At 43.4% G+C, this 144179-nt stretch overlaps 1 protein-coding gene across 1 annotated transcript; it reads left to right on the top strand.

Moving 5' to 3' along the window:
• Positions 1 to 34971: 34971 nt before the first annotated feature.
• Ppp1r14c (protein phosphatase 1 regulatory inhibitor subunit 14C) lies at positions 34972 to 117804 on the top strand. Its single transcript, XM_046427431.2, has 4 exons — positions 34972 to 35793; positions 95723 to 95806; positions 97436 to 97468; positions 116240 to 117804. The coding sequence occupies exons 1-4, from the start codon at positions 35491 to 35493 to the stop codon at positions 116312 to 116314; spliced, it is 495 nt and encodes a 164-aa protein (XP_046283387.1). The 5' UTR covers positions 34972 to 35490; the 3' UTR covers positions 116315 to 117804.
• The last annotated feature ends 26375 nt before the right edge of the window (positions 117805 to 144179 follow it).

Below are 144179 nucleotides of genomic sequence, written 5' to 3' on the forward strand. Positions count from 1 at the left end.
CCTCAGTCTTTTGTATGGACCTCACAGGGCCAGGAAACTGGGTGGATCCTAACCTCTTCTGCCTTCAGTCTTGCTTCTGCGAAGCCTCTGGGAAGGCTTTCCTGACTGTCCAGAGAGGAGGGCACAATTGAGAAGTCACTTGGTCTGGTGATTCTCAATTAACGAGCTGAAGACATCATCTAGGTGGGACTGGAGGTTTTTATAAGAGTTGTCAAAAGTAAATGTGATATCATTCTGTTCCTTTTTTTTTAATATTTATTTTTTTTTCATTTTAGGTGGACACAATATCTTTATTTTTTATTCTTATGTGGTACTGAGGATCAAACCCAGCACCTCATGCATGCTAGGTGAGTGCTCTACCACTGAGCCATAACCCAGCCTGTTCCTTCTTCCTATGGTGATTTACCCACTTTCACCTTCCAGAAAGTGGGTTCTTGGACCCTCCATACTGTTCTCGATTCTCCATAGGCAACTATTTATGACATGCAGCAGCCATGACTGTATTTATGTGTTTGGAGGCGGTTGGGGAGCAGGGCGTGGTTTTGGGTCTATGACACAGAAACCTCCACAAATACCACAACAAGGTGCCCTCCAAGAAGACAGGCATGTACAGCAGGGACTTCCTGGCTCTTAGCCTGGCCCTAATTTTATGTCTTACTTGCTTGTTAAGAGAAAACAAGACAGCCAGACATTGTGGCACATGCCTGTAATCCCAGGGACTTGGGAGGCTGAGGCAGGAGGATCACAAGTTCAAAGCCAGCCTCAGCAACTTAGTAAGGCCCCAAGCAACTCAGAGAGACTCTGTCTCTAAAGAAAATATTTTAAAAGGCTGAGTATGTGGCCCAGTGGTTAAGTACCCCTCAGTTCAATCCCCTGTACTAAGAAAAAAAAAAGTGTGTGGGGTGGGGAACGAGATGATTGTGGTCAAACTCTTTGGGGAAAGCAATAGGAGGAACAATTGAATTGAGTGATTGGTGGAAAGTGTAGTAGACCCCCTTATCTGCCATGAATGTGTTTCAAGACTTTCGGAAACAGTGGATAGTATTGAACCCTATATGTAGGATGTTTTTTCCTATATGCCCTATAGTGCTGCAACAGCAAATTTGTCCTTCCTAGTTTTATGCCCTTGTGCCTTTTTGTATCACTATGCTTGTACTTTGAGGCCACTATTATGTAATATAAGGAGTTACTTGAACATTTGCACTGAGATACTGCAATAATCAACTTGATAATTGAGATAGCTATTATATGAATACAGGAGGGTAATATACATAGAGTGGATACAGTGGACAAAGGTATGATTCTCATCTCAAGGGCTGGATGGAGAGGGACAACACTTTTCTCCTGCAGCTCAGAAAAGCACCCAATTTAAAACTTATGTATCATTTATTTCTAAAATTTCTTAATATTTTTGGATCACAGTAGACTATGGGTAAATGAAACCATAGAAAACAAAGCCATGGGTAAGGGAGACTGCTATAGTGTTTGAAGTCTTGAAAGCTACTGACCCAGAATATCCCTGATTTTTGTAACAAGCACACTATTCCCTAATGTAGCAATAGGAGTTCTAATGGGCTAGCTACATCCCACCTTGTGACAATCTCTGAGAGAGATGTGAAGCATGTCAACTACATTCCTTCCAACATGGGGAGGCCACTTGTACCCATGGACCACAAATGTGAGGCTAAAGGACCTGCCCTGGGTCCTCTAGAGGAGAGGATATTGGAAGTTTAACCATAGTCTTGAGAATCCATTGTGGGGGAAAAAACTAAGACAGGACCTGACTTCATTTTATATTTTAGAACTGTAACTCATAATGTGTCTTACATATTTGTTTGTCTGCTTTTCTTAAAGCATTACTGTGAGAAAATATTTTACCTAAATGGAGGGAGTTTTGCTGAAAGTTCATGAGGCATCCTTTCTTGTAATTTTAGTTACTAGCTATTTTTTTGGGTGGGGGAATGCTAAAGCACACGAACAAAGAGGGAATTTGATTATATCTATCTATTTTCTTTTTTTCTTTTGCATATTTTGCATGATTGAATTTTAAATTGTTCTTCCAAATGTTGACAGCATATAGACTGAGCTGTGATAGTGATTCTAATTGTGGGTTAATGAAAACTGCATGAAAATAGTCATGAGCATGCTGCCGCCTGTCAGTGTTTACTGTATGACATTGAGATTAATTTTATTTTAATTAGGACCAGCACTGTAGCCTCAATTTCCTTAATGAATGTCAGGTTTAATCCATTTCTTATATCACAGCTCAGAATGAGTTGGATTCTTGTTAACATTTGCATCTTACACACATCAGACATGTTTCTGTAAGAGAAATTTTTCCTTATATATCATGTTTTGAAAATTTAATTTGTTGGTTCTGCAAAAACTGAACAGAAATAACATTTATGATCACTATTGCTCAGGTTGGCTGGACTAATTAGACTTTTGGTAAAACATTGCAGCATTTAAGAGACATGATGACTTATAAATGTTAGATGACTCCTTTAGCTAGGTCAAATGCAACACATCCTTATAGGCTGAATTGAGTCCCTGCTTCCAAATTCATATGTTGAAGGCCTAACACCCAGTACCTCAGAAGACTGTATATGTCAGGGTATAGGTGGATTAAGCTAGAATGAGATCAATCTGACTGGTGTCCTCATAAGAAGAGAAATTTGGACACAAAGGGAGATATCAGGGATGCATGCCTGCACAGGGGAGACCATGTAAGGGCTTAGCAAGAAACCAAAGAGAGGCCTCAGGAGAAATCAAACCTGCAAATATATTGATCTAGGACTTCCTGCTTCCAGAACTAGGAGAAAATAAGTTGTTTAAGTTGTCCCGTCTGTGGTGTTTGTTACAGCATCCCTAGTATACTAATACAACATCTGTAATCAAATGTGACTGACTTCCCTGTCTCACTGGTTTATTCCGTAGCAGAGGTATTTACTGTCTACTGGATTGCACTGTGACTCCCTCTGAAAGCCCTGCCCACCTGCAGTTAGGAGGGGAGATGCCCCAGTGGTCTGTACATAGAAGTGACAAGAAATGCTTATGGGCTAATACATTTGAAATCTTATCTGAGGCCCTCCAGTGATGGTATTCCCCACCAGAGGCTATTGTTCCAGAGGTGTAGTCCTAACATCTGGGCCAGAGAGGTCCCATCAGCCTTGTCCCTGAGAGACTGAGTGACCCAAAGACTGCCACCATTCAGTGTTGGCTGTGCCTCATAGTGAGAAATGGTCCAACATTGTATGAAGCCTGGGATTGGGGTGCAATTTCTTCCTTTAACTAACTTTGTTTATATGATACAATTTTCATCATATAATTTCTATCCTCTTAGTTTTCCTGGGAATAAACTTAGCCATGTATCTGGACTCCTCCCACTGACTGACCACTGGTCCTTTCTGTTGTAATTTTGCAGCATTCTACAGATCAATCTTTACTTTCCATTTGCAGACCTGCCATCATTATTTCCCTGAACAAATGGTGATGATAATGATGATGATGGCGTTATAATGGAGCAGTGTTCCAGGTACTGATCTAGTGTTACAATTTTTCAACATTACAGTGGTGTGAAGCTTGTGCAGCTTCTAGGTAGAAACCCACTTCACATTCTGAATTTTGATCTTCTCCTAGGCTATAAATATGTGGTATGATGCTCCTTTGTGATACTGGGCTGCTGAGCATGGGTTTATTGGGATATAACCCTGTTGTGAGACCAGGAGCATTAACATATGAAATCATTTAATATTAGAGTCTGATGAGGTACTTTTGTCATCTCCTTTTTCAGATGAAGACATTGAGGCTCAGAAAGTTAAATAACATTCTCAAGTTCACACAGCTGGACCATGGCAGCTGGGATTTCAACATTGGCAATATGGTTTCTAATTCCAAGGCACCCTCTCAGCCTCTTCTTCCATCTAGAACAACCTTCTACCGCTGCTCACTTCTAACCCTCAATCTAGTTAGAGTCTAGATGGTGTCCATTCTCCAAAAAAAAAAAAAAAAAAAAAAAAAAAGCCCTGCATTTGCCAACCAGTCTCACTGCTGAAGTTCGTCCTTTACGGTTGTTATATTTCTGTGCTTCCCCCCACCTTGACCCTTTCTATTAATATTCTGTATGTCCTGCAATGCCCCACTCAATTTCCACCTCTTAGAGGAAGGCTTCCCTGGGGTCATCCTCATCCAGCATGCCCATAACCTCTTGCTGTCCTTCTGGGTGAGCACTCTTGTTTCACTTACCTGTGGAAGTGTATATTTCTTGCTCTTTAAGTACAAGCTCCCTGAGCACTGGGACCCTGCTACTTGGTCTGAAGGTTTCCTCTGCCGCTAACAAAACACAGTGCATTTCACACAATCTCTGTGCTATAAGTTTGCTGCAATTAATTAAAAGAAAAGTTTCCTTGAAAGCTCGCTTCTTGACAGATCAGAATGTTAGCCCTTCTCACTTCAGCCCCCATGGCTTACAGTTCCCAGTCACATGTGACTTGGTCATATTGTTTTTCTTCATCCCTCTATCTGCTTCCACTTTTCTGAGTTTGATGTCATCATTCTTCATCTGAGTCATGTTAGCAAATTGCCCCTTTGGTCTTCATATTAGAACTGGGTTTCACTGAATTCCAATTATCTCTTAGCTTTGATTTATTGATTAAGAGCAGTCTTTTATCTTGGTGATCCTTTCAAACGGGTGGTAATATAGGTCCAGTGAGTCAAAAGAAAAGAGCAAGATAGTGTCCCTGCTTCTCTTTTCTCTGAAAGTCTCATCTTTGAGCATATCATGAGCTTTAGTGGTAGGGAAGGGAGACAGTGAAAGGAAACTGGGATGCAGTTACTTGTCGCAGTCTGGCTGGGCACAAAATCACGAGCCACCACACACCTTGTAGAGTCAAACAGCAACTCTTTATTCCCGAACTCACACTGGCACTCTACAAACACGTTCTGGGCAAAATCCACACCTCCACTGGGCTCTGTATCCCAACATACTCTCTGAATCCTGCGAGAACTCAACAGGAACTCAAGGAGCAGGCGCGCCTGAGGCAGCAGGATACGCCCTATTCCCAGCAGGGTACACCTTAAACCTGGAACCGCCCTAAACCCAAGGAGCGCCCTAAACCCTGATCCACCTTAAACCCTGATCCGCCCTAAACCCAGATCCGCCCTGGTCCTTGAGCAAGGTCACCTTTCATGCAATGTCACTGCAAATGACCTGGGTCATGCCATGCGTCATTCTTACTTGGCAATGGCTCTCAGCAGTTACTTCTGCCACAAGTATTTCTGCTTCAAAGAAAGATTTGAAGATTCTAAGGATTTCATTTGGTCTTTTCTCCTAAGAATGTACATTGTGCTGATAGTGTCCTCATACAGGAGTGTGTTGTCCGTCCTTCAAGAGCCTTGCCTCCTGGTATCCTGCTTTTGGGCTGTCCTCTCCCACACTAAATAGCAGGACCAATCCCATGTAAATGGAAGGACATTGCAGAAGCATGTTAGCAGCTTTTTGTCACTGACCATAATACACCACAAGAGCAGCTTGGAGGAGGCAAAGTTTATTTGGCTCCCAGTTTCAGAGATCCAGTCCATTATTGGCCAACTCCAGCTGGGCCTGGGGTGATGGAAAGATGTGGCCGAGGAGTGTTGCTCCATTCATGGCAGCCAGTAAGCAGAGAGAGAGGGGGAAGGGGCCACAGGGAAGACAAACCCTTCCAGGACACAGCCCCAGTGACCCACCTCCTCCAGCCACACCCCACCTGCCTAGTTGCCACCCAATTAGTCCATTCAAACCAGGATAGGCTGATTAAGTTACAGCTCTGACAGTCCTGTGTTTCGCCTTTGAATATTCCTGCCCTGATGCAGGAACTCTGGAGGGACATCACATGTCAAAGAGATGATGGAATGTGACTTATTCTAGGGTTAGATTATAGGATCATTGTGGCTTCCAGCTGGCTCTGTTGGATCATGTTCTGGGGAAAGTCAGCCTTGGGTTGTAAGGACCTGGAGAGGTCCACGTGGCAGTCAACAGCCAGCACCAACTTGGCAGTCCTGTGAGTGAACCATCCTGGAGGTCGATCCTCCAGCCCTAATCAAGCCCTCAGATGATCATGGCCCCAACTGACTTGTCCTGGTTCCATGGTCCTGACTATAATTCATAGAAACCTAGAGATGAATTAACCCAACCAAGCTGCTCCTAAATTCCTGACCTACAGAATCTGTGTGAGATGATAATTGTTTATATTTGTTTTAAATCAATAAGTTTTGGAGCTATTTTCTGTGCAGCAAGAAGAATATATATGGCACATACAGTTTGTTTTTATTAGTTCTTATTCATAGTTTTGTGGTTTGGTCCCACCAATGTTTGGCAATATGGAGAGTAGGACTCTATGGTTGAAGTAAAAATCTCCATGATTCTGTCACATGCTGAGCATAGGTAGTTGCTCTGATTTCTTGCTTTAGTTGTACCTGGGTCCCTAGAATGGACCTGGTCCTCTCACTTGCTTCATCTCAAGATTCCTTTTGCTCCCTCTTCTCAGTTACTCTCCAGGACAACAGCATAGGTATACCAGAACTCCACCAGGACTCAGAGGTACCCACCAACCTCCTGCTTCTTACATCTGCCATCATACCTGGCCGCTCTGATGGGATGATGTGACCTTGAAGAACTCCATGATGCATTTTCTTCATCAATCTCTGGAGGAGAGATGATGTGCTGAGAAAATCACAGAGGAGACCAAATCTTTTAGGAACCCTGAAGTATCAGAACCTGGTGACTGAAACAAAGAGTTGAATCAGTGACATCTACATTGCATGGTGGGAGAGTATGTGCCAGTCACTTCTGCAATAATACAGACTGGCCCCAGACACTGACAACCCCATGACACGGGCCTCTGTGGCAGAGCTAACTGGTGGGAAGAGGGGGAGGCTCAGATGTGACATGGCTGAGCGTCTCTTCAACACATCCACCTGGTGTTAGTTAGCTTTCCATCACTGTGGCCAAAACACCTGATAAGAACAACTTAGAGGAGGAAGAATTCATTTCAGAGGTTCAGTCCATGGTTGTCTGGTGTCATTGCTCTGGGCCTGAGGTGATGGTGGAACCTCATGGCAGAGGAAAGCTGCTCAGCTCATGGAAGGGAGGGGAGAGTGGGAAAGAGGTAGGGAGGGAGGGAGGGAGAAGAGACAGACAGACAGACAGATGCGCAAAGAGTCAAGGACAAAACATAAACCCCAAGGCAAGGCAAGTCCTCAGTGACATACTTTCTCCAACCATGCCCACCTGTCTATAGTTACCATTCAAATTATTAATCCATCAGATGGATTGACCCACTGATGAGATTACAGCTCCCATCTTGCCTAAAAGCTCTACCTCTGAGCCTTGCTGTATTGGGAACCATGATTCTAAAACATGAGCTTCCTGGGAGACATTTCTAGATTCAAGCCATAACATTAAATTTCTCCTCCCCTCTCCCTCCCCTCTTTACAATGTTATATACTGGCATAATTGTACAAATTTAGTAAAATTGCTCTTTTTCAATTCCAAATAGTGCATTCAGAGCTACCTTAGTTAATTTGTTTTATAGGCATTGTTTTGTAGGCAAGGAGTCTAGAAACCATGCATAAAAAACATGTAAGTATCAATTCTTTTACTGTAGATTAAAATATATACACTTCTTTCTTAGAAAACATTTAAGAACATAAGTCATCTCTAAGGAAAATATTTGCCATAAATCTATACAATTTAGAGAAAATGAGTTAAAATCTACATGGTTAATGCATTCAGTCCTCAAAACCAAACTGTATTATTTGGGCAAGAAAATCTATCTAATCTACTTTGATTAAATCCACAGATACCATAGTTGCCGAGTTTTCACTTGACTCCATATTGCACAGATAGATTTTTGAAAAAGATTTTTTTTTGTAATTCCAGTAATAAAGATACATACAATATCTATCACTGTAAATACAAATCATTGAGAGTTTCACTGGTGCTCACTTTGTTTGAACAGGTAAATGTGGCAAAGTGACCCTTGAAAATGGCCTTAGGTGATCTGGAGAAATCCTGATAGCATATCTGAGCCCAGGATCTAAGGGACAGCAGGAGGGCTCTGGCCCTTTTGTGTCTTCTTGGATGCTCACATCCTCTGAAGATTATAGTCAACACTGCCTGGTGTTGGCTTCTCTGACTGAGTGTCCTAGTCTTAAGGTCTAGGGAAGAAAGAATGCCACCTTGGGTCTGGGGGCAAGGTCACCTGTTCTCTTCTCTGGCTCTGCCCTGCCCCCCACCCCCAGAACTGACCCACCCAGACTGGCTCCAGGTAACAGTGTGGTCTGGGAAGGAATGTCTGACTGCCTGTTCCTATTCATGGTGTCAATCAAGTGCTTTACAAAGCTGCCCCCCCAACCCCAATTCAACAAGAGCTATTGTAGTGTTGAAACTACAGAGGGCACTTCCTGGGAACGTGGAATTCATTAAATAGAAACCCACAATGAGAGGTATGAACAAACTCTGCAAGTGTTTGCTCCTCTCAGGGGTTCACAGGAGGCCAGTCCTGCAGGCTGAAAGCTGATGGGGCTTCCAGAGTGGGGAACTTGGTGGTTCAAGGTCTAGAGAAACAGCAGGGCTTCTCAGCCCAATGACTATAAATCATAACCATGAGGGACCCTCTGCTCCACTGGGGATGTCTTGAAGGGAACAGTGTTCTGCAGGAGGGGCCCGAAGGCCAGGATTCTGACCATTTCTCTGAGGAGGCCTGGACACCAAGGGTCAGCCTTGGGGAAAACTGTGAGGTGTGGACTTGTCCTTATTGGTCTCTGCTGTGGGTCTGGATATAGTTTTCCCCCCAAAGGTTCATGTGCTGAAAACCTGTCCCCCATATGGTGCTGTTGAGAGGTGCTGGGACCTAAAAGAGGTGGGGCCTAGAGTAAGGTAATTAGGTCACTGGAAGGGTTAATGTTGGTCTAATGGAGTGAGTTAGTTCCTGGAGAGCAAATTGTTTTAAAAAGAGCAATCCTGGCCCTCGAGGGCCTCTGGCTTCCTGTCTCACCACGTGGCTGCTCTCTTACTCCTGGGCATGCTCCCACTATAAAACCAGGTACCATGCTGTGGTATAGCTAGAGGGCACTGGAGGCTGAACCAAGGTGGGCAGCCCCATGTTGGACTTCCAACCTCTTTAAGGGTAAACTAAATAAATATCTTTTCTTTATGGTATCCCCCTCAAGTATTTTGTTAGAGCAACAGAAAATGGACTAAGAGTCTCTCTCCTTTGAGGGCTTGCTTCTGGCACGTTCTTTCCTGGGTCTCTCATCCCCTCTTCTCAATGTCATGGCCCCACTGGCCATCCTTTCTCACCACTGACGCCTGCTCCCTTGTCTTTATTCAAGGCCTGCATGCCGCCCACCTTGTGAAGACACTCCATGCTTCCCCTGTCACCTCTGACCCTGGCCTGGTAAACAAAGAGACCATGTCCCCCAGGCCTCCTCTGCTTTTGAGGGGCACACACACACCCTAACATGACTCATGGAGGCTGGTAGTGCTCACACCTTTCTGGAGCCTAGAGGGGAGGAAGTACAGCCCTGAGGGAGGGTGGGGGAGTTCACAATGGGCCACTCAAATGTCATTGGCCCCTATTTGAAGACACTGGAAAAAGAAGGGCTCTTTGAACTTCCTTCTTCTTTTCAAAAGCAGGCAACAAAGTTCCTGTTAAAAAGGGATCTTTTTCAGGAAGAAGAAATATTCTTCTTGCCAGAGAAATTGAGATAGAGAAATCCACACAAACAGACCTTGTTAAAATACCTCATATCTTCCTTTAGTCTCCCCCACATATTTAGCTACTTTCCTACAATTGCTGCTCTGTGTTCAAGCTAGTATTAAGAACTTAGGCTTCCTCATTTTGGGGCTTCATTTTTCTTGTGGGGACTCCCATGTACTTGTAAATAAAATTTGTATGTTTTCTCCTATAAATAATATATATATATATATATATATATATATATATATATATATATATATTTTAAACCAGCTAGAAACCCTGAGAAGGTAGAGGAAAAATTTCCCCACCCCTGTGGACATATTTTCATGGGCAAGCTGGTGGGAATGATACTTGGAGACATGTAGGTATTATAGAGGGAACAGTACTTTCTGTTACTGTAATAAAATGCCTGAGGCTAGGTACTTAAAAGAAAAGAGGTTTATTTGGGCTCACATTTCAAGTCAAAGGGAAAAGGCCCACATCTGGTGATGGCCTTCTTGCTGGCAGTCTCAAGGTAGCAAAGGGGATCACATGGCAAGGGACAGGGAGTCAATCATGGGGGCTCCACTCTGAGGACCTTATTTAATTATCACCTCCCAAAGGCCTCTCCTGTAAACATCATAGTCAGATTATGTATCTACCCCCTTCATATTTCACAATAGGGACTAAATTTCCACACTTGAAGGGCTTAGTGGATACAATCAAACCATATCCAGACCACAGAGGAATCCTCAGATGAGACAAAGTTTTCAAACTGCAGCTCACAACTAAACAGGACTCAAAGACATCTTCTGTTTTGCTTGCAGTTTTCATTAAAAAATTTTAAATTTAGTTGTCAACATTGTAAAATTAGGAGGTTTTACATAAAAATCTGGATTTACCCTGGAAACCTGAGAACCTGGGACTTGAAGAGGTCTTGGTGGGAGTGAAGATGCCCTGTACTTAACATGTGGGGGCTCTGAGGTCTCCAGATTGGAGAAGGCATTGTTGGTGGACGTGAGGAGCCACCGGGCTAATGGCTAACTGGTCCTTGGCACAAACTTGAAGGAAGCCAGAGCCAAGATTCTCTGCTCAGCGCCCTCGAGCCTGGAATCAAAAGAAAGTGACAAACGCACACCTGCGTAAACATGGTTTCACAATGAAGCCATGTCAACACTCCTGACCAGCTCAGAGCTGCATGGCTCAGGAAGTTCCTTGGAGGCCAAGCACAACTGAGAGCTGAGCAGGAGAGAGGAACTCAGGGCTTGTCTCCCCAGCAGCCGGCCCATGCAGTAATGGCAGGCTCAGGCTCCGAACGCCTCACACTTGGTCCCAGGCTCTGCTGATGCTCTCTTGAAATGACTGATGATTTTCCAACAAGTGCCCTCCCCATGTGATGTCACCAGTCCTGGCAGAGCTTAAGCAAAGCAGGACCCTACCGTCCCAAGGTCCCAAGGAGGTAGTTTTGAGATTTGGGTGCTTTAAAGACACTTAAAGTGTTGCTGGAACCCTGCACCTCTGAAGTCCTGTGCAGAGAGTGATCCCACGTGGTACCGTGTAATCAGTGAAAGTAGAGAATCCAGTCAATGCTGCTGGCGCTGCTAGGGAAGGAGTCTGCACACTCACTGTTGACTGCTGTCACACCCAGAGGGAAGTGAATGCTTCTTCTGCGCTCAGAAACTTTTTTGCAGATTGCGGGTGGAACAGCAGTGCTAGGAAGCTGCAGCTCCTCGTGGCTTCTTTGTCCCAGCAGATGCTGTGGATGCCTCAGGAGAGTCGGCTCGGGGTTACTAGTTTCCTTCCAGAGAAATACAGTAGAAATATCTGGCAACCACACTGGGCACTCAACCAAATGCTTTGGGGACTACAAAGATAATAATATTTTTGCAACTATACTATATTGGCCTCTTTGTAAAAAATTTCCAAATCATGTGGTTTTTGTAGTAATTAAAATGATTTTTAAAAATACTTTTTAATTGATAAAAATTCTCTATATTTATAGTTTACCCAACAATTATTTGAAATAGGTATACGTTGTGGAATGTCTAAATCAAACTAATTAACATGTATTATCTCACATACTTCTTTATTTTTTTTGTGGTGAGATCCCTTAAGATCTACTCTTGATGATTTTTAAGTATATAGTATACTGTTATTAACTATAGTCACATAGATATCTTGAACTTATTTCTTCTCTAGTACTGAAATTTTGCGTTTGACCAACATCTCTCCAAACTCCCCCACATTGAGGGCCTTGGTAACCACGTTTCGACTCTCTGGTTCTGAATTTGACTCTTTTCTATTCCACCTGAAAGGGAGATCAGGCAGTATTTGTCTTTCTGTGATTGGTTTATTTCACTGAACATAATATTCTCTAGCCCCGTCAATGTTGTCACAAATGCAGGACAGAATTTCCTTCATTTTAAGGCTGAATAGTATTGCATCATGTATACATTCCCTATCACCTTTTCTTATCAATTCATCTGTTGATGGACACTTAGATTGGTTCCTTATCTTGGCTATTGTCTACAGTGCTTCAATGGACCTGGACGCGTAGCTATCTCTTTGACTTACTGATTTTGTTTCCTTTGGATCTATACCCAGAGGAGGGATTGCTGGCTCAGATAGTAGTTCTAGTTTTAAGGTTTTTGAGGAACCTCACTACTGTTTTCCATAATGGCTGTACTAATTTACATTTCTACCAACAAGTGGTTCCCTTTTTTCCATATCCTTGCCAAACTAACCTTTTGTCTGTTTGCTGATGACCACCTGACAGGTGTAAGGTGATATCCTGTTGTGGTTTGAATTTACATTTCCCTGAAGTTCAGCATTTTTTTCACGTGCCTGTGGGCCATTTGTGTGCCCTCTTTTGAGAAATGTCTATTTAAGGTGTTTTGCCCCCTTTTAAATGATCTTACTATTGAGTTGAGTTCCTGATATATTTTAGTTATTAGTCCCTTTTTAGATGTAGAGTTTGCAAATATTTTCTCCCATTTTTGCAGCTGGTCTCTTACTCTGTGGATCCTTTCCTTCACTGCACAGAACCTCTTTCATCTGATGCAATCCCATTTGTCCACTTTTGCATTTGTAACCTGTGCTTTGGAGTCATATCTGAAACTTTATTGTCAAGACCAATGTCAAGATTTCCCCCTGTGTTTTTTGCTTGTAGTTTTAGAGTTTCAGGTCTTAGGTTTAAGCCTTTAATCCATTTTGTGGCTCCATAAGAATTCGGGGATTGTTTTCTTCCATTCCTGTGAAAAATGTCATTGAAATTTTGATAGGTATTATATTGAATCTGTAGACTATCTTGTGTAATATAGAGATTTTAATAATTTAAATTTTTCTAGTCCATGAATATGGGATATCTTTCCATTTATTTGAATTTTCTTCATTTTCTTTAGTTAATACTTTATAGTTTTCAGCATATTAGTCTTTTACCTTCTTTCTTAAGTTGACTCCCAGATGCTTTTTAAAATTCTGTTGTAAGTGGGATTGTTTTCTTGATTTTTTTTATTTTTCCATAGCTTTCTCTTAGTACATAGAAATGCTACCTATATTTTATATGTTGAGTTCATAACCTGCAACTTTACTGAACTAATGTATTATTTCTAATAGTTTTTTTGATGGAGTGTTTGGGGGATAACCATACATAAGATCATGTCATCTACGGAAAGGAACAATTTTAATTTATATTTTTCTCTTTTGTCTATTTACTCTGACTTATACATCAAACATTATCTTGAGTAGAAGTAATGAGAGAGGTCATCTTGTCTTGTTGAACTTAGAGGAAAACCTTTCAACTCTTTGCTATTTGCCATAATGATTTAGTCAGCTTTTTCACTGCTGTGACTAAAAGACCTGATCAGAACAACTATAAAGGAGAAAAGGTTTATTTAGGGGCTCATGATTTCAGAGGCCTTAATCCACAGATAGCAGACTCTACTCCTTGGGGTTTGAGGTGAAGCAGGGCATCATGGCAGACAAGTATGGCAGAGGGAAACAGCTCACATGACAATCAGGCAGCAGAGAGAGAAGTCTCTACTTGCCAGATACAAACATACACTCCCAAGCTATGCCTCAATTCCTACTTCCTCCAGCCACACTTACACTTCAGTTACCACTCAGTTAATCCTGTGAAGTGATTAATGCACTGATTGGGTTAAGACTCTTTTACAACCCAATCATTTTTGCTCTGAACCTTCTTTTATTATCACATATGTGAGCCATTGGGGGACACCTAACATCCAAACCATAACACATAATGTTAAGTGTGGGCTTGTAATATGTGGCCTTTATTGTAGTGAGGTACATTGCCTTTGTAACTGATTTGTTGAGAATTTTAATCAGGAAAGGATATTGAATTTTGTCAAATGTTTTTCATGCATCTGTTGAGATAATCATATGGGTTTTGTCCTTCATTCTGTTAATGTAAGGCTATAGTTTAGACTTTGAATGTCCCCCCAGAGGCCCATGTGTTAAAGGATCAGTCTCCAACTTGGTGCTAGGGGATTTGGTGGAAACTTTGAACTGGGCCCTACTGGGAGGTCTTTGGGTCACTGGGGACAGCCCTCAAGGATATTGTAGGCTCCCAGTCTCTATTTTTCAGCTACTAACCCTGATTTGAGTGGTTTTTTTCTGCCACATGTTTTCACCATGTTGTATTGCCATACAACAAACCCAGAGCCATGGTGTCAGCCATACATGGACTGAAACCTCTAATTTATGAAACAAAATAAAGTTGGTGATCTTTATAAGCTGGTGATCTCACACATTTTTTCCTTCTTTTTTAATATATATGACAATGGAGAGTATTTTGACATATTATACATACATGGATTATAACTTATTATTTATGATCTCATTCTTGTGGCCGTATATGATATGGAGTTTTGTTGGTTGTGTATTCATACATGAACACAGGAAAGTTATGTCAGAGTCATTCCACTGACTTTCCTATTCCCATGCCCTTTTCCATCCCTTCATTCTCCTTTGTCTAATACAATGAACTTCTATTCTCCCACCCAATCCCCTCTCTGTTGTGTGGTAATATCCACATATCAGAGAGAACATTCAGTCTGGTTTGGGGGGATTGGCTTATTTCACTTAGTATGAGAGTCTCCAGTTTCATCCGTTTCCTGGAAAATGCCATCATTTCATTCTTCTTTATGACTGAGTGATGTTTCATTATATATACCACATTTTCTTTATCCATTCCTCTGTTGAAGGGCATCTAGTTTGGTTATATATCTTAACTATTGTGAATTTACATGCTACAAACATTGCTGTGACTGGGTCACTGTCATATGTTGATTTTCAGTCCTTTGGGTATAAACTGAATAGTGGAATAACTGGACCAAATGATGGTTCCATTCCAAGTGTTCTGAGGAATCTCCATACTGCTTTCCATAGTGGTTGCACCAGCAATGTATGATCGAACATTTCCCCCCACATCCCTGTCAACATTTATTGTTACTTGTATTCTTGATAATTGCCATTTCAACTGAAGAGAGGTGAAATCTCACTGTAATTTTAATTTGCATTTCTCCAACTGCTAGAGTTGTTGAACATTTTTTTCATATATTTGTTAATCACTAATATCTCTTTTTCTTTGAAGTGCCTGTTCAGTTCCTTTGCCCATTTATTGATTGGTTATTTTTTTTTCTGTATTAAGGTTTTTTGAGCTCTTTGTATATCCTGGAGATTAATGCTCTATCTGAGGTGCAGGTGGCAAAGATTTTCTCCCATTCTCTTCACATTCTTGATTGTTTCCTTTGCTGTGAAGAAGCTTTTTAAGTTTGAATCCATTCCATTTATCGATTCTTGATTTTACTTCTTGCGCTTTAGGAGCCTTGTTGAGGAATTCAGTTCCTAAGCCAACCTGATGGAGACTTGAGTCTACTTTTGTTCCTAGGAGGCATAGGGTCTCTAGTCTAATGCCTAGGTTCTCAATCCACTTTGTGTTGAGTTTTGTGCAGAGTGAGAGATAAGGATTCAATCTTATTCTATGACGTATGGATTTCCAGTACTCCCAGCACCATTTGTTGGAGAGGCTATCTTTTCCCCCATGTATGTTTATGGTGCCTTTGTCTACTATGAGATATCTGTATATATGTGAGTTTGTCTCTGTGTCTTATATTCTGTACCATTGGTATTCATGTCTGTTTTTGTGCCAATACCATCCTGTTTTCATGACTATAGCTCTATGGTATAACTTAAGGTATGGTATTGTAAGGCCTCCTGCTTCACTTTTCTCAATAAGGATCACTTTGGCTATTCTGGACCTCTTATTTTTCCAAATGAATTTCATGACTGCTTTTTCTGTGAAAAACATCATTAGAATTTTAATAGGAATTGCATTAAATCTATATAGTGCTTTTTGTTAGTATGATCATTTTGACAATATTAATTCTCCCTATTGAAGAGCATGGGAGATCGTTTCATCTTCTAAGGTCTTCTTCAATTTTTTAATGTTCTATAGTTTTCATTGCACAGGACTTTTACCTCTTTTGTAGATTAATTCCCAAATATTTCTTTTTTTTTTCCCTGAGGCTATTGCAAATGGGATAGTTTATCTTACTTCTCTTTTAGTTGATTCATCACTGATGAATAGGAATGTAATTGATTTATGGGTGTTAATGTTATTTTCTGCTACTTTGCTGAATTCATTTATGAGTTTAGAAATTTTCTGGTGGAGTTTTTTGGATTGTCTAAATATAGAATCATGTCATCAGCCAATAGGGATAGTTTGAGTTCTTCTTTTTCTATTTGTATCCCTTTAATTTCTCTTTTTATGTCTAATTGCTTTGGCTAGAGTTTCAAGGACTATGTTGAATAGAAGTGGTAAAAAAGGGCATCCCTGTCTTGTTCCAGTTTTTAGGGGGGAATGATTTCAATTTTTCTGCATTTATAATGATGTCAGCTTTGGGCTTAGCATAGATAGCTTTTACAATGTTGAGGTATATTCTTACCATCCCTAGTTTTTCTAGTGTTTTGAACATGAAGGGGTACTTTATTTTGTCAAATGCCTTTTCTGCATCTATTGAGGTAATTATGTGATTCTTGTCTGAAAGTCTATTGATATGATGAATTATGTTTATTGATTTCTGTATGTGAAATCAACCTTGCATCCCTGGGATGAGATCATGGGGCACTATTTTTTTAAATATGTTTTTGTATGCAATTTGCCAGTATTTTATTAAGAATTTTTGCATCTATGTTCATCAGGGATATTGGTCCAAAGTTTTCTTTCCTTGATGTGTTTTTGTTTGGTTTTGGTATCAGCGTGATATAATATCATAGAATGAGTTTGGAAGGGTTCCCTCCTTTTCTATTTCATGGAATAATTTGAGGAATAGTGGCGCTAAGACCTTCTTCCTTTAAGGTCTGGTTACAACTTGGCTGAGAATCCATCTGGTCCTGGGCTTTTCTGATGGAATCTTCAATTTCATTGCTTGAAATTGATCTGTTCAAATTTTCTATGTCCTCCTAATTCAATTGGATAGGTCATATGTCTCTAGAAAGATGTCATTGTCTTCAAGATTTTCTATTTCATTTGAGTATAGATTTTCAAAATAGTTTCTAAATATTGTCTGTATTTCAATAGTGTCTTGATGACATACTTCTCTTTTTAAAATTTTTTTAGTTATAATTGGGCACATTACCTTTATTTATTTATTTATTTTGATGTGGTGCTGAGGCTCAAAGCCAGCGCCTCACACGTGCTAAGCGAGCACTCCACTGCTGAGCCACAACCCCAGCCCCTGATGAGAAAACTAAGATGTGTGGTATATCTCATTAATAGATATATAGTGGTATATCACAAAAATGTATAGAAATAATTTTGCATCCCTGGGATAATACCACTTGATCATGGTGAATGATCCTTTTAATATGGTGTTGCATCTGGTTCAGTAGTACTTTTTGAGGATTTTCTGCTATGTTCATCAAGGATATTGGCCTATATTTTTCTTTTCTTGTAAGTATCCTAGAAAAAAAGTACATTTCGCTGCATAATTGTCACAGATTTTATGCCAATTTTTTTTCTGCCAAAAAGTAGGGTGTGACCATTATATGAATATTTAAGCAAATCATGCCAATTGCTTTAAAATAATTTATTTCTAAACTGTCTTTGGTATGAGATCAGAATGCACAGAACTCTTATGAATATATGTTAATATAGTTGTGATGATTATATGGTAAACTACCATAAAAATTTTAGAAAGGTTAGTAGTTTGTTGTTGATTGTTATGGTTTATTACTAGGTTATTTTGGATTAAATTGGATCCCTCAAAAGATACTTGAGGTCCTAATCCCTAGAGCCTCAAAATATGATTTTAAATAGTCATTGCAGATGTAATTAGTTAAGATATGAGATCATATTAGAGTAAGGTAGATCCTTAATCCAGAATAATAGATGTCCTTATAAGAAGAGGAGAGGACACACTTACTGACATGGGGAGACTGATATATGACAAGAGAGTCAGAAATTGAAGTGCTATAGCTAGCAGTTAAGGGATGTCAAGAATTGACGACTACCACCAGAAATGAAGCAGAGCTAAGGAAGTGTAATGGTTTGGATTTGGAATGTTCCAAAGAACTATCTGCTGAAAGCATGGTCCCTGGCTCAGCAAAGTTCAGAGGTGGGCTTTCAGGAAAGGATGGCATAATGAGGGCTGCAATCTCATCAGTGGATTAATCCATTTGATGGGTTAATCATTTGAATGAACTACTGGGTGCTAAATTTGGGCAGTAGGATATGACTGGAGTAAGTAGGTCACTGAGGGCATATCCTTGGAGACTATATCATGTCCCTGGCTTGCTTCTCTCCCTCTCCCTCTCCTCTCTCTTTTTCTCTGCTTCCTGGCCGCCACGGCTCAGCAGCTTTACTCTGCCATGCTTTTCATGCTCTTCAGCCATGATGCTTCTGCCATGGAACCAGCTGGCCATGGACTTAATATCCTGAAACCGTGAGCCAAAGTAAATCTTTCCTCCACTGTGTTGTGGTTGTTGGGTATTTTGGTCACAGAAACAAAAAGGTGACTAACACTGAAATGGATCCTTCCCAAAAGTTTCAGAGGGTGTTGGCTTTGTAGATTCCTTGATTAGGACTTCCAGGCTTCAGCACTGTGAAAGGGTACATTTCTCTGTTTTAAGCCATGCAGTTGTGGTTGTTTGTTACAACAGTCCTAGGAAACCGATATGGAGGTATTCCTAAAAGCATTATTTTATTTTTGTGTAAATATAGTTATTTTTACATGTGTTCATTTAGATATTTTCAAATGATAGAGGAAGCCTATTTTTTAGATATCCAGCTTTCATTTTAAGCTTCCAAAATTTTTGCCTCATAGATATATTTTAAAAGGTATACTGCATTATATACTGCAAAGTACTAAAGGGTGATTCTATAGGGTTCTGAGTATTCCACTTATCTGTCATTAGTGAGTGTGTGTGCATTGCAACATGCACAAATCCTGGCCTGCTATATAATCATTAGCAGTGTGATTTTTGCCTTTTGTGGTTCCTTAAATTACTCTGTGGGCCTAGTCCTGTCCCCTACTCTAGGGACCAGCACTAGGAGGTTTTATGATCACTTTTAGAAGTTTTCTGATCAATTTTAGTTGAGCAGTCTCACCATTTAATATGCTCAAGTCAGTGTAATATGAAAACTTGAATATTTTCTAAAGCTCCTTCCCTCTGGCAACTCTGACTTGAACAGTCTAGGAGTTACCAGGGCTTTTCCAGGAAATTGGTATAGTAGAAATTGTGGGATGGATTTTACTTCTCCCTTCACCCAGGGCCTCCTGAGCCATGCTATGGTTTGAGTGTGGTCTGAGAGTACCCCATGGGTCCATTGTGATTGAACAGGGTGACACTGTTGGGAGGTGCTTTGCGAGGTAAGGTCTAGAAAGAGGTACTTAGAACTTTTGGGGTGTGTCTTAGAAAGAAATATGAGTCTCCAATTTCTCTCATTGGTTTCCTTTTTGGTGATTTAAGGTCTTCCAAACAAGCATGCTTCTGCCATGATTGCCACCATTTACCATTCTCCCCGTAGGCTAAACCAATGGTATCACCTAATATTGGATTGATTTTTGAACTTCTAAAATGTAAATAAATAAACTTTATCTCTTTCTAAAGTTAACTGCCTCAGGTATTTTGTTATAGTGATAAAAACCTAACAGAGGCTCCTCTAAATCAACTACCTCAGGCATTGAGTCCTCCAGGGTTTGGAGCTTAGGGCAGGAAAAGCAGATCAGAGAGGCAGGAAAGTTGACTTTCATGATTAAAATGACAGCCCTACCCCTGTTCATGTTAACAGGGTGTCTATTCTCCCTAGAACTCATCACCTTCTAACATACTTTATATAGTTTACCTATTTGCTCTGCTCACTGTTTGTCCACTAATACATAATCTGTACAAAAGAGAAATCTGTTTTGTTTTCTGATGGCTTCCAAGTTCTTGGACGCATGCTCGGCAGGAACAGGTGCTCAGTGAGTAAGCCTTTGATGAACAAATGAGTGAATTAAAAAAAAAAGAAATTCACCTTTCTGGGCTTGGCAGGTTGTGGGTTGGTGGAAGGACCCCCTTGCCCAGTCAAAGTACACATCCCTCAATCTCTCACTTGCAGCAACTTAACATGGGCGAAATGTCAGTACTGCATCTTGTGAGTCACCACTCCACACCCCTGTGTCTTCTCGAAGGACTCATTTGCTGTTGTATCTTGACCCCTCTGCAAGGTCCCTTTGATCAGGATCCATGACCCCCTTTTGTCCCCTATTCCCCTGGTCTCCCCTGGTTCTCACTGGGGCTCCACAGTGGGTTCCAGGGAACACTCAGGCTTTTTTGACAAACTCTAGGAGAGTGGCCTGTCCCCTGCAGTTGCCCCTTTTTTCTCTTCCAGCACTGCAGCCAGCCAGCCAGGTTCTGTCTGGTTTCTAGGTCTGAGTCAGACGCTAGCCCACCAAGTTCCCTGGTTAGAACCACCCTCATGGATTTAAAGTCAGGCCCTGCAGCCTGTGTGTCCTGGGGCTGGATGAGCTGCACTCTCAGCAGCAGTGCCCCTCTCCCAACTCCTCCTCTTGAGTGGCCTGACTTCTACCTTCTACTCTTTGTGGGTCCTATGCTTTACTGTGGAATGTGATCTCTGTGGTCATTTGGGGTCACAGTGAAATGTGCTTTGATTCCTGTTTCCAGAGCTTACTCTGCACCAGACCCTTACTGATCACTCTGCAATATAGTCTATGGCATAATCTTATTTGGTCCTATGACATCTCTGTAAGATACACACTATTCTTGCACCTATTTCACATATGAAGAGATGGAGGTAAAACAATCAGCATCTCACCCAGATCAACCAGCTACAAAGTGACAGAACCCAGATTCAGATCTGCCTCCAGGCTTAATAAAGCTTACTGCAGTAGATGTTTACCTATCAGTTTTTCATTTGTCGAGAAAAGCCCTAAAAACAGAACTTTAAATTGTTAAGTAAAAAGGTCTTTTGCAGCCTGTGTTGTTCAGAATGAAACATTACTTTATTGAAAGTGGGGAATAAGATTCAGGGTTTATTCATAAACTCATAGATCATTATGGGGCACACACTGGTAAGGGTGCATGAAAACTTTGGTTTGCCTATTTTCCCTGGGCACATAGCTGAACCTGAGCTGTATTTCCCAGGTCCCTCTGCCCTAAGGAGTGGCTCATGTGACTGAGTCAAACCCAAGAAAATGTGAGTGGAAGGGATGCTTTCCGTTTCCTGCCTGGCCCAGGAAATCCCACCCCATGCTGTCTTCCAGGCTTCCCCCTTCCTGCAGATTTGATTTTAACACTGAGGACCACCTTGAAATTACTTGACTTTCAACATATGAAGAGATGGAGGTAAAAAAAAAATATCAAAGGTGGTTGCACTTTCATGAGCCCTGGCCTCATGAAATGACCACATATTGGAGGGCTGTTCATCTGTCCAGAACTACAAATGAGTGCAGAATAAATATCCACAGTGGTGGAGCCATTGTATATTTTGGGTGTCTGCCACAGCAATTAGCTTACTCTAAGGAACATGCACTGCGTTATTGGTGCAGCAGCAGGTGCCTAAGCAGAGGAAGAAGCTTAGGAAGAGGCTAGATGGAGCTAAGTGCTCTGGAAGACCTAGGCACGGTCTGCTGATACTGCTACTTACTTCCCAGAAAAATAAATATATCGATTCAAGTTTTTCTTAGTAGTATTAAGGTATTATTTAGTGCCAATAAGGGTTGGCTCTCTAGCTGCAGCCTGGAAGGTGTCCTGGGGCAGGTTAAAGAGTCCATAAATAAACATGAGCCACACATTATCTTGACCACATTAACTAAAGGGTCCCCATTAGCAAAACTCCCCAGATTCCATTCTAATTTCTCATGTACACTCAGAAATTTTACTAAAACCTCCAGGAGGTTTGACAAAAGAAAGTCATAGGTCTGGATTCTGCAAACGGAAGCATCATGGCTGTTCTCTTGCTTGTCTGTTTTAACATTTCATGGCAATTCTGGCCATTCTAACCACGCCCAGGGGAAATGCAACTGCTGAAAAGAAGCTATTGGAGCAGACAAACAGTTCAGCTTTTAAAACAAGCTCAATTAATTTACTGCAAACACTCCCTTCCCCCCTGAGGAAGATGATCCTGGACCCCGGGTTCTTCCTATCACACCACAATTCACACCCTGTTCATGGTGTGACTCTAAGGATTGCTATGTACCTGCCTGACTCGGGGAGAGAGAACTAGGTAAGGGAGAGCTTGCTGAGTCTAAAAATCAGATTAATGAAGATAAATCTGTGGAAGTTCAGCATGGAAGGTCTGGAGGAGTATCAGTAGGTTGCGACCAGGAAGAAACCCCTCTGCAGAGACTCCCTGTTCCCCTTCCTCAGTGTGATGGCCAGTCACAGTGCTTGCACTTAATAAACCTTTGCTGCATGGGATGGGGCTCCCTGGCTAGTCCTGCCCCTTGAGCCCATTGACATGGGCAAGTGACTTGCACACTCAGCCATTCCTCTCTCCAAGGTGATGAGTGGTGAGGATTAAACAGGAGATGTAAATGAAGCTCTGTGACAGTGGTCGGCATTTAGTGATGGTTATGTGACTGTTGCTATTATTTTTACAGTAGCAGTATTAATATTCTCCTTGGATACTGATTTTTAAGAACATTGAAGTAACTGTCAGTGTTCTTAAATAAACTGAGTAGAAATAGTATGGAATAGTTACAGCTTATAGAGATGATGTATGTATTTTTTTTTTTTGGTTCAAATAGCTTTTGGTTTTTAAATATCTGTTATTTTTTAAAATTAGCATATGTAGTCTTCAATTTATTCATTAGAACTAACTGCTTGCCAAATACTATGCTAAGTACTGGGAATACTAAGCTAATACAATAAGCCAAATCCATTCTGTTTTTGTTCTAAGAATTCATAATCAACCCTGTTGGTGAAAAACCTTTTATCCAGCCCCACAAATTTTCTAAAACCACTTTGACGTTATATTTTAAATCTTCCAAGTTTTATAGTCTGGTCCTTCCTTTCGTGACTCTTCCCTAATGTTCTTTGGCCTACCACGTATTAGGTCCTGGGGCCAGTTTCCATTAGTTAAGAAATCATCTGACATTCGCTGTGTTTGTAAAAGAATTAATTATTCTACTTTCAAAAAAAAAAACAAAAAACAAAAAACTAGACTTTTAATCAGGAGGAGGGGGGATTGGAGGGTAAGGAGGGGTACTAGGGGAGGTACTGGAGGGGGGGTGAAATTAACCAGATTGTGTTATGTGCTTATATGAATGCATAACAATGAATCCCACTGATATGTATAATTATAATGCACCAATAAAGATGGAAAAGTAAAAAGGATTAGACTTTTAGACCACTAGCATTTGAAAAAGATTATTACTGATTCTAAGTGTGCTATTTTGTGTCCATTTCCTTTTTTTTCTCCCAGAAAGTAAAAAATGAGAAACACTGACACGACAGGTGGGCAGGTGACTATGGGAGCCACCCAGCTTCCGTAGGTGCTGAGGCTTGGGCTGTGGGAGGCGGAATGGGCACAAGGCTGACATTCTCTTTCCTGGGTCCATGGCAGACAACACTAATGCCCAAGGGCGAGATTCCTTGAGCCCTTCCCCATACAGAGAACCAAGTGACTCTGTGCAGCAATGTGAGTTGTCACTGGAGATGAGGCTTATTTTCTGCTCCAATTCTATAGGAAGTTATAGCAGCCAGGGACACGTTTGCCTTGGAAGGCTCTGTGCTAGTTCTCAGGGTTGGGGTAATAATGTCCCTTGCATGCGGTGGCCTAAAAGAGCAGAAGTCCATACTGTTTAGGAGCCCAGACATTCAAAGTCAAGACATTGGCAGGGCCATGGCTCTGTGAAGACTCTGGTCTTGTCTTTTCCAGTGTCTGGTGGTTCCTGGCAATCCTTGGCAATCTGAGACGTCCCTTACTGGAAGACACATCACCCCAGTCTCTTTACCATCACAAGACATTCTGTGTATCCCTTCTCGATGTCTTCCTCCTCATCTTATAAGGACACCAGTCAGGTTGGCATGACCCATCCTGAGTCTAAAAGCTCTTTGCTTTTGTCATTGCCACACAGGGGTTTATCCCAATTGGCAGCTGCCACTTTGGTCCTGGAGGATCAGAAAGAGCGTAGGCAGTGGGAGGAGGAAGCGGTGGGGGGGATGTGGCAGGGGTCCTGGAACTGCTGGAAGGACAGTGGTGGAGGACAGGGTACCTGGAACACAGACCCAGGGAGGCAGGGGCCTGGAAGTTAGAAGGAGGGACACAGTCCTCCCATTCACAGTGGGGCTCTGGGCCCAGAACCCACCCACAGCTGCATTCCAGAATCAGCAACCACAGATGGCCCGGCTTAACCTCCCCACGTGTGGGGTCTAGCTAGGTCCTCACCCTGCCGGACTGATTTTAAAGGACAACACTGAGGATGCAGTGCCATGTGTAAATTAAATTCCAACTGTTTTCCAGAAAGACTGCCCATTTCTTGGCTCACTAGAATCATGAATTTACTAGAACTTTTATTTTCTGAAATGATGGCTGTGGCCACTATTGTAGTTCTATGATATATACAGTGACAGTTTGGGAAGTACCTTGAGGCTCATCGTCATTCGTTATGCTCTGCTGCATTTCTGGGATTTTGGTGTAAAACCTCTTTCTAAGTTCACAGGAGCTCAGAGAGCCAAAGGGCATCTGTGGAATATTTTATAATTTTCTCTTTCCATGGGTTGGGCAGTGAGGTCAGAGGAGGTTAATATCATTTATTACTTATTCTACAACTTATTGCTTTGCTGTCTACACTGAATATACTAGCACACTTACTGTTCAGTCCATTTTTTAGACTGCAACATTCTACCATGTAAAAATTTGGTCTGTTTTTCAAACTGTCTGCATGTGACATACTGTAACAGATTTTCCTGTTATCTTAGACATGAAAACTAGAAAGAAATGCCACTCTCCACTTTTTCAACATATTATGATTCCAAGGATCAACACAACTTCTCTACACAAGGTTCTGAAAGACCATACTCTTTTCTTTTTAAATAAAGAAGTAGCTTTCTGGATGGCATGATTGTTTTTTATTTGTACAATTTTACATGTCTGACCCCCTTTATAATACTACTTAGTCTAAGTGTTTTTGTGTGTTCATAAAGATCTGCTCTCTATATTTCAAAACTGTTGGAAAAATTGCTTTACCAATTTCAAACTGTACAATGGGATTCACATGGCAACTGAATAGTGCATTTCTATAGACATGGGCATATTTGATGAAAAATTATGGGGGAGATGATGATAATTATGATGATGATAGTGTTAACCCTGAGGTTTTTGTGGAGCAAAAAACAAAGAGGAGAGAGCATTTAAGAGTGCAAAAGCATAAAGGCAGACCAAGAAGAGAGAGAGCAATGTTTGAAGAATAATACAATTTTCACCCACAATATTGTCTCTAAATGATCTGGGACACTGGTCTTCAGCCCTGGTTGCATAATGGAATCATGTGGAAACTTTCTAGCAACATGAGTGCCAAGCTTGACTCCAACAGACTTTGTGTTGGAGGGTCTGGGGTGGGCCCAGCATCCCATGGGTCAGGGAATGTGGAGATGGAATCTAGCAGATACCATAATATAATTACCAATTAATTCTAGAAGAGAAAGAGAAAGAAAAAAAAATGCTTTCATTTATCAAAACAGAACTTGGCTACTTCAAATTTGGAACTTGAACAGTAGCCTTTCTGAGGTGTGGGTGGGTATTCCTTTGAGGCTGACCTGATGCTCTCCCAGGGGTCCCAGGCTCCACCAAGGCAAGCTAGGATGACAGAAGGGGTACTGCACACCCATGACCTTGAGACCTCAAACGCACAGCCTTGCCTTACAGACCCAGTAACTTGGTTTCTTTATCTTTCTGAAGAACATAATCATCAACCTTGCAAGAAGATTATTGCTATCATTTGAATGTGTATCCAATTTTATGTGTTAGAAACCTGGTCCCCAAAACAGAAGTGTTGAGAAGTGGAACCTTTGGGAAGTGATTGGTCATGAGGTCTCTCTCTCTACTCTCATAACTGGATTAATCCACTCATGGATTCATATATTAATGGGTTACTGCATAAATAGCTTTGTTATAAAAGCAACCTCTCTCTGGTAGCTTGACCTGTCTAGCCATGTGATGCCTTCTGCCACGTTGTGATTCAGCAAGAAGGCCCCCATTAGATGCTGAGCAGATATTGGAGCCATGCTCTTGTACTTCCCAACCTCCAGAACGGTGAGCCAAATAACTTTCTATTCTTTATAAATTACCCAGTCTTAGGTGTTTTGTTACAGTAATAGGAAACGGACTAAGAGGATATGGGAAGGGCATGGTTGTGGGAACTTTGCAAGGTTGTGGGAAAATTTTATGAGATAGCATTTTATAATAAAATGCCTGAAATTTAATGGGTGTCAGTGATGGTTAGCTTTGGGTATTATTAGACCTAAACTATTATAAGCCAGGGTCATCTGTTTATAGATAGTATTAGCTTAGGACCTGTCTACCCTGCATATTGGTCCGTTGCTGATGGTGGAAACACATAAGTGTAGTGAGATCTAGAAATCTCCTCTGACTCTAATCGCAAGGTCACAGTAAAATGGCTTCTCCCACCCCATCAGCAGGTCTTTTGGAGTTCTGGCTACTAGAAGGAACTGTCAGTTGACCAGATGATTGACACTGGGGAATAAGAGGCCCTTCACAGATACTCAGCCACTTGCCTGCTGGGGTGGGGCCTGCTGTGGCATTCAGAAGCATGCAAGAATTCCAACAGCCATAGAGACCCATATAGAACCAGGAAGTTGATTTCTCAAACAAGGATTCTTGCACCATCCTCCATGGTACAACATGGTAAGGGAACAAGGCAAAGACTGTGTGGCTTCAGATAGAAGGGTCACATCTTTCCAGGTCACTAGGATCATCTGCATTTTAATGAAAAATTTCCAGAAGAGGAAATTAAAATCAGTCTCTCATTCTATCAAGAATGCCCAATTATTATTTCTATTATTATAGTTATTAAAGTTTACAAGCCATTCATAATTACAAAATGAGACCTTTATAAGGCACAGTGCTTTTCGGGGTGTAGTTTCTGAACCAGTGCCCGCTGGTGAGCTGTTTGCTGTTGGTCCATGGTGAGATAAGCACAGAAACGGAGAATGGAAAAGGAGAATAGATGTTTAGAAAGTTTTCAGGTAATTTGACCATGTCACAAGACCAGTGGTATGAATGGGTCTCATAGATCAGGGTTCCGACCCTCAGAGTGTCAGACTCACATAATGAGTCACGTGGCACAAGCTCCAAATTAGTTGCACATGGTAGAACCACACATTGCTCTGCAATGAACTTGGGGGAAATGAAATTGGTCCTCCCAATAGATGGCCTCAGGTGGTGACCCTCAGAATCATCCTACTTTGTAGATGGGAAAACAACCACAGGGGTGGGGGAGTGTGATGTGCTGATGGCACAGCCAGGTAGGATTAGAACTGAAATTACAACTTGATGTTACACCTGCTTCTTCAGCCAGGGTCTCACAATGGTGGTTTGAACCAACAAGGTATGAAAAAGCTGAGGTTGAGGTGGAGGAAAAGGTGACCAGGGATTCCACTCATGGGTAGAACCTTGGAAGAAGTGGGTGACAGTTGTTCCTTTGTTCATTATGGAAACATAATAAACCCACAGGAATGTCTCTCTAGAGGGACAACTGTGACTTCCTAGGATGTAAAACTAACAGTACCCAACTGGGCCTATGCTGGCGAGGGATGAAAGAAACAAATATCTAAAACCTACACTTTAAGATATTTGCATCAAGGAATCAAGAAAAATAATCTGCACAGCTGGAAGTGGAGTAGCCTTCTCATTCACTAATCTGGGACACCAACCACGTGCTAAGCACCATTCTTGGTCCTGACAGTACACACACATTTAGCCATGTCCTTGTCTTCAGGAGCTTGCAATGTACTGGGAGGGACAGATGACCCAACAAACCCTTTCTGTCATCAATGAGTTGGACAGTGCTACTGTTTGTCTCACTGGTTCTAAGAAGTGGAGACATGGAGGTGAACACCATTGTCCCTGTTGTTGTGAATGTGCATTTTGGTGGAACAGTAAGGCAATGAACCAATACATATGTAATTTTCAAGCCATCACAATGAAGAGAAATATAAAGGACAAGGGAGAGAGTGTACAGAGAGAAGGTCCCTCTGGGGAGGTGACATCGATCAGAGACTTCATGCAAAGGTTTCATGGATGGTGTGATAGAGACAGGGATGGTGGCCATGAGCTAGTGCAAAAGTGACATTTTGCTAAGATTAGGGAAGTCAGGAAGAGCTTTGCCAGGGAGGTGACACCCGAGCTGGTCCTGCAGGGGAGAGAGGGACGACCCTGGAACCAGGAAATGTGGAGGAGGAGCGGTTGTAGGCACAGGTAGAAGTAGACAGAAGGAATTTCCTATTTGGGAGCCCCAGGTTGGGTAGGGTATTGGGCAGAGTGAGGGGGTCGGGTGGGGAGCTTGTGAACAGAGCAGAAAGTGAGGCTTAGCTCAAGATGAGCCTGTGTGCCCCACCAAGAGGTTTTGGACTGCAGCCTGAAGGGAAAGGGGAAAATGGAGGTGTTTTAAGCCTCATTTCAGCCAGCATGGCAAGATCACATTTGCATTTAGCAATCTCTCTGAAGGAGCAATAGAGATAATGGAAGGAGGGCAATCAGTACTGAAGGATAAATTGGGAGACCAAAGGAGAAATCCAGGAGAGAGGGGAAAGACATGGAATCCAGAAAACATGGAATCATTAGAATGTGCTTACTGGTAAGAGAGGTGGATGATTCTCAGTTTTCCAGACTGGGCAAGAAAATAAATGGTATTAAACATTTCTGGCCAAAGGAATACAGGAGTGAAACATGTTCAGCTGTAGAAGATGGGTCTTCAGTCTATTTGTGTTGCTATAATGAAATACCTGAGATCAGGTAAGTTATAAGGTATGGAGATTTTTTTTTTCCTCCACAGTTCTGGAGACTGGGAAGTCCAAGCTGAAGGCTCTGGCATTCCGAGTCTGGTGAGGACTTTCTTGCCGTATCCTCCCATGGCAGAAGGGGCAAAAAGGCAAAAGAGAGGCAGCCCCTTCAGACTTCTTTTATGAGTATCCTATTCCATTCATGTGGCCCCTACCCTCGTGACTGGATCACTTCCTAAAGTGCTCACCTCTCAATGTCATTGCATGGGAAACGTTTTAACATGTGAATTTTAGGGAACACAGGTACTAGCAATAGCGACATCATTTTGAGTTGCTTTAAGTTTGAGGTATCTTCAAAACATCCAGGTGGAGGTGCCAACTGAGAGAGCCATTGGAGATGCATGATTACCCTCCATTTACTGGGACTCATCAATGAGAGGAAGAAATAATTGAATTTTCTATATACAGAGTTGGAACAGGACCCCATGTGGAGATGTTTTCCCATCTCTAAAGTCAGGATACGCTGTGGCCATAGTGGGACATTACTGGAATGTCCCATTGTTTATGGTCCTTTCACAGACAATAGCAAGTGCTGTTTTGGGTGCTTTTTCCAGGTAACAACATCTTAACAACAACTGGTGAAACAAGCAGTATTGAGAGTGCACAGAGAGGTTGAATAACTTAACAAGGTCACACAGTATCTAGGTGGCTGGTCTTGTAGGGGAGAGAGGGACTGCCGCAGTCTGGCTGGGCAAAATAACCTGGGGGCGAGTGACAAGGAACTTGTGAAGATTGATACAGCGGGAGCCGCTTTATTGCAGGACAGCAGAGGTATATATACTTAACTAATTACACTCAGCTTATCTTAATTAACATAAACTAGATACAGCAGACAACCAATAAGGAATCCTCATCTTAATGATTACACACAGCTTAACTTAATTGACATAATCTAGACACAGCAGTCAGTCATTAAGGAATCTCTACCATCTTAATGGCTCGCTGGTGTTACTTCTCAAACCATTCCCTCTGGGAAAGTGCCAGGCACCATCTTGACTTGTTTACGGACCCTAACAAGGGACGACCCTGGAACCAGGGGAATGTGGAGGAGGAGCAGTTGTAGGCACAGGCAGAAGTAGACAGAAGGAGTTTCCTATTTGGGACCCGATTCAATCCAGGCAGTTGGGATCTGGGTCTATCCTGGGAACCACCTCAATATACTTGTTAACTTGTGATCCTTATGCTTCAGCCTCCTATGTTACTGGGATTACGAGTGTGTGCCAGTGCACCTAGCTAAAGTGTATTTATTATTGTGCTTTGTGATTAAAAAAAATGCAAAATCACTGGGCTGGAACACTCCTTACTTGGTACTGAACGTGGTGTGCTGTGGATGGGAAGCTGGAGCCTGAGATCTGCTCAAGTCTTGATTTTGGGAACCTGTGACAGACAGGTGAAGTCACAGCTTCAAAGGCAAAAATGACAACCTCACACAAAGGCCATCACAACTTAGTCCAAAAAGTACTTCTGCAAGGACATCTTCACAGTATCTCCCTGTCCAACCCGGGACTGACGCCACTCTTATTATTGATTCCTGTAGCCAAGAGGGTGGTTGCAAAACATCTTTGTGCAATTCTTCTGGTCTCACCTTTAAAATTTCCCCTTATCTCAAATCTCTTTGATATTCCCACATGTGTTCTTGGGACACTGCTCTGCAACTCCAGAATGCATTTGTTATCTTTGGAGATCCTCTGTTTGTTGTAAAGGTTGACATAAATAGCAGATGCTTGCCAAAGAGCAAGGAATGGGGTTATGAGCAGAGCTGGGAACCACTGACCTCTTGAAAATCTCCAGACCCTTCCATTCACTAAAAACTATTCATTGTTTTCATTAGCCAGATTAAAAAACAAAACAAAACAAAACTTACATTCACTGTCACTCTGAGACAGGGGTGTGGGAGAAGCTGCTCACAGAAACCACTGTCATGCAGACAAGCGGCAGATGAGAACCAGGAGGGGCCTGGCATCAGAAGCCAAGAGAGGAGAATGTTTTGCAGGGAAAGAAGTTCAAGATTGTCAACTGTGACTGGAGGTCGAGTTACGTAAGTGCTGAAACCTGAGCGTGCTCATGGACTTGAGCAACACAGAGTGGGCTGGTGACCTTGGGGAGGTACCTCGGGTCTAGAGATGGCAGCCGGACTGTGAAGGGCCCAAAGTGGAAGACAGAGATGTAGGGGTAGGGACAACCCTTCCCAAATGTTTTGCAGGGAAAGTGGGGACAGCAAGAGGCCCTTGGCTAGAAGGGAGATAATTGGTCCACTAGGAACAAACTTGAACCTAGTTTTATAGGAAGAGACAAAATATTCTACAAGCTAGGGTTCCTGGAATGGGCAGGGGTATTCCGTCTTGGTTAAAGGGGATGAGATGAAGCTGTGAATTCTTTCCCTACTTTTCATCACGTCTGAACATCAGAGAAGAATTTTTGTTAATTGCTGAGACAAAATTTAGCCTTGTGACAATGGCTGTTCTTATTTATGTGAGTAAATAGAGAAATCTATTTTTAAATTATGATTCCAAATCATAGAACCATAGGTCCAGGAGGAGGCAGAAATGAGAAGGAACAAAAAAGGATGAAACAGTAGCTCTTCCAAAAATCACATCCATACCCTGTAAACAACATAGTTCCATAAAGAACAATGAGATATTCTGAAAACAAAATTCTCTGGGTAACTGATAAAATCCCAAAGGACAGATTTAATTTCTTCCATGTTTATGGTGATGATCAAACTAAAAATCAGCTTTCTTTTGGTCTTTTTGTTTTACCAAACTTCTGAGGGAATCTGAATATAGGCATCATTACTCAAGACTGGAATATTATGTTCAGGTTTGGGGCCTTGGGTGGTAATTATACCATATTCAAGGTAGATTACCAGGTGTTGCATAATTATTGTGACATCTAGTCTTTAAGGAGTAAGAAAATTTGCATCTGAGTATAAACATTTGTACAGTATTTAATTATTTCCCTGGGGTTTTTGGGGGGAGGGGGACCTGAGGAAAGCTCTGGAATCCCTGTATAAATCATCTTATCTAATAGCTTTTGGACACAAAGATCGTATTCAGAGATAAAAGTCTCTATATAATCCCCACCCCCCCAAAAAAAACTTTCTCAAAATTAAGGAATGAGGAAAACAATTGGCCAAGTTAGGAAAATGCAAAGTTTTGATGGACAGGTGACTCTTCCTTAGTTTCACAGGAGGGAGTAACTGCCTTAGGGTAAAAGTACTTCCTTTTCATTCTTAAAAATCTCCAGACCTTTCCATTCACTAAAAACTATTCATTGTTTTCATTAGCCAGATTTAAAACAAAACTTGCATTCAACAAGTGTGTGTGTTGTTGTTGTTGTGTGTGTGTGTGTGAGTGTGTGTGTGTGAGTGTGTGTGTGTTGTGTGTATGAGTGTGGTAGATGTGCAATGTGGTTGGTTGTGCTCAACTTATTATATTCTTAATAATTTTTATTTTCTTATGGTGTTGGAAAAAGAAACAGGAGCCTTGGGCTTGCTGGGCAAATGCTTTACCAGTGAGCTACACCTCAACAGTCATCCAGGCAAAAGGGACCCTAGCCTGGGCATAATTTCTTTTTTTTTCCCCAAATATTTTGTCTTCCATTTTGGAAATCTGCAAAAGCATTATTTATTTCTACTCTCTGTCAAGATCTGAATACTGAGTTTTACTTTTTCAAACATGAAATAAAGCATGTGTGTTTGGGGGACAGGGACATCCAGTTCACTTCCAGTATAAGTTATGTCCTGGGTGGAGCAAGAAGGCTTATAGAAAAAGGAGCTCTCCATGTTAGCTCAACCTCAAGTTGTTAGTCAAGGTGACTTATTCGGGCCTTTGAAGGCCAATATGCCCATGGAAAGAAACTGACTACTCACAATTTTATACAAGTTCAGATACCTACAACTATGTCTTTTAGTATCTGTCATTTTTGAAGTTGTAAACAAACAAAAGCTGAGTTTTAAGCACAGAGGGAAAAGCATCCTATGCTGTGAGGGAAAAAAAAATGGGCACAAGAATTTTCCTCAGAAAGAACTTCGTGAATTTCCATAAATTCTTTGAAGTTATTCTTAAATGACTGACTTCATTGTCCAAAGACTCAGACTAAGGAGTTGGAATTTCCCACTCTTTGCCATACTGCAGGATCACAGTTACATAAAATAATTGGCATTACCAGAAATTCAGCTCCGGAACAGGGCAGAGATTTCACGTAGTTTCTTCTTATTAATTAAAATTGTAGCTGTTTTTGTTTTGATTTAAATTCTCTTGGTTAGTGGGTTGGTTAAAGCTGGTGCTAGTCAACTTGGCAAGGTGCCCGATGTCTGGAGAGAGACAAGCTTCCTCTATGTGGCAGACACCCCTGTGGATTGCTGCTCTCCCTCTTTTTCCTCCTTGTGGACAGAATTCCATTTTATGGTAGTGCTCCCCTATGGGTTCAGCATTGAGAATGACTTACCCCACAAGGCAGATGGGGGTAGGTGATATGGAGAATGGTCATCAGTCTCTATGGGCCAATTATGGTAATTCCTGTCCCTTGTCTCTGATAGATTGGCACAAAACCTCATCTTCTACAGCTGGTCTCTTTGGGGGGTGGAGATCTGATCTTTTAGCCTTGGCCCTCTAATACTTCACACTTAGATCCTTCCCTATCACTCTTCAAGGCCTGATGTGTCCTTATGATCAACTGCAGTCATGGAACATTGGGAAAATCCCTATTTGGTCTCTTGCTCAAACTATTGTTTGTTCCAAACTGAGGGAACAAAGGTGATCATGAATCTGAGTAGAGCAACTCTGTACATCAGAGTCCCACCAGCTAGTTATTTTTATTTCTGGTATTTTCCAACTGTCAATCTAGAATCCCACACGGAATGGTTTCCACCATAGACAATGTTCCATGTAATGTGGTTGCCTCTTTTACCTCAGGGAAGCTTCTTTGAATAGCTACAAGTAACTCTTACCAACTTTTCTTGATTCATAAAAGTTACTCACTCTATTCACTTGTATTGGAACATCTTTGTGGTTTCTTTCAGTTGCCGAAACAGAAATGGATTGTTATGTACAGCAGAAATATGTTAATGTGTCTCCCTGTAATTTTACACACATGCGCGTTCAGTCTTTGGTTTATAACTTCCCTCCCCACATCCTTGCACTAAACCTTATAATAAGCTCATTCATTCGTAATTCTATTCAGTTGCATGATGTTTTTCAAATAGAGTTAGTCAATGCATCTGTTTTCCTGGGTAAAAAGAGGTTGTTTGGAAAGGCATTGAGAGAGAGGAAAGCTGGCTGAGTAGGGATTGCAATACTAAAAATCTGTGAGCCCAGCAAGCCCCAACGGACGACTCTCTTAGATAAATTCTTAGTGTTTGGATGTCCCTAGCCCCTCCGCCCCAGCGCTGATCAAGCCTTCTGGCCCTTTAGATATAAAGTTATCCTAGTGCCCTGCCTATGGTTAAGCAGATGCTTGGTAAGGAAAGAAGAACTGGTCTGGAAATAATTGCTCAGGCGTGGTAATTGTCTGATTGCACAAACATCGCCTCATCAATTTTTCTCACAATCCCAGAGAGGAAGCGGCATCCGTCGTGGCCTGAATAGGAATGCGTGTTTGGAGTCTCTGGGTGGGGCCGAGAGCGGGGGGGGGGGAGGGGGACACACTCCGCCCTCGGAGGAGTCACGGCGGCGAGCAGAACCTTCCCTGTCCCTTCAGTGGTGGGCCCCTGCCCGGCCAGCCTGGGCCAAAGGCCGCGGGAGGTGACGGGTCTGGTGAGCTTCGGGACAGCGCGAGAAGGGCAATTTCCGTCTCCAATTCGAGAGAGCTCTGCACCGCTGCCACCCAGACCCGCGCCAGGGCCCTCCGCTGCCTGCACACCGCCGATCGCGGTGTCCCCGCTCACAAATCCCCGCCCCCGCGGGCGACTCCCACGCCTGGGGCCCTCTCCCTCGCGGGCGCCAGACCTCATCTCCAACGACTGGACCCAGAGGGTCTGCGGCCGTGTCTTTAAGGCTGCGGTCCCTGCCCTCCGGTCTCCGCCCTCCCGCCCGCCTCCTCGCTCGCGCCTCCGCTCCTCCCGCCCTCCCCGAGGAGCCGAGCGTGCGCTGCGCTGCGCGCGGAGCAGGTGCGGGAGAGCCCCTCGCATGAGGTTGCCCGACTGACAGTGGTAGCGGCGCCGGGGGCTCCGCCCGCCCCTCCTCGGGGCCGCACTCGGACTCCGGCGCGCGAGGAAATGTCGGTGGTGACCGGCAGCAGCGAGGCGGCCGCCGGCGGGGCCGGTGGCGGTGGGGCGCGGGTTTTCTTCCAGAGCCCCCGCGGCGGTGCCAGCGGCAGCTCGGGCTCCTCCCGGGAGGACTCAGCGCCGGTGGCCACGACGGCCACTGCCGGGCAGGTTCAGCAGCAGCAGCAGCAACAGCAGCAGCGGCGCCACCAGCAAGGAAAAGTGACAGTGAAATACGACAGAAAGGAGCTTCGGAAGCGGCTGGTGCTGGAGGAGTGGATCGTGGAGCAGCTGGGTCAGCTGTACGGTTGCGAGGTACCTGGGCGAGGGGACGGGAGGGTTGGGACCTCGCTGGCTCCTCTGTGCTTGCGCAGGAATTCCCTTCGGCTCCAGCTCCCAGGTGCGCACAGTTCTGGCTCCCGGGCACTGAGCGCTGGGACCCAGGAGCTGCGCGATCTCTCTCCCCCGGGTGCCCTCTGGCGCCGGGACGCTGCGGCTGGGACGCCGCTGCCGAGTTTAGCTGCTGGGTGCCTGGAGAGCCTGCGGGCTCCCTTGATGGCGCGGGGCTGTCTATGTGCTGGGTCTTGGGAAGCGCTTTTTTTTTTTTTTTTTTTTTTTTTTTCTCCGAGATCCGGATGCTTCTGGGCTACAACAGTAGCTACACGAAGTGGGGCTCGGAGAGACTCATCCCAGCTGTGCCTAAGCAGCGGTTGGGGAAACCGCAGCAGGAGAGAACAGCACCCACTACCCCGGAGATGGGCAGCCCAGATTTTGATGGAGAAGGAACAGGGAAGAAATCTTAAGCTGTGTAACAGAAAGGAACGATTCTGGGGATCTCAGAGATTCGATATCAAAACCATGAGATGAATGCTTTCCCTTTTCCAGCCAGACCCTATGCGTTTCCCCATAATTCGTTCTTGTATTTCCAAAGCTGCACACGTTGGCCTTTGTTGAAGAAGCTTCTTTGGGGCTATTCAAGCTCAATTATTCATTCCCACAGATGGGGGCAGAACGAGACCCTTGGGCCCACCTCGTAAAGTGCCTAAACGGGTGGTGTGCGGGATGCCCAGGATCTGCCAGTTGGGGCGCTCAGCTTCCCTCCACATCACATTGTGGCTGCCCACAGTTCAGGAGCTAAGGTTATCCACGGGTCTGACGTACACATTTGATATTGGGAGAAATATTTAAAATAAATGGTAACAAACATATGCTAGAAAAATGACAGAAGCCAAATGATCTCCCAAGAGAGTCCTTTAATAACAGAGATGAAACATTCTACCTCTCTTACACGAGTGGAGTTTGGAAAGGTGGAAGCATGAAGGGGATTAATAATTAAGGATATGGCTTCTAAGTTAAAGCTAGATTTGTGTCCATAAAACTGTTACACTCTTCAGCAAAAATGAAAGCCAGATGAACTCACTGGCTTTACCACTGATTTGGGGGCATTCAGTATTTCACACGTTTTATGGCCTATTGCAAATACATATTTTCTTTCACATTCTTATTGCACAAAGAAACAGCATTCTCATTGCTGACTACTGATGAATGATTATGATATAATGAAGCTTGACTGAATAACTAATGAGCTCGTAAAAATATATTGTTTCTCCATCCCAGCTCTTAAAATAAGCCAATTTAATTGCCTAAATAAAAACTGGCCAAATTAAGAAGTGTTCATGGGATTTTTTTTTTATTGGAAGTTGGTGGAACTCTTTAAAGAAACTATGTTTGATGTAGGTGGAATTCCAATTGGATGAATAGATGTGCTCAGTCTTGCCTCTGTAGAATCTAATTTTCATTTACTTCCTACTGTCTTTATACTCCATTTTGGGTTTGGAGTAGATTTAAGGAGGTTTGAGTTAATAATAAAAAAAAAACCTATTGTTAAAATTAACAATGTTCAATAGATGTAGCTTGGGAAATTAGACAGAGTTCTACTTACTATGTAGGTTGACAAACTATATATTTTATTATTTATTATTGGGGGGGGATGGGGGCTAAATGTTCTTTGTATTGACCATATTGGTGAGGTATGCATTTTAAAAAGTAAATATGACCTTGAATCTTTTCCTTATACTTTTCTTCTCAGGTTTTAGAGCTTCAATTTGTAGCAAACAGCTTAACATTTGAAAGAGAGGCTTTTAGAGTACTACAATACAAGATGCTGTATATGTCATTAAAATGTGGCAAGTATTTCTTTGCAAATTGTGCAGTCATCAAAGGACAAAGGGATAAATATCATTGAGAAGGCTAGTTGGTCATTTGTCATCACTATGATGGTGGCAGACCTTCATTTGATAATAAAGAAACACTGTGGACTGAAAAGTAGCCAAATCAAGGATTATGACTTCCCATCTATTTCTCCACTGGTGGGACTCTATTTTTAGCTCTAGGTTCTCTTCTCTGATTGCCTTTCTGTGCTGATTGCAAGCATTTCAGCCTCTGGTTTTTGGATCTAGAAGCACCTACCCTGACTTATAGCTCTGAATCCTCTTGACTATGAAGATTAGGAAGTAGCCTTCTTACATTTAAAACTGATAATATTTTCAAATGTTTATTGCATGAAATTGACACAGAAGGCCAAATTGCCTGATTTCAAACTTCACTATAGCCAAGGCCTGAGTTAACTGCTGAGTTGGGGTAGAGGGTAAATAGATGTTTAAGTTCAGAACTTTGGTATCAGACAGGATAGCAGTTAGATGACTTGTCCTTGTCCTTTTCAGGATAGAAAATCATTTTTTTTTTAGAGTGGCATAAAGCCAGATATTTAAAATTAGAAAGAAATGGGAAAGAAGTACACAGACATGACTGTGGTTTTACCCAGAAGTTTGTAGTGGCCAATCAGTTTTATTTGGAGAAAAATGCAATAAACAGTATTTACTGTGTACTGAAGTATTGGGTGCTATTCTGGGCCCTTCATATGCACCAATTTATTTGGTCTTCATAGCAACCCCTTTGATGAGGGTGCTTTTACTAACAGTGTTTTACAAATGAGGAAACTGAGATTTGAGTAAGGCTGAGAAGCTTTCCCAAGCTCACATAGCTGGGAAATGGAATGGGGGTGAGGAGTAGGAAGCCAGGCATTGTGACTCTGAGCCACCCACACCTGCCAGGCCAGCCTATAACTTTGCAGGATTCTTTGCATGAGAACAAGGAAGTCCACCTAGCATGTTTCCCAATACTTTAACCTTAATAAAAAAATTTTTGCTCATAGGTATTTATATAAATCTGTTCTATTCCCCTACCTTGACACTTGTAATCTTCAGAATGTCCTGGAAGGCTAGGTTTGAATTTTGATTTGTTGCACTTCCCCAAGCTCTGAGCAGGAATGCAGTTGGGGCAATCAACCCCTGGCCTGGGTGTGTTCCCTTTTGGTTCCCTCTCTGGTACAGTGCCCCCTAGTGAGGCCTTTGTGTCCACTTGCATGACCAATCTTTGTATGCATTTTTGGCCACCCTTCATCATGCTGCCTCTGGCTCACCCCCAACCGGGAAGACACCCTGCAACACTCTAGAAGCTGTTTGGTATTTCATGAGATTATTCTGGAGACCTGAGTAAAGCTTAAAATGAGGTAGAGAGACATTAGTTTCAGATAGGTGCGTCTACTTGGTCCTCAGATATCTCCAGGAAGGTGGGGTGTGGCAGGAGTAGAGCCCAGGGCTGTGGCCCCTCCTACCCAGTCTGAGGGCTACATTGTCCGACAGCATTCATGGAAAGGAATCATACAGTTTGCATACATAGATGGATGTTTTTATTAAATTCTAAAATGATTAGCTATGTGTTTATAGTTCTTTTTCATTTCATCTTCTTGTGGGAAAGCTTGTACAGAGAGTTAAATTTTTTTAGTTAGGAATTTGGTTGTAATGGAACTGTTAGGTTAAATCTACACCCATATGTAAGGATGTCTATTTTAAGACATTTTCGTATCTCTTCCAAACCCTGACTGTTTTTAAGAGCATTTGAAATCTGGCATACTGTCTACTCTGACAAGTGTTGCAAGATGAATTACTGGATAAGTCATCGATTTTTTTTTTTCAGTCAAGATAACATCTGTACTTCCAGTTTTGCAGTTTGGTCTGCTTTGGAAAAGAAAGTAAGTTGCTAAGCTCAAATTATTGAAATGCCAGTAGCTGCCTAGCCATGAACAATCTGTGTGCTGGGGTAATTGCTGTGCTATTCTGACTGTCCATTTGGGGTCTTCCTTTTGCTTCAGGCATCTGCCTTTTTAAAAGGGGCCTCTGGCTTATTACATTTTTTTTCATCTTCCCTGATTCTAAAATCCTCATCCTATAAAAGAGTGTTTTTTGAGTTTTCAATGGTGACACAGAAAGAAATACCTGGTAGCTTGCTGCCAGATACATACACAGACACATGGATATAAAGAAAAAGAGTTTCACTAGGCACCAGTTAATCTTACTCCATGTACTAAAGAAAAATTATGAGTCATCTAAACCATGATTTTGTTAATGTTTAAATACATCATTCTACAAAAAACCCCTATATTTACAAAAAAAATAAATGCAACTTTCTATTCTGTTTTATTTTCTGCAAGTGCTGGTTGAGACCCACAATTGATTTCCTAACACAGTTGTGAGTTGTGACCTGCAATTTTAAAAAAACTTACTTGAAAACAATCAATGAGGTGAACAGAGAGCGTACATTTTGGGAACAAATTTTTGCCACACACACACACACACACACATCAAAACACTAATCTCCAGGATATATAAAGAACTCAAAAACATTAACACCCAAAAACCAAACAACCCAATCAGTAAATGGGCTAAGGAGCTGAACAGACACTTCTCAGAAGAAAACATACAATTGATCAACAAGTATATGAAAAGAATTCAACATCTCTAGTCATTAGAGTAGTTTTGATTTGCATTTCTCTAAGATTTCATTTCACGCCAGTCAGAATGGCAGTTATCAAGAATACAGACAACAATAAATGTTGGTGAGGATATGCGGGGAAAGGAACACTCATACATTGCTGGTGGGACTGTAAATTGGTGCAACCAATCTGGAAAGCAGTATGGAGATTCCTTAGAAAACTTGAAATGGATCCACCATTTGACCCAGCTATCCCACTCCTTGGTCTATACCCAAAGGACTTAAAATCAGCATACTGTAGTAATGCAGCCACATCAGTGTTCATAGCAGCCCAATTCACAATAGCTAAACTGTGGAACCGACTTAGGTGTCCTTCAATAGATGAATGTATAAAGAAATGATAGTATATATACACAATGGAATATTACTCAGTGATAAAAGAGAATAAAATCCTGGCATTTGCAGGTAAATGGTTGGAGTTGAAGAATATCATGCTAAATTAGCCAATCCCAAAAAACCAAAGGCAGAATTTCTCTCAGAAAAGTGGATGCTGATCCATAATGGGGAAGGGGGAGGCATGGGGAAAATGGAGGAACTTTGGGCAAAGGGGAGAGAGGGTGGGCAGGGGGCATGGGGACAGGAAAGATGGTGGAATGAGATGGACATCGTTATCCTAGGTACATGTAAGACTGCACATAGGGTGTGACGCTACATCATGTACAACCAGAGAAATGAAAAGTTGTGCTGCAATTGTGTACTGTGAATCAAAATGCATTTTGTTGTCGTATACACCTAATTAAAATAAATAAAGAAAAAAAGAAAAATAGCAAAGAAAAATTTTAAAAAATGTTATTTGAGAAATGGAAAGGTGTATTCATAAGTGATAGAACTGGCTGACATTGATGGATACTTTCTCTGTGTATGCAAGGTTCATGTTATCCTACTATCAACCTCTTATGCCACCCTTTTATGGATGTGGAAACTGAGGCACAGGGCAGTGAAGTTATCCTAGGGCCATCAGATGGGTTGTGGCAGAGCAGGGGGGTGGCCAGGAAATGAGAGCTGGCCCCTCTGTGCACCCCTAATTGCCTGTCCCCCCATTGCTGCTATGGTAACTTCTGATATGCCTGGTAGTGTCCTCAGGGACACCAGTGTCACTGGGTTTGTTCTTCTGCCTGGATGAGGCCTCTCATTTTAAGTTCAAGTCCCTCCTTTGTGTGTAGTTTCCCACTCTACAGCATCAGATCAGCCTGCTTTGCTGCTTTGTTAGCATGTCTGCTGGGAGGTAAAACTGCTGCTTAGAACTCAGCTTGTAGATGATTTGGTGCATCCCCACTGATTTAGTATTTGGGAACAGACTTTTCAATAAAACTGCGTGAAGTACTAAGGAGTATCTTAAACGTAAAGGATCCGTTGATAAAAGAAGTCTAAATTGCAAAGGAAGAAAACTGCACTTTTAATTCCCCTTGAAGCAATGGGCAGGGGATTTTAGTGTCGGGCAGTGGGGTAGGAGTTCATGCTGTATGCTAGACCAACCTGAGTGTATGAGGTCAGGCAGTTTTCTCAACCCTTTGGAGCCCCCTTTCTCATGTGTTTAAGGGGATCATCTTGTGGTGAGGACTGGAAAGACAACACCAAGTACAGTACCCGGAACACAGTGGGTGTGGGCTTGGGGTTGTTATTGGGGCCATAACTGGCCACTAGCTGTTGGATATTCTCTGTGATGTGGGGAAGGGAGAGTGGGAGCAGGGGGCAGGGAGAGGACAAGGTATTCACATAGATCGGGTGCTAGACTTTTAAGGAAAGTGATGTGTGGGTACTTTGTAGTCAGAGGTGTTACTGTGTGCTTGAACTTGAACTTGGCAAATATACTTGAAATTATTCCCTCCTTTCCTTGAGCCTTTTTCATCCTAAATGTTTTTGTGGATTTAACAATTTGAAGGCAGGAACCATTTTAACTATCATCATATATATCTCTTGTAGTGTGTAGTTCTTCAATCTTGAAGAATTTATTTGAACAAATGAAAGAGGAATTTTCATAAGATGTTTTCAAAGTCATTGATGTTTTATATTGAAATTAATTGGTGGTGTTTCTCTAAATTTTTAAAAATTTATTCTTTTTAGATATATATGACAGTAGAATTATTTTGACATATTATACATACATGGAGTATAACTTCCCATTCTGTGGATGTGGGGTTTCACTAGTCGTGTAATCATATTATGAACATAGGAGAGTTCTGTTGTGATTCATTCCACTGTCTTTCCTCTTCCCATTCCTGCTTCCTTCCCATCATTCCAGTTGGTGTTTCTTAATCAGAGAGGTGAAAAAAATCAATGTATTCTTTTGTTACTAGAACCACATCATTATCTTGCACCATTACTGTTTTATTTCAGCATTGCTGGAAAATATACCTATTTTCATTGATTTACTTGCCCCAAACATGAACTTAAACATGATAATGGTAGCCATTTGCTTTTAAATTTAGATTGAGAAAATGCCTTTGGAAATTTCACTGTTTCTTTCCTGAGTCGCTGTCTGCTCTTTTCCTTGCTCTGAGGCTCCAGCAGGCACACACATGTTCTGCCTGCCATCTCAGCTGCATGTTCACGTCTGGTGTGTTCTGTCTTCCTCCCAGCCTGGACACAACCTTGCCTATGCTGTGGCTCTTCTCCATGAAGTCTTCTCTTCTACATGGTGGGAGGAATGTGGTCTGAATTGTGTTTCTAGCTGTGCTTTGTCCATGTGATTTTATTTTTTAGTTTCTTATTGTCTCTTTTAAAATTGATTATAAATATATATAATTATATATGTACATTTTATATATAAAACACAGTATATATATATATACACACACACATACACACACACACAAACAGTAGAGGGTACTTTGACATATTATACATATATGGAGTAGAAATTATTCTAATTAGGATTCCATTTTTGTGGTTGTACATGATGTGGAGTTGCACTGGTTGTGTATTCATATGTGAACATAGGAAAGTTATGTCTGATTCATTCTACTGTCTTTTCTATGCCCATTTCCCCTCTCTTCCCTTCATTTCCCTTTGTCTAATACAATGAACTTCTATTCTTCCCTGTTATTGTGGGTTAGCACCCACATATCAGAGAGAACATTTGGCCTTTGGAGTTTTGGGACTGGCTTTGCATGATAGTCTCCATTTACTGGCAAATGCCATGGTTTTATTCTTCTTTATGGCTGAGTAATATTCCATTGTGTATAGATACCACCTTTTCTTTATCCATTTATCTGTTGAAGGGCACCTAGATTGGGTCCTGCACTCTGTTCTTTCAACCTTCACCTGTCTTTTCAAGGTACCTTTGGTTATGGCCCCTTCTCTCAGCTGGTGTCCTGGCAGCCTCTTCCTGTGCAGGCCTGCCCTGCTGTCCTCCAGGGACTTCCTTCCATGACCATGCTCTTCTCAGCCCCCTGGTCATCTTCCATTTCCATCAGCCCCTTGGACTCACCACCCGCTGTACACAGGAATGGCTTCCCTTCCTCTCACACCCCTGCTACCATCTTGCCCTGCTCCTTCCCCGACTGTTCATTTTTCTAGAAGCTCTGTCCCCACCCAAGACACGCACCTCCTCTGTCTACCATGACCTGACATCAGCTCCCCCCATGGCTACCCTAGAACCTTCTTGTCTCTCAACCCAGTGAGTTTCGTTGGGTCCTTCTCTGACTTGACCTTCCACCTAGTGAGCTGCTCACATTCCTTCCTAAGCCTGTCTCCCAGGTCTCATTCTTTTACTCTCCCAGCCACGGCCCCTTTTTTGGGTTTTCTTTCCTGAGCTGGTCTCTGGGCCCCCAGCTCACTGTCTTCTCTGCTTCCTTCGCTCCCTCACGCTCTCCCTGGGTGGTGAGTATATTCCAATTCAGTTGTCGTTCATCTGCTGACAACTTCCAAATCTGGGTTTTTGTCCTCGATCTGTTTTCCGAGTGCCAGGCATATGTAGAGTTCTTAGAAATGGACAACTCCCTGGGTGCCCCAGGGGAACCTGGGGTCAATGGTGTGAGAGGAGTTTGATATCTTCCTCTGCACACTGCTCCTCTTCCTTACTCCCTCCATGCAGGGCAGTGCTGCTGTCCCAGTAAAATATCATGTGGCATCCTTATCTCTTGCCCTCCCTGCCGGTCACATCCAACACTCATGAAGTCCTGTTGATGCTTGTTCTTAGAGCTCTAGAAACTAATTTCTGTAAAAAAAATTTTATTTGTTCTTGTTAGACATACATGGCAGTAGAGTGTATTTTGACATATCACACATACACCGAGTATACCTTCCATTCTTGTGGTTGTACATGATGTGGAGTTACCCTGGTCGTGTATTCATACATGAACACAGGAAGGTTCTGTCTGATTCATTCTATTGTCTTTCCTATTTCCCATCTCCTCCCTTCCCCTCATTCCTTTTGTCTAATCCAGTGAACTTCTATTCTTGGAAACTAATTTCTTGACTTCTCCTGATCACTGCTTTATATTATAGGAATGGCCACTTGAGTCTAGTTTCCTTCAGGTTACGAGTACTACTAGTACCCCTCTACTGCTGCTGCCGCAACTGCTACGACTTCTGCTGCTAATTCAGCTCCCAGGTGAGGCCGTGCATTTCCTCTCTTGCCATCAATCCTGGAGATAACTCTGTGAAGTGAGTGGTATTCTCTTCATTTTATAGCTAAAGAGACTGAGATCAGAGAGGTTGTAGCTTGTCCTTGTCTAAGGTCACAGTGACGCCAAAGTCACTTGGCCACGATGCCGCTCTGGCTTCTGACAGCTACAGCGTTCAGTTCTTAGAGCGTGCTCTGTCCTTCAAGAGCTCTCATCCGTCCTCATGGCAACTCTGCAGACCAGGCGAAGGAGCTGAGGCACAGAGGGCCTGAGCTGCAGGCCCTGGTGGGAGGCTGGGTGGGGCCTCCTGGGCCCAGCCTCCAGCTTAGCCTTGCTGCGGTGTTCAGAGTAGCCACCAGCACACGCTGCTGCCCGAGAACTTCTGAAGATCCAGGTAGGAGCTCGTTCTCCCAGCCTTTAGGCAGAGCATGAGCGCCTTAGCTTACTACCAGGGATCAGGGGTCTTCTCTAGAGTCACCTGTGCCGCTGCTCAATCCCCCGCCTGCCTCTTCAGCTCTCAATTCAGTCACCAGCGTGTGTCAGCAGGCACTCCTCGGCCAGAATCATCTGTCCCCACCCTCCACCTCAGCACCTGCCTCCTGCCTGGGTTTCAGGCTGGCACTGGCTGGTGTCTCCTCCAGGAAGCCCCTCCGCTCTGCCCCACTGCAGGCTGGCTGACAGGCCTTCCTAGGACCCCTTTCTGCAATCCCATTTCCCACCTCACTGCACTTTCCCGGAGGCAGAATCTCACCTCTTCCTAGCCCCGGGGTGACTCTTATGCTTCTGACTGCTCTTGGGTGTCCCTGCTGTGGACTGTGTTGCCTCAAAATTCATAGGTTGAAATAACCCCCACTGTGATGGTATTTGGAGGTGAGGCTTTGGGGAGGTGATTAGTGCCAGATGAGGTGCTAAGAGTAGAGACCCTGTCATCAACAGGGGCTTAGTGCCCTTATAAGGAGCTGAAGGGACTAGAGCACTCTCCCTCCCACGGGAGGACATGGCAAGAAGGCAGCCCCATCCAGCCCAGAAGAGGGCCCTCACCCAGAACCCAGCCACACCCACACCCTAATCTTGGGTTTAGCCTCTGGTACTGTGAGAAACAAATGCTATTTCCGCTTGGTCTGAGGAATTCTGTCATAGCAGCCCAAGCAGACCAAGACTGTCCCGTATCTGACTGTCGAGTGGGTAAGACAGAAACTGGTCCTTTAGGGCAGTTTACTGTGCATTCCAGAAATACACACCCCACATTAAGTGCACTAATGTAATTTGGCTCTGCCTGCGTCAAAACCCGCTCTTTCATTGTCGACTTGAAGTTAACAGTCCTTTGTCGTGGTTATGAATTATAACGATACAGTCCTTTGAACCTGGGAGTTAAAAGGAAGTTGTCATGATATAAAGCCCAGATGCACGGGTGATACGAGTCTTCAAAGGAAGCAATCACAGGCTACTGCCATTCTTCTCTGTAATTTTCAGTTTTCAGCATGCACAAGAATACTGTTTTATTGCAAGGAATCGTTCATTTCTCTGGGAGTGGAAGTGCTGCTTGTACTAAGAAGAGCTGAGTGCTTTTCCATCTGCAGATAAGATTCAGAGTGACAGGTTCGCACAAGTCTCCATAGAACAAGGAATGAAAAAGCCCAGGTTCCTGTCTCTGTGGAAAGTTCAGGCCAATAAATTCTCACCAGGTTTTTCTTAGTCAGCACTGGCATTTTGGAAGAAATCTGTTCCACTGAGTAAAAGCTTGGAAAAAGGAAGAGACCGGAGTGTAGACGAGTTTCTAAAGCATCATTGTATGATTGAGGAAAAAATGATCCAAATAGAGCCTTTCTTTTCTGAAAGACTTTGAGGGGAACCGTGTCCTGTGGCCACTTGTGTGTCTTTACATGTGCATTTGAGTGTGATAGCCGTGCATGCACTTCCTGAACTCAAAGCCTGTTTCCAGGAGAGGATGTGACAAATGAGTTGACATTTTAAAGGAAGGGACTAAAACCGATTTAATTGTCTTTCATTTTAACGGGAAGAGTGAGGGCTTAAGTAAGGGAAAGCCATCTCCCCTGCTGAAGTTCAGCAGCGAGTAAGCCAAGGCAGGATTATTATTTGTGGGCTTCGAGAGCCCTGTTGGCATCTGTGAAATCAGATCCTTCGGGAGGGGCCCTGGCCTGCTCAGCTCTGCTCTCGCCTGGCTGCTGTTTACCCGCTGGGTGGTCTTGGCAAGTCATCATCACTGTAGTGCTTTATTTTCAGCTTTTCTTTCCTCATGTGAAAAAAAAAAAAATGGGGGGGGGGGCTTGAGGCTCTATAGCTCTAACCTTCAGGGATTCTGTGCTACAACTGGCTGTGTATTGCAGAAAGGGAATTTTTAAAGGGAGGGTGATACTGAGAGCAGAAGAAACAGAAATGTCTTTCCCCTTCCAGGCAAACCTGAGGCCAGAGTTAGACTACTTCTCCGTAGAGCAGTCTAACTGGCATGGCTGACTCCTGGCTGGGGTGGGAGTGACGTCACGCTTCACTGGATGTGATCTCTCTTGTGATGGGACTTGAGTAGGACCAGGAAGGCAAGGATCAGATTCATTTTCAGAACTTACTTTTTCCCTTCCCCCTAGGTATCAGCTTTTGGGTTAAATTTGAAATCTAAAAGTATAGTTGCTTAGAGTCACCTTGTCTGCTTTTTATTTCTTTTGCCTTTAATTGGGTTAACCTTTAGGAGGAGCTGGCATATTTGACATAACAATTTTAGGCGTATAACTAATAACATTGGTTCTCTGTTCTCATTATTTGTTCTTTGTCTTGGCAGCTCCTAATGAGCTAATGGTGGTGTTTATTTTAACTTGGGGAGGTTTGAGTTGAGATATAAAATGAGGACCAGAGAGGGAAAACCACAGCAGTTTTAAGGGATAAAATTTAAAAAGGTGAAATTACAAATCAGTCTGAATAAGAGTCTGAATAAATCCATATTAAGCAAATTAATTTTCACCGGAATGTCGTGTTCTAGTTAGTTTTAGAACGCAAGTGACAGGATAACAAAAAGAAATTGAGATTTCTCGTGGGCAGTCCTGGAAGGAAGTGGAAAGCAAAATTTATTACTCTTTATAATATTTGTTTATTTTGTAGAATGATAGAATCGTGAAGCACCATCAGATAATCCCATTTAACCCCCACAAAAGCTTGGTGATGTAACTAACTAGTCATCCCATTTTCAAAATGAGAAAATGGAAGCTCAGAGGAACTTTGCCTAATATGCCTGGGTTTAAACTGCCAGAGACAAGGGCAGGAGACGGGAAGCCGTCCCCCCAAACTGCGAGCACCAATCTCACCTTAGGCCCTGATCAGTTCCATGTATTCGAGCATGTTTGACCCCATCCTCTGGGCAAGTCTTTTATAATTGATTTGAATCATTTTCCAATATGCTTCATCTTAGTTGAACCATTTACAGGATTTTGTTCTTTCTTAGACAAACCATTGCAACCATTTCTTTAGAAAAAATTCGAATCCATTAGCTTTCAAGTATACATCTCTATGAGTGTGTTGTTTATTTCTTTGATTGCCAAGTTGCACAAGCGGTTAGTAAGGGGTCCTTATGTTCTCTAGCTATCCATTTAGGTGGAATTGGCTCCATGCTCAATCTCTTTTGAGGTTAAAAGTTAGATGCTCTGTTTGTTTATTTTTCTGTGATGTGGCAGGTGGAACCCAGTGTCTTGTGCATGCTAAGCATGCTCTCTACCACTGAGCTACACCCCCAGACCTTAGAAGGTCACTTAAAAAAAGTCACGGGATACGGTGTGTGTATTTAAAAAGAGCAGATATTACTTTTGACATGAAACAAGTAAATATGTTGTGAAAACCCCTGAACAACTTGTTTGGGTTATGCTAACAGAGGCTTTTGCTCCAGCCCTCAGCGCAGTGGTTGATGATCTGTTAATCTCTTTCTCTTTTATTTTACGTGTTGGTAGTGCAGCTGCCAGAACTACTTCAATCATTTCTACTAATTCTAATAGACTCAAATCTGTTTCAGGCTAAGGAGGGAAGGTGTTGAGTTTTCAGATTGGCAAAGATGGCTGCTTCTCTGGCTCGTTCTTGGGAGCTCAGACTCTCCTGATACATTAGTCAACTGGCTTTTCTCATGTGTGCAGTGGGGTGTGGCAGCTCCCCAACAAGTCGAAAGCAAATGACTCATTGATTTGGTGCTAAAACATGATTATGCTTGCTATAATGAAAACAGCCTCCAAATATTAAATCTGAAAAAAAAAAAAAAAACCCACGGACTGTCTCTGGAAGACAAGTGCCTTTTGTTAAGCTAAAATTTTCCATTTCTTCATCAAACCCCAGAAGGTTCAGCATTTAGTAATCTTATACCAGATAAGATGGATATATGCTTAACTAATTAACACCTGTCTGCATGTAGATAAATAAGCCATCATCTACTCTACCCTGAGACTCAGAACACATTTAGCTGCTTGCCATGCCTCAAAGGTCTGAGGGGTCCCCCCGTTAAACTTTGGGAGGATGGATTGTGGGCTGTATCCAACGAGTGAACCATCCCGAAGTTAAATTACCTAGCAACTCTAAAGAAGAAGAAAATGAGGAGCTAATTTATCCCTGACACCTTACTATAAGCTGCAAAAGGAGGGAAAAGCTCGAGACAGAGATACCAGATAAAACATTTGATATAGTGGAATTGAAATTGTCATGCTGGTCATTCTGAATAAGGCTAATGCCCCCACCTGGAGTCCAGGGTAGAAGGCAGGAATCAGCTTCCTCTCCAGAAACAGGGCTGTATCCTCCTCCCTCTGGCCTGCTTTACAAAATCATAACTGGAAAGTTCCTACGTGTGGTTTCTCATGGGCGGTATGAACGGTTGGTCTGGTTTCAGAGGTCCCTGTTGGTTACCACAACAGTTCTTTACACCCAGTGAGAGGTCATTACCTTCTAAGATTGTCCTTCCCATTTCCTTGGGGGAATTGGGTCTGCCCAGAAGGATGGAGTGGCCACCTACCCCCATCCACTTCTCTTCCTAGAATAGTTGTCATTTGCTGTCCTTAGCTAGCTTTAATTTCCCCCTTTAAATGATCTAGGCCTCTCAGAGATGGTCTAAGAATTAATAGTATTGAAAATCACTCCAAGATAAGCCCAGGATATTTCTGAAAGCAACATTAGTGATAACTAGTATCCTTTTATCAAAATTAATTCTACCTTGTTAATACATATATTCAAATTAAAGCTGTGTTCTACAACCAGAAAGGGGGTGGAGGCCTATGTTTTTGTTTTTGTTTCTAAATTTTTGGGTAGAGTTTCTGCCTTCATTTCAAATGTTGGTTACATACCATGTTTTATGAATATAAGATAATCTAATGAGAGCCTCAGAATGAAAAAAAAAAATCTTTTGGTTTGCTTCAAGAGAATTACCTTCTTGCAACACCATCTATATATCATATTTGAGTTAAGTAAATAACAATGGAAAAACATACATTCTGGGTAAAAATCTTCTTTTTCCTAGGGTATCTTTTATGTGTGCCCAGAAAATATAAGGGACAGTTCATAATAAATATTAACTGTGCTTTTTTAGTGTCATTATGGATATTTTTATTTTATTTATTTGTATGGAATAAACATGCATTTTTTATAAGAACCCTTAAGTTATTTTTAGAAAGAGGTGGGCATGAATATCCCACTCTTCTTACAGTCATGGGTAAGAGTAGGACATGTTTTAAGTCTTTTTTTGTGCTATTGTGACAGATACCGTTCGGACTGGGTACTTTCTAAGCAATAGAAGTTTATTTGGCTCACAGTTCTGGAGGCTGGGAAATCCAAGACCAAGTGCTGGCACCTTGAAAGAGCCTTTGTGCTGTGTCCTGACTTGGTGGAAAAGCAAATGAGCCTGCCCAGGACAGAGGCAAAGAATTGGGCCAAACTCCCAACTTCTGCAGCCATAGCCCCCCAAACAGCTCAGTCTTATCTCAGAAGTTAAGCAGCCAGACCTAGTTAGTCCTTGTCAGGAGAAGCCCACTCCCTCCGTCACTGACCCACTCCTCTGTGAGGGCCTCCGTCTGTCCACAAGGGCTCTGCCCGACCTCTGCACCTCTTCAAGGCCTGCTGCGTGCTTACTGCGGCAGAGAAATTTCATGAGTTGTGGAGGGGCCCTGGGGTGATTGCGGGGGGGTAGGTCCTGTCCTGCACTGGGCTTTCCAGTGTTGACAGCAGCTCCTATGGAGTCTCGCCGTTTTCTCCTGAGGAAGGCTGGCATTCACACTTTTAAAAATTGTAAGAAACAATGGAAAAAAAGAAGCCAGCATTTGTTCACATTCACTTCTTTACATTTTCAGAATAAGCAATTGTGCCAATTTGGGAAGTTAAGACCTTTTCATTTGGGGGAGGGGGGTAAAAAGACTATTTTTGGTAAGGGATGGTGTCCCTATCCCTGGACAGAAAGAAAGTTAGACAGGAGGTCAGGTCACCCCTGCCCTTCACTAGGGGCCTGGCTCCTTCCACCTGCTCACAGGGGCTTTTTTCTACCTTAGAGCTCAGCCCCTTTGTGTGTGTTTTGGCCCTTTGAGTATCCTCTTTGTGAAATGCCCACGAAAAGGAAAAAAAAGAGAGAAAGAAAGGAGAGGGAAAGAAAGGGAGAGCAAAGCAATTTTCAGTTTGGTTGTCTGACCTATATCCTGGACTGATCCTTATACACCTGGGTACAAATCCTTTGTCAGAAACATGTGCTGTAGGTATTTTCTTCTGCTTTGTGAGTTGCCTCTTTCACTCTCTTAATGGTGTCTTTTGTTGATCAGAAGTTCTTAATCTGAATATTGTCCATTTTTTCCTGTATAGTTGGTTGACTCATTTTGTACCTTGTTTAAAAAACCCTTGTCTTCTCCAAGGTCATGACAATTTTCTCCTATGTTCCCTCCACCCCCATACTAGGGATTGAACCCAGGGGTGCTCTACCACTCAGCTACATCCCCAACTCTTTTTATTTTGAAGCAGGGTCTCCCTAAGTTGCCCAGGCTGGCCTTGAACTTGGGCTCCCCCTGCCTTAGTCTCCCAGGTGGCTAGGATTAGAGGCATGCTATGGATTAAAGTTCATTTTTCCCACTTGGCTATCCAGTTGATCCAGCACCTTCCATTGAAAAGACCACCCTCTCCCGTTCACAGTAGTCACATAGTGCTATGGATGCTATTCAGTGTATGAATTTGGGGGATACCAAATGTTTGTGTCTCCCCCAAATTCATGTGTTTGAATCATCACTCCCAGTGTGATGGTGCTAGGATGGGACCTTGGGAAGATGATTAGGTCATGAGGGTGGAGCACTCATGAGTGGCATCAGTGTCTTTATAAAAGACACAGAAAGTCTTCTCCCTCTCGGTTCTCTGCCACATGAGGATACAAGTCCCTCAGAACCAGGAAGCTGGCCTCACCAACATGGGATCTGCTGGCACCTTGATCTTGCACTCTGCTGCTGGTCAGTTATACATTCTATTGTTTAAGCCCCCTGGTCAATGGTACTTGTCAGAGCAGTCTGAAATGAGGCATGAGACCTTTCATGTGTGTGTCCAGTTCGATTCCAGTGAGTGGGTTTCCATGCTGAGTGGGGCCTTCCTGTCTTGCTCAGTAGACTCCTTCTCTGTGGCGCCCTGGCCCGGGTTCTGTAGATGGTCCATAGATATCAGCTGGTTGATAGGTCTGAAATTGCCTGTAGCATATGAGCCCTTTGCCAGAGGACTAGGCTCAGAAAAGATACTCAGATTTCATTTTGAGAACAATTTACTTGGCTAGTTAATTTTATTTCTTCAACAGGTCCAAATATGGTTTCGGACCTGTCCTGATGGCCAAAGTCCTAGGGAAGACCAGAATATCCAGTTGGTTGTACTGTGTTTATTTAACTGTCTAGTCACCTGATAAATATGTATTATGGGTCTCCTATGTGCCCAGCTAAAGGTAGAACTGAAATAGTGAAATTCTTTCTTGAGTTTCTATTTTGAATTTTAGAATATTTGCTGTTTCTTCCTTTATAAATTAAACACTCAGCACAGGGAGAATTTTTGGAGTTTTATTTCTGGGATAGCTTTGTTCTATTATAGTTATTTAAAAATTTTTTGTGTGTGTATGATAGTCTGGGTAAATAGGCAACGAGCCTAGTAATTAGAGCTTTTATGTTGCTATCAAACTATTTTAAAACAAACACCCTGCAAAAGAAAAGAGATTTGTTTTTAAAAGTATGGTATTTCATATAGCAAATTCATTAAGCAGCTTAATACTCTTCTCACTTTCAGAATTTAATGCCAGACCCTTGACAAAGTTGAGAGGTGGGTGGAGGGAGGAGCATTTGTGGGCAGCTAGCATGGACTTGGGATACGCCAGCATGTCCTTATTTCAGATTGGATGGAAAGTGCTGCTCTTGCTCCTGGTGAACTGTCTGGGGCAAGGGGCAAGGAGGCTGCTCCTGTGGCTGCCATCTTGCTGGGTTCTACCAGGGCCTGGTTCATGTCATAGGGCCTCTCTGCTCCTTGCTCCTTAGAGGACTGTGAACTAGGAGTGGCAGGGAGTGGGCAGAGGCCCTGGCTGGTGCCATCCCCAGGCCTCGATTGTTGGAAGTGGAGGTCGCCTCCATCAGCACTTCTCGCCTCCCTCTGCCTGTTGCTGGTTGCCAGTGTCGGCAGCTCCAGAGCCTTTTGTGGACATGGGAAAGGATGCCATGGAGCTGGGTCTGCCCCTGGAAAAGGAAATAGATTACTAAGGGAACAGGGTGTCGGATGCTATGGACTATGACCTGCTTGACAGGACTTGGATTCTCTTTCTTATTTAGTTAATGTCATCTCAGTTTTCTTTAATTTTTAGTTTCTTTCCATTGAATATTTTATGTAGCTAGGGAAACCTCACCTATCCCCAAAGCCACTAATTCTGTAACCTCAGTTTTCTGGCACAGATGGAGAACCTGAAAGAAAGCAGGAGGAACTTTGGGGACGCAGTGGGATCCTAGAGCTGGGCTCCTTATTTATTGGACGGAGCTGTGGGCTGTCACTTCGAGCTTGTTTACGCTTTCTTTAGACACGATCCCAACAAGTGTGGTTTTCTGGTTTCCCAGTTCGCTGGGGTTTGGAAGCACGAGGCTCCTAGATGTAAGCCCTGGGAGAACATCTCGAAGTGACAGCTGACAGCCTGTCAGCAAGGGAGGAGACAGAATCTATAAAAAGCTCAGGAGACTGGAGCCATTTTATATAAAGAGCTCCCTGTGTGGCAGGGTCTCCCTGCCATGCAGCACAGGGGGGGCCTGATCATGGGGTCAAGTCATTAAGGACACCCCCAACCTCGTGGGTCTCTTCTAACCCATTTGTAGAGATTCTCAGAGTTTCCATGTTGGGTACATGAAATGCTTTTCTTTTGTGGGACCACTCTTTGCCTCAGGTACTAGATAAATAAAATCATTCTTCCTGTTTCCTTTGTCTGCCTTCCTTTCCCTCCTTCCTCTGTCCCCGATGGCTCTCTTCTCTCTCCTTCATCCCCTTCCCACATGGCTTTTCTTCTCCCTTTCACTTTCTCTCTGCCCCTCCACCTGGCTCCTGCCCTTCCCCAACACAATAGGGTTTCCCACTTTTCCTTGTCTTTGAAGTTTGCACCCCGTCAGTGGGTTGCGGGTAAATGTTTAACCACTGGCTCTCAGGAAGAAAAGGCCCCGATTCACAGCTTGCACAGATCTCCTCCTGTAAGAGCTCTCTCCAGGTTGATTTCAGGCTCCCGCTGTGAAGCTGCTGAATGCGGCTGGGGAGCAGATATTTCCTCCACACAGACACGATGGATCAGAGTAACCTCAATATCCCAGATCATGGTCAAATGGAACAAAATAATTAGAAAGTGATGGGTTTTTGAGTACTTTACAACTTTGTTTTTAAATATAATTGATTGCCTTGTATGTGTATGTGGTTTAATGTTCACATTTTTAATATTACACCTTATTTAACTCGATATATCCAAGCATTACCATTTTAATATGCAGTCAACATAAAATCATTAATAAGACTTTATGCTCTTTTCAAATGACATAATCTTCCATGGTAGTTAGGGGTGATATTGTGACACATTTGGACCAATGAGATGAAAATGGAATTCATTTTATGGAGCTTCTGCATAAAAATTTAATGGTAGCTGATTCTGTTGACATGGGAACTTTAGTCCTTGCCCTGACTTCCTAATATGTAAGTAGAAGGGGCCAGGACAGTTAAAAACAAAAACAACTAAAAAGGTTCATCTGTGGCGTCTTTGAACTGTTGAACAAATGCCAATATCCATCTCCCTTGGACTTCTCCACATATGGAAGCAAAAAGCCCTATTTGGTTCTGTAACAGCTGTTAAGAACTATATTCCACCAGATTTGATTCCATTTTTTAAATTTACAAACAAAGTGGAGTGTGACCATTATGTGAAGATTTTTTTAAAATTGTGCCATTATTACTAACAACCATTTACTATTAAACTGTCCTTGGTGCAAGGTTAGGATACATGGAATACTTTTGAATACAGTTAACTTGGGGTCAGCGATCATGTGGTGAAATGGAGAAGGTGTTACTGTTAGCCACAGTAAACCCATCCCTGACAGAGAAGATGTCCTGTGACCAGACTCCTGCATATGGTGAGGACACAGGACAAGGGTGTACTGAGTGGAGAAAATTCTAGGTAAACAAAAGCAAAAGTGCAAAAACCTGTTTAGGAAGAAATTGAAAGTAGAATTCCTTTTAAGTTATAAATTGCTAATTCTACATATCAGACATTCTCAAATCCTAGTGGCAAAACATTCTGTGTACAAGTGTGCGCTTTGGGTAGCATTTAGTCGGGGGTGACTCATGAGGAATCAGCCAGGTGGCCAACTGAGGCTGGAGTGTCCACTGTTCAGACGCCTCACTCACATGCTCAGGGAACTTGGGGCTGTGGCCACTGTGCCAGTTCCTCAACATATAGGCTTTGCTATGTGCTACTTCAGTTTCATTGCAGTAAGTGACTGGGTTCTAAGTGAACATTTACATAAAATCAGGGAGAATTTGTTGTATCATTTACAATAACTTGGCCTTGGAGGTCACATGGCGTCCCTTAGGTTCTGGTCCAGCTCTGTCCACAGTTCAAGGAAAGGAGACATTGCAGCTCACCTTCTATGGGAGGAAGGTGGAGTCAAGCCTGGCAGTGGGAAAGGGAAGTGGAATGGGAAGTAGTGTCGAAGCCAATCTGGGAAATATAATCTGCCACCTGAGAAGTCAAAAATATGGGTGACGAGAACTGAATTCAACAAATATTCTTTGCACTTTTGCCATGTGCTGGATACCTTTTGAAGCTCCTGTGACACCAAAGTGAGCAAAATGAGACAAAAAAAGTCAGTTTCCTTCCTATGGGTTTTATTTTCTAGTGAAATGAGTGGGAAGAATGAGGTTAGAAAGACAGAGCCTTGGAGGTCATGGAAAGGAATTTTTTTTTTCATGATAGGGAATTTGAATTTGGTGTGCAAGTATGATGTCTTTTTCTGTAAGGAAGTGATATGATCTTACTATTTTTATTTTATTTATTTTTATTTATCTTATTATTTTTATTGTTCACTTTTATTTGGCATATTTTTTCAAAGTACATTTAAATTTTTTAAAAATTTTCTTTTTTGAGCAGTTTTAGATACACAGGAAAGTTGAAGAGAAGGTAAATTTCCCACTCACCTTCTACCCCCCATGCTCCCCCACTAGCAACACCCCAACCCCCCACAGAACAGTACATTTGTTATAATCAATGAACCTATATTGATAAACTGTTATCACCCACATTTCATATTTTACATAGGGTTTACTCTTGGCATTGTACAAATGTGGCTTTGGACAAATGTATAATGACATGTATCCACCATTATGGTATTGTACAGGATAGCTTCACTGCCCGATAGATTCTCTGATTACCGCGTTTAACTGTCAAATTGTAAACTTTCTAAAAATTTAACATTTGCCTCCACCACACACCATTTCTCGGCCCCTGCACACCACCGCACATGTGTAACATCCGATAGCTGAGGGAGGCTTTGTGATTTTATTTGAGCTCAACAATCTAAACTCTATAAGAGAATCCCAGGAGCTCAGAGTTTTAAGAGACCCTTGCAATGGTCGCTTCTGACCTTTCTGGCTGACACATAGATTCCATCCACAGTCTGGTAAAAGGATCTCCCAGGCTACCGCTGCTCAGATTTCGCATGTCCCCACGCAGAATTCATGATTGACATACGCATTTGAAAGTTAGGGGACCTTCTTCAGGCCATGAACCAAGGCTGGAATTTAATTCCTTCCTCTTATTCCTCTCTAATTTTATTCTCATGAAAACAACCATATTCCCAATTTCATTATGTAGAACAAGATATATTTATGTAGGGATTAATTTAATTAAGTAATATCAACCATTGTTTATTCATGCTTCTTAGGTGGTAGGTGTTCAGGATTTCTCTCTTCTTCTCCCGTGAAGAATTTATTTTGTTCATTCAACAACCATCTATAAAGGCATTCATTATATATGTTGTCTAACATATTATATATATTATAACATATATATGCTAACTAAATCTATATGTATATATGATTATATTGTATATGTATATATAAAGTATATATAATATATATGACATATTTATTTATTTATTTATTAAAGGACTAAGGGTTCAAATTATTATACATAAGAAATATTTGATTCCCTGGGGCTGATGGGATCAGACAGCTTTATATTAGATCTCTTTAGCCCTAGGTTTTGGTACTTTTGTGACAAGATGAAGTTCCTCTATAGAGCTGCATTTTTGCATGCATGTGTTTCTGCCCTAGACCCTTCATAGCCCGCTGTATGAGGTGCTGGGGTACCCTGGAAGCACACCCAGCAAGCAGGGCCAAGTCCAGACTGCAGGTCTGCTGCTCACTAAGTGGGTGATTTATTCTTCATTTAGACTCTTGAGAACTGATGTCATTCATATATATATATATATATTTTATATATACACATACACACACACACACACACTTTAATGAAGCTTTGGTTTATTATGGGCCTTAAAATAGAAGCTTTTTCTCCTGAAGATAAAGTTCTTTGAAAATGCTATCTGACCCCGCTCCTGGTGGGCAGTTGCTGTACCAGGAAGCAGAGTGTGTGGGGTGTCTTAATCGGTGGGGAGATAGCTTGTGACAAAGAACAGAATGTAAGCCCAGTAACCTGAGAGGACAGTCAGCCGATCCACATCCCTGAGGCCAGATTTAACTGGAGGGATTAGTCCCATGGCCGGTTGCATGCAGGTTACAAGGTCAGACTCACAGTCAAGCTCTGGCGCCTCCTGGGCCTTCCCATCTGCTGTGTTGCTTTGTATGCCCATCAGTCAACTCATCACCTGGATTCCAAGCTGGTGGGGCTTGCTTCATGGATCACACAATAAGATTGCAGGATTTTGTGCTTTGAAATAATTTCAGATTTAAAGAAAATTTGCAAAGGTGGTGCATAATTTCCCTATGTGCACTTCACCCAGCTTCCTCTAATGTTAACATTTTCTATAACTTTGTACATTTGTCCAAACTGAGAAATCCACAGTGGTCCAGTGCAGCTAAGCTGTAGTCTTTATTCAGACTCCCTGGGTTTTTCCTCTACTGTCCCATTTCTCTTCCAGGCAGCACATTGCATTTCGTGGGTTTTGTGTGTCCTCTTCCCATGTTCTGCTCACCTTTGAACCTTCTAGTCTGGTCCCTTGTTCCCACCCTTCTTGTCTAGTCTGACTAGTGCCTGGGCCCAGCCCCTTACCACCCACAGGTACACTCCTGCACATTGTCTCTGGGCTCCTGTCTCCAGATTCTCCCACTGTGAGCTTCCCAGAGCGCAGAGTGAACCTGCACAGAAGAGCTCTTCTCAGGTGGCTCAAACTATCCCTGAACAAACTTCCAACCACATCCTGCACCACTCCGGACTCCAGCCCTCTTCTGTGGAAGGTAGATCTCCTTGACACTGCTCAGTTCCTAACATGCCCTGTTCTTAGCATGAGCTCCTCACATATTTTGTCTCCTTCAGTCTCTAGTACCCATGAGGGACAGCAGCTGGGGACCTGAGGGAGGGTTAGTAACTGGCTAGCAGGAGGTTAAGGATTGGAGTATTTCTGACCTCAGACCTCACACTCTCAGCACCCCAGTATCTCATTGCAAATTTGAAATAGTCTCATAATTTCCACTCACACCATTTCCAGAATCCCCCTTCTTCAAACCTTCCTTTCTCTCAGAATCCTGCCTGTTCTCTGAATTCACACTCCATTGCCACGGTTCTTTCATAATAGACTGGAATTGGTTTGCTTATTTAGAACTTCTCTTCCCACCACAGCTTCCTTAATGCATAATGGACAAATAGAAATTATATGTATTCACAGTGTACAATGGGATGCTTTCATCCATCTACATATGGTGTAAAATGATGCAATTAAGGTAACTAGCAACATACATCACCTTACAGACTTACTGTTTTGTGGTGAGAACACTTACTATCTTAATATTTATAAAGAAATGATAATATTTATTAAAAAAATGCCACAGGTCCATTGGGCTGGCACTTGCCGTCTGCGGCCCATGGTGCAGTTTCTTACATCTGTGTCGCTGATCTTCTCAATTTGACTGTAAGTTCTTACAGAGTAGGAACTTTGTTTAATAATATAGTATGTCCTCCCAAAGCCTGGCAAATATTCAGTGTTCAGTATATATGTTTTAAATAGGTATGATTCCCTGGAAGACCATTTGACAACACATGGTGACAAGAATGTTTCTTTTTTGGTTTTATTCTTTTTGAAACATTGGTTTCAGCATGGATTAAGTTGTTGTAATGACATTTACTCTCTGTTGAGCAAATAATAAAACCTAAAACAACAATAACACTAATAGCTCAGCATTTGTGATGTGTGGGGCTCTGTTCTGCAAGGCCTTTCTGTGTCAACTTATGTCATCCACTTGTGAAGTGGAGGCTACAGAAATCCTCCCTACCCTTGGTTTCACCTCCCACAGTTTGAGTTACCTGCGGTCAATTGTGGTCCAAAAATAGTAAATGGAAAATCCCAGAAATAACTCAGACAGTTTAAAGTGTGTGTCTTTCTGAGAAGTGTCATGAAATCTTACTCTGTCCCACCTGGAAGGTGAATTGTCCCTTAAATAGCATATCCATACTGTATTTGCTACCTGTTACCCATTGAGCCATATTGTTAGTCACTTTGTAGCTGTCATGATTATTGGGTTGACTATCACAGTAGTACAGTACTATTTTCAGGGAACCCTTTTTTCACTTGATAATGACTCCGAAGCAGAAGAGTGGTGATGCAAAGGAGGCACCAGGCAGAAGACATGGAAAGATTAACTCTGGTGCCCTGTGGCAAAGATGAAGAGGCACAAAGAAAAAAACACAAAATATGTAGGGTTTGGGACTATCGGCCATTTCAGGAATCCACTGAGTCTCGGAACTTGTCCTCTGTCTTCTGTGTTACTAGCCTCATTTTGAAGATGGATGTTCAGGAACTTTCTGAGAGCTGCCAAGTTGGTGGTAGAGCCGAAGTTTCTGCTATGGGCTTTGTCTTCTGATCTTCCTTGGTGGGGTCTTTGCCCACAGAGGTTTCAGAAGTACCTAGAATGTGCCTTTTTGTTTGTTTGTTTTTGGAAAATCACAGTGGTCATGTACTGAGGATACAAAGCTTTGATATGTTGAATACATTTTTGGGAAAGTGAGCCTTTTTAATACTGTGAGCCTTTATACATATTGAACTCCTTGCTACTTATGACTGGCTGGTAATTTCCTTTGCAAAGTATTCTTTCATCAATAAAAAGTACTAGCAAGCTCCTGAGGACTCCTTTCTAAATGCAAGAAAGTTCCTTTGACATTTCCCCAGTGGTGGCCTGGTCAGCCCATGTGTGGGAGGTTGGTAAACTCCAGAAGGTCTTTCTTTGTCTGTTTTCCCTGAGCCAATGAGTAATTGTTTCACAGCACCTACCTGGGTGGTATTGGGTACATAGCACATGGCTTTTTCTTGGGAGGTGGGGGGGACTGGGGATCAAACTCAGGGCACTTGACCACTGAGCCACATCCCCAGCCCTATTTTCTATTTTATTTAGAGACAGGGTCTCACTGAGTTGCTTAGTCCCTTGCTTTAGCTGAGGCTGGCTTTGAACTTGTGATCCTCCTGCCTCTGCCTCCTGAGCTGCTGGGATTACAGGCGTGGGCCACCACGCCTGGCTAACCTATGGCTTTTGACTGTGCTGGATTTAGGACTGATGTTTTCCTCCGCAGAATCAGTTAAAATAAAACCAGGATGCATTTCCTGGTCTGTTTTGGAACATGCAGCTTAAACTGCCGACGCAGCATACTGTGGTGTTTCAAAGTCCTGCGTGGCTGGGCAGCCCTGTTTGTTACAGCAGGCCCAGGATTTCTGAGATTCTCTGGTGGTAGGCTCTCTACACCTGCCATTCCTTAGTTAGAAGCTACTCTACCCAAGAAGGGTTCAAAACTCCACAGGGGCTATTGAGAACCCTGGCCTGACATGGTCTTATGTTCTTAAGACTCCCTGTCCTGTGGGGTGATTCCTTAATTACCTGTTTCTTAGGGGTTCTGGTTTCTTAGGATTAGGGTGAAAGGGAGGGACCTTGTTGGCACCACGAGGTGAGGGAGTGTGGGTTGGCTCCCTTGACACACCCTACTGGCCAGGCTCCTCCCTTTCCACAGGGGTGCCCATGGCCTCTTTGAGCTCTCTAGCTTGGAATGGCTTCTAAAAACAAAACTCTGGACAGGATGCCATGGTGCACAGTGTCTGGCTTCCTTGGAAGCCACCCCTTGCCTGTTTCCTGCATCATGGCTTTAATATCCTTCCGATTAAGCTGAACTTTCCCCTGGATTGACTGTCTTAGCACCACAAGAACAGCATCCTGTTTCCATCTATGCTGTCTCATCCAAAATACCACCTAAGTTCCGGGCTCAAGAAATGTGAGACTGTCCTCAGTTTATCCGAAGGAATTGTTTAGCCTAATTAATGTTCTGCATCTTCCTACTGATATTTGGGTAGATAAGTACTTGGTGTTTCTGGGTCCAGTGGAGTTTTCTCATCATCTTCAAACAGTCCATATTCCAGCAAATCTCTGGAAACTCACAGAGGTAGGGATTTTCTTTAAGCTCTCAGGAGTGAGGTCTGAGGTAGTAGGGGCAGGGCCCTGCCTTTGCTACATGGGCCTGAGTTTGGCAGAGGACTTGAAGGAGTGTCTTCAATAGGAGAATCCTGTTTGTTGTGTGAGGATGCTGAGACAGGGAGGTGGGTTTGCTTCAGAGAGGCCACTCAGGAAAGTAGGATAAGAGGCCACTAGGAAAAGCCAGTTCTGTGTGGATGAGTGATCTCACCTTCCCCTGTGTTCTGACTTAGCCTTCACTCTCTCTCCTCCTGTTTCCTGTGCTCCTGACCCATGTCCTGTTTGCTGCCTCCCTTTTACCAGAAATCCTCATGTCCATGTTTTCCAGCCTGCAAACCTGACCCTCACTCTCAAGGATGCCCTGCAGCTGTGTGGATGATCTTGACTCTGAGCAGCCCTCCAAGCACGGCTGAGCCATCTTCGCAGTCAGCAGAAAGGGCCCGGGTCCTCCTAACTGCACATCCGTGTGACAGGAGAGATGCACTCGGGATTCCACAGAAACTGAGACACACTGCTTCTCTACCTGCAGTGGCTGCTTGTGTGAAAGGGTCTGGGGAAAAGAGGGAAAACGAAGTGATAGTTTGGGCCCGTATATGGGTCTTGCTTCATGGAGTGAGCATCAGGGCCAGGTCTATATTGGGAAGAGAACTATTTTGGTAGATAAGTGGAAATTCTTAGGAGTGTGCCCGAGGCCTGGAACCTGTCTGTCACACACAGGGAATAAGCAGGGGTGTGTGTGCAGAGTCCTAGGACTGGCCTTGGGGGCCCTGGAGCTTCTGTGAGGACATGTTGATGTCACTGTTAGCCATACCTTGCCTGCCCTTCCCCATCTTTCTCTGCCCATCAGGGTTGGGCCTACACAATGTGTGGGGTGCACATACATGAGCACCTGTCCCTCCTTGCCGCCCCCAGATTCCCAATTCTGTGTGCTTCTTGGATTCCAGTTTGTCCTGGCACCCTGTGATGGAGAGGTAGAAAGTGGGTGGGGGAGTTATTTTAACTGGATTAATTGGACCTGTAACCGAACCCCAGGGACCAAATCTGCACAATGACTCTCTCAACCAGTAGGCTAGGGACAGACTCATCACCAAGGTGCCATATGTTTTAAACGACTCTGGGTTGTTTAAACAAACTTGGTTTGTTTCATCTGTTTTTCCTCGTTAAGGTGCCGTTTGCCCTGTTCGTGGTATACTGTCCAATTTCTTGTTGGCTAGTGTCTTCCCTTGCCTGTGAAAGGGCTTTTCTCAGATGTATAGGACTGCAGTTTCTTAGGGGGCTTGTGTGAGTGTCCCCTGGTTCCAGATGCAGCCTCTGGCCCCTGTACTCCCCCAGACACAGTGGGTTGTTGTACAGAGGCTCGCTCGTGCCATTTGCATCCTCCTGGTAAATCTGCATCCTGTGGTCACATGAGCCTCACTGCCACGTTTCCTGGGCCCACTTGAGAGCTGAGGAGGGAGGTCTAGATGCAGGTCCAGCTGCTCTGGCTTGTGTTGGAGGCTGGACAAGTGCAGGCAGAGGGGCCCCTCAAGGGACAGCTGGGACAGTGGAAGCTGCCTGTGTGGGCCGACTGAGGAGAGTCTCTGGGGAGAGACTGAAGGGGAGAAGGTGGTGCAGGGAAGGCTTGGTTGTGCTGCTCTGCCGAACCCGGAGCTCAGTTCTTTCACCTGGGCAAAGTCGACACAGCTGACTTGCCGACCTACTGTGAGTCTCAGCAGAGGGATGTCTGCTATCTCCCAGCTGCTATGCTGAGATTTTTGTGGGATCATTAGGAATAAAATCAGTCTTAGCTTTCAGAGTTGTCAAAGGATACAAAACACTGTGTCAGAAACACTAACAGGGTCCGTAGGCCACTGTTTAGTCATTACTGTGAATAGCAGTGATGATGTAGGGGAGAGAAAGACAGAGGGGGAGAGGTTGATTGATTGATTGATTGATTGGGCTTTCCTGGAATGGTATCTGACTAGGAAGCATCTAAGTGACTCTCCAACATTCAAATTTTCAAATCTCCCAGGTGACAAATTTCTTCATCCATAGGAAAAGGAAGGAGGCGCATGCGTGCACCCCTTGGGTGAGCCCCTGAGTGAGCAGGCACTGAGGTGAGTGCACTGAGGAGGCGGAGCCAGGCAGCTGTGCTGTCGGGGTTAAAGCTGTCACCGGGAGCAGAGAAGTACTTTTCAAAGCTTGGGTCTACTTGACCAGATGCCCCACAACCTACTTTCTCCTGGAAAGAAGGGAGGCCTGTGGAATCTACTGGTCCTGGATGAGAACCCCTGTGGGGAGGGAAGGGCCTGCCTGCGGAGCCTGCACCCTCACAGTGAGGGCCCCAGAGGATGGCCCACGTCAGAGAGCCAGATGGCGTCTCATCCCTTGACTTGGCCACGGGGTCTTCTGAAAAGGAAACTAATTGCAGATTTGCCCTTCATCAGGATCTCGATTCCCAACATTCTGTCTTGTGCTAAATCTCTGCCATTGGTTTCCTGGGCTATTAAAAAACATTGGTGATATCCATTGTAAGATGGAACAACTTTTTTATCAAAGTGTGGCTGTGGCAAAACTGAAGAATAATATACAAGCATAATATGTAAGAAAGACCAGGGCGTAAGTCCCAACTTAAGTCACACAATATGACAGTGTGACCTTGCTGAAGTCTCTCAGCCTCTTTGTTCTTTGGTTCCCTCATCTGTAAACTTGGTGTGTGGTTTGGGAGGTGATAATAAAAGGGAAGCTGTGAGACTTAGCTGACATGATTACGTCATGAAGACTTTAGCACAGTATCTAGTAGATAGAAGTGGTCACTGAGTGCCAGTGATTATTGCAATTGAGACAGAATAGCACAGATTGGCACAAGTCTTGGCCTCTAGCTGTGTAACAGTGAGCAAATACCTAAACCTCCCTGTCTGAGCCTCAGATGCACCTACAAAATGAAGGAAGCAGTCTGCTGAGCTGTTTGGAGTGCTGTATTTTTATTGCCCAACAAGGACTAGATCAGGGGTTCTAAGAAGGACCCTGGATGTGAGTCTGGATCACTAGAAAAATGCATCAGTGTCCTTGTTCACTTGACGGTGCATCCAAAATAGGGACAAAATGTCAAAGTTGAGGTTTGTAGGCAAGAGCAAGAAACACTAGTTCCTCTCTTAGGGACTAAAGTTCACATTTACATTTAATAGCTGGCTGATATATTTTTTGAGGAGTGAAATTTGGCAGCTATTTCTTTGGAAGGGCAGTAGCTGACCACTTGAGGTGTGTGAAGGTGTGTAATTGGAGGGATTGCCTGCTCTGGCTCCAACCTGGAGGTTATTATTATTCATAAATGCTTTTCAGGAAGTGGGACCCTGGTGGGTATCTCCCCCTTCCTTTCTACTTTTGAATTCAGATTGGCTTTAGAGAAGACATTTTAGTAATGTAGTAAAACATATTTAACTGTTAGTTCCCAATGTTCTTTTCAGTCCTCTTATCTCTCCACTTTTACTATATTTCTTTTTTTTTTTGGTACTGGGGATTGAACCCCAGGGGTGCTTAACTACTGAGCCACATCCCCAGCCCCTTTTTATATTTTATCTAGAGACAGGGTCTCACTGAGTTGCCTAGGGCCTCGCTAAGTTGCTGAGGCTGGCTTTGAACTTGAGCTCCTACCTCAGCCTCCCGAGCTGCTGGAAGTACAGGCATGTGCTCCTGTGCCTGGCCTTTTACTGTATTTCTTGTCCCCCAGGTGATCCACTTCTCCAATCAAAACATGTCTCCTTGCCCATTTTTATGAGTTGTGTGTGTGTGTGTGCATGTGTGCATCTTATGTCTTAATTAGGAAACATGTCACTTGTGAAGTCTAGCCTTGTTTCCAACCACAGTACAATGATTTGTCCCTTTGCTGCTCATCCCTTGCTGGAGAGCTGAGCCAGGTTCATTTTGGGTCTGTGTGAGCCATCTTTCTGACAAACAGAGCATACCTTTCATGTATCTTTGTTAAAATCTTTTATTAACTGTGGCTTGATTTATTTGTGATTTGGGGCTGTGACAGACTTTCCTTTTCATTGCTTCTCTAATTTGACTTGAAATAGAATGGCTTTCTGCAGTAAATGGTTTGCAGTATGTTTATTTTCTCCTTCTTCTTCCATAGTAGTTGCCAGTTGAAGTGGGAAATAGGATTCAGGGGTGGAATAAGAATGAGTTTTTTCTGGAAATGCTGGGTGTCAAATTGGCTACAAGCTAGTTAACTAGCTTGGGTGTCAAAGATATTAAAAAAACTTAAAACCTAGTCTTATCATTTGACTAAATTCAGGCATCTTCATCAAATTGTTGTGTGTATATGTAGATCTTCAGCTTATGGTCAGCAATGTAACAATTTTGGTTAGCATAATGTCTAAGGGCATACTGTACATCTGGATCTGCTGTGTTCCAAGTTGTGTATCTTGGGGTAAATTATTCAACCTCTCTGTTTTTATCTGCCCAGGCAATGAATAACAAGATACTACAGACTGGATAGCTTAAGTAGCATTCATTTATTTCTTATGGTTCTGGGAGCCCAAAAGTCCATACCAAGGTGCCAGTAGGTTTTGGTGTCTTGTGAGGACCTGCTTCCTAGTTTGCAGATGGCTGTCTTTTCATTGTGTCCTCACATGATGGAGTGAGATCGTCTCTTTCCTTCTCTTATAAGGCACTAACCCCGTTCACATGGGCTCCACCCTCATGACCTAATTACCTCCCCCAAACCCTTCCTCCAGATAGCATCATGTTATGTTGGGCATTAGGGCTTCAGTATGAGTTTTGGAGGATGTAGGCATTTAGTTCATAGCATCCTTTTTGCTCAACTATAAAATGAGGATAATAAAGGCATAAACCCATTTTAGAGTGTCATTCTGAGGGCTCCATGAGATAATATATGTAAGGTGCCTGTCACTAAGTAAGCACCAGGTATGATAGAAATCCATAAGTACTCATTTAAAATACAAATGTTCTACAAGGTTTCAGATTATCATTTCATGATTACCATGGTGCATTAGATTTTTTGCACTTGAAAGGGAGTGATTTTTTTTTTTTTTATTTTAAGGAGTTATCTTGGACTATTAGCAAGCAGTTCTGGCTGATGTTAGCCTTGAACTTTACTTGAACTTTCTGTAGCACAGTTAGCACTGGATTAAAAGAAAATGAATTGTTTAAGATGTATTTATAAATTCAACTTTATCTCTCTACCACTATGGAAAAGAAGTATAATAAAAAATAAATATATGTTCTCCTAGAAATTCAGGGAAATTTAGTGTTGAGAAAAAGTCTTTCAAATGTCGTGGTTCATGGAGAGTTATGATGAATCTACTGCTTATCTCTGAATGTGGGTTCTATCTGAGTCACCAAACTGTGATATCTCTTAAAGTAAGTAAGTGCCCCAGAAAAGTTTCAATGATATATGCATAATCTTGTGGTGGCACATTTATAAGCATATTTATTTTCAGCATCTAAGAAAAACAGCAGTGACTTGCTAGGGTGTGATGCTTACTTTATGATAGTTTGTACGTTTCCCAAGCTTTGAGTTGTCCCTTTTGAAGACATTTAAGTGGCTCTTTTGGCTTTTGAAGAAGGATTAGTTAGATATGAACACCTGGTGAGCTAACTGGAGCAGGTCAGATGTCACCTCGAAGTTAATATGTGGACAGCTTAGTAACTCATTGGTGGGAATGGCCATTTGTCCTCGTGTACCTGCTGGGCAGGCATTCTGGGTAGTACTTATTGTGAACATGGAGGACTCAGCTGTGGCTGATCGTGTCTTTGGGCTGAGGTAGTCCTTTTATTTTTTAGTTGTAGTCAAACACAATACCTTTATTTTATTCACTCTTATGTGGTGCTGAGGATCAAACCCAGGGCCTCGAAAATGCTGGGAGAATGCTTTTACCGTTGAGCCACAACTCAGCCTCTGAGGTGGTTCTTAAATACAGTAGAGGGCTGTCTCCTGCCCTGCTTCCAGGCAAGCCTGATGTCCCTGAGCTGACACATCCAGCCATTCTGGGAAACATGGCTACCAATCCCTTTGCCTTCTCCCCCACCCCATCTTTTTATGGCCACATGGTGGGTTTTGCTATTAATCATGTTTGGGGGAGAGTGTATTTTGAGCCAGAGGTGAGGATAAGTGACCTGTGTTTTGCCCCCTCTGGGCCCTCACCCCCAGTTTATGTCTTTTTTCTGCACTAGGTAAAGGCCCCTCGGGAGCAGCCACTCCACCAGTTTGTTTACGGTTGCATCCCAGAGTGTAAGACAGTACCTTGCACATAGCAGGTGCCCCCCTCCCCCAATCTGTGAATGAGTTAACAAGTGATTGGTTTTATGTCTTGGAGCAAACTGGACACACATGGGTAGCCACACAGCCTGGCTGAGATATTCTTGACCATTGGGCCTAGTCTTTCTACATCCATTGAGGGTGGGATCAACTAATTCCCCTTCCATACCCTTCGTGCCGGTGGTTGCAGCCAGGATCTCTTCTTAGCCCAAAATAGCATCTGTTGTGGACTCTTGGCTATCATAATTTGTGACAGGGTATGTGACAGGGAAAATAGGTTTATTTAACTTAGTTTCAGAGGATGAAAGGCCAAGATTGGGTGGCTGCATGTGCTCAGCCTCTGGTGAGGGCCATGTGGTAGTGGATGATATCACAGTGGCAGGAACACGTGGGGGAAAGAGAAGAGATTGCATGGAATGATAAGAAGCCAGAGATTCAGGGGACTGACTCAGTTTTTGTAACAACTCACTCCATGGGAACTAACTGGGATCTCAGGAAAACCGTCAACCCCTTCTGAGGGCCGTGTTCCCAGTGACCTAATTACCTGCACCCAGCACCACTGCTTAAAAGGATCAATCACTTCCTACAGGACCTCACTGAGGGCCAAGCTTGGGTCTGTCCAAAGCACAGCAGGGTCTTTCTTGATTCCAGATTAACCTTAATCACACCCAATTTCTGCTGTAGTGTTCCTGAGTCCCTGCTTTTCAGCTTGGCTGGGTTGCTTTGGGCAAGTGTTCAACTTCTTTTGATTTCCCTCTCCTTATCTCACTGAGGCTGCCTGTCTTATAGGGTGGCTGGGAGGATGAGAGGGTAATGCTGTCAGCTCTGACCACGTGTGGGGCCTCCACACACACATAGAGGCTCCTCCTGAGACCCTGCTACCTCTTTACCCTGGCCAACTTTGCTCATCTTGCTATGGACCCTCCACACACTAACCACAGAATGTCCAGCATAGTCCTCTGATGCCCCTGGCTTCTAGCCCAACATCTGACAAACAGTGCATCAATAAATAATTATTGATTGGAAGGTTCTAGAGTTGCCTGCCCAACCCTGCTGCTGGGCGTGGGGCTCAGGGCTTTGCATTGTGACGGCTACAACTGCATAATGGTTCTGCAGCCTCCTCATCTGCAGTGAGAACCCAGTGATCATTGATAAGTCCACTCAGTGTGTCAGTTAGCATAGGCTACATTGTGTCACAGTCCAGAGCCACCCCAAGTTTTAGTGGCTTAACAACCAAGTTGCGTTTCTCACTCATGCTGAGCAGCTCATGCTGGCTGGTGTGGGATCTGCCTCCACTGCCACTCAGTGACCCAAGCTGGTGGCGCTCCATCTAGACTCAAAGAGAGAGCAAGGTGAAGGAAACTGAATTTATTCAGGACCGAGCTGGGAATTTGCATATGTAGGATATGTCGCTGTGATGGATTGGTTATAGGCAGATCTGGGGTGCGAAAGGAAGATGGGTTTACAAAGGTAAAATGAGGAGGATTATATAAATTGTTTTGAAACAATTGTGCTGGGCTACAAGGATTAGTAACAAGGGTGGTACCAGTCCAGGGTTTAATAGGCAATTCCTGAACAGATATCCTTGTAGAGGTGACCTTTGTGCAAGGGTCTGGCTTCCTGTATGCGGATGTTTGATGGGATCTCTTGCACAAGTTCCTGATATCGGGCAAACTGTGCATGAGGAACTTCCCTCAAGGCCTCCTGACTCTGTTTTACTAGGTTTGACATAAGTAACCTCATTTTTATTCTGACCAGTTTCACAGTGGTCATGCAAAGCACCCAGCTGCTCCTACGGTTCCCAGCAGGAAGTGCTCACATTGCTTCTGCCCTGGAGTTCATTGGCCAAAGCAAATCACACAACCCTTGGAGTCTAACTTCAGAGCACCGACCTACCCTGTGCCAGGAAGGAGGCCACCAGAATATTTGGGTGTAGCCCTAGTGGCTGCTGTGACCAGAGGGGGACTCTGCTGATAGACAGAGGGCTCCCTCATTGTTGGTAGCACTCCCCCCGGGGATTGTTCTTGCCACACTCCACCCTCATCTTAACTAGTTACTTTATGGAGTCAAGGAGAGAAGATATTACAGGAAGCTTAACAAAGGCTTTGCTTTTTTGAGAAGGTCTTTAAAGCCTTCAGGAGCCATTTCCCATCTATTTGGAGGGTACAATTCTACTACCCGAACAGCAAATGTCCTGCATAATCCAGAGCTAGGCCTCAAAGGGGGAGCATTTTACGGGAAAAACCTTTCAGTTAATTATTTTATGGACATTGGCTGAGCTTCACTGCATGAGATGAAGCTGGGAAAGTTGATGGGGTCAGACCATAAAAACCTTGTGGGCCACGGGAGGAAGTCCAAATGAGAACCATCAACACAGGGAGTGAGGTGGTCAGGTTTGAATATTTTAAATCATATTTATTCATTTTTTACTTTTTCTGTGCTTTACTTTTTGGAATGATTTATATTCCCACAGCTAATTCCTTTCTGCAGTATTGATGTTAACCCTAAAGGTGTATTTTACACTAAGTAACAACAACACATTTAAAGGTGATTCTTTTCAATATTTTTCACTCACAAAGAAAGTTCAACAATATAAAAAAAGGAGTGAAATATTGTGTTCTATCAGTTTTCATCACTTATGAGAAAGATCTGTTTCTTATGATAGTTTCTTATTTCGTTAGGTGATTGCTATTGCTTTCTGTCAATTTTTTTTTTCAAAATTGAACTTTGTGTTTATGTACTGAAGGCCTTGAGAGTTCCTAATTTAAGTAGATTAATGTACTTCTGGGTTTTTTGGGTTTTGGTGGGATAATCTATGTATTTGATTCTTCCTTCTTTTGCTAATAGCTTAATTAAATGGCCAGACACGTTTTTTGCTACACATTCTAAAACCATAAATTTTGTTCTTAAGTGATCACAGGCAGATTAGAATTCTAAAAGGACCCTGCTACCCTGTGGAGAACAGCCTGAAATGGGCAGTTCTGCAGGTCAGGACAGAGCTGGGTGGCCTCGCAGGAGAGTGAAAGGTGGTCACATTGGCCACAGGGACAGGGAGTGACAGGTAGATGCAGGTGCTCTGCAGGCAGTGGCTGTTTGCTTAGGGCACACTGGCCTGGAGGGCAGGTCCACTTGGAAACTGAGATAGAAACTCAGAAGGTTGTCTGGTGGGGGACAGAACAAAGGGTTACCTTCTTACGGCACATTTTAATTAACCCATGTTCACTCATTTACGTCTTATAAGTTCTTTTTTCCTGTACATCCCTGAGGTCAATCCTTGAGGGTGAGTGCAACCCCTTTTCTTCAGCAGTGCGAGGTGACAGTGATACACATTGAGCCTTTGGTACTACCCCACCCCACTTCATGCATTTCTTTATTATTTCTTTCTGTTGACACAGTACTCCTTCAGAGAGAAGTCACTTTCAGTAGAGCAGATTTCAGTGGTCTTTGGTGACTGAGTTTACATGCTGGTCCCATGAGTTTTGGTAAACTCAGTCACCAAAGACCACTGAAATCTTTAAGGGATTTCAGGTGACTTTAAGGGATTTCAGGTGACTCTGGTCTCTTGATTGGATGAGGAAACAGTTGGGCATCCTTGGCTGGGTTTGGAAACATTCTGATCTCCTGGTGGATGGTTGGGAATATATTCTTCTCTCATGTGCAATGCATAATCAAACCATCTTTCCCGTTGGAGGAATTTCTGGTGATGGTGAATCTCATCATTTCAGTAGTGATTATTTTAGCTTTTCTTTCAGCAGGAACATTTTTTGACCTTGTATTTTAGGACCACCCCCATTTGGAACTCTTCAAACCTCTCCTCAGACGGACACAAAATGCCTTGTTGTCCAACATGCCTCTGGATGAAGTTTGCAAGCTGTAGATACCTTGAGGCCAACTGCCATGCTTGGGAATCCTGACTGTGGCTAGTTCTAGAAAGAAGCCAGCATCTGCTGCTCCTTCCTCCTGTTCTTTTGAATGGAATAGCACAGATCTGACCTGGGTTGTAACAACCCCTGCCCCATCCTCTACAAACACAGAACACCCAGGAATCTACAGGAAGGTGAAGTCCAGGACAGCCACTGCTTGGCAAAGCCTTCCAGACTCTTAGCTGAGACTTGACTCCCATTTGCAGGAAGAAAATAATGGTTTTGGTCACACCCCTTCAAGCTGCTGACCCAGGGCAAATCACATCATGTCTGTAAGTCTTCTTCATGTGTAGCAATAGTAGCCACTACCAGAATTGATGTGAGAAGTAATCAAACTCATTTGTAAAAGTTATTACACAGTGCTTGGCTCTTTTTATTCTGAAAACAAGGGTCTGCCTTATTCAGTTTTGCACTTTGTGACAAGACCCAGGACAGTGTTTTATGATAGTTTACATCTCATACACGTTTCCAAAGAAAATAAACATGTAGACTCTAAGCCACAGACTTATGGTTTAGGAATTTGCCTTTTATTGTTAATCAATGAACATGATAGTCTTGAAGACTTTACTGATCCTTAGAGGGTACAAATCATTGTTAAGCAATGTTCTGGACAGAGGCCAGAAACTCTCAGAAACTACCCAATGAGCATCTAGGCATGGTGAGACATACCTATAATCCCAGTGACTTGGGGGCCAAGGCAGGGAGATTGCAAGTTTGGGGCCAGCCTCAGTAGTTTATGAGGCCCTAAGCAACTTAGCAAGACCCTGTCTCAAAATAAAAAAATAGAAGGACTGGGATATAGCTTAGTGATTAAACCCCACCACGTCTGAGATTCAATCCCCAATAACAAAAAAAAAAAAAAGAAAAAAAAGAAAAAAAAAGTCACACTGGTTATAAGACAAGCACAGTGTCAAGCAAAGAACATATTGCTTAATGTTTGAATCAGCACAGTGGGCAGGTACTGTTGTTACTGTTGTTAGATATTCCCATTTTCTGGATGAGGAAGCTGAGATGCAGAGAAGTTAGACACACAGCTAGTCCTGATCTTGCGACTCTAAATTCTGTCCTCTTAAATCATTAGCCCTACTTTAATTATCATTACTGCTTGGCGTTGCTTTTGAAAAAATGTTCCTCTTGGAGCAGATATTTAATTGAGTGTCAGGAGTGCACAAGATCATGTGTGGTCTACTAAAAACAAGATTCCATTTCAACATGTTCCATTGCCTAACATCCCCAACGCTGCTGTTACTTGTTTGGAGGGGAAAAGAGATTGAGCCAAATTTCCTTTTGTTTGCAGGTTTTGGTTTGTTCATCTCTTCCAAAAGATATGTCCATGTACTCGTTCATTTTTACTATTTGGCCATGGTTCACTTTCGATTCATGATGACTGATGGATCAAGAAAAATATTTTCTTGACCCTTTTCCCTAGTTAGCACTCTTTTTCCTCTTCTTCAAAACAAAACTTCTTGAGAAAGTTTTCTGTGGTCCTTTGTGTCTTGAACTGGCTCTGGGTTTTACCTCAACATGATACCAAAGCTGTTCTTGTTAGGGAATTGGTCACTTCCAGGTTGCTCAACCTAATATCCCGTCATCCTCAGTCTGCATCTCATTGCAGGGTTTGGTGGCTGATCACGCTTCTTCCTAAGACATGTGCTGTTTCATCTGGCTTCCCAGGCACCAGACTCTTCCAGACTCTTCCCAATCCTTTTGCTGGTTCTCCTACAGCTTTCCAATGTCACACACAGGAGGCCTGAGCCCTCTTCTCTGATCTTTCTATATTGTCTTCTGGAGTTTTTACTTAGTTACTTAGGCGACCTACAGTGACATCTGTATACAGGTGAATCCCACAATGATCTCTCTAGCCTGGACCCCTCCACCAAACTTCATTCTTTTACATCTGCTGTATCGTTGAAGTCTTCATTTTAGCAGGAAACTCAACCTGCTTATGTTCTAAGTCGAGCTCCTGAGCCTGATCCCTGTCCCTCCCTTAGCAGCTCTTAGCCACTTTTCCTGCCCATTGCAAGAATGGTGACTCTGTCTAGCAGTTGCGCAAGGCAGACCACCCTCTCTTTCCCCTTATCTATTCCATGGTAGGCAAATCCCATTCACTCTTCCTTTAAAATACACACCAAATCTGACCTCCTCTACCCCGGGCCCTTTGCAACTTCTCTTGCTTGAGTAATTTTGTACCTTCTACCTGCTGTCACTGCTTCCTCTCTTCTCCCTACCCTTTACTCTAGTCTCAACACAGATACCACAGCCATCCTATTGATGTCAGTCCCCTTATATACCTGTCTTCATGCTGACCTGTGCAGCCTGTGCAATCCAAGTCCCCATCCCTCCTGCCTATTACCTCTTTGATATTCTACTCTTTCCCTTTTGCTCTCTCTGCCCACCCCTACCCCCCCCCCCCACCACATTGTTCCCTTCTTTTCTGGAACATGCCAAAAATGTTCCTTCTAGGGGCTTTGCAGCTTGCTAGATTTCTGTGTGGCTGTCTCCCTAGGGCTTTTCTCATAGGTCAACTTCCTGTGACCCTTCTAGGATCAGTTGATTTTGAAATCCCACCCCCCCTACACTGCCTGTGTCCCTTTCCTGTTTTCCTTTTCCCTGTAGCACTTATCCTCATAGGAGAGTTTGCATATCTGAATATCAGGTAGGCAAGGATCATGTCTATTTTGGTCTTTATTCCTAGCCCTAGAGCACTATATGGCACATTCTGGGCGCCTGGTAATTGTCTGAGGAATGAGTGTATCCCCCAAATGCTTATTTATTCACTGTGTACAAAGAACAGTGCTCAGAATTGGGAGAGATACAAAAGTAAACCAGTCGTGTATAATGCTCTGAGAGTTCACAGTGGAGAGCAAAGATAAGTGCATGATCCCTACTTCAGAATCTTTATTTCAGTATCGTAGACCCTGTTTTGTTTATTTGAACTACTTGTTGATACTTGTTTGCCCTTTTTAGCATCTCACTGATATAGAGAGGAGTCTGCTTGTTTGAGTACTCATGCACATTGTGTGTAATCATTGACACAGAAAGGTGAGACACTGAAAGAAACATTACCCTGTTGACTATTCAGGAAAGAAATGGACTTAGGCACCAGGGAGGTCTCAGCTGAGCTTTGAGGCGTAGAGGGCTGGGGAAGACCACATGCAGAGATGACCAGGTACCCAGAGACTGCAGCCTTCAGACTCAGCGTGGGGAATGAACACCTTGGTTTTGTTTGTTTCCAAGTCTTCTTGAAGTACAGAATCTCCCTAGAAGGGTGCTATTGGATGGCCTCTGGGGGTCCTCACAAAGCATAGAAATTCCATAGTAGAGGTTTGGCTGCTGCAGATTTGTGGACTTGACCTGCTGCTGGCAGTTCAAGCAGGTATTTCCTCATTTCCTAGTCCTGGCCGGATGACTCTACTGTACTTGAGGATGAACAACCAGAGCATAGTTGTACACTGGTCGTCAGCTGCTTGAAGGGAGATTGACTCTAGAATATTCTGAGTGATCAGCGCTCTCTCTCTCTCTCTCTCTCTCTCTCTCTCTCTCTCTCTCTCTCTCTCCAGTTTTCATCTTAATCTCTTGTTTGGTTACAAAGCAAAAACCGTTTCTATAGCGTTCCCCTGGCAGATATGGGCCAGGCTGTGATTCATAGAAAGAAGCAGCTCAGGGGTACCAGGTCTAGTGTCCCCAAAGCTGCTGCTGATGGGAATTGTCCAGGAGTCTTAACAGGTACTCCAGGATTTTATCCTCATCTCCAGAGAGTGGACCCAAGCATCAGTGTTTACAAAGGAAAAGTGTCTCAGAATGTGGGGAAATCTCAGAAATGACTGTTTCAGCAGAAGGCTGGCTATGTCAGTGGTCTCCAAATGCCGAGCTATTCAGAAAAGTAAGAAAACAAAAAAGAAAGAAAAAAGTACACTTGTTTTGCTAGAATTGGGGAAGCTGTCTTAAAAAGGCTACATTTTCAAAAGGATTTTCAGGTACAGGTGGGAGGTTAGGAAGCTGAAGAATACAGAGACTAAAGGTCAAGAGATAGGAGGTGAAAAGGTTAGAAGGACTCACGTGCTGTCAGGAGGGCTCGGGAGGGAGGATGAGAGAGATGTGCATCTGGGGCGGCGGTGCTCCACAGCCTTTGCAGGGGTGCTCACAACATCTGGGATGTCCTTGCCAGGCCCTCCCTCTGGATTTTGAACAGCTGTTCCTGGCAACACCTCCTTCCCCATTTCCTTTCACTGCCGTTCATGGGATGAGGCTCCAGAGCAGCCTCCTGCCCCTGGCTCTCATCTGTTTCTTCAGGAGGCATTACCGAATGCCTGATGAGGGCTTTTTTTTTTTTAATTAATCTTTTTTTTTTTTAATCTCAAAATCCATCTCCCTTTTCTATTACATCCCCCATAGAAATGACTATTCAACTAATTCAAAACCATTTTGAGGACTTGGAAACAGTTTGAGCCAAGAATTCTCTTCGTAGAGCAAACTCCTGTTTCTCTCTGGAGAGTGCATTCAAAATGACATTGTAAGCAAGATGGGCTTCAAGTGGTGTGTGTAATTTAGTGGAGAGAACCAAATTATGTTCTGCTATGATTTGTGGGTCAATTATAAGTTGTTCTTTTCCATTAATTAAAGGAAGAACTCTTTGATTGTTTACTAACCAAACATTTATGACCCTAGGATGTTTTTAAAATGTCCCTTTACAATGATGAAATAGTGTTTCATTTAAAATATTTTACAATTTTCCCCACCTCCTTGGCCCCCTGCTACCTTCCTCTTGTCTTTGGCACAAGCAACTCTGTCCTTCATGAACCTGATAAAATGCCTCCTTGGTCTGCTGTAAAAGTAAGAGGCTCTTAAAATTTGTTACATAGTTAAAGCTTCTGTTTTGTTTATTTGAATTGCCTGGTGGTGGATGTTTGCTATTTGTCTAGCATCTCAGAGAGTGCAGAGGAAGTCTGCTTCTTTAATATACACATGTTGGATACAGTTATTGACACATTTTAAAGGTCAGATGGAGCCAGCTCATAAATATGACAGTTAATCCTGAAGTCTCTCTGTCTGGATGAGTCCATTAAAAAGCCAGGAGTGATAAAAACAATGTATGTCCACTTTCCTATTATACTTTCTTTACTTACATATTTAGATTGGTTACTAGTTATTACCTTCTCCCCGCCCCTTTTATCAACTGTGTGATCAGCTTGTCTCCAATTCTGGGCCAATTTCTAGAAGAAGTGAAGTACCCATGTAATTCTCTGGGTCACACTCTTTCTTAACTTGAACATTCCAGAAAAGATGTTCAATGGAATTTCCAGGCCTAAGCATCTTACTTGAGAGAGAGCTTTATTATTTTTTTTTAATCAGAACAAAAATTATGCTAGGGAGGGGCCTGGCTACTGTGCTAGGTGTGAGAGTTTCAAAAATAGATGAAACAGTCCCTGTCCTTGAAGATTGTTCTTATTGCTGATTGAGACAATTTTCATATATCTTGTAGTTTATTTTTATTTTTATTGTTCTAAAATATACATAATATAAAATGTACTGTTTTAGTCTTTTTATGTGTATGCTTGTATGGTGGGGATTGAACCCAGGGTTGCTTTGCCACTGAGCTACAATCCTACCACCTCTTTTATTTTTTTTTATTTTGAGATAGGATCTTGCTAAGTTGTAGAGGCTGGCCTCCATCTTGCAATGCTCCGGAGTCACAGGGATCACAAGTGTGCACACCATAGCCACCATGTTAGCCATTTTTAAGTATTCATATCATTTAAAATATGTGCTCAGCACATTCACATTTTAGTGCAACCATCCCCATCATCTATCCCCAGAACTTTCTCATCCCCCCAAATTGGAACACCAGACCCATTTAAGATACGTTTGAACATGCAAATGACCACAGAGCTGTGGAGACTATAGGAACAGAAATTCCTGGTGTTGACATAGTGTCAGGTCATGGTCATGGGCAGTGATCATCCTGAATGGCCTTCACCCCATCTCCCGATGGTGACTGCCTCTGGGAGTTCTCAGGAAGGACCCAAGGATCAAAGATCCAAGGCTCTTCAGCCTGGCCACTCTATATATAGGCTGACGAACGTGTCTCAGAGAGTACAGAACTAGGGTACCCCTTTCCTGTGACAGGGAGAACTGTGGTCCTCATTGACCCCTCCCCTTTCTAAGCAGGAACGCACACTCTCCTTAGAAGAACTCATGACAGTAGACCCTGGTTACGCCTGTTCATTTACTAGCTGGGCCGCCTGGAACAGCCTAGAAGCAAGCAAGGATTTATGGTCATTGGGGGCAACTGGGCAGCCATAAATCTTGAGCACTGCTTGCTTTGAGACAATGGAGCAAGCTTGCTAGTGTGAAGAGCCATGGGACTCAAAGTAAATCAGTCAGTCACTCCACAGATCATTATGGAGCACCCACCAGGCGTGGGACATTTGTTTTCTCCTTTCATTTGTGTCAATATTTGGCAGGAGTGGGAGCAGCAAAGCATCAGATTTTTGGATCTAATTTTTGTTTCAAGCCTTTTTTTTTCAATCAGCAAGGTTGTTTTGAACTTGTCATCAATCCAAAGTGTTCCCTGCCCAGGAGAAAAATAAACAAAGCTCCAGGGAAAGATTTCACCATGTGACCCCTCTTTCTCTGAATCAAAACATAGATCAGCATAGACTTTATCCCCTAAATTTTACCACCATTTTTTCCTTTGTAAAATAAACGCAGAGTCCATTGGTTTATTAAAATTAAAGCATGGCATCCCTTTCTCTCTTTCCATCTGCCTTTGCTCGTGTGTGCTTGGGGTGTCTGTTTTGGTAGCAAAAGGAGAAGATGTGGGGGAGATGAAAACTCGCTGCCTCTGTAGTCGAAACGTACTTTGTGACTGAATCCAAAGGACAAAATGTGGTTTCTGAAATTATTGGAGTGTGATTGCTGGTTGGTTGCCTGCAGTCTAAGCTGTAAAGGTGAAACTGTCCTCATCAGTTCCTGCAGCACCTGTGGAAGAAAGACGAGCGTGTCCCAGTTTTGAAGAAGGGCCTCATGCTCCCACTTACCCCATAGACTTCACCTTCTGCCCTTCACCTACTTAGGCTTGACCTTCTGCCGCTTGCTTCACCCCTTCAGCTACCTGATATGCAACCTCAGGGGATGACTGGAGGGCTGTGGAAGGGTCACAGGATTGTCAGCTGCCCTTGTCTTCCTCTGCCTTCGAGAGGTGGAAGGTAAAGGAGTCCGTGGGGGAGGAAAGAGCTGGTGAGGAGCCCTGTGTGAGAGGCTCAGCCTCAGGCCCAGCGCACAGGAGCATCCTGACTTTCTAGCTTCTGTTGTGTGTCTAGAAGTTAAACCATGGGCCTCTAACCTCCAACAGTCACTCCCAGAAGATGGCCCCAAACTGCTGTCTCCAGGGGACCTTGTCCTACATGAATTGAACTGAATGTTCACTGCCTGCCTGGGGTCCGTGAATTAGGCCCACAAGCTGATGGGCTGAGTTTGAGGCTGAAAATTGCTGATTTCCATACCGTCAGAGGATGCCTGGTGGTGGGCATGCAGGTGGCTGAAGCAGGGTGAAAGAAGATGCTTGTGTTTCCAGTGTGGAGGCAATCTGGTGTGACATGTGTCCCCCACCTGCCACAGTCAGGGAGGAGGAGGACCAGGCGGTCTGACCCTGTATGCCCCTGCCCTGGCTGCATGGTTGTCAGGTGATCCCTGCCCACGGAGAGGAGAGGAGAGCCCCTGCTGGGTGTGGGTGTGAACGGGTGGGCCCCCTGCTGGAGCGGCCTCTTGCCAACACTTCACCCAGCCTGCCTCGCGCTGGGGTGAAGGCCTACATGGTTGCAAAAATTGTGGAAGATGCTCTTCTTGACTCATTTTCCAAATGGAGGTGCCAATGGGGGCTGAGAAACACTAAGGGGGCCTCCGCAATGCCATCTGTTCACAGAGGGTCTCAGGAGAAGCCAAGACTAGCAGTGGCAGAGTGGCAAGTCCCTCATGGAGACCAGGCAGCCCTGCTGCCCCTCACACTACTGAGCTTCGCTTCCTGGCCAAGGGGCAGGGTTTCCTCAGGCAGCCGCCATCTGCCTCTCTCTTTGCTTTCAGTGTGTTTTTGCCCCCACCCTGCACAAACTGTAGGCATGGGTCTTGCATCTTGCTGATCTTTGAATCCCCAGCACCTACACGGTGCCCAGCCTCAAGTGAGCAGACTGGCATAGCACAAATGAGTATTTCCTCTAAAAGGGGCATGGAGATCAGTGACCATTCAGGAGTGGTGGCTTTCCCCTTTTTTTTTTCCTTGTTATCATCTGCAATGGAATGGTTTCTCTTATTTAAAAGGAACTGAAACCCTCTTGTTCTCAAATGCTAACGCCGGTGGATCTTCATGGTGGCCTCTCCTGGTTGCCTCAGATCTTAGGTTTCATTGACTTTGAGATGGGTTCCCAGGTATCTGCATTTCTAAACATTCACAGGGGGATTCTGAGGCAGGTTTTCCATGAGTCATGACTTGAAAAAGAGCACTGCAGGCTCTCTGCGGAGGTGTTGGTATGGTTCCCATGTGTTTCTCTAAAATTCAGGTGTTGAGACTGGATGGCCAATGAGATATGATTAAGAGGTGGATTTTTAAGAGGAGCTTGGGCCATGGGTGCTCCTCCATCATGAGAGGGATCAAGGCTCTTATTAAAGGGGCTTCGTGCAGTGTGCAGTGTTGGGCCTGCTTTCCCTTCTGCCTTCTGCCATGTGAGCATGCATCACTCCTCCCCTGGGGTGGGCACCGTCACAGGGGGCCGCCTTGGCAGTGTGATGGTGCCCTCACCAGATGCTGAACCTGCTAGAACCTTAGTGCCTTGGACTTCTCAGCCTCCAGAACGGTGAGAACAAATTCTTTTTCCATTAGTCTATGGTATTGCATAATAATGGCACAAATGGACAAAGACAGATGTGCTCTGGGAAGATATTTTTCAAGTGGCTCATTTTCACCTAACTTTTATTTTTGACGTGAGATTTTCCACACTTTGATTTTTTTTGTGCTGCTTTATTTAGTCCACCAGGTACACTGTACAATTATCTTGAGGTCAATTTCAAACTTTCAGCAGCATGGTAAATACCAGTGGAGTACTTTTACAGGAGAACCAAAACAAGCAAAGAAACAAACATATAAATAAATGTTACTACAGATAAACAATTAAAAACCAATTAAGTTTCTGAAGTATTTAAGTATTCAATTTAATATTAAGTATTTAAGCTCCTGTGATCTTAAATTAACTCTCTTGTCCCCCAGAGGCTGGCAGTTGTCATGGCTACCCCTTTGGTGCCAGGGCCTTCGTTACTTGCCTCTATGGGGCCGTTGCCTCTTCCTTCCCGATAATCTTCACTGAATGCTGTCACCAAGTCTGCAGATTGAGGGTCACTCTTTTCACTAAGTCAGCCTCCCCAGGCCCAGGTGGCACTCTGGGAGTGCTTCCCTTTCCTCTGCTGAGCCGAGGTAGTGGAGTCACCCTCTGACTCGTCTCTCAGCCCAGCCTCTGGCTGTCCTTCCCTTTGGACACTCCTCTCAGGTGTGGATGTGGCCTCCCCTGTGACAGGCCCAGAGCACAACAACAGCCAGAGCCACCACCTCTACTGGATTTGTAACAGGCTAAGCCTGGGCCTTCAGCTGCGGGTTCTCATGTTGCAGAGACGATCAGCCCTTCCTCACTCGCGCTTCTCCCAGGTCTCCGCTGACCCCGAGTCTGTTCATGTCTTACAAGGGGCTGTGGAACCTTGAATGTCTCAAAAGGGTTGTCCTCCTCCAGGTCTCCATGGAGGCCCCAGGTTCTAGGTGTCTGAGGGTGTCTCCCCACTTCCCACACACGGGGGCTGGAGCCGCAGCGTGGCCTGGGAGGCCTCTCGGGCTGCAGGCTGAAGGCTCTGCTGTTTCTTGCTGCTTCGAAGGTCCCTGAAATCAGAGAGGAGAACGCTTTTCCTCAGCTGCGCTGCGCTGCGCCCTGAATGGTCATGGCACGAGCCGCCGGGGCTATCCATTTTGGGGTCAGGTTGCCTAGGTGTGAAACCAAGCTGTCAGCCCCAGGGGACAACACATTCAGACCTCCTATCTATGAATAGAGATGATGGCAATGTCCACCTCAGGGAGCTGCTTGTCCTTTCATTGAAAAAATGCCTACCAAGGGCTGGCTGTGTGCCTGGCACCGTGCAGAGCGCTGCTCTATGGGCTAACAGTACAGAGAGGGGACAGGACAATGTCAAATTGTAACCGTGCAGTAAGTGCAATGAGGGACACAGTGCTACGGAGCAAGCTTCAAGGGGTGGGAGGTTGACCTTGTCACCAGGATGACCAGGGACGTTTTGCCGTAGGACGTGATAGCTGAGGTGGATAATGAGAACAGCATTCCACCCTTGTGCCAAGCATGAGCCCCTCTTTCCCCTGCCTGCCACGTGGTATGTGGAGGCCTAGGTGGGGGCTGTGTCATGGGATAGGAAGGAGTGGCACTGAATGGAAAGGAGCCCGGAAACCCAACACCCTAGGCCTTGCACAGGATGGTTAGAATTTTGGTCTTAGGAGCACTGGGAGGCCATCCAAATGTTCTCAGCAGAATGACAGATTTGTGTTTTTGAAGGTGCTACTTTGGTTACAGAGTGAAAATGGGGTTGGAGGAGGAATGGGAGAGGACGCACAGGAGCTAGTCAGGAGGTCCCTGCAGTAGCTTAGGCAGGGAGTGTTTTGTCTTCCCTGGGGACAGGGCAGGTGGTAAAAAGCACAGACTTGGGGACACTGAGATTCAGAACTGATGGTGTTGATCAGATGGTGGAAGGGGTCAGGGCACTATGAAGAGTCACACTTCTGATGTGATGCATGCTCACATGGCAGAAGGCAGAAGGCTCCTTTCCATTCAGTGCCAATCCTTACTATCCCATTACACAACCCCCACTCAGGCCTCCACATACCACTGCCTGTGTAGGGCACACTTGTGACCTTGAAATGGCCATGCCAGTTATTTACAATGAGTGTGCCCCTCCATCTGCTCATTTCACATCCAGGTGTCACCCTCTCACTTTAACAATGGAATTTGACTCAAAGCAGTGGGTTAAAGTGCCAGGGCCCCGTACTCTGATTCTGGTGGTCCTGGCACCAAGCATGAGTCCCTTTTCCCTCCCTGCCATGTGGTGTGAGGGCCGTAAAGAGAGGAACTTTCCATCAGTTCCTCATGCTCATGCAGAACAGCCTAAGGCTTGCCAGCATGAAGTCTGCGTGCCTCCCTCTGTCCCTCCCTAGGCCCGACTGCCACACAGGCACAGAAGAGCAGAGTCTGACCCTGGCAGCTCTTCTCAGATGGAGCCCAGCTCCCTGCTCCATGCTCTCCTGACTTGGCCTTGTCTGCCTCATTCAAAACCCGCTCTGTTCTGAGGTTTGGCCAGGCTCTTGTCTTGCTGGCTGTGACCCTCTCTCCTCTCAGCATGGAGTGGGGGGTCCCCCTTTTGGCAGAGCAGACTCTGGGTGGCTCAGCGACTCCTTTCTCACTAATGCAGTGCCCCACGGCACCTCCCACAACTTGCTCTGGTTTGGAGGTACAGCTGAACATGGTGAGGAGGGCTAGGTCGGCTTCTTGGCTGAATGTCATTGTCTGAATCGCCTGAGACCTTTTACAAGTCCAGATATTATAACAAGCTGCCCAGTGGAATTGGCATCCCCTGTTCCCATGTGCTGTCACCATCCCTGAAGTCATGTTTTTTCTTTTTCCAATTTACAAACTTGATTTTTTAGATGTTTTAAGTTACAGAAACATCGGGCAGGACGTACAAAGAATTCTCATCTACTTGTTCCCACTCCATGCCCTTCCAGTGTCCCCTTTTCTGAACACCTTGCATTAGGGGCACTTGTTGCATGGAGGAGCCAGTCTTGACCCATATTATCAGCTGAGGTGTAAGGTTTCCCTTGGGTCCACCGTTGGTCTTATACATTCTCTGAGTGTGTGTGTGACCCTCTGGTTGGGTTTGACAGGTGTATGATGACTAGCGTCTACCTACAAGATCTCCCAGCGTACATCCCATGCTCCTCCTGCCCCACCAGCCCCTGGCAACCACTGTGATGGTCTTTTGATGACTTCCACAGCCTTGTCCTTTTCAGAAGGTCTTGTAGTTGTCACCAGACAGAGAAAGCCTTTCCATATTTGCATTTAAGGTTCCTCTGTGGCTTTTTGCAGCTTGAAAGTTCATTTTGACAATAGTCATTTAAAACTGGAAAGTGCAGGGTGTCTCCTTGCCACCTGGAGCCTCTGGATGGGGTTCAGTTTCCTTTCAATCTCCTCCAAATGGCTTTTCCCCATAATCTTCTCAGTCTTAACTCCTCTGCGCACCTGCCAATCACTGGATTTAGTGTTTGGTGTTAGGAAACCCAACACTGCAGAAGCGCCGTTGGATGGCTTAGTTCTCTCTGTTCCACAGCCTTGGGCTGTTCTGCATGAGCATGAGGAATTGCTGGAAAGTTCCTTTCTTTAGCTCCCTCATATCACATGAGAGAGAGGAGAAAGAGGGGATCATGCTTGGTGCCAGGACCACCAGGATCAGAGTATATATTGGCCGGCACCCTTGTGGCCTAGATTTGGTAGAATAAGTAGCCATCTTCTCGAAGGAGTGGGCTGTAACAGGCTTCTTCCCATTGTCTTTGTGTGACAGTGGGGTCATTTGAGGGTTCCTAGCCTAAGAGAATTCTGGCCTGCCCTTATGCAGTCTCACTAAGAAGAGGTTATGGATCATCTTCTTTCAGTTCAGGCCCCATCCCTAAATCACTGGGAAGCAGGACAGAGCTTCCAGTGCAGGAGATGTGCCTTCCTAGGGACAGGAAAGGCTGTCGCTGCCTCATTCTCTCCTTGGGTGACACCAGCCCTTGGTTTTGGAACATGTCTTTATCCCCCCGCCCCCTGTCCTTTGCCATTGACTGTGGCCCAACACCAGTTTAAGCTACTGGTGGCTTGTCTTTGTCCATTTCCGTGAGCTGCCTAGCGCCTCCTGAGTGAGGGGGAGGGTGCTGTCTTCTCAGGATGTGTGTCTTGATATCTGTGTCCCTGAGCTGCTTGTGTCCCTTGGGTATTCCCATGCAAGTGCTGCTGTGGAGAGCTGGGGTCCTGAGGGCAGGCACAGTGGGCATGAGGATGGTGGCCTTCTGTCCCCTGTATCCAGAGCCATTGGATGCTCTCATTGTCCTTGCCAAACTGTCTTAGTTAAAACTTATTCTCAAAGACCTTATATGGAACAACTTCCTGATGTTCTTGTCACTTTGGCATTGTTAATGACGACCAGCTGTGCACATTTAGTGTTCCTAGGCAAAGACAAGTGTTATTGTTTCCAGAAAGCTCTGCACCTGGGGATTTTTGCTTACATTTTCTTCTCTCTCTCATTTTTTCCTTTTAATCCTGTGGTTTTGAATAAGTTGGAAATGTCTTAGGTCTTCACTTGCAATTTTCAGACATCAGCAGTGAAAGGTTCTCTGGAAGAGACACTTGTGTTGACATTCATTATCTTCCTTTATTTTATTTAAAAAAATTTAAATTTTAATTATACATGGACACAATATCTTTATTTTGTTTATTTTAATGTGGCACTGAGGATGGAAACCATTGTCTCACATGTGTGAGACAAATGCTCTGCCACTGAGCCACAACCCAAATCCCCTTTATTTATTTTTTTATAAGAAGAATCAGCTAATCAGAGGTGCCCATTCAACTGGGTACCTGCTAAGGTCATATTGGCATGTGTTACATTTGCACTGTGTGACTGGGCACGATCATGCCAGCTCCTCATCCAGCCCTGAGCATTAGATGAACAGGAGAGCTCACCCCAGCTCACACAGGTTGGAGATGGAAGACACCTGGGCCTGGCTCTCTCCATACCCCATGCTTGGGGCACGCCCTACCTGGCCCTGACTGGAGGGGCCTCACTTCTGCTGGAAGCAGGGCAGCCTGTGCAGAGGAGGGAAGACTGAGGTTTGGTCAGTTGGCACTCATGCTGTGCTTTGTTCAGGTGGACTCTCTGGGGTCCTTCTACCCCACAATGAAGTGGCCTCATGAGCCATTTGAGACCACAGGTGACATGCGGGTGTGTCACAAGACATTGGTTAATAATACTGGAAGTGCTAAATAAAGCCTGTGAACCCTCAGAAACTTAGAACATGTTCCAGTGTGTTTGAACAATAAGCCTGCTCTTGCTCACCGTGTCCTACTGTGTCTCGGGCAGGAGGGAAGGGAGGCGTTCTGCACCAGGTGCTGGATGGCATGTGCCCATGCTGCTTCTCCTTTCTGCTGCAGTGGTCACTTGTGTATGCCTCGAATGCTCTGGCAGTGACCCCGAGCTGTGGGGTGCAGGGGATGAAGGTGGGCCAAGACCTGTCTCCTGAGTAGCAAGAACTGCAATTCCTGGAATATTATTGAAAACATCCTTTTGCTTTACTACAGAGTCAAGTTCAGTTGGGCTGTTTTGATATTTTCAAAGGAGGAGTTGGGGGATTTCGCTCTTTGGCTCAGAGCAAATTTCAGCCATTGTGGGTTATTTAATTTTAAAACAAGCATGTATAAGGGAAATACTGGTCATGTGGCTTCAAACTGAGTCAGTGTACACTTGTTCACCCAGGTTAGTTCTGTTAGGCCTTCCTGCCCTGGGCCCTAGGTGGCTGGGCTGCCTGTGCAGATGTGTGCCTGCCAGGCGCTGGCCTCTGTGCCCACATCAGGCTCCTCCACACCCCTCCTGTTTAGCTGCTGGCTCTCTAAGCCTCAGTCTTGATTTCATTAAGCACCCTCTGTTCCTCATGAGCCACAATCGAGGTGAGTGCCTTAGTTTCTTTGTTTTGCTGGAGTGCTTTTTCCCAAAATTGGAGATAAAATATGAAGACAGAAGACCCAGTGTGCCAAAATGTCTATGGTTTTTCTTCTTACTTTTGTAAATTGTTGCATTTAGTTCTACATAATAGTGGGATTCATTATGATTTATGAACACATACACAACACAAAATTTGGCCATTTTCATTCTTTTGATTGACAGTTTAGGAGGAAGTAGATATCAGGGCTGGAAACCATTTCTCTTTAGGATTCTGGAATCATTGCTTGCTATGGATTGGATATGGCTTATCCCTCAAGTTTATGAGCTGGCAGCTGGGTCCCCAGCATGTCACTGTTGAGGTGGTAGAACCTTTAAGGGGTGGAATACAATTAAGTCACTGGGGTTCCACCCTCATGAACAGATTAATATCAGGCTTGCAAAGTGGGTTGGGTCTCACAGGAGTGGATCAGTTCCTGAGAGAACAACTTGCTACAAAAGAGGGAGCCTGGTCCCTCCCTGGCCTCTTGCTTTCTATCTTGCAATGAGACCTCTCACACATATCTCACCATGGGATGCCATCACAATGAGGCCTCAATAGGATCCTTACCAGGGCCTGCTGGTGCCATGCTCTTATACCTTCAGAACTGTGAGCTAAATACACCTCTTTTCTTTACAAACCATTCAGCCTCATACAATTTGTCATAGCAACAGAAAACAGACTAAGACATTGTTCCTGGCTTTGAGCACTTAATGTTGCTGTTGGGAAGCCTTGGGGCTCAATTCTGTCCTGAATTCTATCCTTCTGTGTGTGACCTGCTTTTCTCCTGAGAGCTTCCATGATCTTGCCTCCACCCCTGATGTTCTGATATTCTGCCATGATGTGCCATAAATAGGTTCGGCCTCTTTTTAAGTGGAGATAATTTATTGCAGATGCCAGGGCTGATTTCTATGTTTAATATTACAATATTATTTGAATATGTATCACTTAAAGCCAGGTATAAACCTTATGTTTATGGTTCTTCCAACTATAAAATCACATCAGGACTGCAAATTAAATGCAAAATACAATCCATGAGACTGAAATGCACACCATTAATTTACTGTGATAGCTGACTTTATTCCTTTTGTAACAGGGATTAAGTACAGATTGCTTGCAGCTCAGTGTCTTTTGAAGGACAACTTCTGGCTTCGATGGTGTGAATGAGTCACTTATATATATTAAATTTATATATTAAATCTGCCCTGTGGCCTTTTTCTCATTAGCTCATGACAACTGACATAATTCTGCTTCATGTGAATGTGTAGACACAGAGTGGGCCCAGCCGGAGTTGGTCGTAGGATGCCCACACAGAGCATTCTGAGAATATGTTTGTGTACAGGAATTTTTTTGGAATTATCATTAAAATGAAACACCAAGTGTCAATATTATCATAGTGAGCTCATATAAGGGTTCAGTTCTTATTTCAGGCTTCCTCTGCCTGCTTTCTCCTGGAAGGCTTAGAGAAAGGTGAGCCAGCAGAGGCTTTGGCTATTCTTGGAGAATGTTTGGACAGGCCATAGGAGCTGGTGCATGCCACTCCCCATCGCCGCCTCCTCCTGCTGCCCGTTTGCCAGCTGCCACCTTGCACAGCGGTGGAATCCCACGGTGCTCTACCATCCCTAGTTTGAGATCACTGTTGAGAACTGCTGTTAAGCTGTGTTGATGGGGCTTGAAAGACATGATCCATTTTCAAGCTGAGTTTCAGCCTGAGTAGTCCTGCCCACCGCTCACCGCGAGACCAGGGTGAGTGTTTCATTTTATAAAAGCTCACATGACACCTGCCAGGGCTCAGTGTCGATCTTCTGGTTAGTTGGAAGTGTGTGTGTGTGTGTGTGTGAGAGTGTGTGTGAGCCTGTGCATGGTGTGGCGGGAGTCACGTATGGTCGTGTGTGTGCAGATGTGCGTCTCCACTGCAGGCCAGCTGTGTTGGGGACTCTGCCTCAGTTCCAGGGCCTGATCTGCTCTGCCTGCCCAGGCTGTGCACCTGGCACTCTACGCTGCAGTGTATCCCTGTGCAGGGCAGCGTGGTCACCCTGCTTCTGCCTAGGAGTTGGGGTGGGGCTGGAAGTGGCTGACTTCTGAACTGTTGGTTGGCTTATGAATGTCCACCAGGTCCTGTGTCCTTGTCATTGCCATTTTCTCCAACACCTCTCAGGCTCAGAACCTGCATCTTCTCTTTACTTTTTCCTTCTCTTCATCCAACATCCAGGTTATCCCCACTTTGCACCTGTTTTTCCCTCCCTGTTTATTGCTGTTTTAAAATCTTCTGCTCATTCTTTTCATGGCTCGTACTTTGGCCTGGTGGCTGCATCTCGGCCCCCTCTGCCTCTCACCTTGGGCCTGCGTCAAGGCCAGCTCTTTGCTCTGTTCTTTCCTTCCGGAGCTCAGTGACTACAATCCCTACAGGATGGGGGAAACTGGCAGCCTGTAAGCTGATGCATTTTGTTTGTCCTACACAATCTTTTAAGGAATTGTTAGCCAGTTTTTAAAAATGGAGATTTTTTTTTTATATACTGAAAATATCTATTTTGGGCCTTCCCTGAGAGCTTGGAAAATCTGGCAGTACTGAGCACACATCCCCAAAAGGCAACAGAAGGTAGGAGTGAAGTGTTCCCCACTGCCTTTCCTTGGGCCATATTCCTCCAGCGTGCCACACTCTCCACCACTCCTTATATCACCCCCATGTGGTCCATTTGTGTCATCTGTCTGGACTCCATACATTAATATTAGCTTGTGGATCTTTCTACACTCAATACTCAGAATAAACCTTGTATTTTGGCTGCCTGTGCACCATTTGCCTCTTGTGTATATGCTCCCTCCCCCTCTAAGTCTGTCATTCCACAAGCTGACCCACCTCCCCGCTTCCCCCATGAAACCTCCCTGCCTGCCCCAGGTGGAAGTCTTCTCTCTCGCTGAATCACTAAAGCTCAGTGGCTTTTGGTGCCATTGTTTGTTATTTTGTTTATTGGAGTTTGTGCTTCTACTGCCTGTACCCCAGGCCCAGGGCCTCACAGTGTCTCACACCCAATGCCTGGGGCAGAGCGGGTTCTCAAGGGAGGCAGGACCAGATAGATGATGGAGATGATCACAGGCCTCGTGTTGCAGTGAGACTGGAGTTGAGATGAAACTTGGCTCTCCACTTCTGCTGGCAAATGGGGTCTGCACAAGTTACAGGCTTTTGCCGCAGGGAAAACCCATTCTAGTGTTAGCAGCTAATCACAGCCTGCCAGCCTCAGCTCTGAGGGTCCTCACAGCTCTCAATGGCAGGCTGTGTCCTCCAGGGTCACAGCAGACCCCAGCATCTCACCCCCAACAGCTTAGACTGCCCATTTCTTCTTTCAGGTTCTTATCTCCTGAATTGGAAGAATGAAATTCACAGACAAGGAAGAGTGAGTGTAAAAGAGTAGAATTTATTCAAGTGAGAAGAAGAGAGAGAGAGAGAGTTCTCACATAAGGGACCTTATAAGGGTTGCCACTTGAATGTGTAAGTTTAGGGGTTTATATTGCTCTTGGGTCAATGCTATTGTTCATATTTTGCTAATCAAAATATGGTTCTGGAAAAGTACCAGCATGCTGTGGGTTCAAATTTAGGCTCATCAGGACTCAGAAAGTGCCAGTGGTTTTGGTTAGCCCAGTGTGAACTTCCCTTCAATCTCTGTCAGGATCTGCCCTCACTTCCGTCTCCTCACCACTCACCAGTCAGGGTGGGGCCCTCCTGGTTCACCTCAGCTCTGGCTTACCAGGCTTCGGGCCCACGCCAGCCGCTGGTGCCCACAGCCCACACTCCAGCTTGCGCAGGCCGCCACTCTGCCGCTGCTTCTCAATGGGGATTCATCAGTATCACCAGGAGGGCCCCTGACTGATGAGGAACTGTGTTAGCTGGTAACCTCCCCCAGTGACTCTGAAGACCACTGTTTCACTTCTTGTCACCACAGCCACTGTTTGGGGAGACATCTTTAATGTGAGGCAAATATCCAAATGCAACCAAACCCTGGTACACTGTGGTGGGTGGCTGTGGGTGTCTTCACTCCCTTGTAAGGGTTTGGCCTGTCACTAAGGAATTTCCGTCCTACTGCTCTAGCATTAATTAATATTTGGAACATGGGGCTGAGGAGACTCTCCCTGGATGCAGAATCTCCAGCAGCAGCGGGAACACCCTGCTCTGTGCTCCTGGCAAGCACGTTGAGCTCTTTCCCCTCCCAGGCCTGAAGAATCTGATTGAGAAAGGAGAGACTCACAGATGGGTGGAAAGTGTTGATGCCTAATGAGGGCCATGATTACTCCATGAGCACTCTGCTTGCTTCAGCTTGCCCAGGGTTTCCCAGCCACATGCCCTTGGGTGGTAGGAGTGACCTTGAGATACCAGGTTCCTTGCCTTCTGTCAGGCCCTTTAGAGAGGGAAAAGGGGCTTTGCTTCCTAATTCTAGGCCAGAGAGCTAGTGGACTGTAGGTCAGCGCTGTCCAGTGGAACCTTCTATGATGACAAAAAGTGTTCTAAGTCTGTGCTTTTTAGTGCAGTAGCTGTTTGGTGCATGTGGCTGGTGTGAGTGAGAATGGAAGTCATCATTGTTATGAATTTAAGTTTAAGTACCACATGTGGTTGCCATAGGGACAGCCCAGATCTCGAGGGTTGGGGAGATAGGTCAAACACAGTACCTTTAACAGAGAGCCCTGTGCGGTCCTAATGAAAGGACATCTGGCTGACTCACAGTGAAAGCCATTTGACCAAGTGTCATCAAAAGTGTGTCAGTAAAGTTTGCAGGAACCGTGTGGCTGTGCTGTTCTGAGGAGAGCATTGGGAACGTACTATTCTTTCACTCCCTTTAAGAATGGTAGACACCAAGCTCCTCTTGGCTGCAGTTCCTTCAACAGGTTTTATATCCAGCTTCCTTTGCTTGCTTTCATTAAGCCATGACATAATGTATGCTTTGTGTCTACAGAATATAAATACTGAACCAACCAAGGGACTGGTTGAGGGGAAGAGCAGGAGAAGGTAGGAGGAGGCTCTGTAGACTGTCACACAGATTGGGACTTGCCGATTCGTCTATTTTGTTTGGCTTTTCTTGAATGCAGTTGGCTGAGACCGGCTGGGCTGTTCTGGCCTTATATGGTGGTTACTAAAGCTACCTGGTATTGTGGACGTAACTGAATTCATCTTGAGCTGCACTTTCCAAAACACAGATGCAGCATTTGCTCAGCTCTTCTTCAGGGTCTGATTCATGATGGCCTTTGCCCTCCACTGGACTGGGCTGTTCTGAGGGTGATTCATCTGTGCTGGGGCCTGCCACCAGCAATCTGTGTTCCTGTTTCTGGGCTGTCAGTTCTTCTGTAATCTAGTGAGTTTCTTTGTTGGTGTTTGTGTCCCCAGTGGTCCTTTCCCTGGAAATTCTGGCCAACCTTTGAAAGCTCTGCTGCTTTATCAAGGTACACTTTCAAGTTGTATGGACTGCTCTCTATTTGAGGTCCTCCTAAAAGTTCCTCTTCTTCTCCTACCAGTGTTCCTTTCAACATGATTCCAAATATACACAAAATTAGATGGCTGGACACAAGAACATCTGGACAAGAGAACAACAACATGGTGGAGGGTCAGTGGTGGTGGCCAGGGAGGCTTGCACCTGTAGAGCAAAGCAATACCCAAAGTCCTGGGTGGGGTTTCCAGTGTTCTGGCAACAAAGTGTAGCTTTGAGATCCTTCCAGCATCCTCTTCCCTAATGGAGGCACACTAGTTAAAAAATGACGTCTCATTGGAAACAGCTGCTTTGTATTAGTCTGAGAGGTTGACTGGCTGGATGTGAGTGTGAGATGGCTGGATCCAGGGAAGGACGGCAAAGTCACAGCAGTCCAGCAGCATCCATTCAGAGGCCAGGGATGCCTGTGTACATTGGCTCATACAGATGAAGTTCCCAGGACAAGGAAGGTACCCTCAGCTATTCTCAAAGTCATATTCATACCCCTCACCTTGATATCCTGGGAAACCAGGTGATTGTGTTTTAAGTTTATTTTATAATACCTTAGAAATAATCACCAGTGCTCTGGTTGTCTTATCTGTGTGTCAGGTACTATTCTGATGGCTTGATATCAAATAACTAATTTAATCCATGCATCAAAGTCAGTTGGCATTTAATATATCATTTATATGTCATTAATGATCATTTATATACAGAATAACTTGCCCTGGAGTCACAACTGGCCTTGACCCAGCTGCCAGATTCCCAGAATCCATGTCCTAGCAAGAGAAAGGTCACCTTGCAGGCTGACTCTTGTCAAAACATTGAAGCTTCCTACTGCTAGATCACCAGTTTCCACTAATAGGTAAATTATCATTAAGTGCAGATATGAAAATACAAAATCTTTCTTCCACCAGGTAAAGCCTTGCAGATGAGACCTGAAATGTTCACATCCATAATAAATACTGTGTCCAAGTGGGTTAATTCTTAATATCCGAACAAAGTCTCTCAAAAGAAATTCTCCATGGGACCAGGGATAAGTCACTAGTGGCTCAAATGAAGGATTGTTTCTGGAATTTTCCTGCCCATTAAGGGTCTGCCCTTGGAATCTAGTGTTACTAGAGGTAGGGGGTCATATTCCTGTTTCTCCAATGTGCTTGGGTCCTTGTTTTGTATTGGAACCAAACACATAACAGGTCGAGTACTAAGTTCATTTTCTTAGAAAAGAAGAGTTCAGAAAGTCAGCCTTGCCCCAGAAGTCAAGATGAGATAGCTTACACGGAGTAGCTAAGCCAGGTGGGGGGCCTTCCAGGTGTCCTAGTGTGCAGCTTTCTCTCCAGCTCCTGAGGATAGTGCTCCACCATCCCAGTGGCTGGGAGGAGTTGGGCTGCAGGTGACTGCACATAGAAAATGAAATGCAAAATTACAGGTGTCTCTTACATGCTACTTTATTTTGACATTTTAAGATCTGGGAGGTATAGCAGTGGTTTAGGTAACAGAAGAGATGAGAAGGAGCCCAGGTCTATTTGTGTTAGAAGTTCAGATTCTAATAGAGGTATTTTGGATTAGCAGAGTGGAGTGAAAGGACGGAAGGTGGTAAGGGGGTAGGAACGTGTTTTAGTTAGCATTTTCACCACTGTGACTAAATGTCCCAACCAGCATAACTGTAGAGGAGGAAAAGTTTGAGGGCTCAAGGTTTCAGAGAAGGCTGGATCGATTCCTCAGGGCTTGAAGAGAGGCTGAACAACATGGTGGAAGAGTGTGGCAAATGGAAGCAGCTCATATGGAGATTAGGGGGGAGGGGGGGGACTGAGACTGACTGACTCTATTCTCCGAATACATAGCCACACCCCCAATGAGCCACTTCCTCCAGCCACACCCCACCTGCCTCCAGGTTACCACTCAGTTAATCTCATTAGGGATCAATTCAGTGATTAGGTTAAGGCCATGATTCAATCATTCTCCTCCAAACTTTCTTGAATTGTTCCACATGTAAACTTTTGAGGGGACACCTCACATCCAAACCATTAACAGAAAGATAGTAGAATGAATCAAACATTATTACCCTATGTGCATGTCTGACTACACAACCAGTGTGATCATACATCGTGCACAACAGAGAATGAGAAGTTATACTCCATTTATGTATTATGTGTCAAAATGAATTTTACATCATGTATAACTAATTAGAACAAATTAAAAAGAGAAAAAATAAGTTTAGATTCCAAGTTAGCCAAGTCTTTCACCTTTCTAAAGCCCTCTTTTCTGGACTGGATGTCTTTGGTTGCTCAACCCATACTGGCTAAAGCCACATGCAGGGTTTGTTCACCTACTCAGGCATAGTTTGACCTGATGTCTTGGTAATTTTATCCAGAACCTGCTTTTTTTGTGTTGTTTCTCCCTTCTTTTTCCAGCATGGATTCCGCCTCATCCTGAACCAGCCTCTCTTCGTGGTTTCCAGGGCTATGTGCTTCCTCAACCCATGCTCAGTTCACAGGGAGTGTGTGTGTGTGTGTGTGTGTGTGTGTGTTGGCGGGGGGGGGGGTGTGCTCTTGGAGGAAGAGTATCTTTCCCAGAGTCTCCCTGGGTCTCAGTTGGATCACACATCCTCTTCAAATCAGAAATGGCTGGGGCATTGCTAATAAACCCAGAACCTGTGGTGGTATCACGGGGTCTCGGGGTATTCCCAGACCCCGAGCTCTGAAGGGACATGTGGGTCAGTTCATAAAGACTGAGTAGGCAGAGAGGGGTAGATGCTGGGTGGGAAACTGCAACTCTTCCCACCCGGTCTGTGGTCTGCCTGCCCAGCCATTGAGCACACAGGTATGATCTGTTAGCAAGTAGAAAATTGTCATTTCTGAATAGCACTTTTTTGTTTTGTGATTCTTAAAGCTCTTGACTCCCTCCCTTCCTCCGTCCCTCTGTGGTTTTCTCCCTTCCCTCCTTTCCCCCTTTCTCTTTCCCCTCCTTCCCCATCGCCTCTTCCCCTTTCTTATCCTCTCCCATTCCCCTCCTCTTCCCTGAAGTATCTCCTTCCCTTTCTTACCCCTCATCCCCTTTCCATAGATAACATAGTCATTTATTTAACTCAACTAAATTGATTTGGCACAATATACATTTTCCCATAAATAAAATGCCTTCATTTTTGCCCACAGGAAGAAGAAATGCCAGACGTGGAAATCGATATCGACGACCTTCTTGATGCAGACAGTGAGGAAGAGAGAGCATTAAAACTACAGGTAAGCTGCTCTCAAGATATTCAAGATATTTCTAGCCTCAGATGTTTGAATCCATTTGGTCTCCAAGGCTTTGCCAGAGCTGAATCTGCCCCGTGGGGGCATTGGTACCAGGGCTTGGGTGGGGGCATTTTGCAGAGAGGGAAGCACAGGGTCTTCACTGCTGGGTCTTCGCCCTCATGAGCTGCATCTCTGATGATAAATCAGCTCTTGACTGTAGTCTGCTCTCTAACACCTTTTGGGTGTGACCTTCTCCAGTTTCATTTTATTGGAAGAGGGCTGGTTTCACCTCCAAAGATCATTTTTCAGGGAGGATAGTGGCGCCCACAAGCATATAAGAGGGAGATGAACTGAGTGGGACTGGGACTGTCCAAGCCCAGAGGTGGATTGTATCATGCTTGACATTAATTTCTGGATTAGTTTGCTTATGGCATAATTCTATTTAGTAAGATACCTTTTAACAGATCTCACCTGACAGCATTCTAGCAAATTGATCGGGGTGCCAACATCTGTTTTCCTAGTGGAAAGCAATAAAATAGGTGCAGTCTTTCCCACGGGAGGCCAAATCTATCATTTAAAAATTGCATTTGGAAGTTTCGAAAACTAATTAACCTTTAACCTGCCATTATTCTTAATGTCCACGGATAATTACTGTTAATGGTTATTACCAATGATGAATGGTCATAAAGCAATTCAAAGGGCACATTTTAATGCATTGATATGTTTAATGTATTAGTAATTACTAGTGTCCCTCAAATGGTGGACAGCCTCAGTTGTAATGATTATTTCTTGTGGGTAGATTTAGTTGGAAGACAATAGCATCCTAGTTATAAAAGTTAAAAAAAAAAGATAAGGCAGATACCAGTTATGTAGGAAGTAGAGTGACATTAAAAGGTTGTTTTAAAACCAAGAACTTGAAAGGGGCTTTCTTAGCTGTCATTCCCCCACCTTGATTCCCAGCTGAGACATGGAACCTGAGGAGATTGGGTCCTAAGCTGACCTGTGGCTGAATTATGACCAAGCTCCCTCTCCAGGTCCACTGTGATCACCACCCTCTTGCACAGGTGATCTCAACTTCAAGTTTATACAATTTAATATTAACAAAGTATACAGCCCAAAGGAAAGGTGGACATGCACCAGGTAGGTGGGTTAGAGGATCCCTCTGGTTCAGTTAATGCAAGAACAATGCAGTGGGGCATTCACTTCCTGTTAAGGGCCATCCTGGGTTGAGCTTCAGAGTCAGTATGCATCTCTCTGCAGACTAGAACCTGATGGTCACTTTCATTTCCCCCTGATTTTTTAAAGTAAGTCCTTCTCCTCAGTGGTGCTCATAGTCTAGTCAATGGTTGGGTTTGTTTTCAATGCTATAAGAGCATAAAAACCCTGTCTTTTTCTATTTTAAAACTTTCTAAAGTAAAGGTGTGCACGCATGTATGTGCATCCTTGCATATTTTAATATGTTCAAATGACCAGCTGGTGTTGAAATAAAGTTTGATTGTGGATAACCAATATGAGGTCTTGATTTATCATTGTAAAAATAATAGTATAGAGACAAAATGATTTTAATTGCATTTTAAAAGTGGCATTGAATTTTAAAATAATAAAAATGATTTTCCATGTGTTTAATTCCAGGAAGCTCTTGTAGACTGCTACAAACCAACAGAGGTAAACAAATCACTTTTCCTAAATGTGATGTTTGAATTGGTTTTTATTAAAACAATTTGTCTGTTTTTAATGCTAAATCACAGTAGATGAATGCTAATCGACTGTTATTATCTATGAATGCGTATGTTTCACAGTACAACTTCATTATTTCTAAGCTTAAAATGTCTAGTTCAGGAAGACTTAAAACTAATGGAATGGGGTGTGTTGCTTGCTTTAGATAAAAGCCAGACTTCAAAGAAAATTGTGAAACGGTATGTAATCATTGTAAAATTTTAGATTTATTACTGGAGAATATATCCTTTCAGTTTATAGGCATATATTTTTTAAAAACTTAAAGCTGATTCTGTTTTTTCAAAAGAATTATCTTTATTGAGAGAAAAATGTTATGCTTTGTTTAGGTATTTATAGTATATGTAAATATTAGTATAAAAACAATTGTTATTAATTGGAATAAATTGAGGTATTTAATATAGACTCTGATGACTGAAAGCAAGAACATGGTAGAGATTAATCTGAAAATATTAGCAAAAGAAGTACTTTAGGTTAGTTCCTGTGATAAATCGGAGGCATTGGAAGATTCATCAGATGTTTTATAATTTGTTGTAATATAAAAGCAATTGATGGTAAGTCTTGTGATTTTTGAAGTGGTATATTACAAAGAGAGAAGAAAACATTTTTATGAGTGTGTAAGATTTCAACAATAAAGATGTTTATGATTATTTGGTTTGAGGTAATTACTATTTGAGTTGTATTCCTACAGCCTTCACTTTTGATTACATCTTGTAGTCACAGAGATTTTAAATTTTAGTTATTAAGATATATACTTTTAGTCAATGTAATACATATTCATACTTTTGAAAACCAAAAAAATATTATAAGGCTCATAAAGAAAAAAATAGTGTGTTTCTCCATTTCTTGGCTCCATCTTTATAGGGATATATATATATCTCTCCATCCCTGTAATGGATGTTATATCCCTGTAAAGAATATTAGTGCAAAGTGAACTACAGAACTCTGAAAAAATGGATATATATATATACATACACACACACACACACACACATACACACATATATTTACAAATATATATATATTTATTCACACATTTATGTTTATGTGTATATATATGTGTTTATATATATATATATATATAGGTGTTATTATATTTATATGTGATATATATATTTATATGTGATATATATATATCACATATATATATTTATATGTGATATATATATATCACATATAAATATAATAACACCTTTGCTTCCCTGTTATTTGCTCTTTTATCCTAAACATGCATTTACTATTTCTTCTTTGTTTATTGACTACATGCATTTACTATTTCTTCTTTGTTTATTGACTTAAGGGGAAAGATGATAGCACTTTTACTCTTCACACAATTTCTTTCCATCCATTCCACAATAAAATTATATAACAGTATTTTGTTAAATTAGTAGTTGAGAGTAATAATATTATGATTTAAAAAATATTTTTCATTACTGAGCCCACAATATCATACGACCATGACTCCTCTCTTATATAGCTCTTTGTTTTCCTGGAGTTGATAACTGCCTTGCCTTTTATTTTGTCTAGTACCTATTGCTATTTTATTGCTCCAGTGTTTTTGTCAAACATGTAATATATTTCCTCTGTGCTTAAACACTTCATTGCCATCTTCCTACCTCCAGACTTTTTTTCTGGAGCATCTGTACAATCTGGAATAAAACTTTACTTACAGTTATTTGGGGAGTTAATATGAGCTAAAACAATTGGTTATTTGGAGAGTGGTTTTAAACTCTTGCGGTGAGTTAGAAGAGACAGGTAGGACTGTAGACAAGACAGTGATGGATTATGCAGAATAACCAGGTGATGTGGGGGTGAAGAGGTTGCTGCTCAGGGCACCTGGACTGGATATAGAAATGGCGTTTACTCATTTGCTTATAACCCTTTTGCTTCAGTACTCACCCAGGTGAGAAGTTCCTTTTGTTTATTTAGGTGAGAAGGTTTGGACTTGCAGATTTCTCTTCTGATTGGCTCCACAGGCGCCAGTCAGTGGACACCCCATTTTCTCACTGTTTCTCAATGAGCCCTGTTCTCCCTCCCCCACCCCACCTTCCAGTCTTTGCAGTGTCCAGGGAACAACAAATTTACAGTGGTTAACAGTCATGCAATTAAAGGAAGATGGTGGGTTTGCCCCTGGAACAAAAATCTCCTTAGCTAGTTTTGATGTGGAGGCTTAAGGATGAAAGGATATAATACTTGAATATTCTTCAGAGTTTTGAAAGAAGAAAGGAAGAAAATAAGCTGGAGCTTCCAAGTGAATATCTCTGTGTTCTTTTTTTAGCTCATGGTTTCTAGGAATGGAAATGCTGTGAAATGCTGAGAAATTTCATTTAATTTTGTGTATTTGTGAAAGGATCATTTCAGAAAGGTGGGGGGCAGTTTTGCCTTTGAGACAATGTTCATAAGAAATAGGTTTTTCTGGCACCTGGATTGTGAGATAAGAGTAATACCTTCTACTTTTCCAGAGTTCTGTAGTTCACTTTGCACTAACTTCCTTTATCTTATTTTGGACTCACAATGATCACTTAACGTGAAGAGGGTTTGAGTAACTTACCCAGGATGCCAGAGCGGTGAGCAAGCAAACCAGGACTCCACCCTAGTTTCTGACACCTGATCTTGTGCTTTGTCTGCAGTCTTCCTAAACTACTTAACTCAACAAGAGATTTAGGACCTTAAAGGACCTTGTCCTATCTGAACTAAATGCTTAACAATTGATGATATCCTTAAAAATTGCTGTCTCTGGAGGTGTGATATTTGATCAAAATTATTTTACATACAATTAGTATACCACTTTCAAGTTAGGAATGTAAGCAAGATGTCTTTGCTGACTCAGATATATTTATTTATAGTCTCATTGTGGAAGTAGGGTAGGTGGTAGAAAAAAACACCAAACTTCTAGTCAAGAGATTCACAGCAGTGCCAGTATTAGCTGTGTGACTATAAGCAGTTTTATTTTTAGCTTCTCTGAGCTAGTTTCCTCATGTGTAAAATGGAGGTAGTCATAACAGAGACTTCATCAATCTTGTCTTTGATGTATCTAAAACCAATTGGATTTAGTAAGAACTATATGCTATTTAGTAAGAATTGTTTAGTAAGAACTATAATTATTAAGCATTTAATATGCCAGGCACTGATCTAATCTTATATTAACTCATTTAATCTTTTTTTTTTCATAAAAGTTTCAAACATTTACTCAATCATCCATAACTTTAAAAATGTTTTAGTAGATTTCATTTTAGAGCAGGGTGTAGGTACATAGTGAACTTGATCAGAAGGTAGAGATTTCTTATATACAACCCGTACAACCTCTGCCATTCCCCCACTCTCAAGATCTCCTACCAGAGTGGTGCATTTGTTACTATTGATGAACCCACACTGCATATCATGATCACCCAAAATGCATAGTTCACATCAGGGCTCACTCTTGTTATTTTGCTTTTTTTATGGGTTTTAACAAACATATAATGACACACATATCCACCATTGCAGTATTCATCAGAGCAATTCTCATTACCCTAAAAATTCTGTGCTCTGCCTGTTCATCCTTCCTTTCCTCTCACCTCGGATAACCACAGATGTTTTTACTATCTCCATAGTTTTACATTTTTCAAAGTGCCATATTCGAATCATATAGCATGTAGCCTTTCCAAACTGGTGTATTTTCCTTATAATATGCATTTAAATTTGCTCCGTGTCTTTTCATTGCTTGTTAGCACATTTTTCTTTTTTAGTGCTGAAAAATATTTCATTGTCTGAATGTATCATAGTTTATTTATTCATCTACTGAAGCACATCTTGGTTGCTTCCAAGTATTGGCAATTATAAATAAAGTTGCTATGTGCATTCTTATTCAGGTTTTTGTAGCAGTGTTTCAATGTCCTTTGTGTAAATCTCAAGGAATTGCAGTTGCTGTGTTCTATGGGAAGAGTAGGTTTAGTTTTGTAAGAAACCATCAGACTCTTATGATATTGTTGTACCATTTTCCTATCATTTTCAAGTTAGGAATGTAACTTGAAATAAGAGTAAAATATCATTGAATGAAATATCATTGCTTTAAATTGCATTTCCCTGATGTATAATTTGGAGCATCTATTTACATGTTTTTCAACTGTATGTCTTTTTAGGTGGGGTGTCTGTTAATGTCTCTGGTTCATTTTTTAACCAGGTTATTTTTTATTATTGAATTATTAAAATCTGGGGGTGTGGCTCAGTGGTGTGGCTCTAGTCTAACATGTATAAGGCCCTGAATTCAATCTCCAGCACCACACACCAAAAACTTCCTTTGTATATTTGGCTAACAGCTCTTTATCTCATTTATCTCCTGCAAATACATTCTCCCAGTCTGCAGCTTCTCTTTTTATTCTCTTGACAATGTATTTCTTAGAGCAGAAAAATTTTATTTTGATTAAATCCAGCTTATCATTTCTTGTCAATCTTGTCTTTGATGTATCTAAAACCAATTGCCAAAGAGTAGACCATCTGGATTTTTTCCAATGACATCTTTGAAGAGTTTTATAGACTTACTTTTTACAATTAGATCTATGTATGATGAATGTGGATATTTGCTTGTCTCAGCACCATTTGTTGATGGTGGCTTTCTTGTATATATTCTTGATCCTTCATAAAAAAATCAATTGATTTTATTCATGTGGGCCTATTATGTTCCATAGATCAATTTGTTTTTTCTTTCATCAGTTCCACACTGTTTTGATTACTGTAGCTTTATAGCAAGTCTTGAAGTTAGCTAGTGTCAGTTCTCTGAACTTATTCTTCTCTTCCAATATTGTATTAGTTATTCTGACTCTTTTACCTCTCCATATACACTTTGGAATTAGTTTATTTTGACTGAGATTGCATTAATCTATAGGTCAAGCTGAGAAGTGCTCACATTTTGATAATATTGAGTCTTCCTGTCCACAAACATGGAATATCTCTCCACCCATTTCTATTGAGATAGCCTCGAACTTAGACTTGTTCTCCAGCTTCATCCAGTCTACTATTGAGTCTATCAAGGGCATTTTTCATTTCTATTACACTGTTTTTGATCTTTGCAATTGCATTTTGGTTTTAGAACACCCATTTCTCTGCTTGCATTGCTGTCTGTTTTTGCAAGCTGCCTCCTTTATTCATTGGATTCCTTAGCACTAATCATAGTTGTTTTAGATTCCCAAGTTCATCATTCCAACATCCCCACTATATCTGAGTCTGGTTGTAATGATCGCTCTTTCTCTTTGAATAATGATTTTTGCCTTTTACTTTTGTAATTTTTCTTGCTATCTGGACAGGAGGAATTGGGTAAAATGAACTGCTGAAAACAGTCCTTTAGTAATGTGGAGTTAAGGTTTGGGGAAGGAAACATTCTGTAGTCCTGTGTTTAGGACCTAATCTTCATTGAACCTGCGTCCCTGGACTGTAAACTTCACAAGTGCTTCTCATCTCTCCCTACACCATACACCCTACTCCCTTTAGTTGGCACAGATGGCTAGAACCAGCAGGAGTTGGTATTTCCCTTTCTCTAAGTCAGGCTCTGATAAAATCCAGCAGGGTAGGCTCAGGTTGGTTTTTCCCAAGTACAGTATTTGTTAAGAATAAAATGCTCCAGTGTATTTCATATTGTTCTTTTTTTTCTTCTCCTGCCAGAAGCACAAAGGAATTTTTCTCTGATGTTCAATGTGAAGATCTTAGAGGTGAACTCACAAAATATGGGGAGCCCTCATAACTGAGTCTCCTTGGAGTTTTAATCCCTCAGATTTGTCCACTCTGATTCTAGCAATTTCTCAATTGCAGTTGATGTTTCCTGCCATGGCTCTGGTTCCCACAGAAGTTGCTGACTGTGGTTTCTGCACCAGTGAGTTGGGATTCTCTGTATTCACCTGTCAGCCTCTCTACAGCATTATGTGCCCTATGACTTCACTGCTCTTATGAATCCAAAAAACATTGTTGATTTTTGAGTTTGTTCAGCTTGGTAGGATGGAGTGGTGATATCTAAGCTTCTTGCATGCCTGAATGGAAAGAGGAAGTTTTACTTAATCTTCAAGTCAAAGCTATGAGAAGGACAGAATTGTTATCAGTTACATAATGTAGGGCATGGAAGAATTGCACAAGGTCACACAGTTGGTAAGTGGAGAAGTCAGGGTACATATGAAAGTATCTAACATAAAGCTTCGCATGTATGCCCTTAACATGTTAGTTGAACCTGATTCTGTTTAAAGTAATGCTTCTCTACCACATGTTCAAGATACAAAATGCCCCAATTCACCAAAAGGTATCCTTGAATTATTAAATTTGGTGATTGTACTTTAAGGAATCTGCTAATTTCTTAGATGTGATATTGGTTTGGTTCATCACCTTCTGTCATATAGTTTGGGTCGGTGGTTTTCTCCTGTGTAGGTCACTGGCTAATAGGAGAAGGTCATCTGTTTTTCCATTTGATTCATGTTCAAACTGTGGACTCTTAACATATAATATTTTTTCTGAGTTGGATACATTAAAACCCAGCAATATAATTTTGGTCACCATAGTAAGGTGTTAGTGATTGATTAATAAGGACACGTGTTTTATTACTTTCCCCTTAAGTAAATGCAATTTTGGATGTTTCTATATGATGCGGAAGAAAAGAAGTTTTGTATTGAGGATATTACATGGATTTGAATAATATGTAGTGATGTCCTAATTGTACAAATTAGGGGTCGGGGTGGGCACCTACTGCCAAGCCAGGGAGAAACTTCTTTGCCTGTTTCTCACTCTTTACTTGCATAGTTTCCAACTCTTGGGATCATACAGGAGTACTTCCTTTGTACTAAGATGACAAACAGAAAGCACGCTTGCTCTTGGCTGGAGGGCATCTGTCTTGTCATCTGTTGGTGGAGTTGTCAGGCCAATTAATGGACTTTTTTAAAAAGTCTCTGTTTATAGTTGAAGGTTTTTCTTTCTGTGCATTTATTTCATTTTTTGAACTGTGCACCCAGAGTTCACTAGGATGACTCAGTCTGGGAGTAGGTGGCAAGAGGCATTTCAAGTTCCAGTGATCTGGTAGGTCATGGAAATGTCATGGCCGTGCTATGGTATGGGTGATCCTGGTTTATAAATAGAAATTGACCAGTGTATTCTGAAAGACAGGCCTGCTCTGTTCTGCCTGTGTTGGTAGTAGCAAGGCAAACCCACCTTTTACCCTGATGGACTTTGCCAGGGGCCATGGTCAACTCATCCTGTTCACATCAGTTTGCTATTCATTTAGCATCTTAATCTATCTCTTAACATTATTGTTCGTTTTTTGTATATATGGAAGAAGTCCTTCACTGAGCTAATGAGAGTGAGAATATCTAAATGTGTTAGTTACAACACATAAACCAGCAAGTTCACTACATTCCCTTCATTCATTTACTCAGCAAATGTTCATGGAATATCTGTGGGTCTCTGATCTAAGGACCAGGACGTGGAAGTGCCTATCTACATCCATATATAAAACCATGGCTTAGAAAGCCACATAACTTCAATGAGAATTTAAACACTCAAAGACTATTAAGATAGACTCATAAAAGGACCAAAATGCCAGGTTTTCAGCTCATTCAGTGGTCCTCTAAGTCAGGAACCAAATTGCTTGCCAGAATGTGGTTGTAGGGACCTGCTGTTGCTGGAGGAGCAGCCACGTTACTCAGTTTAATGGGTCTGAGTGTCCATAGGCAGGGATACCCCTCTCTCAGGCAGACCCTTTCCATCTGGCCCCTTCTGGGGCTCCTGCCAAAAAGACTACACTCTTGGGCTGGGGTGATGAACAAGAGCTTGAGTGAGAGATTAATGAGTGAAAAAGATGTCACCTTTTAAAAGGTGACACCCTTCCAAAAATCCTCAGATAATTTTTTGCATATCCCTGGTTAAAAAAAAACTTGTAAAAAGTGTCACAATATATTTATGAATATTTTTTTTTAAAAGGGGCAGTTGTGACCTTCAAAACAATGTTTCTGAACAGAGAGAGAATTGAGTGCTTCCAACAAAAGATCAAAGTCAGATGAAAACTGCTCTCTAGTGGTGTGGCTCTTGGCTGAGAAGGCCCTGCAATGTTTTAGTGTAATTAGGCAGCTAGGTGTTAAAGCAGTGGGACTTATTAGCCAGAAACATACAGTTTTTCCTGGTAGCCAAAAGCATCTTGGGCCTCGTCTGCCAGTTGCTCACACATTTTCTTTTGGACTCTTCATTGCCTACCATCTCTTCTGCTCAGATCAAAAGCCAAGTGCATGCTGGAGCTGGGATTTGGATCCACTTTTAGCCTGAATCCTCTGCTCTTTCTACTTCCCATTGCCTTTCTCTGAGTTCACATGAGAGGAACGCAAGCTTCACTCGGGAATATTTATAAAACCTAATAGGATTGTCTCCATTAGGGAAGCCAACCCGGAATTGTTAAGTAAGCTTGCCATAGGAGTACAGTCATGAAAAACATTTCTTCACTTATTTCCTGATCTTTATTCAACACTTTTTGCAGAGTTAGGGAATAGTCCGCAAGACTGTCCTCACTTCTGACACCAATTGTAAGTTTAAGGGTTCCCAAGATCAACCTCAGATTTGATAATTCACTAGAGGAGCGCACAGAACTCATTGAGATTGGTTATTATCACATTCCCAGTTGATTACAGTAAAAAGTTACAAATTAGAATCAGCCAAGGGAAGAGACTCATAGGCTTAAGTCAGGGAAATTCCCCAAAATGGAGCTTCCAGGTGTCTCCTCCCCATGGAATTGACAGATTTAATTTTCTCAGCAATTGTGTACATGCAGAGTAACCACCAGAAAGCTCCTGAGCCTGGGTGTCTGGAGTTTGGTCACATTAACATGGTTGACTGCCCACATGGCTGCCCACAGCTGTAGCTGAATCGACATGACCCAAAGCACCCAGTCTGAATCACCTTGTTAGACAATCTGGTGTGACTCAATCCCCCCAGGGAAACAAAAACTTTTTTGGGGGGTGGGGAGAGTGCAGAAGTTCTAAGGGTTTGAAGCTCACTTCTCAGGAGCTGAGGGCAGAGACCAGATTATCTTTTTTGACAAGGCTAAGATCTTTACCATGTGCTTTTTAGACACAGGATGACCCTGCTTATGGTGATGGTGATAAAAACAGTGACATAAGGAAAGATAACATACTGTTATGGGAAAAGCCACATGTGTCTTGCTTTTGGTGGCCCTGCCCCCAATAATTAATGATGCCAATTTTTAAAAGACATGGTGGACAAAGCACAGATTTTATATGGAGCTGGACCTGGATGACATTTTCTAATGATCAATTATGACTTTAGGATCTTTTCTTTGTCACTAAATTCAGAAAGGTCATGCCTATATTAAAAACAGATCTACCTTCCTTCCCTATATTTAGACTTATCTGGACAGAAAAAAAAACCATGAATTAAAGATTATTTAACACATAATATTTGGTTTTCTATATTTTTGACAAAGACAGGATCAAACCAAATCCAAAAGTCTTTGAAAATGCATTTCCTTTCTTTAGACAAGATTCAGGTATTTGAAGTTGTGAGAAAACGTTAACAACAGGGACACCATTTTGTGACCCAGACCCTATCCTGTGCTGTGGTGACCTCTGTGGACTTGGTGACATGCCACAGGAAAAGTTATCTGCTGAGAAGGCACGTCCTGAGGATTGTATAAACCAAACTCTTTCCTAGAAAAATGCAGCCAATGAGCTGGAAGTCAATTGATCCCCCAATCCTGTGTGATAAACATCTGAGTGACCCACTTAACTTCCTCTTTCTTTCAGAGCACCCTCTGAATCCCTCCTTAATGGGGTGCATTCTGGTTTCTGCAGGAATCTGTGCTTCCAAAGTTGGAATTGTAGGACCACAAATAAATGCTTTTTTGCTTCACAGATAACCTCCTTGGATGTGATGGGAAATAATATTCTCTTTCATGGATAATGGGAATCTAGGTGAAATGACTTAGTTTCCTTTGTAATAACTCAGTGAGAGATTATAATTTTGCTGAATTTACTCCATGAATTATTCTCTATGGTAAGATTACTTAGGGGAATTTTATTTTGTGTTGCCTGAATTGCAAATGTAAAGACTCTGAGAAACCTGTTAGTAAGGAAGGAAAGAATTAAGAGCATAAAGTTGAAAATGGTGATTGCAGGTGACTCCCCCCACCCCTGGCATACCAGTAAAGGTTGGAATTTAGGTAAAAAATAAATTGAGAGTGGTGGACTGCATGTCTAAGACAGAGTAATGGGACTGCTCTCACAGCAGAAAAAATTCATCTTTACAGGCAGATAGTCAGGAAAATAAATGGATAATATAGTATCAGTGGCGTTAAGTTAAAGGAGGGAAGGAAAAGCCAGCATGTAGCCAAGGCCTTCAGGAAGTGGTGTTGGCAAAGGCCATTACATTATGATCCTAACAGGATCATAAGCTTCTTTTCAGATAATAAAAAATAGAATCAGTTCTGGTGTGCCCTGTCAGCAAATGAGCCTCTCTAAAGAGAAGGAGTCCTCTCCTCCCCCAAGAAGAGGGGAAACTGAATGTCTCAGGGGTGAGTGACACGGGTGGAGCTTGCTATGGCACAGTCCTTACACGCCCAAAGCAGGGTTCGTCTGTTCTGATTCACTTTGTGGCCCGTGGGCCACCTGAGTGGTCAAGGTGACTAAAATTTACAGCATGATTTTTCAGTGCCTCTCTGGTTCGCTGGGTGACAGCTTTTGCCATTTGGAATAGTTTTCAGGTGTTACCTTCATCTTTTTGAAGAGGTACATCCTATGCTTCTGGAATTTTCTTCACTCATCTAAACTTTGGTGGATTGGAAATTCTTCTCTGCTTCCATCCCATTCGTACCTTTCCAAGTGTGTCAGAATTTTTGACAAAATACCTGATAAAATCAAATTAGAGGAATTAAAGACTTATTTTGGCTCATAGTTTCAAAAGAATCCAGGATCACCCGGCTCTGTTGCTTCTAGGCACAAGATGAGGCAGAATATCACACGGAGAGAATGTGGTGGAGCAAAGCTGCTCACCTCTTGGTGGACAGGAGGGAGAGAGAGAGTGGAAGGGGCTGAGGACCAGACATCCCCTTCCAGGGTATACTAGAGTAACCTGCTTCTCTAATTAGGCCCCAAGTCCTACAGTTTCCACCACCTCCCTGTTCAATTATGAACCATCAGTGGGTTAATCCACTGTTGAGATCAGAACCCTTATGATCCATTCACTTTCCAAAGGCCCCACCTCTGAGTGCTGCTGCTTTGGTGACCACACCTTCAACACATGAGCCTTTGGGGAGCATTTCATATCCAAAGCATAACAGCACACTCCCATCTCGGCTATTGAATGTCAGACTTTTTGGAAGAAGCGTAAGGCAGCTACTTAGAATTTGTACTCAAGTTGACTAGATTTGCCCTAAGTTGGAGTGAGACTGGGGGCAGGGCAGAGGCAAGTTTAAGGTGGTGATTGGTCTGGGGAGAAAGAGGAGATGGTACACAGGTGGGTCCTGAGAGCCGTGTGATCCCCACCTTTGGAATCCTCCCCTGCTCGTCCCCTCCCTCCCTCCCTCCCCCCCTCTTCCGTTGATACTCCCTTGGGCTATGCTGTATAATTATGAAGGATGGTGCAATAAAATAATTATCATTGGCCTGTTGCCTCATATACATGTTTCTCTAAAGAGTAACCAAATTCTAAGTAAAGAGTAAGTGGTATTTTCTGGAAAAGTGGGTTGAGCATCTGGAGTTCTTCTTGACTCCCTTTATTGCCTGGCACAGTTATTGTGGTTGGTGACACCATTCCCTGGACAGAGATTCTGAGCATTTCTTTTAAAACTTATATTGTTGGCAAATACTTGTAATTAAAGGGGCATTGCATAATATCTGTTTATCTTGTTTCTTTTAAAATGGCTCAAAATGTTTGAAAGAATGACACAAATGCAGTTTGTGACATTGTGGTTCCTTCGTTTCCTTTTTTCCAATGGTCTATCTTCTTTGGAGCAGCGGATTCTTACCAGGGAGTGTAACAGATTACTTTGAATGACCAGGAGGGCTCCCAGATGCCTGGCTCTGGTGATAATTACAAATCGTGTGTCCATCTGCCTCCTCTGGCACAGGCTGGAGCAGGCTCGTGACAAGGAGGGGGCGGTGGATGTTGAAAGCCACAGAGACCAGGAGGGATCCGGAGAAGGAGGGTTCAGAGTAGAGTATGCCACTGCGGTGCCCCTGTGACAGAGCCACACAGGGGAGGCTTCAGAGCAAGAAAGGACCTTCTGTTCTCCCAGCTGCTGCCAGATCCCTCAGAACCTATCTGGACTTCTTTCTTAGAAGACTCACAGATCAGGCTGTAAAGAGTCCGTTTTCAAACTCCATAGAAATGTTACTCTTCTTTCTATTGCTTCTTTGATACACCTGTGTGTGTGTGTGTGTGAGAGAGAGAGAGAGAGAGAGAGAGAGAGAGAGAGAGATTGTGAAGAGCATCGAGGCTCCACTCTTCTTTCAGCTTCTTCCCTAACTCCCCTGGCTTTGTTAGTTTGCCAGTACTTAAAGAGAAGTACCTTTTAGCTGGGCACAATGGTCATGCCTGTAATCCCAGCAACTGGTGAGGCAGAGGCAGCAGGATCGTGAGTTCAAAGCCAGCCTCAGCAAAAGCAAGGTGCTAAGCAACTCAGCAAGACCCTGTCTCTAAATAAAATACAAAATAGGGCTGGGAATGCAGCTGAGTGGTCGAGTGGCCCTAAATTCAATCCCTATTACTCCCCCCAAAAAAGAAGTACCTTTAGTCAGTGTGGCATCATCGAACACCTGTAATCCCAGAGACTCTGAGGGTTGAGGCAGGAGGATCTCAAGTTTGAGGCCAGTCTGGGCAACACATCTCAAAATAAAAAGACTGATAATCTAGCTCAGTGTGCAGGCCCTGAGTTTGGTTCCCAGTACCATGTACACACACACACACACACACACACAGAATCTCTTTACAGCCTTCATATGTGTGGGGGCCTAATTTGTATGTCCCCCCCAGTCACTGAGTGGACATTAAAGATTCTGGTGCTCCCCCTCCCCCTTTATTTCCTTCCATGCCACAGCCGTGTGAATTAATTTGTCCCTTTATATAATTCTTCACTTGGCAAACCTTTGCTGAGCACCTCTTACATATTAAGTGGTGTGCTAGGAGAACAAAGGTGAGTAAGACTCTTACAACCAAGTGGAGAAACAAATATGCACGTGGATTATTTTGTGTGCTTTTGTCACAGTGAAGATAACATTTTATAAGTGTCCTTTTTCAGCTTGCTTATTTTTGCCCAGTTTTAGATATTGGAAATTTATCTGTGTTAACACAGGGGACTGTCGTAGAGTTCATTTACTTTTCATTACAGCATAGCATTTCTTTGTTTTAATATACTATCATATAGTTTCCCATTCTTCTGTTGATGCTCCCTTGGGCTATGCTCAGTTTCATATTATTATAAAGGATGGTGCAATAAAATAATTACTACTTACCTGTTGCCTCATGTACAAGTTTCTCCAAGGAATATACCAGGAAATGATATTGCTCTTAATATTTATACTGGCTCACCCACAGAATTTTAGAACATCCTTTTAACTTGGTGTTCCCAAACATTAAAGATTTTGCCAATTTGATGCTATCTTATTGCTCTATTGCTCTAATATACCTTTTCCTAACTTCTAGTAAGATTGAGCGTGTGTGTGTGTGTGTGTGTGTGTGTGTGTATGGGGGGGTAGGTGCTGGGGAAATGCTTCTAAAGGAATGTTTTCAAGTCCATTTCTAACACTTCATGATATGAAGAGCAAATACACTCATTTGTAACCCCTCGAGAGAGGAAGTGACACTGTCACTTGAAGTGGCTCTGAAGTGGCTGATTTGGTAGTCTGCTCTTGTTCAGGATGCAGAAGGGTAGGACCAAGGCAGGAATGCAATGGGGAAGGTGCGGAAGGGACTGTGGCCGTCCACCAGGCAGGATGAGGAGGTGGAGTGGCTTCCTAGCAATGGTGACCTCCATGCCTGCAGCCCGGGAAACTGGCAGACACACAGGGAGAAACGCTTGCTTGGCTGGGACCGCTCATGGCTTCCAGGGAAGAAATAAAAATTCTACTCACAACGCAACGTTCACACCCTGACCTGAGCACCAGGGTCTCGCTGAGGGTCACATACCACACTTCTCGTCTGCCTTCATTGTCAAACTCCCCCCAAGGGCTGGGGTGAGGTGGGCTGTGTTTTCTTAATGTAGTCACGATAGTGTGTTCCTGATTTGAATTTTTGTAGCTTCGAGTCTTAAACCATTTTGTGCTGCCAAAACTAATGCATGGTAACAGAAAGCAAGTCAGAGTTGCCCTGGAGATGGAAAGAGGGAAGACTGCAGAGGGGCATGAAGAAACTTCTAGAGTGTGGGATTTTCCATTATGTTGATCATGCAGGTAGCATGCCATTTTTACCTTAATAAAGCATTGTTTATAAGAAAAAGTCACTAAGACACTTTAGTGGTGGGAGTTCCTTTCCATCCTTTCTAGTAAAACCTCTGTCCCCAGGACACAGTGGACCCTTTCTGGCCTAAGCCCGTGGCGTTGTCTCTGCCTTTGGTTTACCTGACCTCACATCAGCACTTGACTCTGTTGATCTCCTCTTCCTTCCAGAAATATTTTCTTCTCCCTGTGCCTTAACAGTACTCTTTTTGTTTTTGCCTGCTGTTTCTTGTGGCCCTGTGACGAGTGACAACTGTGGTGGAGTTGGAGCCTTGATCTTCAGCTTTCTTTTCCTTTCCATTCACACTTATCTCCAAGGCTGCTCATAGCCCTGCTATTTAAACCATCATCATCATCTGGGCTGGCCAATAGAATTTTCTGTGATAATGGAAATATTCTATATCCGCCTTGTCCAATGTGGCTATATGTGGCTTGGTATGTGATTAGTGTGACTAATAAAATGAATTTTATTTTTTACTGAATTAACTAATTTCAGTTTCAAAGCCACATGTGGTTAGTGTAGCAAACAGTCCAGGTCTAGATCAATGTGTGTTTATAGTCTCTAGGTGGCAGCTCATTAGCTGGTCTTGACCTGTATTTTTTCCAAAATAAAATAAGAAAAGTTATAATTTTTCATGAAACTCTTGTTTCAGTCTTGAATCTCTATGCATCACAAGTAGTGTGTTTGTTTGTTTTTAACTTGAAAGCCACTGACTTGGATGCTGGTGATGTCCATATTTATGTTTTGGCCATGGGCTGAGACTCTAAGTCCTATTTACCTGTCTTCTTGTCATCTTAGCACAAATCTGTAAACCTGTTGCTTTTGTCTCTCCAATTTCAGCAAATTGTACCCTCGTCCCATCCCATTGCTGAAGAACAGTCACCTTCATTTCTGTCTTTCCTGTCCTCCTTCCCCACTGCACTGTACCCCAACATTCCATCCAGCAGCAATGCACATTGGTTCTACCTCCAACATGGACCAAGCCTGCCCATGATTTCCATCAGTGTGCTCTAAGCCACCTGCAGCTTTTCAGTGATGGAGAGTGCTTTTGAGTAATATGAACCAAGTAATGTCAACCATTTTTGATTAGAGATCCTTGAATCTTCCTTGAACATCATCTGTAACCATCTGTAAACTTGTCTGCTAGGGGTGTTGTCATGTTCCTGTAGGGAGACTAAGTATTGATCTTGTATTTTTTAACTCATTCAGCTGAATACCAAGAAGTGCAAATTTAATGAACAGTTTAATATACTGCATTGTACTTGAACATTGTTCATGTACAATGCAGTATATTAAGATATAGACATATAATTAATTGATATAAAATTAAAATGAGAGTTTTCCATTAATATTAGTACATCATAAACATAAGACAGATCTCGTCATTTATTTAAACTTTTTAACCTCTGAGATTTATGCATATCATGACAAATTTTTAAGAAAATTTGATTTAAATTACCAAATCACTTTTGTCTCGAAGAGAATGTCTATAGTTTGAATACATTATTCTTTATGTGATTTTAGTGTTTACTTTATGAAAAGCATGTTATTAAAATAGTGCAAAAAATTACCAGAGTTGCTAATAAAATAAATAACAGGGTTTGTGATTCTGACCTTGGCTTAAAAAAAAAAAAAAGAAAGAAAGGAAGGAAATTATAGTTAACTACTGAAACTCTTTGCAGTAGTCATTTTCAGAACACATTTTAAAAGCAAAAAAATTGAAATTATGTACTCAGGATATTGTATATCAGTTGGTTAAATCACATAGTAAAGGAAACAATAGTAAAGACTTTAACTTTTCAAAATGAAAATTAAAAATAGGGCTGGGGATGTGGTTCAAGCAGTAGCGCGCTCGCCTGGCGTGTGCGGGACGCTGGGTTCGATCCTCAACACCACATAAAAATAAAAATAAAAAATAAAGATATTGTGTCCACCTAAAAAAACTAAAAAATAAATATTGAAAAATGGGAAAATATCACAATAGTCAAGCTATGGGATCAGAATAGGTGCCCTTTAAGAGATGAGTGGAGAAAGAAAATGTGGTGTATTTACACAATGGAATATTACTCAGCCATAAGGAAAAATGAAATTGTGGCACTTGCTGGTAAATGGATGGAACTGGAGACTATTATGTTAAGTGAAGTAAGACAGTCCCCAAAAACCAAAGACCAAATGTTCTCTCTTATATGTGGATGCAAACCCATAGCAAGGAAGGATAGGGAGAGGAAGAATAGAAATTCATTGGATTAGACAAATGGGAATGAAGGGAAGGAAGAGGAATAGGAATAGGAAAGAAAGTAGAATGAATCTGACATAACTTTCCTGTGTTCGTATTGAATACATCACCAGTGTAACTCCATATCATAAAAAATAAAAATGGGAAAAAATAACATTATTTCACACAAGAAAATCCTTTAAATTAGATAGGCAGAGTTCAGAAAATTGAAATAACCATATATATATATATATATATATATATATATATATATATATATATATATATATATATATATATATATGTATATATATATGTATATATATATATATATATATATATATATGTATGTATGTGTATATATATATATATATATATATATGTCCAAGGTTGGAGATGGTGGGGATTAAAGGGATAGCTCTCCAAAGGGAAAGTCCACCTGCAGACAAAGACTCACACATAAGTTAGTTGTGCCATTGTTCATGAAAAGCCAGGAACCATACAGAGCTCCAGGGATGGGGAATTAAGCAGACTGAACCACGTCCCTACAATAAAGACTGTATAACACTAACATTAACCTTGAGAGAGCCTGTTTAATGTTGTGGGGAAAAGCTTCTGACATAACACTAAGTGGGAAGAAAGGATGTGGTTACACAGTATGATCTTAATTAAGTAAAAACAATATCCATGGAGGAAAACTTCTTCATACTGGTTAATTCTAAGGAGTACATCATTGCTGATTTGTATTTTCCAAATTTTTTAGAAAAGGCACATATTACTTTCATAATGGCAAAAAGACTATTAAAAGCAAATTGTGTCAGACAAAATGTTAACGACTTAAATTTATGGGGGCTTGGAGCTGGAGAGCAGTGCAGGGCTCATTTGGTCTCGGGCTCATGGCAGGGCTGCACTGGAGCAGGGAGATTGCTCAGAGCTGGGTCTGGAGAGCCTGGAGGGACCACAGGGTTTCTCGGTGGTTTTGCTTTCAGGTGGCCCCTGTATGCTCAGTTCACTACCTGTTACTTGCTGATCAGAAAGTCAGACACCGGCTGTCATTCTGTCTTTGACAAATATGAAATAGGAAGAGGAGGTAATCATTACCTAATACATGTGACTTATTTAATAGCTTATTTAAAACACGAGGCAACAGTAATAGACTCCTGGTGTCATAAAGTGTGGGACCATTTTAGATGGTTTATCAGTCTTTGAGCTCTGATCCCTTTGCAGGTTATGGAATCATCTTAGTGGGTCTCATCCAGCATTCCTTTGTAAATAAAATTAGAATGAAATAGAAAAAAAAAATCAGAGAATAGAAAATAGGCCTTGCATATAACGAGTTCTGTAAATTTTAATTTCAGGTATGTGTAGTTACTGGATTTTTTTTTTCTTCTTCTTTTCTTCTTCTTCTTTTTAAATATTTTTTAGTTGTATTTGGACACAATACCTATATTTTATTTATTTATGTCTAGGTGGTGCTGAGGATCGAACCCAGGGTCTCTCACACACTAGATAAATGCTTTACTGCTAAGCCACAACCCCAGCCCTAAAATGTGATTTTCTTTTGTTTTGTTTGCCTATGATTTGCATTCAAAAAAGTGGACTCTTCCTATGATCTAGACCAGTTGTTCTCAGGGTGTTCCTAGGCCCAGCAGTGCCAGCATCACTCGAGAGCTTGTCAGAAATGCAGAGGCACCAACCTGCATTTATTCAATCAAAAGCTACAAGACGCCCAGGTGATGCGTGCGCACACAGTGAAGTCGAGGAACACCAAACCACGCACACTACCTGAGGCCACAGGTAGCATCAGTGAGTGGACACAGCCTGCCTTCCTCCTGGAAGAGAAAGAGAGGGAGAAAGAATGCTTCCGTGAAGTTCAAGTGCTCTTCCTTTGTTTAAAAATATAACTGTGTTCTATCAGTTAGAGTTAACACCAAATTGATCAACTAAATGAACTACGGTTAACATTAATTACGTTAAGCAGATTTTTAAACACACTTTTTAATAGTGTGACCTCTCATGTGAACTTCTTTGATCTCTTTTAGGAATTTATCAAAGAGCTGCTCTCCCGGATAAGAGGCATGAGGAAACTTAGCCCTCCACAGAAGAAGAGCATATGATTTTGGAACAGGGTAGAACTGTCTCAGAGACAAAGTGTCCTGGGATTTGGACTTCATGAAGACTTTTATTAAACAATATTTGTCCTTATGAACAACTTCTTTTTTGGTGTGTGGGGAGGGAATCTATTAGACATTTATTCAAGAGTGTTCATTTTTGTTCTTGTTGTTTTAAAGGTTTTCATTAGTGTAATATTTTAATAGCAAAGATATCATGACTCTTGACTGCAGCCCTACTGAGGATCCTCAAAGCAGGGGGACTTCCAAGGGTGGGCCAGGACAGGCAGTGTTTTCTTCAAGGTCTCAGATGTTTAGTACCTTACTATGCAGGGAAGGTGGCTTTCTTACAACCAGTTTGGTAATGTTTTTTTCTTAACTTGTACATTTGACTCAGATGTCAAATTTCCTGTACTTGTATATATCTACACACGACTAAGTTAAAATGTAGATGTGAGTTTTATTTCACATGGATGGAACAAACTTGTGGTCATCCTTTCATGGGAGGTCACAGCACATGTATTTCCAAGAGGCCACTGGCATTCTTCATGTGAGTGCTGTTGACCTTCAACATTCACTTTCTGCACCAAAGTGGAAGAATCTAGTGTACCCATTATTCTAACGTGCTACACTACGAAAACGTTGAGTTGGTCAAGGGCTTAATTTGTGGACTTTATGTGATTTCATTGGTCAGGACGCTTTGCCAGGTCCTATGCTTATTGCCTCGTTTGTGGTTGTTTAAAGTTTTATGAACCCTTAACTTGAAGAGCTAACCTGATTTCTAGAGAAATGCCCACGCTGTCTGAGTGGTGTTTTGCAATGGAAAAAGGAAGCACTGTGTAGCAATGAGTTCTCGGCTTTCAACCAAATACTGTGTGTTATTCCCTCTTCTGGAAAGCAGGTCAAAAGGAAGTTAGCAGATTGAGCGTCCAGCTCCCTAGAAATGAACTCTGGGTCCCTCTGTGCCTTGTAACATCAGACCAGAGGTGGGTTAAGGAAGTGCTGAGGGAGTGTGGAGACAGGGCCTCACCTTCTCTCAAGACAGTTCCATTTTGGCTTTACTCAGTGGCTCATGACGAGGACTCTGAAGACTCCTGGCCCTAAGTATGACCTGGATCTCATGCCTGGAGCTAGACCCGAGCACCTGCCCTGCCCCTTCAGTTGCTTACCAACTCATTGGAGTAGAATTATCATTCATATGGGATGTGGGTGGGGTAAAAGGTGACAGTAGAAACTCTTCCCTCCGGGAGGCCCTGTGGCCTCCCCATGAAACCCCACCTACTATAAGATGTCTCCAGGTAGCCCTGTCTGAGGACAGGGACCAGGCATTTTATATCAAGGGTGCTCTGAACATATTTTATTTTTTAAAAAGAACAATGTTTGTGAATTCTACGTATACTGGCAAGCTTTTGAAAATGTATTTAATTTTGTAATGTTTACCAATGATTTATTTACAAGCTATTTACTCAAATAAATGGAGCTGCTTACAAACCTCATATGTCTTGCAGAATTTATTAACATGGTGATTCACTTTGTCGGGTTCTCTGCAGATGAGGGCACCTACTGTCTATATATCTAGCTTTAAGTTTTGAGACGTATTTGCAGGCAGGTAATCCTAGCTTCCTCCTGGGGCCTCTTCAGATCAGGGGTGGAAACAAAGGACCCAGACACACTCTTAGCCTGGCAGGCTTCTACTCCAGCACTCACCTAGGCCAGACCCTGTTTATTTTATGAAAACTTCCCTTTGTCATCTCAGAAAAATCCTCAAGAAGATTTCAAATTGAAAAAAAAAAGCCAAATATTGTCATAATGCCATGGGTGGTATAAAAAAATTGCAGGGTTTCTATAAGCTTAAAAGCCCAGATTATGGTCTTCCAGTGAAGCAAGAATGATCATCCTGCTCCCTGCTCAAACCTCACCTCCTGTGTCTGCCTTCAGAGGTGCTGGCTCCTGCCTCTCCCACTTCTTAGCCCATATCCAATCCCACGGAATTCCTGGTGATTTCTGGAATATTCCATGTCTTTCCTCCTCTGAGGCTCTGTAAGATCTGTTGCCTTGGCCCAGAATACCCTCCCCAGCAGCAGTGTTCACAGAGCTGGATTCCCTTCCAGCATCACCCCTGTAGCATGCACCACAGTGCCACTCTGCCTGCCCTGAAGAGGCCTGAAGGCCTCTTCTGTCAGCCTCTGACATCCTGGAGGTTGGGACTGGTACTTAACCCAGCATCTGGTCCTCCTGTGCTTGGACCATCAAAGAGACCAATGCATGTTTGCTGATTGAATGAATGTGACAAAGGTTCTTCAAGAAGTTTCCTTCCTAGCTAGGGTGATGGTTCTTAGATCTGAATTTCCATCTGAATCACCTGGAAAGCTTTAGAAAAAAAACATGATGCCTAGGCTTCAGTCTATTGTGACCAATAAAATCAGAATCTCTAGGACCATAGAGGCATGCTTATGTCATCTAATGTGTTGGTTTGAGCTCAGCCTTCCACATTTGTAGTACTACAGTAGGTGGCAGTGATGACGTCAGACACTGGTTCTTTCTCATACTGCGGGGAATGGGCTAAAAGTATCTAATTCTATATCAGTGCTCACTTGAACACTGGGAAATCTGTTTAAGCTTTATGGGGTGGCTTCCATTTTTAACAATCATAATAAAAGCACAACGCTAAGTGCTTACATGACTTATCTCATTTAATCCTGACCTTAGTCTTCTGAGGTAGATTGTCTTCTCATTTACATATGAGAAAATAAACTCAGAGAGGTTTATTGGCTTACCTGAGGTCACACAGTTCCAAAACTGAGATTCAATCCCAAGCCTATTTGACTCCAAAGCCCCATAACCACTGGACTTTTCTGTCTCTAGCTACTCTCTGACTGATAGAAGTGAAACCCAGGAATTGCCTCTAAATTGAGCCAGGCCATGAGCTGGTGGATGCAGGTGAAGGTTTTGTGGATGAAGGAGGACCTCGAACACCTGCAGCATTCTTCCTCACTCCTGAGAACAGGGGGCTCCCTGCCCCTCCCCTTCCCTGGGCTGCTGGCCTGTGTCCAGGTTTTGCCTTTTCCCTGATGTAAAGTCCCTGGACTTGGGCTCAGTAGCTGAGAATGAAATATCCGTCCATCTATTTCCTGAGAAGGCAACTTGGGGGCAAGAGAAGCTCTGGATAAAGTACTTTTTAATTCCTGGAACATACTGATATTGGGTTATTATTTGTCACCTAAAGTCCCCATAAAGTATTGCATGCTGTGCAGAATCAGCTTAGCAACAATAGAGGAGCTTATGGCTATATCTGGATCTTTCTAACAAGGCACAGCAGTTGGGAATATGAGCCCTTTTCAACACGTCTACTGTTTAACAAGAGAAGAACCGGCCACACAGCCATGGGTCACAGCCCCCTTTTCACATCTGAGTCTTCAAGAACCTGGGGATTCCCTCTGCTTCTTGGAAACCTTCCTGGGATCCAGCCACATTGGGAGGGCTGCCCTACCTCCCTGTCACCTTCCTCCTCTGACTCCTGTCCTAGGGTACTGGACTCAGGACCCTTTAATTGTACTGCATGCCCTAACAGGACACAGTGGGAAGTGCTGTCTTTGTCTGTGGTCCATCTAAAAAATAAAACATCTGGAACTCTCTGGAAGCCATTTTAAAATTGGACACAGACAGATATACCTGTATTTTTCCCCACCTTTTCTCTTGAATTCATTTTAACCCAGATGATCCTAGAGAGGTATTACTAAGAACTAGCTTCGTTTCCTTTGGGATATGGAGAATAATTTATGGTGTGTATCTTTGAAAAAAATTGAATGCCTTCTCCCACCCTCCTACAAGTGAGAAAGAGCTGTCCAGGCTCCATGGAATTCCCTCCAGCCCCCACTCAGAAATAATGCTGCAAGAGGTTTTTTTTTTTGTTGTTGTTGTTGTTGTTGTTGTTTTTTAAAGCATTCTGTTACGGTCTTTCATGAACACTGAATAGTCCTCACTTGTTGACTGGTGTAAGTTGCCTGGGGATTACTGACAAAGGTTCTTCAAGAACGTATTGTATTCCCTACTATATGTGTGTATTGTATTCCCTACTACACCACACCAGACAGACCTCTCAAAGGGCACTGATATTAAAACATCTGCAAATTAGGTCCTAGACACTTGCTTTTCTGTTAATTCTACTGGGTCAACCATGTAAGGCCACATTTGTCTTTGGTATGTGTTCCTTTCATGTTTGAGCTCCTTGGTGGGTGTTAAATGAAACTGACTGGGTGGCCTTCTTTGGGTTCATCTTGTTCTGGTGGACTCTAGAAGTAGGTGGTCCTAGCAAGAATGTGTGTGAGGGGGGAGTTGTATTTCAAGGGAATTGCTTGATCATCTTCAAATGAAAGTTCTTAATTTCATATTGCAGTTATTAGAAGACAATTTTATATGGGCCCCCCATACTTGTGCATGTTTTTTGAGCACAGACTGCTTTATATCAGATCATCTTTTCAAGAATATTTGTATGTGCAGCAGATAGCTTTGGAAGTTAGCAATAATGCTTCCTTCCAGATCAAAGTAATGGGCAGGTATCTTGCTGCCCATTATAAAAGATTTGGGTTCCCTAAATTCAGAGTACCGTCTGCTGGAAAACAACCCACTACATGTGCAGGTGTCATCTGTACTTCTTTGCAACACTTTATGGAGATTGGGACTTTAAAGAAATTAACATTAAAAATTGACTCCAAGCTCAGAATGGCAGCTCATTCTGTAATTCCAGCTACTTGGGAGACTGAATCAAGATGATTGCAAGTTCAAGGACAGCCTTGGCAACTTAATGACCCTGGCTCAAAATAAAAATGGTTGGGCGTATAAAACACCCCTGGGTTTAATACCTGGTACCACACACACACAAAAACATACAAATTGATACTCAAAAGTGCTGTTACTCTGGCTACTGCTGTTTGAGTAATAAACTGTCCTTCCTTTGGATCCAGGGGTTTTAGATCTTTTACCAGCATCTATGAACTGTGGCATGCCAACTCGTGAGCTAATAGTACAGTAAAATCTCAGACCCTAAACAAGTCTTAACAATGGTCTGTCTTCTAGGTCTCTTTCAATATGACGTGTATTATTCTTGTAATGAGTAGATACCTTGCTTAGCTTGATTAATCATTTTCAACTACACAGCATGATATGTTTTCCTTTAAAGTGATTTCATGCCTAGAACTAGTTGGCCTAGGGTCAAAATTTACTTTCATCAAGGCACCTTCTTTCTCCCTCCTTGTTAGCAATACAAAGTAAATACTGCCAGGGAAAGAGACACCAATAGACAAGAGACAATGTCTGAGAAATTTAGTAAAAGGACCTTTTACAGTGAGGTAGAGAAGACAAGCCAAGAGGAGCTCTTGCCTCAAATCTTCCTCTTTAAAATAAAAAACAAAAAATAGATCTATCCTATGATCCAACTATCCCATTTCTTGGAATCTACCTAAAGAAAGTGCAATCCACGTGAAGAAACACATACAAACCCATGTTTATTGCATCACTGTTCACCATAGCTAAGAAATGGAATCAGCCTAGATGCTCATCAAACAGATGAAGAGTTAAACAAAATGTGATATGCATACACAATGGAGTATTATATTATTTAACCATAAAGAAAAATGAAATCTTGTAATTTGTAGCAAAGTATATGGAACTGGAAGGCATTATGTTAATAAAGTAGGCTAGACACAGAAAAACACACACCACATGTTCTCTCTCATATGTTAAAACATATTGACCTAAAAGCAGAATCGGATTCTACTAGGAATTGGGAAGGGCATGGATGGTGGTTATATTTGATGAGGCACTCTTTTATATGGATGCAAATACCACACTGAATCCCATTAATATGTACAGTTAGTAAAGGTTAATAAATATGTATGTGTTTGAACTGTATGAAGAGTGTGTCATCACTTGCTCTTTTGAAGTTCCCAAACTCATCTCTAGGAGCAGTTTTGCAGTGTCATGGTCCACCCAGTGATTACTGAAACCAAAAATAGAAACTGAGCTCAGGGAAGAAGATCTGATTCTACCAGATTGGTTCTGTGAGGTCACTAAGTGGTCCATAAAGTGTAACCCAACCCACCCTCTGGATCACAAGTTGCCTGAAGGTAAGTGATTTGCTATTTTATTTTCCATTGTTAGTAGCAGGAAATTTTTCCTTTGGTGCTGATTTGATATTTTGAAGGAATATCACTGACTTAAACCTCTCTGTTGGTAACTTATGGAGAAGTGACAAGACAAATTATTTGTCCTTTTTAAAGTGTTTTTTTATAGCACTTAGGGCAGTACCTTGCCCTTTGGCCTGCAATCTCAAAATGGTAATAATATGTACAGTCAGCCTGTACTGTTGCTCCACATACAGCACCAAAACCTTAGCAAATCGGTTCTTCACTTAATTGGTAATGGGCAAGAATCCAAAGAAAACCTCTCAAATGTATTAAAACAACAACAACAACAACAACAAAAAGAAACCTAGCACATTTTCTTTTTCCTTAATCTTAATTTCTGTTTAAACATTTGTGTTCCTCTTAGAGCTGGGCCTCCCTCCCCCTGTGTCTTTATGTTAGGAGTTCCTAAAGCCACAGTTCATGTGGGCCTGTGGGGTCCTCACAACCTCGATTACCATGTGGGTAATACTGTAGTCAGATGGAATTTACAGAGGGTGAGGGGGAGACAGATGGAGGCAGAGCCACACAGAGCAACTGAGACCGTGAGCCAAAGACAGAGAGCCAGAAAGAGTGACAGAGTTTCAGAGAGACATGGATGTAGTAGGAGGAGAGGGCCCACGCTGACAATGGATCCTCAGGATGTCCATACCTAGAACAGGTGAAGAACCACAGCCCACACCCACTTGGGTGTGCCGGGCAAAGCTGGTGTCAAGCTACACCTCCTGTCCCGACTTCAGCCCCCACCCTGATTGGATTTCCTGGACTCTCCTGCAGGCCTCCTCCCCAGATGGTCACTCTGCTGAGTTCCTTCCCAGGATGGCAACATCTCCCCGTAATGCTGGTTGGGGAACAAGTACCACCTGTTTGACAGGGAAGCTTTGCCTGGTGTTATGGTTTGGAGGTGAAGTATCCCCCAAAAAGCTCACGTGTGACACAATGCAACAAGGTTTAGAGGAGAAATGATTGGTTATGGAAGCCTTCCCCCAATTGTGAATCAATCCCTAATGAGATTAACTGAGTGGTAACTAATGGTGGGTAGGGTGTGGCTGGAGGAGGTGGGTCATTGGCAGTGTGCCTTTGGAGTGTATATTTGTATCTGGCCAGAGGAGTCTCTCTCTCTGCTTGCCAATCATCATGGGAACTGCTTCTTTCTCCACACTCTTCCACCATGATGTTCTGCCTCACCCTGAATCCCAAGGAATGGAGCTGGCTGTCTATGGACTGAGATCTCTGAATTCATGTGCCCTCAAATTAACTTTTCCTCCCCTAAAATTGTTCTTGTCGGGTCCTTTAATCACAGCGGCAAAAAAGCTGACTAAAATACCTGAGTCCCTCCCAGGCTCAGGAGCACACACTGGCCGCTCAGAAGGGTTCCAGGTATCTCCTCCCTTTCTGCTTCCCATGATGCCTTCTGCCTTGGGGTTCTCATGCTCACCGGCTCCCGGTGTAGATTCACCTCCAGCCTGCCTCCACAGCCAGCACCCTAAACTACTCCCAGATCCTTCCATTATCCTCATTGTGTTTAGGTTATCAAACGGATTAAGGGCAAATGAGTGAGCAGTGGTGTACATTATACAATAAGGGATGCAAGGAGGTTGCACTTTGTCATCTTGTCCCTGGAAAAAAATGAGAACTGAAAGGGTAAGAATGACGCTGTGTCCCTTGACAAAACACTTCTCTTGTGTTCATTCTTTTGTTGTTTTATAACTGTGCAAAGAAACAAAGCTATTGCATTATATTTGAGCTGGGATTTAAAATTCTGAAAAATATTTTATACCTGCTAGGAGGAGGCGAGCCCTTCATTGCTCTTTTTGCTTATATTTTATCATGAGTCTCATTTAATCCAAAGCACTGCTCCTTAATTCATGATTTTTATGTGGAGGAAACCCTAAAGGTACTTCTGAGTGCCATTGTACAGAGAAAGTAGGTCACACATTCAATGTTAGAAACAAACTGCCCTGGCGAAGTATTTGCTCAGCCGTCCACCACCTGAGATTAAGAATGACTCAGTCGCATAATGAACCTTACAGAGCCATACTATTGATGAACCTCAGAGCCTGAAGGCAGAAACTCTGTAATAGCTGAAATTCCCATTTTGTTGCCAACAACAAATATCAAATACTGTTCTCTCAATGATTATCCAGGGAAAACCAAGCATAAATGAAGGGGCTTTAAGATCATAACTCCACACGAATCCCGTCACCTTCCTCTGAATCTCACTTTATACTAAGAATGTAATGCTTTCGGTGTTGTCAGTTTAGGGAAGTTCTTGGGGGTTATTCATTGGTCACTGGGAAAGTAAGCGCTAATGTCTGTTTTGGTTTGGAAAGAATGTTTTATGACTAATTGTTCAGCTGCATGTCGCATTGCCTGAGTTTGGAAGTCTTTAGAAAAGCATCGGAGGGAAGAGCTTCCTCAAGGAAGTGGATGAGCTTGGCCTCTGTATCACACTTCAGGTTTTTAAAACCACGCCATCCTCCCCACCCCATTTTAAATTATGGTCCTGAGGCCAAGCTACAGCGCCATGGGTTTGGAAAACAAAAGGACACATAAGCAGCAAATCCACTTTGGATTTGTGGAGTTGGCAAGCACCTGCTCAGAGGAGGTTTGAGCAGCCACAGGGAGTCCCTTGCATGTCACTGAGCCTTCCATGTTAGAGTGGGAGGTCCCACAGTCAATGTTTGTTCTCCTTCAACCTAACCTGCACATACTCCTGGGGGGTTGTCAGTCAATGGTTCTTTATCAAATTCTTTATTGAGGGGAAGGGTCTGGGCATGCGGGCTGTGAAGGGCTAGTTAAAGGTGGGGGCAGAGAACCACTGTGGCTGTTGTTTGGATGTTGTTAGGCTGCTGACCAAATGCATTCTGCTTCCTCTTCCAGAGCCTGACGGTGTGAGCAGCAGCCTGCCTGAATTTACAAATAGCAGCCAAGCTGCCCAGTGACAGGGCAGTAGGTATGCAAACTGGAACCATATTTTTGGAAGGCAATTTGGAAATAAATATTAAAATATAACCAGCAAATGCCCCTTGATCCAGTAGTTCTACCTCTAAAAATGTACCTAATCCTTGTGCACATATACATGTAAAAGACTTGTTATTATATTAGAGAAAAATGGGAACAACCCATGCCCAGCAATAAAACACTATGTGGTATCAACATGGGGCATGATGAAGAGAAAAAAGAACTTACAGGAGCAGATTTAATGTTAACAAAATTTGAAAAATAGGGTAGCTTTGCCAAAGATTGCCGAGCTATGGAGCGATGCCCCTGACCCATGTGCTCTGTGCTGGGGCCTCTGAACTACATGTGCGTCCAGGCTGAGGGTGGTCATCAAGGGCTGGCTGTGTGTCTGGGTGGCTGTGACTGTAGTGCATTTGACATGTTTCCAGTGGGACCTGCAGGGAAGGAGCAGCCAGAGGACTGGTCCACCCTCAGCCCTGCTGATTCACAGAGGCAGCTGTGCAGACGGTGAAAGGGCAGAACAAAGTACAAGCCAACTCCAGCAGGAAGGGCTGGGCAGGCCTCAGAAGGGCAGCAGGTACGTAGATCCATACAGGTATGTTGAAGAAGCTGGGGGCTGGGTGGGCTCAGCTTCCTTAGGTGACCCACTGACAAGGGGGATAGGTTCTTTTCTCTTCATAATGATACAAAGCAGCTGTGTCCAGAACAGCCCAGAATGAGCCTTTTTTCTTTTAGTGTTGGAAAACCCCTGGCACTGTCCTGCAGCCTCTGCCTTTTCTGCCTGTCCAGCGACCATGACTACCCACAGAATTCATGAAGAATTGCTTTCCAAACCCAACCACTTAAAGCAGCTTTCAATCATCAGCAAACACAAGCAGAGACGACTGGCTCCCTCCTATTGAGTGCGCCCTGTGCCAGCTGCTGTGTAGTTGGCTGCATTGTCCACAGACCCTCAGAGTTACACCTGCCCCAGGAGGCCAAAGATATTCCCATTAATATAGATAAGGACACTGATGCTTGGAGAGATTAAATATACTCATCCCTCTGCATCCACAGGGCATTTATTCTGGGACCTGCCTCCAAGGAGAACAAACTGAAGATATGTTCAAGTTTCTTGTATAAAATGGCATAATATTTACATGTAACTACATACACCCTCCCATATATTGTATTTGTTTTATTTGTTCTAATTAGTTATATATGATAGTAAAATGCATTTTGACACATCATACATAAATAGAGTATAACTTCTCATTCTTCTGGCTGTGCATGGTGTACAATTCTACCAGTCATGTAATCATATGTGCACTTAGGGTAATAATGTTCAATTCATTCTACTATTCTTCCTACCCCTGTACCCCCTTCCATCCTTCCACTTCCCTCTGTCTAATTCAAAGTATCTCTGTTCGTCCTTAGCCCCCACCCTTATTGTGAATTAGCATCTGCGTAGAACATTTGGCCTTTGGTTCTTTGGGACTGGCTTATTTCGCTTAGCATTATATTTTTCAGCTCCATCCATTTACTGGCAAATACCATAATTTCAGTCTTGTTTAAAGCTAAGTAATATTCCAGGGTGTACCATATATTGTATTTTAATCATTTCTAGGTACTTACAATACTTGACACAATTTAAATGCTTTGAAAATACTTGCTATTCGGTATTGTTTAGGGAATATGACAGGGAAAAAAATTATACATATTCAATACAGACACAATTTTAAAAATATTGACAGAAGAATAAATCTAACATAATTTTCGTGTGTACACATATGAAAACATCCAGATGAATCCCACCATTGTGACCACTCACAAAGACGGGTCCCAATTAGAATAAGATTTATTCCACGCATGTATAATTTTATCAAAATGAATTCTACTGCTCCATAGTTAGTTGAGTCCAAGGGTGTGGAGCTCCCAGAACTGGAAGACCAGCTCTGTTCCGAGGTCAGGGGATGAGAAAGCTTTGGCTTCAAGGCAGGCAGTCTGTCTGCAAAGCTAACTCTGTCGAACTGTGTAGAGCAGTTACCTGCAATAGGGAAGCACGGGCAATTACGTTGTATGGCTCTGTCTTGTGTTATGTGGATGTATCGAGGCAGGTTCAAGGTCACGTGCTACATACCTGTGAGTCTGGTACATTGATCTGGGTATTTCCTTCACCCACAGAGTGCTTCATGCAATGTAAATATTGTAGGGAAAGGTCTTGCTCACAACAAGGCCTCGCAAGGGAACAGGGGTGTGTGTATGGTCTCTGTTGTGGACCATGGGAGGCTGATGGAGAGGAAAGAATACTTGGGTCTGTCAGCACCCAGCCTGGTGTCTAGGCAAGTGATTTAACCAGTCTGGACTCTGATCTTCGTATCTGTAAATTCAGAAACATGTGCGGCAATGCTCCCACGGGGTAGAAAGTCTCACAGGAGCAATTAACAAGAAAAGCTTTGGCACAGTATAAACATCTGCAGGCGTAAGACGCGTGTTCATTAGCTTGGATGCTCCAGCAGTTGCAAAGACCTGATGCCAGCCAACCAATCAACCCACCAACCTTCCACTGCGTGGCTCCCAGTGCAGCCGTGGCGTGCGCACCTTGCATTCTTTATCTATAAAATGGGAACGCCAGCAGGACGATCGTGTATGTACCAGAGGCTCCTTGGCTTGGAATGGGTTATGTCCCTGTAATCTCATAGTAAATGGAAGTGTCATAAGTCAAAAATGCATTCAATACACGCTACCCAACACCATTACTGGCCAATTCACCTTAAAAATGTTCAGAACGTGTCCATTAGCCTTTGGTGGACAAAATCATCGAACACAAAGCCCATCTTCTGATAAAAGTGTCGAATACCTCCTGTAACTTTTAAAGACGCGATGAGATGTGAAAACCAAACATAAATATCCCCCAAATTGCCGACAGCACAGTCTTCCGTGGAATCTTGCTTGTTTCCCTTCGTGATGGGGCTATGGCTGCAGCTGCTGCTGCCCAGGGAAAGATCCAAATCCTAAATTCAAAGTCTGATTTCTACTAAATACCTATCACTTCCACACCATTGTGAGGTTGAAAAATTGAAAAATCACAGGTAAAACCTGTTGGGGACCACAGGTTGGGGACCACACATACAGCATTTATACACATAGAGCACCTTGCCACACCTCTGTTGCCAGTCTTCTGCGAACAGGAAGACCCTGCATGGAGTTACATGGATACTTGATTATTAAAAGCAATGACCACCCCAAAGCCCTTGCTTCTTCTCCTCTGACTTCCTCCTGGGGCTATGCCCATCATTCATCTGATTCTGCTCAGCCACGGTGGGGAACAGGGGATTTCAGTGAAGCTGGCTGTTCCCCTGGTCTGCCAGGCTACAATTTGATGTTTCTAGAAGCAGAGGTAGAGCACCTGACCTTCAGGGCTCTATCTCAGAATGCTCCCGAGAAGAGAGAGAGAGAGGAGAGAGAGAGAGGAGAGAGAGAGAGAGAGAGAGAGAGAGAAATGGAGGGAGGGGCAACGGGAGGGACAAGGAAGGAAGGAAGGTGGGTTTAAAAAGTCTCTATTATCTGTGTGTTACACTTCGTCCTTTTTAATACTGAAATGTGTTTGTTTCACTTCTCCCTCGTGATATTGTATTTGGCCGGGGGTGGAGATAGCCTTTGAGAAAGAATCCTAAATCCAACAGCCATCCCAGAGGCCAAATTACAGATGGGAAAATAGCCCCAATATCTAAGATTCGAAGAACAAGAAACTTACTAATGAGGCGCGCACGTTTCCTGAGCATTTCTCAGGGCCAGTGTTTTTTAAATCAGGACAAGGTTATGGAAGATCATCTTTAATTAAACCTGCAGTCAGTCCCTGCGGGGGGGTTTGTGCTGTGTTCACCTCTTGAATTATGTACTCCAATTAGCAGAATCTCTCCTCTTGGCCTGCAGGCTTTATTTGCAGCTCTCACCATTGTCTGGTAGCTGTGATCCGTTTGAGTCTCTCTGGAAGCATCTGCTGTGCAGTTTCTCCCCTGCAGTCTCAGGTTGCATCCTTTTCTTTCCCAGCGTGTCTTTGTTGAGAGCGCTGCTGAGGGCAGAGCCCACTCTCTCTTAAACCACCAGGCCTGCCTCGTCACCACCTCATCAGCTATCCCACCTTGCCCTGATGTCTACATCTGCCTCTAGTGTTTTAATAAAGATGTTGACCAGCATTCCCTGCTATAGGTTAGTCCGTTTTCCATTGCCACAACAAAATAGCTGAGAAAATCAACTCAAAGGAGGAATGGTCTATCTTGGCTCTGGGTTTCAGCATTCCAGTGCATGGTCACGTGGCCTGGATGCTTTGGGCCTGTGATGGTGGCTCAGTATATGGCATAGCAGTGGGGCACATAGTGGAGGAGATCTGTTCACTGTGTGGCAGCGGGGGGTAGGAGGAGCAGGGTCCCCATGTCCCCTTCAAGGCCACACCCCCAGTGACTTCTCTTACCTCTGCTAGACCCCACCTCCTAAACGGTCCACCACCTCCCAATTGCACCATAAGCTGGTGACCAAGGTGTTAGCTCACGGGCCTTTGGAGGACATTTAAGATCCAAACCATAACATGCTGCTGAGAGAAGCTTCTGGAAGCAATGTTCCTTCCTTCAGCTAAAAGAACTGAAATATAAAGGGCCTTCTAGGAAAAAAGGTTGAGGCAAGTTCTTGGTCTAGCATCTCCCTACTATTCCTTCTCCCTATAGTGATTGATAAAAGCCAGTTGATTAAAAAAAAAATCTTTATCACTCAATAAATTGATCACTAGAAAAGGCACAGAAGGGCTGGGGCTGTAGCTCAGTGGTAGAGCACTGGCCTAGCACATGTGAGGCACTGCATTCAAGCTTCAGCACCACATAAAGTAAATAAAATAAAGGTATTATGTCCACCTACAATTAAATATATTATTTTAAAAAAAAAAAATGCACAAGAAAATGTGAAGTTTCTTTCATGTGATCCACATATGACCCTAAAAGACTTTGGTTTCCTGGAATTAAGAGCTAAAAATTACTCAGTAGTCATTTTAAAAATTATTAGAATAAAATATTTCTGGTATCTAGAAAAATCCAGGGAATATTATTGATATCCATATATCATCTCCTGCATCATGTTAAGTGACATGACACTTAAGAAATGAAACATTATAGATAAAATGGAAGCCTGATTGTACCTCTCTCTGCCCCTTTCCTCTCCCTCCACAGAGTAACTACCACCCTGAGGTTGGTATTTGTCCTTCCGATGCTTGGCTTTGAGCATTTGCCGTGTGTAGAACCCATTCATATGCAGTAAAAACTTCATATAATGGTATCCTATTTAGAGGATCTCTCTGCAATTTAATTTTCACAGGTGAGGATTTCTTCCATTAATAATTATGGCCATCTCATTTATGCTAAGGGCCATGTCCTGTGTCCCCTGGATGGATGTGTAGGTGATCCTGACTTGCAGTGATTAGGGGCAGCTCTGTGGTAGTCCTTCCAGGTCCCTCCTTGTCCACAGAAGTCAGAATTGGCTTCAGGCAATCCTTCCCAAACTCTCTGATCCTGGGACCCCTGGGGGCATTGTTAAAAATACAGACCTCCGAGCCCACTCTGCACCAGACACCCCACCAGCTTTATCTGTGTGTGTGACACTCACCACAGGCGAGCCTTCAGGTGATCAGGCCAGTCCAGGACACTCTAGGGCACTTCTTCTCTATAAAGGGCCACATGCACATTTTAAGTTTTGCAGGCCATATGCAGGCTTGGTCGCTCCTCCCAGTTCCCTTCTTCATGGCCCTGACTGTGAGCCATAAAGGAGCAGCCTGCTGGGGGATTTGGCCACCAGCTTGGTGCACTGGCCCTGCCCTGGGTGTCCCTGGGCTGGGACTCTCCACATTTCTAAATTTATTTGAGGTACCAAATACTCTGAGATGATAGTAGAAAGCCACAAACCCTATCACTCCCCCATTCTCCCTGGTAGTCCACGATCGCCTCCCCCCCCCCCAGCCCCCTCTGTGTCTCTCTCTGCCATGAAGCCTGCAAAATGCATTGTTTCTTCACACTACAAGCACTTGATCCTTTCTTGGAACCACAGGGACTTCTTGCTTGACCTCAGATATTTACTGATTTTGTTTGAGGAGCAGCATGCCATATAAAAAAAGCTCTGTGCTGTCCATGGGACTTTCAGCTCCCAAACAGACACCGTTACGGAGCAAGTATGGCAGGCAGTTTTCATGGAACACATAGCCATACATAAAACTCAAGCATGATTTATTGCCATGATTGTGTTATATGTTCATTAAAACTGATTGTTATGGTCATCTTGGGGAGGGGGGTAATAGAAGATTCTGGAAAATCAAGCAAATGATAAAGGGTTTTGAAAATGACCAAAGTTAAGTGTGCCGAGTCTCCAGGGGGAAGAATATAACATCAATATTTGTAATGGAAAATGTATAGTAAGGAGGAGTCCCAGGCCAGGCACAGCCAGGCCTCCATCAATCTCAGGCCCTCCACCGTGGCCATTTTTTAGTTAGAAGGATAATATGAGAGCAAAAGGTTGGTTGTTTGAATTAAAGAAAAAACATCTTGTTCTCAGAATTAATTTGTTGGCTTGAATAAAGCATAGCATTCTGGAAGACCAGGGAAATGCCCTGTGGCCCTGTGACCCTACATATGTCATTGTCTTTGTTAAGGATGTTAAGCCCTTCTATATAAGGGCGAGATGCACATTTTAAGCTTTGCAGGCCACATGCAGGCTTGGCCGCTCCTCCCAACTCCTTTCTTCTGGGGAAGGGAGCAAGTGAGGAAGTCACCACCAGATTGCCAGAGGAACTCAGCAGCACTCTCCCATGTGGATAGTCTCGTCCGCAGGTCTGTCTGGGTTTTGCACACAGAGACAATAAGAGTAAGTCCCAGCCACAGCTTCCTGATAGTTTTGCAGTTGGTCTACCCACACTTACCCCTTCCTTCCTGCCCTCCTGCACCCACACACTGGGGGCCCCAGGCACAGGGTGCGGCAGGCACAGGTGTTGCATGTACGAGGTCCATGCTCCCATTCCTCCATGGTACTGTGATTTCACCAGCATTCTGTGCTCCCCAGATGGTCATAAAACCAAAGCTTTAATTCTGTGACTGTTTGGGGTTTGTCATAGGTTTCCTTCCTGGCTCCCAAATCACACCGTCAAGTACTCTGCTCAGGCTATACTTAGGGATAGCCTCAACACAGCTCTGTAAAGCCATGTTACAGGGACAGCAGTTTTACCCACAAAGCTGAGGAGTAGCCACTGAGCCTGTTCAATTTCCTGTCCACAAATCTCTTAAGGAGACTGCAGAACAGATGGGAAATGCCTTCTTTCCTCTGTCTCCATGCCCAAGAGGAGCTGACTGGAACTGGTCTCTGAGTCTGTCTTCCCCAGTTCTTGCCTGGGGCGGGGCTAGCCCATGCAGGACGACCTATTGAATACCTCCTTGATTGGCTCATGGGGACCCCCAAACTGCTTTTGTGTGTATTCTTTCCATCTGAGACTGAATATCCCCTTTTTAATGTCTTACTCTGAGGACTGTTTTGCAAACTCTGAATTAAGAAGAAATAATTGGTTATCATCTGTAAGAAATATACTCTTGGCATTTAATAACTATTAGTGTGTCATTTTATTGTATAAAAGAGTTTTCATCTCTGTGAACGCAAGTATTGTTATTCAGAAACATTTTTATTGTCATTTTGAACATGAAGAATTTAAAACTTAAAAAGAATTTCTGAAAAGAATTCTAAGGGCTTCTAGAATTTTCTGAAGGTCCCAGAGCTGGTATATGGTTCTGTAATTTTTCAAAATTAGACTATTGATTGTTTCAGTCAGGGTTTTTTGAAGACAGAAATAGGACACATACAAACACACGTTTGCATATATGTGTATTTATGTGCATGTATGTTTATACATATGTAATTTATTATTTTAAGGAATTGGCTCATGTGCTTGTGAGGGTTGGCTAGTTTAAAAATCTGGAAACTCAGGCAGAAGTTAAAGCAGCAATTTTGAGAAAAAAGAAATTTCTCTTCTCTGGAAAGGTTCAATTTTTCTCTTAGGCCTTGTGTTAGTCAGTTTTTTATTGCTGCAACCAAAACACCTGACAAGAACAACTTAGGAAAGATTTATTTTGGCTCCTGTTCTCAGTCTATGGTGGGCTCCATGGCAGACACATGGCAGACACATCATGGTAGAAGGATATAGTGGAGGAAAGCTGCTTATCTCATGGTGGCTAGGAAGCAGAGAGAAAGGAAGGGACAGAGAGAAGATCAGCCCTGCCATGGTACACCAGTGACCTACTTCCTCCAACCAGGACTCACTTTCCAAATAGTTCATTCAGTCATAAATGGATTAATCCACTGATGAGGTCAGGGCCTCCCTATCCAATCACTTCCCAAAGCCATAATTCTGAGCACATGGAACTTCAGGGGACTTTCTAGATCCAAACCACAGCAAAATCTTTAATGGGCTGCCAGCCCATGTCCTGAGGTATGATCTCTTTTCCTTAGAGTCCAATAACTGTAGATGTTAACCACATACTTCTCAGCAATACTAAGAAGTGCTGGATTGAGTAACCACAGCCTAGCCAAGCTGATACATACAACTACCCACCGCTAGAATATTATAGAAATCTTTCTCCTAATATGAGTCTCAATTTTGTGGTAGGAAGTACTAAGAATAATCACATAAAAGTGAAACCAAAGATTTATGCCACGGTCTGTACTCCATCGACGTGTGTTCTTTGAAGGTATTTTGTTTTAGTCAGCTTTTTTGCTGCTATGACTAAAACACCTGATCAGAACAATTATCAAGGAGGAAAAGTTTATTTGGGGGCTCATGGTTTCAAAGATCTCAGTCTATAGACAGCAGGCTCCATTCCTTGGTGTTTGAGTTGGGGCAGAACATCATGGCAGAGAGTGTGGCAGAGGAAGTAGCTCACATGATGATGAAGCACAGAAGAAAGACTAAGCTCACCAAATATATACCCCAAGGGCACACCCCCAGTGACCCACCTCTTCCAGCCACACCCTACCCACCTTCAGTTACCACTCAGTGAATCCCATCAGGGGATCAATTCACAGATTGGATCAAGGATCTCATAATCTGATCATTTCTCCTCTGAACCTACTTGCATTGTCTCACACATGAGCTTTGGGGGATACCTCACATCCAAACCATAACAGTAGGTATGCATGGTTTTCAGCTTTGAATCCCCAGTGCCCAGCACCATGCCTGCCATGGTACACCATGGTAAGTATAGGCTGAAGAAGTAGGTAACAAACCTGCCTTATCATCTCACAGATGCTGATCATGAATTAACCATAACTTATAGGATTGTTAACTGGCAGGCCTTTCTAGCCATAAGAGGTATGCCATGTGGTCAGGTTGCCTATGATAAAACTATGACATCCCCACTTTCTTGCTGTGCCACTTCAAGCAAGTAACCAAATTTCTCTGGGCTCCTTTATCCACATTTAAAAAGTGGGGGTTTTATCTCTTATGTAGAGTTGAGCAAGTTAAATGAATCAATGCGTGAGAATTGCTTAACAAGATAGTCAATGGGTGCTAGCTACCATTTCAGTTATTTATACATATTCCTAAATTGTTTTGCCTTCTTCACTTGTAGGAACTCCAGATTGCTATGGATTCTTCTTCCCCAAACATTTCCTAGGTATCCAAGTTACTGTGGCTAATTGTGTGCCTTGGAAGCAGGATGTTTAAATAAATGATATCACCTTAAGGGGATTAATCCCTCCAAATTAAAATAATCAGGAGTAGCCTAGGATATCCGTTTGCAGCTGTCATGATGAAGTATAATAGATTGGTGGCTGAAACAATAGAAATTCATTGTCTCAGAGTTTGGGGGGACCAGAAGGCCAAGCTCAGGGTGTTGGCAGGGCTGGTTCCTCCTGAGGAAGATGTTCATGGTTCTTCCTGAGCTTCCAGAGGCTTCAGGGTCCCATGGTTTGAAGATGGTGTTCTTCTTGAGTCCTCATGACACCCTCCCTCTGCAGGTGTCTGTTTCTGTATTCAAATCTCCATCTCTTATGAAGACACCAGTCAAATCAGATTAAGGCTCACCCTTCTGGCCTCAAAACTTCATCATCTGCAAAGACTCACATAAGGTCGTATTCACAGTTGCTGGGAGTTAGAACTTCAACATTTTGGGGGAGGGGGACACCATTCAACCCCTAACACCCAACTTTCACAGTGGGCTCAATGAATCATAAACTGTGCCTTTGCTCTAGTCCTTTTATCTGAGGAGCAAATACTCAGTTCAAAGTGCACTGTGATTGCATGCAGAGAAACCCCGGCCAGAGTCACCGGTGGCAGCTAGGGGCTGTTAATTTAACATTCATTCACTGTTGCTGTCTTTCAACATCTTTTTAAATGTGCGGCAATGAGCTTTCATTTAGTTGGTGGTGCTCATGCTAAAAAAAAAAAATGGATTGGAATGAAAATCAGAAATTAAAAAATACAATGGAGGCCAAATCCTGTGATCACCATGTTATTAACTTCAGAGCAGAAGCAACTCCAGGGAATATCAGAGATGATGCCAAAATCATCTCTTAAAGAGCAGCATTATGTGGTCGTTGATTCACATGCTCTGAGAAGTCTTTTCTCCACTTCACGTTTATTTCCATGCAGAAATGAGCTTGGCTTCTGCAAGGTCTTGGGCTGAATCCTTCCCATGTTAGCTACCAGCAGTACTGTGCTGTGCTGTATCCTGCCCCACACATTGTCACGAGGATCACCTAGTGGGTGTAGATATCATTTTGTATGTTATGTAGGGTGGTGACCCTGCCTACCTACAGTGGGCATGACAAGTGAGACAGAGGCTAGTGAGAGATGCAAGCACAGAACGTAACTCCCATTCTGGGGTTTGCTCCATGCCCCTGTGTGGTTGAAGAACAAGAAACCCTTCACATATGTACACTTCTGAGTTCAGATTAGACAAGGAAAGGATGGGATCCAAAGTTCTCAAAAAAATCCTTAATGATGGGAAAAGATGGAATTGCCCACCTGATTCATTCCACTGGGAGCTGTTTCTCTTTGAAGAGGAAAACAAATGCTAGATAATGACCTGTCCTGTGGTCTCCTTTTTAAAGTGATTGGCCAGAAATCAATTGCCTGATGGAATTAAGTCTTGCTCTTAACCAAAGAGCAAACGAGACAGTGCAGGTCACTAAAGACCGAGTGTTCAGTACGGACTGGGAACGGCTGCTGGACCAGCTCCTCTAAGCCCCCACATGCTCTGCTCAGCTGCCATGCTCTCGTGCTGCTTCTGGAGACACGATCAGGCACTTCCTTCCCACTGAACCTGTCTGTAGGGAGCTGGGCAGTGCTAGCAGGTTCTATAAGAATGGATCCTGGGCTGCCATTGGACATGGGGCACAGACACATTCAGTTACTGGTAGACCAGGAATTGGGAGTCAGTGTTGTGCCCTGTGAGCCAATCAGGAGCCTGTCATGTGCAGGAGAGTGTGCTGGGGATAGAGTTCCACCAGGAATGAGAATAATGGCTTCTATTTTCTAGGGACCCCTGAGGTGACTTATTTAATTCTCACAGCATTCCTGTGAGGCCGAGGTAGTACTGCTGTCTCCTTTGACAGATAAGTAAGCTGAGGCTAGGGGTCATGAAGAAAGCTGTTCATGTATAAAAGTAGGAGAGTCAGGATGTTAGCCTAGTTGGTCTGACTCCAGAGCAAGGGCTTAAGAGCTCTGTAAAGACGACAAAGAGGTCACAGTCCAGCGGATAGGACAAGAAGTCAGCAGGATTCTGGCATGACATCACATGACATGACAACAACTTCTGACATGGACTGTGATGGAGCCGTAGGAACAGAGAGCAGGCCACTGCATGCAGTCTTATGGAGGCAAGGGGATCATGGAGCCTTTCTAGAATTGAGGTTCTTGGACCCTGAGATGGCTAATTTTATATGTCAACTTGACTTGGCCACAGGGTACCCAGATATTTGGTCAAACATCATTCTGAGTGTTCCTGTAAGGGTGTTTTGAATGAGAGTTACACTTACTCAGTAGACAGAATAAAGCAGATTGCTCTCTTTAATGTGAGTGGACCTCAGTCCCGTGGTTGAAAGAGAAAATGGAACAAAATATGGACCCTCCTGAGCTAAGAGAAGTCCTCCACCTGACAACCTTCAGACTGGGATATCAAGTTTTCCCACCTCAGACTGGAAGCAGAACATCTCCTCTCCCTGTCCTAGCTGATGGACTCACCCTGTAGACCTTGGGACCTGCCCCTCCCTAACTATGTGAGCCAATTTCTTATAATAAATCTATTTATAGATATACACGCAAACATCCTAATGGTTCTGTTTCTCAGGAGAACTCTGATGTTATCAGGTCCTGTCACCCATGTTCTTATTCTGTCACCTCACCTGTCATAGCATCGATTCCTGCCTGTTTAAACATGTTTCTTCGCTGCCTCGCTGAGCCGTAAGCTCTGGGAGGGCAGGACTGGGTCTGTTCGTTCGTTGCTGTATCTTTAACACCAGGTACGGCAAAATGCAGGGCTCTGCAGGGTTGGAGCCTGCAGGAGAGGTGGCGGTGGGGTGAGGCTGGATGGGGTGAGGCTGGGTGGGGGTCAGGAAGGGCTTCTCCTGTGTATTAAGCCGCAGAGACTTTATCCTGAGGGAAGTGGGAGCCACTGAGGAATTTAAAGGTTCTGGACCTGGGCTGAGGTTATTTAACTCTGCCTGGTTTTGGATTTTGTTGTGGTGGTTTTGTTTGTTTTTTGCATCATCAAGAGATGAGGGGAAATATCTGCCTCTGGCAGCTTGAGAATTCCACGGGAAGGGAGAGGAGCGGAGGAATCTAAAGGGACAGGTCTTGGGGCCCCGTGAGCACATGGAGGTTGGCCTCTGGCACAGGGACAGCTACACATCATATTCAGTCGGCAGAATATGATACAGGTAGAGTGGCCTCAGAGTTATGATGCTTTCAAGAGCCAGGCATCAAGGGAGTGATTTTTGTCTTGGGATCATCCAGATGAATAAGTGGTATTTAGGAAGAGTCCCTGGAGGGACCCAGAGGTACACTGAGTGGAGGGTGTATTTTAAAAGCAAGGCCAGTTGAGCCCCAGGTTTAAAAGCCTCGATTCACTTAAGAGCCACGTGTCCCCTGAGCTGATTTGGTATTTATCCATACCTGGCTCACTGCTGACAAGATGTCTTCACTGGTCAAATATACTACTCTATATGGAGAAATGTGAAGATCCGCAATTTTCATTTAATCTAAGAGCAAAGTTCTCTTGGGAGTATCCAGATGAATAAATGATATGGATTTAATAGACTAGATAAATATTACAAAGTAGATATCATAGATTAAGTAAAGTTTTCCAAAGCCCAGCATGCTCCCAGGAGAAGTGCTTCATTTTTTGAGCTCACTAAGGGAAGAGGGGAAGATTTGTTCTCTCAGCACTGTGATGGACAGGAGCTTCCCCTTCAGATGGGGAATCAGCTCTGCTAGCTGCAGGGCTCCAGGATCCCCCCCTTCACTGTACTCCAAAGAGCAAGAAGTAGCCATTGCAAATGGTGATTGCAAGAACATAGTGTTCCAGCTACAATCCAGGGATCAAAAGCCACCACCCAGCCTGCTGGTTACAAACCCACCTGTGAGCCCTGCCTCACCCCCACTTAACCCAGTTCCTATCAAGGCTTCATAAGGGCATGTAGGTGGCAATTCTCGACTATATAGGAAACACTAGTTGCAAGAGAATCTGGGATATTTAATTTGCAATATAAGAAAGCCCCTGGGAGAAGGTTGGAATAAAGAGATAAATTTGTATATAATATATGCTGAGTGGAATAAGTACCTGGATATTCTTTTGTCTAGTATATACCCTGAGAGGTCAATGCTGGCAAGAGCGTAACTTCTCATTAGCTTCCTCAGCACCAGGGGCCCCGCACCTGTGTGTTCCTATTTTAAGCATGCCCTGTCACATATTTACCTACAAAGGTCCCCTCTCCCCTACTCCCAATCTGTGCTCAGAGCAGCCACAGTTGGACTTAGTAACCCAGGCTGGGGCAAGTCCCCCAAACATTGCTGACATTGGCCACTTTTCCAGGCCAGAGACACTGAATCAAGTGGGCCAGAGTGCCGCAGCCCGGCTGGCTGGGCAAAATAACTGGGGGGTGACGAACAACTTGTGTACGTTGATACAGCAGGAGTAGGAGCCGTTTATTGTAGGACAGGAGCGGTATTTATACATTCCACACAGCTTGTCTAATTAGCATAAACTAGATACATCAGTCAACCAATAAGGAATCTCCACACTTAATGGCTCATTTTTGTTACTTCTCAAACCACTCCCTCTGGCATTTTGCCAGGCACCATCCAGACTTGTTTATGACTCTAACACCAGAGGAAGCCCCTTCAACTTTTCTTCTCTTCAAGTCTTGCTCCCTGCCTGGGTGGTGGTGAGGATAGCTCTCAATGGAATTAGGGTTCCCAAGCTTCTAAGGAGGTTTCTGAACTGGTTTTATGGCGTGGCTGGTGGTTCCTCACCAGTCTCTGCTTCTAAGAGCCTGCTGCCTGGGTTGAGGTGTGTTCAGAGGTGCACAGTTCCTGCATGTACAGACTTTCTCTCTTTTTTCTCCCTCCCCCCACTGTGTGTGTGTATGTGTGTGTGTGTGTGTGTGTGTGTGTACACGCTCAGGCGCTTGCATGCTCGTGCACCAGGGATTAAACCCAGGGGCACTTAACCATTAAACCACATCCCCAGCCCTTGTAATATTTTAATTTGATACAGGATCTCCCTAAATTGTGGAGGCTCACTTTGAACTTGTGATCCTCCTGCCTCAGCCTTCTGAGCTGCTGGGATTACAGGCATGCACCACCACAGCCAGGTGTGTGAAGACTTTTTTTTTTTTCATTTTTTAAACATTTCCACTGAGTTCTTTTTAAAAGAAAAATCTTTACCAGGATGCCTGTCTCCCCTCCACCCGATCCCACCTGACAAGTATCTGCCACTGAGTTCGTTCATTTGCATGGTATAGACTCAGGCACACCCAGTGTTAGGACACGGTGTCTTCTGTCTGATTATAATGATAGTAAGTGCTGGCCCTAGAACACTGGAGAATGTATCCAGTAGGAGAAAAGAAAAAACGCACCTAAAATTCTATTATAACTGTTACATTTTGGCACTTTGCCTTCTTTTTGTTGTTGTTGTTGCTGTTTCTCCCTTAAAATCGTATGATTCTAAAAGCAGCCCAAGAGCGAGGTGGTCCATTTAAGCATCCACGTAGGCTCCAGGGAGTCGGGGCCTCCCTCACAGGTAGCTGGGTCTGCCGTCTCCTAAAGACGAATCCTCGGGCATCACCACCAGTTTCTACTGAGTACTCATCACTCTGTCGGGGAATACTTTTTTTCCATGACAAAACTGGCGCGGTGGTGTGAGCCCATCTTCTTGGGCGGTTACGTCTGGCCTTCCCCGTCTGGAAGCTTTTGGGGAAGGCCCACAACCTCCTTCAGACAACAAAGACACTGCTGGCCAAGTGGAGGGGCTGGTTGGCACAAGGGGGTGCAGGAGCGCACTGAATGGAATGAGGGCTTCCTGCTCCCAATTAACTGTGTGGACAAAGCTGTGCTAAGTGGACAGCGGCGTCTCCAGGGCTGCCTCAACATATGCTCTGACTCTGCTAGTTAAGCACACAAAAGCTGAGCATATGGCCGCCCCTCTCTTTCCCAGAGGAAAGCCACTGGCCCAGCACGTCTGGTTAACTGCTGTTGCGGTCGCTCTGGGAAAAGGAGTGCTGGAGGCATCGCTGCCCGTAGATATTGTTATGGGGGGCTCCCAGCTGGCCTGGCTTGACCCTCACCGGTCAGAGCAGCAGGCTGACTGGCCTCTCTTGGCTCAGCAACTGCAGTCACTGCCTGTGGGTTTAGGCCTGAGGTTCAAGTAGCCCCAAGCAGCTCCCTAAGTCACACTGGGACGCTTGGAAGTGCAAAGGAGTCTTACAATGAATCTATCAGGGGGGAACCACTTCCATTCTCTGTCCTCAAGCTGTCCAGTCAGCCGGGGACAATGAATCCTGCAGTGAGCAGGAGGAGGGTGTTGATGGGGGAGACAGCCAGCCCGGAGAAGCGAGAAGCGTCCTCCTCCGAGGGAAAGAAACCAGGAGACATGGGAGGGGCTGAGACTGAAGGTTTGGGAACAGATTAGCATAGCACATTTTAACTGCTGGGGACACAAAGAGAAGTGACAGGGCAGCCACCCAGCCAGCTTCCTCCCTGTTCCTGAGCTGGCATCCACCAGTCCATAGTGACTACTTGATATTGATAAAAAAAAAATACATGAATATGACAGCCTTGTCCCCCTCAGTGGCAAAGTGGATTGAAAGCACTTTCTCCCCAAATGAACCAGTTAAAGAGAAGCCTGGAAGATAGGAGTGTGGTGGAATAATTTCAGGGTTTCTCAGTCCGGTTGTTTCTTTGGATTATTTTTATATCATGGTGATATGGAAGGTGCCCTGGAGTGAATGGGCAGAGCTGCAAGCTGCAGGCGAGGCCACGGAAAGACCAGGCCTGGAAGCCACCAGGACAACACAGGGCGACATTCTGAATTATGTGAGCCCAGATACTCTGCATTCCCTGGGGACGCAGAGGAGGTGTTCACCCCATGCAGCTCAAAACCCCTCTCGGGATCGAAGCCCCTGTAATTGGCTCCTGCCTTCCTTGCTCCCCTCTGCCCTGCTCTGATTGGTTGATTGGCTGATTCATTCTTTCATTAATCTAAATCTCTCCCCGGGGATCTCACCTTTCGCTCTAGGAAAAAGCCCATTAAGCAAGCACAAGGCCGAGGAAAAGACACAAAGAGCGGCCAGAGGGTCTCTGAATCAGGTCTTAAATGGGTGGTGTGTGTTGGGATGGCCTGGGACCCTCGCATGGCACTCACCTCAGGTGCCCTTCAGGAATCTGACTGCACCCCTCTGTCTGCAAGGGGTCCAAGCCCACCCAGGAAAACCCTCCCAAGACAGACTCCCTGCGCCACCTTTATTCATGCATTAACTGACTGTCAGGATGCTCAGGGTCACACTCAGAGCCTGCTGGGCAAGTCCTCTGTCCAGACAAGTACCTAAGCTTCCCAAAGGGCAGCTGGCTACAAAGTCATCTTCTTAAGGAGGGAGGATTTTCCGAATCGTTGGGGTTGGCGCTCTGGATTGTGACCAGGTCCCTGGGCTGTTCTGAGGGGCAGGTACAGTCGTGCTGAAGGTGGATCTGTGCCTGCCCTGCGGCTGCTCCTGGACTGATGGGGTGAAAAGCAGCGCTGGGCCCTCTGTTCATGGAGAAAATCACCGCAGGGTTGTAAGGCCTTTGAACCAGGCTGGTGCCGATGGTAACAGCTGCAAGAGGAAAACAAGTATGTTATTAAGAGGTTTTTAAACCTTCCAGCCGGGACCTGGAGTCTTGGAGAGGCCTGACAGATGGTCATAGTCATGTCTGACACCTTAATTTCTTCACCCCTTCCAACAGGCCAGATACCAGGGTGACCATAGATGGTTCAAAACAGTCACTGTGGTGAGGGAAAGGATGCTGGAGGTGGAATATATATACCACACTGTCCTGTCCACCCAACGTAATGTTCACTTCCTTAGGAGCAGGACATGAGACTGCTGGTATAAAGGAGATTCATCCTGTGGATTCAGCCAGCCTGATAAGAGACAGGTGCCTCCACCATATCATTCCCAGTCTGGGGACACTGAGGGTCCAGCCCCATCTACCACCACTTAGTGTGGATCTTGGACAACAACTGGCTTCTCTGGTCTTGTCTCTGTAACATGAGCTGACCCTTGCTAAGGTTTGAGTATCCCTGGAAACATCATGTTGATATTTGGTTGTGTGGTTAACAGGATCAAGAGGCGGGATGCTTAAGAGGTGAATGGTACGTGAGGCTCCCCAGTGCATGAATGGAAGATGAATGGCCTCATCAAGGGAGGGAGTGTGTTATCTCAGAAGTGGGCTTCTGCCATGTCCATGAGCCAATTGTTCCAGGGCAATGGGAGAGGCTGCTGGGAGGCCAAGGAAGTGCCCAGAGACAGCACCATAGGCATGGTTTATTGGGGAAAGCTTGCAAGAGATCAGTGACTGCTCAGGAAGAGCTCAGTGGCCAGGGGCCAACAACAGCACCCCCCCCCCCCAATCTAGTACAGGGCCTTCCAAGCAATGCCTCCTCTTCCTCATGGTGTTTTGTCCAGAGGCAACCAGCTGAATGAGTGACATGCTCCTTCCACAGTGTCCTCAGTTCTGTGCCTGTCCCCACTCAGGGAGGGGTTTTATGTTAGGCTGCAGGTGCAGTGACATCGTCAGCATTTTGTTTTTCTGACCAGCAACTGCTCCAGTGTACATGCAAGAAAGTGGCTTTCAACAGGTAACACTGACTTGTCCCTGTTCCCAGTGTGAGTAAGAGAAAGCCAGTGTCCTTCTGGGTAATATTTACCTAGATATTTCAGCCCGGGCATGTTCTCATTGTTCCTTAACTTGTCAAGGTTTTTTGGAACAGAAAGGGGGTATGCTGCTTGGAGCGGCATAAATCAGGGCGATAGCTCCCCAGTGTCTGAAGTGCACACCTGCTACCAGAGGATCAGGACTGGGACATTCCATCTTATTTTCATTAAAGATGTCAAACTCCCAATGACAGGGTAGAAGGGAGCAAGTCTGAGGCACTGTCCCCCACCTGGGTGAGTGCTGAGCCTTTTGCTAA

Source organism: Marmota monax, unplaced genomic scaffold (genome assembly GCF_021218885.2).
Source record: "Marmota monax isolate L192 unplaced genomic scaffold, Marmota_monax_Labrador192_F-V1.1 WCK01_AAM20220418_F8-fsc00114, whole genome shotgun sequence".
Classification (NCBI taxonomy): Eukaryota; Metazoa; Chordata; class Mammalia; order Rodentia; family Sciuridae; genus Marmota; species Marmota monax.

What these genes read in the sequence shown, in the direction of transcription:
- Ppp1r14c (XM_046427431.2), top strand. Translation starts at nt 35,491, where the DNA reads ATGTCGGTGGTGACCGGCAGCAGCGAGGCGGCCGCCGGCGGGGCCGGT. An exon ending in GTCAGCTGTACGGTTGCGAG is followed by an intron (nt 35,794 to 95,722) that starts GTACCTGGGCGA and finishes TTTTGCCCACAG; the next exon opens with GAAGAAGAAATGCCAGACGT. An exon ending in AGAGAGCATTAAAACTACAG is followed by an intron (nt 95,807 to 97,435) that starts GTAAGCTGCTCT and finishes GTTTAATTCCAG; the next exon opens with GAAGCTCTTGTAGACTGCTA.